Here is a 144,179-nt window from a genome sequence, read left to right as displayed (position 1 = left end):
TGTTTGACCAACGTGCAGGTTGGTTCCATATTGGCACTATTGCAAAAGCGGAAGAAAGCTATTGGGTGGACTTTGGTGGATATTCGGGGTATAAGCCCCGTATTTTGCATGCATAAAAGTTGGAGGATGGTGCTAAACCATCCATTTAACATCAAAAAAGACTCAATGAGGCTATGCAAGAAGTGGTCAATAAGGAGATTATCAAGTGCTTGGATGAAGGGGTTGTCTACCCCATCTCCGATAGTTCATGAACCTCTCCGGTTCAAAATGTCCCAAAGAAAGGGGGCATGACGGTTGTTACAAATGATAAGAATGAGTTGATTCCCACAAGAACGGTGACCGGTTGGAGAATTTGTATGGATTATCGTAAGCTCAATGAGGTCACAAGGAAGGATCACTTTCCACTTCCTTTCATGGACCAAATGCTCGATAGATTGGATGGCCGTGCTTTCTATTGTTTTCTTGATGGGTACTTGAGCAACAACTAAATTATTATTGCCCCAGAAGATCAAGAGAAAACAATCTTTACATGTCCTTATGGTACTTTTGCTTTCAAGAGGATGCCTTTTGGTTTAGCAATGCACCGACGACTTTTTAACGGTGTATGATGGCTATTTTCACGGACATGGTAGAGGACTACCTTGAAGTTTACATGGACGACTTCTCGGTGGTTGGGGATTCTTTTGATGATTGTCTTGTAAATTTGGACAAAGTGTTGGCTAGATGTGAAGAGACCAATTTGATGTTCAATTGGGAGAAATGTCATTTCATGGTTGAGGAAGGCATTGTCCATGGCCATAAAATCTCAAATAACGGAATTGAAGTTGAAAAGGCGAAGATTGAGGTAATTTCTAAGCTTCCACCCCCAACTTCGGTGAAGGGTGTGCGGAGTTTCTTAGGCCATGCAGGTTTTAATCGGCACTTTATCAATGATTTCTCTAAAGTGGTGAACCGTGTAAGCTCCGTGAGAAGGATGCCAAGTTCCATTTCAATGATAAATGTATAGAGGCTTTTGAACAATTGAAGCTCAAGTTGACAACCACTCCTATCATTACCGCTCTAAATTGGAGCTTTCCTTTTGAACTCATGTGTAATGCAAGTGACGTAGCGGTTGGGATATTTTGGGGCAACGTATCAACAAAGTTTTTCATCGGGTTTACTATGCTAGTAAGACAATGAATATTTCCCAAGTCAACTATACCATTACGGAGAAAGAGCTCCTTGCTATTATATTTGCAATTGAGAATTTCCTCCCGTACTTGATGGGTTCCAAAGTTATTATCCACACGGATCATATGGCACTTCACTATCTTATTAGCAAAAAGGAATCTAAAGCTCGATTGATGAGATGGGTGGTCTTTTTGCAAGAATTTGATATTGACATTCAAGACAAGAAGGGTAGTGAAAACCAAGTGGTGGACCACATGTCTCGTTTGGAGGAGGAGGAAGGGAGGCCACATGATGGCATTGAAATCAATGACTCTTTCCCCTATGAGCAACTTTTGGCACTATCAATGAAAGAGTTGCCGTGGTTTGCGGATTTGGCAAATTTTTATGTGAGTGGTATCATTCCGGATGAGTTCTCTTCAAACCAAAGGAAGAAGCTCAAAAGAGATTGTCAAGATTACTATTGGGATGAGCCATATCTTTTCCGTATTTGAACGGATGGGGTGATTAGAAGGTGTGTACCAGAAGAAGAGCAAGGTGATATTCTTGGCACTTGTCATTCTTCACCAAATGGTGGTCATCATGGTGGAGCAAGAACGACTGAAAAAGTTCAAAGTTGTGGATTCTATTGGCCGACTCTTTACAAGGACGCAAGTGATTTAGTAAAAAGATGTGATGAATGTGAACGGGACAGTGGAATTTCAAATAACAATTATATGCCTCTCACAACCATCTTGAAGATTGATATTTTTTATGTTTGGGGAATTGATTTTATGGGCCCTTTTGTGAGTTATTGTGGAAATACTTACATCTTGGTCGCAGTGGATTATGTGTCCAAATAGGTTGAGGCCATTTCCTTACCCAACAATGAGGCGAGAAGTGTTTCTTGAAGAAGAATATTTTTACAAGATTTGGTACTCCATGTGCAATCATAAGCGATGGGGGTTCACACTTTTGCATCAAGGCTTTTGAAACTTTACTTAGAAAGTATGGTGTTACTCACAAGGTCACGACTACCTATTATCCACAAGCTAGTGGTCTATTGAAAGTCTCCAACCGGGAGATAACGAGTATCTTGTCTAAAACTGTGAATGCAAATCGGACGTATCGGTCCAAGAAGCTAGATGATGCGTTATGGGCTTATAGGACAGCTTACAAAATACCTATCAGAATGTCACCATACCGGTTAGTGGTCGGGAAAGCTTGTCATCTTCCGGTGGAACTAGAGCACTAGGCAATGTGGGCCTTAAAGAAATTGAATCTTTATTGGGATGTAGCCGCTAACTTGCGGGTTGCACACTTGAATGAATTGGATGAGTTCCGGTACCATGGATGCGGAAGTTCATCCTTGTACAAAAAAAAAAGATGAAATATCTTCATGACAAGTACATGGAACAAAGAGTTCAAGGCCGATGATCTTGTATTGTTATTTAACTCAAGGTTGAGGATGTTTCCCGGGAAGCTCAAGTCCTAGTGGAGTGCTCAGTTTTAAATTGTTGGTATAACACCCTTCGGTGCATTGGATTTGAAGAACAAGAACAATGAAATATTCCGAGTCAGTGATCACCGGGTGAAGCACTACTTGGGAAAAGTTGGAGAGAGCCATGTGGTGATGCTCATTTACTTCACTTCAGGATCCTTTGACATTGCGTCATGTCGCGACGTTCAATAAGGTGCTTCTTGGGAGGCAACCCAAGTTCTTTTCCTTTTTCTTTTTGTAGTTAGATGTTATTTGTTATTTTTAACTTGATTGGAAGTGTGTTGCATGGTTGAGTATTAGATGAAAAGAGGGTGGACAAAATTGTGTAAGTGAAAGAGAAATTGCGGCCGCACAATTTCACAATTTAATTTGCCATCGCAAAAGGCTTTGTGCAGCCACAGATTTCATCTGCGGACATCACTTTATGAAGTTAAACGAGATGTCTAATGAAAAAGTCTCTGAACTTTTTCTATGACATTGTGGGGCAAATTGTGCGACCGCAAGGAGAATTATGCGTCCGCACTTGAAATTGTGCGAACCACACATAAGAATCAGACAATTGAAGCCCAGGTGAAGGAGTGCAGACCGCACTTGGAATTGTGCGGTCGCACTCAGCCCTTTTCTCTCTCATTAATACTAAGTATAAATCAAAGTTCCGGCCTCATTTTACACTTTTCACATTCTTCAGAATTCACTGTTATTTTGAGAGTTTACCTGAGGACCTCATACTGCCAAACACACACACCCATTTCTACTCATAATATCTTGCACACTCACATTACCTGGTATGCTTCATTTCATGTTGATTTTGTTTTTTTTTTTATTTTATTTTTGAATTTATAGCTTCTTTTTAGGCCATCTATTATTATATTTCATCCATGTATCCATGTGGGGTAGATTCTTAATGGGTAACTGTTAAATCGTGCTATAATGGGTTGGGTTAACTAATTTCTTTGTGTATACCATGTTGCCTATTAGATCTGAATAAGTAATTGCAAAATCTAGGTAAAAAGAAAGACCTGCTCGTTTGTTTTTTGAAATTTGCGGCCGCACTTTAATTTGTGTGGTCCACAATTTGTGTGGCTGGGTGAAGGAATATTTTTCTGTAGCCGCACTTTAATTGTGAGTAATGCAGAATTCTTGAAGAGGTCGCACTGAGGTCCACACTGTCTATCAGAGAATTGTCTACTGAAAAAGCAAATATGCGGACCGCAGATGAATTTTGCGGACCGCAGATGAATTTTGCGGTCGCACATTGGCATCGCACTGTCCTTCGGAGAAGAGGCATCTGAGGCCTCTGAACCTTTTTTATAGAAGTGCGACTGCACTTGAAATTGTGCGGTCCGCACTCCTATTACGCGGGCCGCATATCAAATTATTTGGGCCGCATATTCCCATTTCCGTAGCATGTTCATTCTTCTGTAACCATTGTGTTTCTAAATTTTTATCCCTTGCTTACTTGAGTCTTAACTGTGTTGAATTATGATTTGCATCTGACAATTATCTTTGTGTTGATATAGACAATGGTTAGATCATGAGGATACGACGAATCCTCCAAGGGAAGAGGAGAGTCTTCAAGGGGTCGGGGCAGAGGTGCCTTGCCCCCAAGTGTGCCAAAGACAATACGGAAGAAAGCTACAGTAGGTAAAGGGAGGGGTGTAGACCTCTCAGAGTCTAGCTCTGATGGCCTGTCTAGGGAAGCCTCCTAGGGAAATTCTGTATCTATTCTGGAGGAGCACCAAGCTAAGCAGTCCAGAGCACATGGGCAATCTGAGCCTCTGGATGTACCTTCCACATCTCACAGCACTTCCAAGGGTTCGAAAAGTGCTAGCTAGGAGTCTGAGGCAGCTGCTACAGGGTCTGGTTCTGGTGACGCTCCTGATGATGCGAGAGAGGGAGAAGATACATCTTTTGGTTTAGCTCGGATAAAGAAGAAGGATGCTTGGGAGCATAGATTCATGAGCCATCAGGCTTTCACTAATTTTTTACTGTGGTGGCAGTTGAGGTATTTGACTCATGAGCGGTAGTTGTTATTGAGAGATCTTAAGAAGTATAATCTGGCAGCTCACAAAGAGAAATGGATGGATGCTATTTACGGAGAAGTTAGTGGATGTCAAGGAGAACCTTGTCTGTGCGTTTAATGCCAACACTTCACACATTCACAAAGGGAAAAAGGTAACCAAAGTGCACAACCTTGAGGTGAAATTTGATCAGCACATGTTCAACGCGTACTTGGAATTTGAGGATTTGGAGTTGAGGGAGTACTTAGAGAAGTTGGCATTGAAAGAAGAGGTCAGGCCGTAGCTTGCAGAGATTTTGGAACTGGGACCACCTCCACCATGCATTAGTGCTGGGGTACCTATTCTCTAGAGCACGTTGAGTTTTGTGGCAAAAGGGTGGCAAACCTTTGTGTGTAGAAGACTTGAACCGAGCCATAATGAGAACAATCTACATGTTCTGCGAGTAGTTTTTGTGGCATCTATCATGGCCCGATACCCGATCAATGTGGGTGCCCAAAGATTTCCCTGGTAGTGCAGAAAAGTAACACTGCGTACCCCTACCCCATTACTATTACTGAGTATCTGCAGGATGCAAAGGTAGAGCCCGGCCCGTTAGACACAAAGGTAAAGCCGAAAGGGACCTTTGAGTGGTACAAGATGTAGGATCCAAGTAACCCGAAGAAGAGTGCTCAGCCTTTTACTACTGCTAGCCAGTCTGATGAGCTGGTAGTGGTGGTTTCTTATACAGCAGATATTCCATCCACATCAGCTGACCCTTGTACCAGTGCAGTAGCTCTTATGCCAGAGCCGCCATCTTCAGCTTGCTCTACAGCTCCTTCTGTAGCTCCTAAGGTAGTCCCTACTCTAGTTCTTAGGTTGGTGCCCATGCCTACAGTCCCATTTTTTGCTCTATGAGTCTCCCAGACATTGGTCAGTCTCAACAACTAGTGCAGGCAGCTACTTCAAAGCTATCTGAGATCACTAGTACTGTTGCAGGGCAATCATCCACATAGTCACCCAGGGAGCCCATTAACATTGATGAAAAGTTGGGCAAGATCTTGGACAACCAGTAGGTGATTGTAGACACATTGGTGCAACATGGCGCTGTTATTGAGGGGTTGACCAAGCAGGTGAAGAAGATGCAAAAGACCCAAGCCAGCAAGAAGTCAGTAGATGAGCTTTGGACTGAGGTGACCCGACTAGATACAACTAGGGATTTGCCTTTTGATATGTTTCTTAACCCATCCTAGCCTTCCCCAGATCTATCTACACAGGATGCTCCAGCTGGCCAGTCTGAGGAGCCATGCCTTGCCGCCGACATTGCTGACGCAGTGCGTGCGATGTTCACCACTCCATCCACTCCCATATTTGATGATGATATTCAGTTGGCGGAGCCAACAGAGACTGATACTGCAGGGAACATAGAGATGTCCAAAGACACTTAGAGAGTTTCATCGCCCTCTCTACTTTTGCTATTATTTTGTTAAGCATTAGGGACAATGCTTACTTTTATTTGGGGGGGGTGGGGTGGGTGGAGCTTATTTGATGATACAATTGATACATTTGGGATGTAATAATTGGATGATTCTATTTTCTTTTAATTTTATCTATCTTTAGTAGTTATTACTTTCATTAGCTTCTTTATTTGTTTACTTTGATTCTGTTTATGTTAGTAGTTTCTTTTTATGTTACTAGTTTTTATGTTTTTCATAGTAGTGTGGAAAATAAGCATTTGGTTTTCTTAATGCCATGGTTCTTTCCAAAGGTGGTCTTTTGTGTGAACTGGGTGACTATTCCCGAGGATTGATGGTGTAACATTTTTCTTAATGGAATGAGTCTGTTTTGTGTTTAGGTAATGATAATAGTAGTAGTAATGAATAAAAGCCCTAATGAAGTCTTTCTCTAAAAATAGTTATTCATGCTTCATTTGGCACCAATACACTTAACTGTGTTCTTATGGTTTGATACAAGGTTTTTTGAAGAAAATATCTCTAGTTAGTGACTGTGTGATTTTAGAGTTGACTTTGATAATCATTGAGTGGTTGATTGGACCATAGTGATATTTAACTTGATTGTGATCGTTCTAGTCTTTAGACTCTATCGTCTTTTACGGTCTAGTTATATGAAAGGTGAGGTGATTTTTTTACTAGTCCAAGTATTTGAGTGGGTGGTCTAGAACTTGCCCCAAATGTAATTCAAGATGAAATTTTAGGTTTGCTTGGTTTGGAAGATGATTGTAGGCTTTCCTTGGTCCGTTTAAGCTTTCTATTGACACCTAATACTCATTATCCCAAGTCAACCCCTTTGAGCCTTTAGCCATTCTTTATTGGTAACCATGCTACAAGTCTTTACCCGTTTTGTCTATAATCCTCTCTTGGCACTCGAACCTTCCTTAACACTTATGAAATAAGTGGCTTAAGGCATAAGTTTGGGGGAGAAGTTGAGGAATCTAAAGGAGGTATCAAGGCACCAAAAAGAGAGAAGAAATGATCTCTATGAAAAGAGAAGGCAAGAAAAGAAAAGAACAAAAAGAAAAATGCCAAAAAGAGAATAAGAAGGAAGGTTGATGAAATCAAAAAGAGGCAACTATCTCTAGTATGAGAATCAAGGGAGAAAAAGAATTAAATGAAGAAGAAAGAGTGATCTCAAGTCTCTCTATCCTCCAAGAAAAAGAAATGCCTCTAAAGGTTGGTAAATGTGAGCCAAGAAATGAAAATGTAGAGTGCTTAAGGATGGGTGTACACTAATCCCATATGGTATCCTACCCTAATCCAAAAGCCTTCATTACAACTCAAAAGAGGTACTACTTGATTTTGAACTGAGTGAGTTTACATTGGTGGCGATCTACATGAGGGGCAAGCCTATGGTACTTGAAGCTTTACTCGTGACATTCCTTTGTGAGAGAAGAGTGAATCCTTTATTTCTTTAAAAATTAATTGTTAATTCTTGAAGTGAGCATGGAAAATGGAAGGTAGAGGAGGAAGAGATTGGAGTCCACCATGATTTACATGATAGAACAAGAGTCCTTGATGAGTGAAGTCAATTCTTGAAGCTCAAATGTCACACTAAAGTTAAATGCATGTAACATATGTTTTGTCACGTTGTTGAAAATGCATGAGTATTGTGGGTAATTGTTGGTCCCAACTGAGTAGAATGACTTACAATTGACTCTTTGTAATGACCTTTCACTTTGAGGAGGTAGGAACTAATCTATTTGCTTGAGGACAAGCAAAGACTTAAGTTTAGGGGAGTTGATAACTGGAGATTTTAACCACTTATTAGTATATTCTTGCTTTAGTTTAGCCCGAAAGTGTTGATTTTTGTTCCCAAAACAAATGAAATTGTGCAAATTGTAGGCATGTTGGAGGATTGGACCTTAACGAAGAAATCTAACTCAAAATGGAGTAATTCAGCTCAAAAAGCAAAAAGGAGCAAAGCAAGCCAAATTGTAGTCCGCAGAAAAAAGTGCAGTCCGCAGAAATACACTGCGGCCGCAGAATAGACATCTGAACCTTCAGAGGATTTTGAAGAAGCACGGTCGTCCGCACACTTAATTGTGCATCCGCAAACGTTGGTCGCACTGACAAGATTTTAAAAGTTCATAGAAGTTGCCAAACGACCAAGTGTGAAACCTAGTAATGTGCCTCCGCAGATGGAAAAGTGCGGTCGCAGAAGCTGAAGTGCAGCCGCAAATTAAATTGTTTGGCTGCAGAATTCATCTAATCTGAAGAAGAGAAGAAATCTGCGGACCGCACATGGAATTGTGCGGCCGTAGAACCCCTTGAAAGGCATTTTTGTCAGCGAATTTTAGGGCACTATATAATAGACGAGAAACACTTTTTTAGGGCAAGTTGTGCATAGTAATCAGTTGTAGCGGAGGGCACTATAAATAGATGGGAAACACTTTTTAGGGCAAGTTTTACATTGTAATCAGATGTAGCGATCATCTTTTGCTGTATTGGGAAAGTTATGACTATTTTGTGTGAAGAATCATTAGTTTTATCATTTAATCTTAGTTTATGGTTTTAATTACTTCTACTTCTTTGTTTTCTTCACTTCCTAGCATGAGTAGCTAGATTTTCTCTAGGGTTCTGACCCAACCCTAGTGTGTAAACCTTGTGGGTTATTAATTTTAGCGCTTGTTTATGATTGAGTGTTATTTATTTAGCCTTGTTTATGCATCATTTCTATAATTAATGTTTGCAAATATTGATTCATGCCTATTTGACTTGGTTCTTACTTGAGAAAGAGTGACTTAGTCTAGGAAAATTTGGCTAACAAGGAATTGGGCTACTTATGCTTTTGGCCAGTCTAATTAAAGGGTTTGAATTAGAGATAGGGAAAACCCAACTTGAGATCATATCAATTGTTTGAATTGATACCCAATTGTACTTGAGAAAACCAACTTGGACATAACCACTCTATAACTGAGAGGTATTGAGTGAGTAATCGAGAGTTGAGAGTTATAATACACCCTGATTAACAAAACAAGCATTAATGTGATTTATCCATTAGGTTAGCACCTAGGAGAAGGTTACATCCATAGGCTTTTTCCCATTTGATTAAAAATAACAACAGCAACCCAGTAAAATCCCATAAGTGGGGTCTGGGGAGGATAGTGTGTATGCAGACCTTAACACCCTACCCGAGGGGGTAGAGAGATTGTTTCCGAAAGACCCTCGGCTCAAGACGATGAAAAGAAGCTCTATATCAGTATCATCAACGGAAAATCAAGAAATAATGACAACATCATAAGAATCAGAAAATAGATAAAAAGCAATAACATTAACCAGTAAATAAGGCCTGACACAGTGAAAATGGAGAATAGTGTGAATACAACATTAACCACTAGCAGTCGGAGCAAAACCCTATCAGACTAGCCTTACACCGGTACAAAGTAGAAATAAAAAATGCTCAACTACCTCCTAACCTACAACCCTAATGCGCGACCTCCACACCTTCCTATCAAGGGCCATGTCCTCGGAAATCTGAAGCCACACCATGTCTTGTCTGATCACCTCTCCCTAATACTTCTTAGGCCGCCCTCTACCTCTTCTCGTACCCGCCAAAACCAACTGCTCACACCTCCTTACCGAGGCATCTAGGCTTCTCCTCCATACATGCTCGAACCATATGAGCCCTGCTTCCCGCATCTTGGCATCCATATGAGCCACGCCCACCTTCTCCCGAATATCTTTATTCCAAATCTTATCCATCCTAGTTTGCCCGCACATCCACCTCAATATCCTCATTTCTACTACTTTTATTTATGGTATATGTGTGTTTTTATCTGGCCAACACTCAGCCTTATTTGATTAAAACATCAAAAATAATTACTCCTTTTCTAGTTAATTGAAATTAGTTTACAATCTCTTAGTTTTAAATTGGAAAACAAACACCCTTTGCTGGAAGCACAATTGAGTTATTCCACGTACTCTCATCAAGTATCTACATTAACACGTCTTACAAACTCTCTGTGGAATTCAACCCCGACTTTTGTTGGGTACTATTATATTAATGATCGTTTCCACTCACTATTGAGTGCGGATTGAACGTGGATCACCCCCCACAACCAGAGCTACTGGTGTCTCCTCAGTCACTACTTTAGCAGGTGCTCTATCTGTGATATGTGCCCCTCGTCAACCTCCACCTCATCTCCGGCCTATTGCGACTCTAGCAGGGGGCGCTGGTGTCTGCTCAACTGATCTAGTAGTGTGTGACCTCACCATCTATAAGAGAATAGAAAGACAATGGCTCAGATTCTGAAATCAACAAATCTGTATGATATGGAATGAAAGAAGTAGAATTTCTCAATAGTTCTGTAACCTCTCGAAGATAAGTACAGACGTCTCTGTACCGATCCGCAAGGCTCTACTAAACTTGTTTGTGAATGGTAGAACCTATGAACCTAGAGCACTGTTACCAATGGTCATACATTCCCAAACCGGTAGTACGGAGTCATAAGCTCTACTAAAATACACTAAAAGTCTCTAAATAAAACACCATTCTAGAATTCAAATGAAAGTATTAATGAAAGACAACAGAAGGTGACTCTGAGGCCCACGAGGCAAACAACAGGTATACCTTGAAGTTTCCGCAACTCAAGCCCAACTCAACTCTCTACCGTCTGGCACATCCGATATACCTGGATCAGCACAAAGATATGCAGAAGTATAGTATGAGTACACCATAATCGGTACCCAGTATGTATCAAGACTAACCTCGGTGAAATAGTGACGAGGTAGAAGTCAAAATACTCACTAGACATGAAAGCTTGTGCTAAATATAAGTATAAAGCTAACAACGGAAACAAAATCAACAAATGGAAAGAAAGGGTCAACATGTGATAAAATAGCAAAATAATCAAAACACAGTTATAATACAAGTGAAATAAATTAAGGAAAACAATAGCAGTTCAAATCATCAAGTCGTTCCAACATAGAGTTTACCATAAGAATTACCCCGAGGTACCACACATCATCATCACAATTCACAAGTCTCAAATCACAAATCTTCCTTATAACGCCGTGTGAGCTTTACATTTATTTTGAAAATATCTTTCCCGAAATAGCTTCACGCGCTTTAGCCCCCTTTCCTCGTCACGTGTGCTTCAAAATGAAGTAATTTCCCTTACTAGCAACACGATAAAAATTCTTTTATCTCGCCGCATGCACATCAATAACAACACCCTTATGCTGCCATATGTGCATCTCATTACTACACAATAATCAACTCACACCACACGTGCCCATATACCACAACATTGCCAAAACAATAACGCATAGCCCACGGCTCAACAACAATGTGTACAAGGATTTCAATAATAACCCAATAAAATGGGAGAATAACTCAACAATGAAAGATATTTCATGTAACAACAACATCAGTTAATAGCATATTAATAGCCTAAGAGTCTAAACTGGTAAATTTCTACATATAAGCACGTATACACACTCGTCACCTCACGTACACGTCTTTAACATAATTCAAATATTACAATTAGACAAAATCCTACAGGGTCATTTTTCCCACACAAGGTTAGGTAAGATACTTACCTCAATTACGCCAAATCAACACTCAAAATAGCTTTTCCTTTAAGATTCACCTATGCACGGCTCGAATCTAACCAAAAATGACTAAACAATATCAAACAATGTAAGAGAAATGAATTTTGTTTAATAAAGTTAATATCTTTACATAATTACCCAAAAAACAACAAAAGTTAACCCCAGACTGGCTCGGTCAAAATCGGTTTCCAAGGGTAGATCTCAACTACCCATAACACCACGAGTCCGTATATGTATTTTATTTTCAAATCCGAGTCCAATTCGACTCTCAAATCTCGAATTTTCATTTTTCAAAACGTAGTCAAAATCCCCCAAAAATTCTCTTAGATTCTCATGATTTAGATGTTAAATCTCATAAATACTCATGCTATGCAATAAAAAAATGGAACAAAATCACTTACGCAATAGTTTGATATGAAAATCTCTCCACAATATGCCTCCCACCGAGTCTAGGCCTTAAAAATGTGATAAATGAAGTGAAGCACCGAAATCCCAACCTTTTGTTCAGCTGTGGATGTCAAATGCAACCTGGGGTTGCAATTACGACACAGGGATCTCAAAAGAGAATCCCGACAGTCCACACAGATGTCACAATTGCGACAAAGGTTTTGCAATTGCGATTGCAGCCTACTTCACAAAAGCGACCATATGGTCGCAAATGCGACCTGACCTAACTCAACACTGACTACGTAAATGCGATAAGGGCATCGCATTTGCGACATCTGAACCTCCCCTGCCCTTTTCGAAATTGCGATAACTGCAGCACAAGCACACCAGCAACCCAAAATAAGTTAAAACCCATCCGAAACACGTTCAAAACTCACTCGAGCCCTTGGGGCTCAACACCAAAAATCCACACTAGTCTAAAAATATCATACGATCTCGCTTGCCCGACAAATCACCAAAATTATTTCCAGAATTACGAATCAGACACCAAAACAAATAGAAAATTATAATGAACTCAAGAATCGCTAGAAATACAACCATGCGTCTGATTCCTAGCCAACTTGGAATGACTGTCACGACCCATAATCCAACTAGTCGTGATGGCACCTAACCTAACCTGCCAAGTAAGCCAATTAACAACTATCCAATTTAATGAATCTGACTAAGAGAAAAAATGATAATACAACATCTTTTATACAAGAATTTCCCAAGGACTGGTAGTACAAATCATGAGCTTCTAAGATTTAGATTTTTACAAGACTGAATTGAAATAAATACAACATTTGTTTGAAATGTAGATGAACATAATTCTAATCTAATGCTACCAAGGACAAGTGATAGCCATAACTAGAATGCAAGTACATCTTCAAATCCAGCTCCCGCCGTACACATCAACATAAGCATCCAACATCTACACGCAAGGTGCAGAAGTGTAGTATGAGTACAACCGACCCCATGTACTCAATAAGTAGCAAATTTAACATTAGGTTGAAAGTAGTGACGAGCTAGGACAAGGGTTAGAGTCCAACTCCAATAACCAACAACAGTTCATAACAATCATAACAAAAATAGTGCAAGAAAAATAACCCAGAGGCATGATGCTCAACTCATTCACAGTTTCAGGAAAATAGGCATTGTTTTTCAAATAAAATAGTAAAACCCAAATCTTTTACCGAAAGTACCAAAATATGAGTAAATTTGTAAAACCGTGATTTTCTTTCCAAAAAATTTCAACAGGTAAATGTTTCATTATCAAATGGCATGAGGAAAGTTCATCTCTATGCCTACATGACAATGTGTGTGAGAAGTCATGAATGACGTGATACCGTACAACATGAGGAAAATGCATCTTTATGCATGTATGTCAAGTGTGCATGTCGAATGCAATGCAACAAAGTGAATAACCATATGCATACTCTCAGAGTATCAATCTGCTCAGTCCTCCCAATCACTCAGTCCTCACTGTCACTCAGTCCTCAAAGTCACTCAATCCTCCCAATCGCTCGGCACTCGCCCTCGCACACAATAGGTACCTGCGCCTACTGTGGATGTGCAGACTACCGAGGGGCAATTCTAGCCCAAGCGCTATAATAAGCCAATCATGGTATGAATCAAATAAACATGTTGCGGCGTGCAGCCCGATCCCATAAATATCCTCACAATCAGGCCCTCGGCCTCACTCAGTCATCAATCTCTCCAGTTTCTCGGGCTCACAAGAATCATGATAATCAACTCAAACAGTGATGATATGATGTATAAATAAAGGACAATAGAGACTGAGATATGATATGCAAATAATTGTTGTGAATGAATGTAAATTTCAAATAAAGCAATTAATTCAACATGTAACATGACCTCTGTAGGTCCAAACAGTGCCAGCATGTGGCCTAAGCATGATTTCTAACATAGATCACAACCCAATTACTCTAGCACGTAGAGATTTCATGGTTACAGATAAGATTAGGTAACTATACAGTACCACAGAAAAAACTGAGTTATAATTCACGCAGTACACGCCCACACGCCCGTCACCTAGCATGTGCGTCACCTCAACACAAAACACATATCATGCATATTCAGGGGTTCATACTCTTACTTACCTCGAACAAGCCAAATTCAATACCGAGCAAGCCAAACGATGCTCCAAAAATGCCATCCTACGTGTACCGACCTCCAAACGGCTTGACACTTGCCAAAAGCAACTCAAATACATCAAATAAAGCCTAAGGAAACAATTCCAAATGATAAAGGCCGAGTCTTTACTCAAAATCCCAAAGTTAACCAAAAGGTCAAACCCAGGCCCGTGCCTCGAAACTTGATGAAACTCACAAAATCCAATAACCCATTCAATTACGAGTCCAACCATACAATATTCACTCAAATCTGACTCCGAATCGGTGTTCAAAACTCAAAATTTCACTCTATGAAACTTTAGGCTAAAACCTCCAATTTCTCCCTCGAAATCATCCACCAAATTCCAAAAACGAGAAGAGATTCATGAAATATATTCAAAAGCGAGTCAAGAATGCTTACCACAATTCACATGGTGAAATTTCTCTTCCAAGTTGCCCAAATCGAGCTCCAAAATCTGAAAATCGTGAAAAACCACCAACTCCCCGAAATATATGTTCTGCCCAGGCATGTTTGCATTTGCCAACAAATTTGCGCTTCTACGACGTCGCTTGTGCGACCAAACTTGCGCTTCTATGGACAATTACTGGAATTCGCCTATCGTACTTGCAGAACAAATTCCGCTGCTGCGCATACGCAGGTGCGACCACTGCTTCCGCTGCTGCGACGAACCCCGCTTCTGTGACTTATCCCTCCGCTTCTGCGATGTCACGGGTGCGGAATAAATCCCGCTTCTGCGGCCGTCACGCCCATCTGCCGTTCCCGCTTCTACTAAGGATAACCCCGCATCTGCTAAGTCTCTTCTGTGACAAATTGACCGCAGATGCGGCCACACCAGAACCAGCAGCCTTAGCCAATTGCCACATGCGACGAAATGGTCTGAACCTCATCCAAAACTCACCCGGGCCCCTCAGGACCCCGTCTGAATATACTATCAAGTCCCATAACATAATACAGACCTACTTGAGGCCTCAAATCACAGATAACAATATTGAAACGATAGATCTCACCTCAAATCGAACTTAATGAACTTTAAACTTTTTAACTTTCAAAACTCGTGCCGAAACATATCTAATCAACCCTGAATGAGCTCAAATTTTGCACACAAGTCCCAAATGACATAACAAAGCTATTCAAATTCCCGGAACCACAATCCACACCTGATATCATCAAAGTCAACTCCCGGTCAAACTTATGAACTTTCCAAACCTTCAAAATTTCCAACTTTCGCCAATTAGCGCTGAAACCTTCTAGAAATATCCAAATGCAAATTCGGGCATACGCCTGAGTCCAAAATCACCATCCGGGCCTAAAGGAACCACTAAAATTCCATTCCAAGGTCAAATACACAAAAGTCAAACTTAGTCGACTCTTCCAACTTAAAGCTTCAAACATGAAATTTATTCTTCCAAATTACTTTTGAATAACTTGAAAACCAAAACCAATAATTCACACAAGTCATAATACATCATATGGAGCTACTCATGCCCTCAAACTACTTAGTGAAGTGCAAATGTTCAAAACGACCGGTCGGGTCTTTACATTCTCCCCCACTTAAACATACATTCATCCTCGATCGTGCCAAGAGTCGTTCCAAAGCCATCAAACTGCCATGTAACCTTACCGTGCACATACCCGGGGGTGATCTCACATCACCCTATTCCATATATGCCCGACAACACAACATAACTGCAGATCATTACTTCAACCTTAGCCCGTAAATCACAGAATCTAATTTCCAACATCCGAAACTTCCTATAAGACCCGAATCTCGCATCTACACACTGTATAAGTCTGAACAAGCTGTATCAAGTCATAACCATAACCCAAGTTGTAATAACATGATATACCGCAGAACTCGCATATTCGTAGCAATAATTTTCGACCACAATAACTGGTCAAAACAAACCCGGTACCGATAATAAACCTCATATCAAACAAAACCTCGTTCTAAAACCTCTGCATACTACCGATGATGAAAGAAACACACAAAAACTCATAACCACTTATCAGATCAACAAATCATGGAACTCCCACTCGACTAACAAGAACTTAAGCCAAATCCTAAGTCGACTTCCGATAGTATCCATCCTAGGTCCAATGACCTCATCTCATCATACAACCACTCTAGTGACATGCCACATAAATACAATCTAAAGCCACAACCCGCGCAATCTGTGCATCAATAAACAACAACCCAAATGTACTCAGTCATGGAAAATGACTCAAACGAGAGAACCATCCGCAAGTTCAACAAGTACCACCACAACCATATTGCTACGAACTCATCATACATAGTAGAACCAAGACACATGAATCTAACACAAAGTTGGATCATATCCCGACATAACCTAGTTGCAATGCGTGACCCTATCTAAACACGAGTCCATATGAAAAACCTCACGCCACCATGCTCAAAATCAATAACTACACGCAATTCCACATCAAATACACGAAGTGTATGACCATAACAATGGAGAATAAAATAGCACAATATACTACATTCCGGAGAGAACATAACCAAGGCGCAATCAACCATTCAACACCCCAATCACAACCCCTCGTAGCATAGAGGAGTAACACAGAGATCATATCAGAAGACGAATAAGCTTAACTCTACCGAATGGAACATCCCTCAACAATAGCAGTACGGAGTCAACCAATCCGACCTGGTGTAGAATACACATCCTCATTATGTCTACCAAATGGGCCCCAAATCAACTCTGGTCATCCACAAATAGATAAATAACCCTTCGAAGTTTCACAATGACCTAACCATAACACATACTATCATCTGGCTAGCTTTATCCATACCTTCACAGTCCATAACCACGAAACAATCTGCTTCTGAGAATTCCTAATCTCCAAATCCATAGAACACACAAATCACCATATCTGATCCCAACTCCATCGCCTGAATGTTTAACACATCTCTCATACATGATCATCCCATGAGGAATACTTCTAAAATTCTTTCGTGCCACATAGCAAAAATCTGAATATCCGCAGTCAATCAACCGGGCGAGTACCGCAATACCAATGAAGCATCTGTAAGTCAACATACAGTGCGCCTTCTGAAATGCGCACCCTTCTCAAGAATTACCAAGTAGTTATAACATTCATCTAAATATCTGAAACTATCCATGCTGCCGAAAATTCATGACCTTCCATCCAAATCCGGACCGTGACCTTGCACATGCAAATCTCGACCCCACACAACACACCATATCTTCCATGCTATTATATGAAAAGTATGAGAATCCCATCATCAACTCTGAGTCTAGCAGAATACATATCCGATTAGCCAGAACCTTCCATTTGATCCCATGCTGGAGAAATCACAATACGCAACATGCTCCTCACGCCGGTCGGAAATATCCATCTCAAACCGTGGCAAAAACAATCGAGAACTCTTCGAAACCCATTTGCACATAACCAAGCCATCAGATCTGAATATCTCTAACTCAACCAAGGCGCGCAGATCACCAAACCCAAGATTATTGCCGTACTGATCCAACCTACTACCAAGCTGTCATATTTTTCTGAGTTCCTTCCGAACTACACTCAAGTTGACACTCCTCCTCACCAAAATACCATTATCCTCAACCCAAACTCACCCCACAAGATCCTAGAATAAAACCACACCGCCCTAAGGGTATAAGCCGATGTATTTCCTCTTAAGCACCCCAAAAATACCATAACCGAGACACCCACTCTGAAGAAACCTTATGTGAATCCAAAGCCGTTTCCTTCACCCTCATGTCACTGAAATGTAGAATCCATAATGATATAGAAATTCCACAAGTCTTGACTCCATCAAACTTAAATCTTAGATTGTAGCCATTTACAAATCCGCAAAATTCCCAATTGCTACAAATAAATATTGAGTCCATTAGAACCTTTTTGAGGGTCATCCAATCTGCTCAAATCTCAATTGCACAGACCAAACGGGTCGAACGATCTGTACCCCATTAGCACAACAACACCCAAAGAAGTAATCTACACATTTAAGCAACCGAGCAATTTCCTACTCCACGCGCACTACATCCTCCATGAATAACAACTCAATCATCCCATGATTCCCATATACCCACAAAGCGTAACATAACCCATATCCAGAAATTCCTTTACTCGAGTCATCCTCAATCTCAACCTTTGCAACTCATATCTGATTCACAAGAATGCCTCAAATTGAAAGCAGCACAACACATAACCATGCATTCAAATCGGTAATAGCAGACTCCCCCACTTGGCTCAAAGCCATAGATCAAAACACTCGATAACTCATAACACCCATACTCTATTACTACCATAATACCGCATGGAGTTTCAACTAAATCCTCCATAAGCTCACATAATGTCACGACCCAATTTTACTTATAGGCTGTGATGGCGCCAAACGTCGCCGCTGGGCAAGCCAACTGTGAACTAGCCATGTCTTTACTCTTTTTAGCAATTTCTAAATAGTTGTTTTCTTTATTTATTAAGTAAGTAAGAGGTGAAAGATTTAATAAAATAAATATAAGAACAAGTGCGGCGAAATAAATACACAAAAGTCATCTAATGTCTACGAGTATATTTTTCGAGACCTGGTGTCACAAGTGTATTAGCTACTAGTAGAATATACAAAACACTAAACTATTGTCTGAAATAGAGTAGACAAAAAATAAATGCAAAAGAGAGACTTCGGGTGCTGCAGAACGGACTCGAAAAGCAGCTTATCGCTAAGTCTCGAAGTATCAGGGGTGCGCGTCGGGATGACTGCCAGATGCACCTGTCTCAAATCCTGCATGATTAGTGCAGAAGTGTAGCGTGAGTACATAAATAACGCGTACCCAGTAAGTATCCCGTCTAACCCCGAAGAAGTAGTGATGAGGGGTCGACTTCGACACTTACTATGGGCTATAAATGGGATGTCAATGATATAAATAATAATAATAATAATAATAATAATAATAATAATAAAAATAATAATAATAATAATAATAATAATAATAATAATAATAATAATAATAATAATAATAATAATAATAATAATAATAATAATAATAATAACAACAACAACAACAACAACAAGCAAGAAATAAATGACCCATTAACTGATAATAAATTTCAAAGTCTCCAACCAACATCTTTTAACCCCGAATCAATTTCTGTCATTTAATAAATTTATAACCTTTCGAGCCATAAGGAAATATCAAGTGGAATTAGGCTCCGAGTATTATTACGCACGATTTATGCCGAGGTCGTACATACCGATCCAAAAATATATTGTCTGCACTGCCGAGGGTCGAAAGGCATGAACCATAGATTCATCTATTAACCTGCCGAGGCGAACGGCCCGCTCCCATGAGAGTAGAGAAGTTTACCTCGCTCGCGGAAGTACTAGCGACGCGAGTGGACATGGATTTCTTAGAGTTATCAAATATTCCTCAATTCTTGCCAAAAATAAGAAATCTATATTAGAAAGTTTCAACCTTGAAATCCCTAATCTCAGCTTTATTTAAGACAATTAATATTCATAATAAACATAACAATACAAACAAGGAATGATGTAAATCTAAGACTACCCGGACATCTCATGGAATATAGCCACGCACGGACTCTCATCACCTGGTGTGTACGTAGCTCCCCACACAAGTAATTCGCAAGAAGCATACACCTAAGGGGATGAGTTCCCTCTTACAAGATTCGGCAAGAGACTTACCTCGTTCTCAAGCTCACTTCCGATCCAAAAATATGCTTTAAATCCACAACTCGGTGCCAAACAACCCGAAACTAGTCAAATGTTATATAAATTAATCAATAGATGTTCAAAAGTTCATAATTTAACTATTTGAGTTAGGCTGGGTACCTGGAGCCAAATCAATACAGAAATCGATATCACGATTTGGTGGCATGCCTGGAAGGTCAGAAGGAAACACATCGGAAAACTCCCGGACCACGGGCACTGAATAAATCGCTGGAGTCTCTATAGTAGTATCCCGAACATAGGCTAGACAAGCCAAACAACCCTTCTCGACTTTGTGTCGATCCTTCAGAAAAGAGATAACCCGACTAGATGCACTGACGGACGAACCCTTCTACTCCAATCTAGGAAGCCTTGGTATCGCCAAGGTGACAGTCTTGGCATGATAATGAAGGATGGCGTGATATGGAGACAACCAATCCATGCCTAGGATGATCTCAAAGTTGGTCATATCGAGCAACAAAAGATCTGCTCTAGTCTCAAAACCGCAAAAAGTAATGATACAGGACAGGAAGATCTAATCCACAACAACAAAATTGCCCACTTGAGTGGACAAATAAACAGGAGCACCCAAGGACCCATGAGGAACACCCAGGAAATGAGCAAACATAGATGAAACATATTAATATGTAGACCCTTGATCAAATAGTATCGAAGCATCCCTACCGTAGACAGAAATAATACCTGTGATCATGGCATCTGAGGTCACTGCATCTGGTCTGGACGGAAAATCATAGAACCTGGCTAGAGCGCCACCTGAGTGGCCTCAACCTGTCTGACCTCCACCTGTAGGGTATCCCCTACCCACCTTCCTCTGCCTCTAGGCGGCCGGACGACTGGTGCGGCGCTGGTGCTATAATCATAGGCTGATGACCCTATTGTACTGCCTTGCCCCAAAGTCTGGGACAAAACCTCTTCATGTCGCCAGTATCCCCGCACTTGTAACAACCCCTCGGAACGGTGGACTGCTGACCCAAAGTCTGACCCTGATGGCCTAAATACCCACTAGAGGAACCCTGAATAGCTGGTGGGCGGTAGGAACTCTCTGGCATGGCGCTGAAATAGGGTCGCACTGGAGCACCCCGAGGAGGTGACGATGCTAGATATGTGGGTCTGCTAGGTTGACCCCTTACAAACATGCCCCAAGCCGGGGCACCACTGAACTCTCCAGAATATCGAAATCGCTTATCCCTCATCGCCTACTCTCGGCTCCGCTGATGAACACCCTCGATCCTCTGAGCTATCTCCACAACTAGCTCATACGAAGTCCCCATCTCAACCTCCCGGACCATAGTGGCTTGGATACCAGAGTGCAAACCGGCAACAAACCTCTGCACTTTCTCTGCACCGGTGGGAAGTATCAGAAGTGCATAGCGAAACAACTAAGATAATCTCGCCTCATAGTAGGTCACTGACATCTGACCTATTGGAGATGCTCGATCTAAAATTGCAACTCTTCCCTCTGAGAGGGTGGAACATATCTGTCTGGGAAGAGGCGTGTGACTGGTCCCAAGTCATGGGAGGAGAACCTGTTTGTCTGCCGAGAAGATAGGACTGCCACCATCTACGGGCCTTGCCCTCCAGCTAAATGGTGGTAAAGTGCATCCCATAGGACTCCAATATCCTCATGTTGTTTAGTTTGTCCCTACACCGATCAATAAAGTCCTCGGGGTACTCATGTCGCTCACCTTCAAAGACAGGAGGATGTAGCATGGACCATCTGTCCAATAGCTTCTGCGGCTCGTCGGCCACAACTGGTCTGGGCTCAAGTATAGCTGCTATAACTGGCTGAGCTCTGCCCATGGGTTGTGCGCCCAGGGTCTAATATACGGCAGCTGCATGCCCTGGAGCCTGAGAGGTATTGGTCAGTGCTCCCCTGCCCGCCTGAGATGTAGCCGAGTCTGCTGGAAATAAACTAGCCTGAGTCATAAAATCCATGAACCGCAACATACGGCCAATGACCTTCTGGAATCCCGGTGCAGACATGAAATCCACTGGGCTGGCTCTGCTGTAGGAACCTTGCCCTGCTCCTCAATAATAGGATCCTATACTGGATCAACTAGAGGCACAACTGGGGCAACTCTGGGACGTCATCATGCTCTACCACGAGTTGGAGCCCTGCCTCAACCTCTAGCAATAGGGGGCACAATTCCTCCATGATCGGGTACATCTGCCACGCGCGTTCTCACCATCTGTGAGAGAATAGGAGAAAGATACGTAGCACAACATGAATTGCACGATAGGAGATGAAGAAAGAGTAGTTTCCTAACACCCTATAGCCTCTCGAAGATAAGTACGGACTTCTCCGCACCGATCCGCAAGACTCTTTTAGGCCCGCTCATAACTTGTGAGACCTACGTGAACCTAGTGCTCTGATACCATGTTGTCACGGTCCAATTTCACTTATAGGCTGTGATGGCGCCCAACATCGCCGCTGGGTAAGCCAACTGTGAACTAGCCATATCTTTATTCTTTTTAACAATTTTGAAATAGTTGTTTTCTTTATTTATTAAGTAAGTAAGAGGTGAAAGAATTAATAAAACAAAGCATAAACAAATATAAGAACAAGTGTGGTCAAATAAATACTCAAAAGACATCGAATGTCTACTAGCATATTTTTCAAGACCTGGTGTCACAAGTGTATGAGCTACTAGTAAAATATACAAAACACTAAACTACTGTCTGAAATAGAGTAGACAGAAAATAAATACCAAAGAGAGACTCCGGGTGCTGCAGAATGGACTCGAAAAGCAGCTCACCGCTAAGTCTCGAAGTATCAGGGGTGCGCGCCGGGATGACTAATAGATGCACCTGCCTCAAATCCTGCATGATTAGTGCAGAAGTGTAGCTTGAGTACATAAACAATAAGTACCCAGTAAGTATCCAGTCTAACCTCTAAGAAGTAGTGACGAGGGGTCGACTTCGACACTTACTATGGGCTAACAATAAAATACAGAAATTCTAAATAAGTATGAGACATGGAAATAATAATAATAATAATAATAATAATAATAATAATAATAATAATAATAATAATAATAATAATAATAATAATAATAATAATAATAATACAATGTCAAGCAGGGAATAAATGACCCATTAACTGATAATAAATTTCAAAGTCTCCAACCAACATCTATTAACCCCGAATCAATTTCTGGTATTTAATAAATTTATAACCTCTCGAGCCATAAAGTAATATCAAGTTTAATTAGGCTCCGAGTACTGTTACGCACGATTTATGCCGAGATTGTATGGCCCGATCCAAAAATATACTGTGTGCACTGCCGAGGGTCGAACGACACGAACCATAGATTCTTCTATTAACCTACCGAGGCGAACGACCCGCTCTCATGAGAGTAGAGAAGTTTACCTCGCTCGCGAAAGTACTTACGATGCGAGTGGACATGGATTTTTCAGAGTTATCATATATTCCTCAATTCTTCCCAAAAATAAGAAATCTAAATTAGAAATCTTCAACCTTGAAATCCCTAATCTCAGCTTTATTTAAGAGAATTAATATGCATAATAAACATAACAGTACAATCAAGCCATAATGTAAATCTAAGACTACCCGAACATCTCATGGAATATAGCTACGCACGGACTCTCGTCAACTAGTGCGTAGGTAGCTCCCCACAAAAGTAATTAGCAACAAGAATACACCTAAGAGGATGAATTCCCTCTTACAAGGGTAGGCAAGAGACTTACCTCGTTCTCAAGCTCACTTCTGGTCCATAAATATGCTTTAAGTCCACAACTCACTGCCAAACAACCCGAAACTAGTCAAATGTTATATAAATTAATAAATAAATGTTCCAAATTTCATAATTTAACTATTAGAGTAATTACCTTACCCAAATTGGAAGATTCCTAAAATTCACGCCCCGGCCCACATTCCCGGATTCATGCCTAAGGGTGAGGAGGGATGTGTCTATTTCTGAGAACCAGTTTGGGTTTATGCCGGGGCGTTCGACTACAGAAGCGATCCACCTTGTTAGGAGATTGATGGAGAAATATAGGGAGAGTAAGAAGGACTTGCATATGGTGTTCATCGACTAAGAAAAGGCATACGATAAAGTTCTGAGGGAGGTTTTGTGGAGATGTTTGGAGGCTAGAGGTGTACCTGTTGCCTACGTTAGGTTGATTAAGAACATGTATGATGGAGTAAAGGCCCGAGTGACGACGGTGGGTGGGGACTTGGACCATTTTCCAATTATGATGGGGTTGCATCAGGGGTCGGCACTCTGCTCTTTTTTGTTCTGGTGATGGACATACTGACGCGCCACATCCAAAGTGAGGTGCTGTGGTGCATGCTATTTGCAGATGATATTGTATTGATTGACGAGATGCGAGACAATGTGAATGCGCAATTAGAGGTATGGAGGTAGACCCTGGAATCTAAAGGTTTCAAGTTGAGGAGGACCAAGACAAAATACTTGAAGTGTAAGTTCAGTTGCAAGACTCAAGGAGGGGAAGAGGAGGTGAGGCTGTACTCGCATGTCATCCCTAGGAGAGGGAGTTTTAGGTACCTTGGGTCGATTATTCAGGGGGATGGGGAAATTGATGAAGATGTTACACATCGTATTGCGGTGGGATTGATGAAATGGAGACTCGCTTCCGGTGTTTTGTGTGACAAGAAAGTGTTACCGAAACTTAAGAGTAAGTTCTACAGAGTGGTGGTCAGACCAACGATGTTGTATGGGGCTGAGTGTTGGCCAATCAAGATCGCTCATGTCGAGAAGATGAAGGTAGCAGATATGAGGATGATGAGATAGATATGCGATCACACCAGGTTAGATAGGATCAGAAATGAGGTTATTCGTGACAAGGTGGACGTGGACCCTATTGAGGACAAGAGGCGGGAAATGCGGCTTAGGTGGTTTGTTCATGTGATGAGGAGAAGCACAGATGCCCTGGTGAGGAGGTGTGAGAGGTTGACATTTGAGGGCCTATGGAGAGGTAGAGGTAGGCCAAAGAAGAGGTGGGGAGAGGTGATTAGGCAAGACATGTTGCAACTTCAGCTGACCGAGGACATGACCCTTAATAGGAAGGTATGGAGGTCGAGGATTAGGGTAGTAGAGTAGGTAGTCTATAATGTTCATAACAGTAGTATTGACACGTAGTCTCACTTTCTGTTGGTAGTAGGTTTCTGTTGTTTTCTTTCATTGTTGATCACCTTACTATCTTGTTGTTTTTATTCTGCTTTTATATGGCTTTTTGGTACTGTTCATTCTTGTATATATTTTCATTAATGTGGTGCTTATACTTTCCTGAGTCGAGGGTCTATTGGAAACAACCTCCCTATCCTCACAAGGTAGAGGTAAGGTTCGCGTACACACTACCCTCCCCAGACCCCACGGTGTGGGATAATACTGGGTATGTTGTTGGATGGAAATTACTTACCTTCAATAGCTAGGTTAAAACCCTTCCCTAAGAAGCTCTAAAATCGCCCAAGAAGTGAAAATAAATAAGCCAAAATGGCCTATGTTCCGTCTTAAATGAACCCTTCTGCTTCCAGCGATTTTCTCTTCTGCGGAGATTCGGCCGCTTCTACGGCTCTACATCTACAAAAAAAGCATCGCAAATGCGGCTCTCCCCTAGTTGGCCTAGTTCCGCATCTGTGGACAAATGGCCCGCTGCTGTGAGCCCGCATATACGGCGCACGTGTCGCACCTGCAGCCTTTCCCGCTTCTGCGCTTGCCAGCTTCGCACCTGTGCTTTCACAGGTGCGGTCCTTTCTCCGCTTCTGCGATCCCTGGGCAGCCCACACCAGGCCGCTTCTGCAATAGTTGTTGGCTTGCTTCTGCGAGCTCGCACCTATGGCTAACTCCTCGCAGGTGCGATTGCACCAGAAGCTCTACTGCTTTAGCCATTTTCTCCAAGTCCAAAAGACGTTCGCGCATCGCCCGAATGGCATCTGGGACCCCTGAGGCTCCATCCAAACATACGAACGAGTTCGAAATCATAAAACGGACCTGCTCGACCTCACAAAACACGGAAAACAACACCAAAACTAAAAATCACCCTCCAAAACAAATCGAATCAACTTATGAACTTCAAGTTCTTCCAAACCCGAACTAACCAAGTCAAACTTAACTCTTTAAAGCCAATGTTAAGGAACTAAGCATTCCGATTTCAACCCGAACCCTTCCAAACTCGAACTAACCATTCTCACATGTCATGAAAGAGTAAAAGCGTATGGGGGGGGGGGGGGGTCTTACTTAGGGAAACGGGGATCTAGAAAGAAAAATGACCAATCGGGTTGTTACATATAACACAAACCATATAGTGCCTCAAATCATCTACTAAGCTCGCATACATCCACGTGACGGTCAGGTCAACTATTACAACCGATCCAAACTCAAATGGCACAAATATACCCCACTGGTAGAAAATAAAGCCTCCATATAACATCATAAGGATTACACATCTGTAGATTACCCCGCAGGTGATAACCCACATGCTTAGCTTCAAACTGATATCTCTCTATAACCTTTCACAACCACAACTACTACGCCATCACTTAATCTTCCTGAGTCTGAACTCACAACAAGACATGAAAATCTACTTCGTCCACAATTAAACAACATGAAAAATCTTTCAACACACTAATAACTCGAGACTATACGTCACATCAAGATAGAAATCAAGCACTAAAAATTCCTTCTCACATCCCAAGCAAACTCTTCCTGTCACATTCAAACCATTTGAATACATTCCGTAGTCACATCATGCTCATCATATGGTCATCCAGACTGGCCATAAACTCCACTAATAGGGACATTATCGGACTTATAGGTCAAAGAGCACGTGCTCACATAGCCGAAATCCCCGTGCTCAAGATACAGTCAAAACCCCGCCTCAAGTCCTCCAGACTAGCCCATGATCAGCACACCAAAATCACATCTCGTATCTATCCATGGAATCACAAGCCATCGATGTACACCTGATACCGAGCGCTCACATGCGCATACGAATGCCCTGAATCAATATCACATGATAAGGAAAGAAAGATGGGGAGTTTATCCTAAATGTCCTGTAGCCTCTCGAAGATAGGTATGGTCATCATCATACCGATCCGCAAGACTCTACTAGACACTTGCTCATGACTCGTAGAACCTAAGAACCTAGAGCTCTGATACCAACTTGTCATGACCCATAATCCAACTAGTCGTGATGGCACCTAACCCAACCCGTCAGGTAAGCCAATTAACCACTATCTAATTTAATGAAGTTGACTAAGAGAAGAAATGATAATACAATTGATTTTATACAAGAATTTCCCAAGGAATGGTACTACAAATCATGAGCTTCTAAGATTTAGATTTCTACAAGACTGAATTGAAATAATTACAACATCTGTTTGAAATGTAAATGAACAGAATTCGAATCTAATTCTACCAAGGACAAGTGATAGCCATAACCGGAACGCAGGTACATCTTCAAATCCAGCTCCCGCCGTACACAGCAACATAAGCATCCAACATCTGCACGCAAGGTGAAGAAGTGTAGTATGAGTTCAACCGATCCCATGTACTCAATAAGTAACAAACCTAACACTAGGTTGAAAGTAGTGACGAGCTAGGACAAGGGTTAGAGTCCAACTCCAATAACCAGCAATAGTTCATAACAATCATAATAAAAATAGTGCAAGAAAAATAATCCAGAGGTATGATGCTCCATTCGTTCACAGTTACGGGGAAATAGGCATGTTTTTCAAATAAAATAGTAAAACCCAAATATTTGACCAATAACACCAAAATATGAGAAAGTTTGTAAAACCGTGATTTTCTTTCCAAAACTTTTCATCAAGTAGATGTTTCATTATCAAATGGCATGAGGAAAGTACGTCTCTATGCCTATATGTCAATATGTATGAGAAGTAATGAATGACGTGATATCGTACAGCATGAGAAAAATGCATCTATATACCTGTATATCAAGTGTGCATGTCGAATGCAATACAACATAGTGAATAACCATATGCATACTCTCATAGTATCAATCCGCTTAGTCCTCCCAATCACTTAGTCCTCACAGTCACTCAATCCTCCCACTCGTTCGGCATTCGCGCTCGGCACTCGCACTCACACTCAATAGGTACTTGCGCCCACTGTGGATTTGCAGACTCCGGAGGGGCTATTCTAGCCCTAGCACTCTTATAAGCCAATCATGTCATGAATCAAATAAACATGTTGCGGCGTGCAACCCGATCCCATAAATATCCTCACAATCAGGCCCTCGGCCTCACTCAGTCATCAATCTCTCCAGTCTCTCGGGCTCACACGAATCATGATAATCACCCCAAACAGTGATGATATGATATGTAAATGATGGACAATAGAGACTGAGATATGATATGCAAATAATAGTTGTGACTGAATGTAAATTTAAAATAAAGCAATTAATTCAACATGTAACACGACCTTTGTAGGTCCAAATTTTGCCAGCATGTGGCCTAAGCATGATTTCTAACATGGATCACAACCCAATTACTCTATCACATAGAGATTTCATTGTTACAGATAAGATTAGGTAACTACACAGTACCAAAAAAATAACTGAGTCACAATTCACGCGGTGCACGCCCACACACCCATCACCTAACATGTGCGTCACCTCAACACAAAACACATATCATGCATATTCAGGGGTTCATACCCTCACCACAAAGGTTAGAAGTGTTACTTATCTTGAACAAGCCAAATCCAATACCGAGCAAGCCAAATGATGCTCCAAAAATACCATCCCGCGCGTACCGACATCCGAACAGCTTGAAACAAGCCAAAAGCAACTCAAATACATCAAATAAAGCCCAAGGAAACAATTCCAAATGATAAAGGTCGAATCTATACTCAAAAGTCCAAAGTCAACCAAAAAGTCAAACCCGGGCCCGCACCTCGGAACCCGATGAAACTCACCAAATCTGATAACCCATTCAATTACTAGTCCAACTATCCTAGTTTCACTCAAATCCGACTCCGAATCGATGTTCAAAACTCAAATTTTCATTCTATGAAACTTTAGACAAAAACCTCCAATTTCTCTCTCGAGATCATCCACCAAATGCCAAAAACGAGGATAGATTCATGAAATATATTCAAAAGCGAGTAAAGAATGCTTACCCCAATTCACATGGTGAAATTTCTCTTCCAAGTCACCCAAACCGCGCTCCAAAATCCGAAAATAGTAAAAAATCACCAACTCCCCGAAATATATGTTTTGCCCAGGCATGTTCGCATTTGCGAACAGATTTGCGCTTCTACGGTGTCGCTTCTGCGACCAAACTTGCGCTTCTGTGGCAATTACTGGAATACACCTATCTCACATGCGGAAAAATTCCGTTGTTGCGCACACGCAGGTGCGACCACTGCTGCGACGAACCTTGCTTCTGCGACCTATCCCTCTGCTTCTGCGATATCGTGGGTGCGAAACAAATCCCGCTTCTGCGGCCTTCACACCCAACTGCCCATCCCGCATCTACGAAGGAAAGCCACGCACCTGCAAAGTTGCTTCTGTATCCAATTGACCGCAAATGCAGCCACACCAGAACCAGCAGCCTTTGCCAACTTCAACATGCGACGAAATGGTCTGTACCTCGTGCGAAACTCACCCGGGCCCCTCAAGACCCCATCCGCATATACGAACAAATCCCATAACATAATACAGACGTACTCGAGGCCTCAAATCACATATAACAACATCGAAATGGCGAATCGCAACTCAAATCAAACTTAATGAACTTTGAACTTTTCAACTTCCAAAACTCGTGCCGAAACCTACCAAATCAACCCGGAATGAACTCAAATTTTGCACACATGTCCCAAATGACATAACGAAACTATTCAAACATCCGGAGCCACATCCGAACCCGATATCATGAAAGTCAACTCCCAGTGAGACTTATAAACTTTTCAAACCTTCAAATTTTCTAATTTTTTCCAATTAGCACTGAAACCTTCTAGAAATATCCAAATGCAAATCGGGCATACGTCCGAGTCCAAAATCACCATCCAGGCCTAACGGAACCATCAAAACTCCGTTCCGGGTTCAAATACACAAAAGTCAAACTTGGTCAACTCTTCAAACTTAAAGCTTCAAACATGAAATTTATTCTTCCAAATCAATTCTGAATAACCTGAGAACCAAAACCGACGATTCACACAAGTCATAATATATCATATGGAGCTACTCATGCCCTCAAATTATCGAGCGAAGTGCAAATGCTCAAAACGACCGGTCGGATCGTTACAATGACACCAAACTTTTCAGACAAGTTCCAAACGACAAAACAGACCTACTCCAAGTCCCGAAACCACAATCCGAACCAGATAGCTATAAAGTCAACCTACGCTCAAACTTAAGGAATTCCTAAACCTTCAAATTGCCAACTTTCCATAAAACAAGCCATATCAACCTAGGAACTTCCGAATTCAAATCTGGGCATATGCCTAAGTCCAAAATCACCGTACAAACCTGTTGGAATCATCAAAACTCCGTTCGCGGGTCGTTTTCATAAAAGTCAAACCTCGGTCAACATTTCTAATTTAAGCTTCTAAACTAAGAAACAATGGATCCAAATCATTCCAAAACTTCCTGAAACGAAACTAAATATCCCTGCAAGTCATAAAATTATAAATACACATACGGAAAACTTCAAAAGGGAATACGGGGCTCAAATACACAAAATGACCGATCGGGTCGTTACATGAGCACAGGATTTGAAAGGAAATACTAAGAAAAAAGTGACATCTCAACTTTTTAGTGACATAAAGAGTGCCTAATTGGTGTGTGATCTCTCCGGTATCTCATATTACACTATCTATTTATATTTGTATTATATTAAAGCACGAATTTCCTTAACGAAATATAATTATCTTTTTTATCATTTATATTAGATAAAGTAGTCTTTTGGTTATTTTTCTAATATTTAAAAAATAATTATTAAATTAATTTCCTAATATTTGGAAAGTTAATTAATTAATTCCTTATTATTTAGGGTTTTGATTTTTCAATTCCTTTAATTCAAGAATTTCTGTACTTTTCAATTCAAAATCAATTAAAGTTTTACCTTAAATAAAACATTATCTTATTTGACAACGATAATTGATAAAGGCAAATGTCATATATTTAAATTTCTCGTAATCCAAATTTTTCTTCTAACTTTGTTAATTTCTTCGTAACTTTATCATCTTTGCGATTTAGACGCTAGAATTACACTGAACTAGAATAGATATACTCTGTCGTCGTAAGTGTTGTAAATTTTCTATTTTTAACTTATATTTCATAATTCATAGTTTTCTAGGATATATATAGGTTAAGATCTTGTTGTTGTTGGATACGTGTTTCGGAACAATTCTTATTTGTCGTAATTTTGACAAAACTTTTATAAATTTTGCAACTATTATAAATAAATCAAGTGCGATATACAAAATTATTAATTTAATAGATTTATTTAGAATAAAATTTGTAGAATTTAAAAAATATAACTTGATAGTGATGGGTACAAGAATTTGAAACATGAATACTTGTGAAAATAAAATGATAAAATTATAAAACTAATAAGATGTTAAGTTGAAAATATCGATCAATGGTTGAGTATCGACTTCTATGTGGCAGTTTTTCATTTATTTAGTTAGCTACATATAAAGAACTTACATTTTTATTTTATAACTCTAACACAAATTTTAATATAATTCTTATGTACGTGATTTTTTAAAAAAATTACTCATTGAGATAGGGATCACGCATATATCTATATTTATATTATATTAAAAGCGTAAAGGCCATTAGCAAATTATCGTTCACCTTTTTTACCATTCAAAAACAGACTTTACATTGAAAAAATTTGTATAATTATATTCCTATTATATAGGACTTTTAAATTGACTAAAATATAGTTATTAATTCTTTTTGTATTTGAACCATGTAAAATTTCTGAGACTTAAAATTTAAAATCGAGTAAGATTTTAACTATCTGACTTCTTTCCTTAATAGAATTATGTTGTCACGACCCAAAACCCGTAATAGGTCACGATGGCACCTAACGTCGTCGTTAGAAAAGCCCACAAGTGAAACTACAATTTAATTACCCTTTTTTAACATTTAAAACAAAAGCTCCTTTTTAGAAGAATGAAATAAGTAAGATTTCATGCAACCGTACGTACTCTTTTCTCAACAAAATACCAGTGTGATAAATACATCCACTGTAATGACAGTAATAATAAGTACAACAATATGTAGATGTTAAAAGCCCCAAAAACCCAGTGCCATAAGTGTATGAGCAATCTAGGGAATATACAAAACTGATACAACTACTATCTGAAAGGTAATAGACAGAAATAATAAACAAGGTAGAGGGAGACTCTGGTGCTGCAGATCGCAGCAAGACAGGCAGCTCACCCCTAAGTCTCCATAAAAAATCGGCTACGCGCCCGCGTGACCACTGGTAGTACCTGTATCAGTACCTGCACATTCAGTGCAGATATGTAGCGTGATTACGGAAAATAGCATATACCCAGTAAGTATCTAGTCTAACCTCGAAGAAGTAGTGACGAGGGGTCGACTTGACACTTACTAGAGGTCAAATAATAATAGAAATACATAAAGTAGACATGGTGAGTGTATAACAAGAAGCAACAAAGCAAATAAAAGTAACTACAACAATTCCACACATGAGTGTATATCAAATCACTAAACATGTCATAACCGGCCTTGAAGGAGCTAACTCAATTGTTACCGAACCAAATTGAGTTCCAATTATTAAGCACGAAGATGCCGAGATGAATTGGTCTGATCCTATAGGAATAGTGGTACTCTGTACTTCTGAGGAGAATGGCCCTATCAAATAAGAATAGTGTTACCAACCTGCCAAGGCAAACGGCCCGATCCCGTTAGAGTAATTTATTTCACTACCGAGACGAATAGCCTGATCCCATAAGAGTAGAAAAATTTACCTCGCTCGCGAAAACACATGCAAGATGAAAAGACACGGATCTATAATTTATCAAATATTTCTCATTTTTTCTAAAGTAAGAGACTAAGTCGATATCTTTAATTAAAATCCTCAATCTCAGTCCTAATCAAGATAATTAATACACAGGATAGGCGTAAAATAGCACAATTAAAGGCATGATGTGAATCTAAGTGTGCCAGGATATATCATGAATATAGCTACGTATGGACTCTCGTCACCTCGTGCATATGTTGCTCCCCACAACAAGTAGCACACGACAGTTAATACACCTAAAGGGATAAGATTCCTCTTACAAGGTTAGGCAAGAGACGTCCCTTGGTTCCAAGTCCTCAATCCGGCTCTTCAACCTCACTAGAACTCCTCAAACGATGTCGAAGACTCCAAAACTAACCAAAAGTAGTATAAATTAATAAATATATGCTTAAAAGTTCATAATTTAGCTATTAGAGTAATTACTCAACCCAATTTCGAAGATTCCTAAAATTTACCCCCAAACCCACGTGCCCGCATTCCGGAAATTTTCAAATATAAATATTACCCATGACGTCATGAACTCAAATATATAATTTATTCCCATTTATATAATTAATTTTATGGTCAAATCTTATTTTAACAAAACCCTAGGTTCCAACAACATCTCATAATTTTTCCCTTAATCTCACGTTAAATCTACCCATAATCCATGTATTTAACTCAAAAATTGATAGGGATCACTTACCTCTTAATGTTGCCCACAAAATTCTCTCAATGTCGTCCAAGACCAAGTGATAAATGAGAGAATAGAGACTAAGTCCCGTATTGAAAATCAAGTCTACCCAATGATCTCTTCTTCGCGATCGCGAAGTAATAACTGGCCCAGACAGTGAAGTCCTTCTTCGCGAACGCGAGGGCTATCCCGCGATCGCGATGGCTTGCCCATCCTGAGCTTCGCGAACGCGGTCAGCCATTCGCGAATGAGAAGAGCAAACTTGGCTGCCCCCCCCCCCATATGAGAACCCAGACCTTCACGAACGCGACCCATGAACGCAAAAAATGCCCAGTCCCCCAATTCCTCTTCCACGAATGCGACTCCACCTCCGCGTTCGCGAAGAAGAAAACTAGAACCAGCAACATAAAATTTTCAGACTTAGCTCCGGCTGGTCCGAAATTCACCCGAGCCACCCGGGACCCTGACCTCTCACACCAACAAGTCCATAAACATAGAATTGACCTGCTCGAAATACATAAAACTACATCGAAATCAAAACTCGTACCCCAAAATCAACTTGAATAAACTTATGAACTTCAAACTTTTCAATTAGCTCCGAATGCGTAGAATCATACTTAGACTACTCTGAATGAAAATAAATTTTTGTGTACAAGTCATAAAACACCATACAGAACTATTCCTAGGCTCGGAATCCCAAATGGAGCTCGATAACACCAAAGTCTACTCCAAACCAAATTTAAAGAACTAGAAAACCTTCAATGAATAAACATTCTACATTAAGCGCTGAAACGCTCCCGGATCACCCGAAACCCAATCCGAACACATGCCCAATTCCAAAATAACCATACAAATCTATCGGAACCTTCAAATCCCGGTTCCGATGTCGTTTACTCAAAATGTTGACTCAAGTCAAACTTGGCCACTATAGGCAACTATTAAGGAACTAAGTGTTCCGATTTCAACCAGAACCCTTCCAAACCTAAACCAAACATCCCTTATATAATAGTAAAAGAACATACGCGGAGTCTTAATTAGGAAAACGGGGATCTAGTGAGAAAAATGACCGGTTAGGTCTATAATCAAATGTTCGTCCTCGAACGGGTCTATAATCATATTTGTAGTGCTGAATAAGTGCGGATATCCGCTCCTCATGTCCTCCCCGGCCTTCCAAATTACCTCCTCAACTGGTTGACCCCTCTACTGGACCTTTATCATAGAAATCTTCTTGGACCTCAACTGGAAAACGTGCCTGTCAACAATGGAAACTGACTCCTCCTCATAACCCAGACTCTCATCTAGCTGAACCGTGGTGTAATCTAACACATGTAACAAGTGGAAGACCGGATGAACTCCTGATAGATTGGAGGCAAAGCAAGCTCATAAGAAACCTCCCCAACTAGCCCCAGCACCTTAAATGAGCCAATAAACCTTGGGCTCAGCTTGCCCTTCTTCCTGAATGTCATGATGCCCTTCATCAGTGAGACTTTCAAGAGAACCTTCTTGCCCACCATAAATGATAAATCACGCCCCTTCTGATCTGTATAACTCTTCTGTCTGGACTGTGATGTGCAAAGCCGCTCCAGAATCAAATTTAGCTTCTCCAAGGCATCCTTTACTAAATCAGTGCCATATAACTTAGCCTCGCCGGGCTCAAACAATCTGATGGGCGAACGACATTGCCGACCATATAAAGCCTCAAATGGGAGCCATCTCGATGCTGGACTGATAATTGTTGTTGTAAGCAAACTCGGCCAAGGGAAAGAATCTATCCCACTGCCCCCCGAAGTCAATGCACATGCTCTGAGCATATCCTCTAGAATTTGACCTGTTTGCTCCGACTGCCCATCGGCCTGCAGATGAAAGGCTGTGCTGATCAAGATAATTAATACACAAGATAGGCGTAAAATAGCACAATTAAAGGCATGAGGTGAATCTAAGTGTGCCCGAATATATCATGAATATAGCTACATACAGACTCTCGTCACCTCGTGCGCACGTTGCTCCCCACAACAAGTAGCACACAACAGTTAATACACCTAAAGGGATAAGATTCCTCTTACAAGGTTAGGCAAGAGACGTCCCTTGGTTCCGAGTCCTCAATCCGGCTCTTCAACTTCACTAGACCTCCTCAAACGACGTCGAGGACTCCAAAACTAACCAAAAGTAGTATAAATTAATAAATGTATGCTCAAAAGTTCATAATTTAGCTATTAGAGTAATTACTCAACCCAATTTCGATATTTCCTAAAATATACTCCCGGACCCACGTGCCCGCATTCCGAAAATGTTCAAATATAAATATTACCCATGACGTCATGAATTCAAATATATAATTTATTCACATTTATATAATTAATTTTGTGGTCAAATTTTATTTTTACCAAACCCTAGGGTCCAACAACATCTCACAATTTTCCCCTTAATCTCACATTAAATCTACCCATAATCCGTGTATTTGGCTCAAAAATTGATAGGGATCACTTACCTCTTGATGTTGATGAAAATCCCCCACAAAATGCGCTCAAAGTCGTCCAAGACCAAGTGGGAAATGAGTGAAAAGAGACTAAGTCCCGTATTAAAAATCAAGTCTGCCCGGTGATCTCTTCTTCGCGATCGTAAAGTAATAACTAGCCCAGACAGCGAAGTCCTTCTTCGCGAACGTGAGGGCTATCTCGCGATCGCAAGGGCTTGCCCAGCCTGAGCTTCGTGAATGTGGTCAGCCATTCGCGAATGCGAAGACCAAACTTGGCTGCCCCCCCTCCCCCGTATGTGTGAACTCAGACCTTCGCGAACGCGACCCATGAACGCGAAGGAAAAAATGCCCAGTCCCCCAATTCCTTTTCTGCGAACGCGACTCCACCTCTGCATTCGCAAAGAAGGAAACTAGAACCAGCAACATACAATTTTCAGACTTAGCTCCGACTAGTCCGAAATTCACCCGAGCCACCCGGGACCCCGACCACTCGCACCAATAAGTCCATAAACATAATAATGACCTGCTCAAAATACATAAAACTACATTGAAATCAAAACTCGTACCCCAAAACCAACTTGAATAAACTTATGAACTTCAAACTTTTTAATTAGCTCCGAACGCGTAGAATCATACTTAGACTACTCTGAATGAAACCAAATTTTGTGTTCAAGTCATAAAACACCATACAGAACTATTCCCAGGCTCGAAATCACAAATGGAGCTCGATAACACCAAATTCTACTCCAATCCAAATTTAAAGAACTAGAATACCTTCAATGAATAAACTTTCTACATTAAGCGCTGAAACGCTCCCGGATCACCCGAAACCCGATCCGAACACACGCCTAATTCTAAAATAACCATACGAACCTATCAGAACCTTCAAATCCCGGTTCCGATGTCGTTTACTCAAAATGTTGACTCAAGTCAAACTTGGCCACCTTAGGCAACTATTAAGAAACTATGTGTTTCGATTTTGACCAGAACCCTTCCAAACCTAAACCAAACATCCCTTATATAATAGTAAAAGCACATACGCAGAGTCTTAATTAGGGGAATGGGGATCTAGTGAGAAAAATGACCGGTCAGGTCTATAATCAAATGTTCGTCCTCAAACGGGTCTATAATCATATTTGGAGTGCTGAATAAGTGCGGATATCTGCTCCTCATGTCCTCCCCGGCCTTCCAAATTGCCTTCTCAACTGGTTGACCCCTCTACTGGACTTTTATCATAGAAATCTTCTTGGACCTCAGCTGGAAAACTTGCCTGTCAACAATGGCAACTGGCTCCTCCTCATAACCCAGACTCTCATCTAGCTGAACCGTGGTGTAATCTAACACATGCGACATGTCGACAAGTGGAAGACGGGATGAACTCCCGATAGACTGGAGGCAAAGCGAGCTCATAAGAAACCTCTCCAACTCGCCCCAGCACCTCAAATGGGCCAATAAACCTTGGGCTCAGCTTGCCCTTCTTCCCAAAAGTCACGATGCCCTTCATCGGCGAGACTTTCAAGAGAACCTTCTCACCCACCATAAATGATAAATCACGCGCCTTCTGATCTGCATAACTCTTCTGTCTAGACTGTGATGTGCGAAGCCGCTCCTGAATCAAATTTACCTTCTCCAAGGAATCCTTCAATAAATTAGTGCCATATAACTTAGCCTCACCAGGCTCAAACCATCCGATGGGCGAACGATATCGCCGACCATATAAAGCCTCAGATGGATCCATCTCGATGTTGTACTGATAATTGTTGTTGTAAGCAAACTCGACCAAGGGAAAGAATTTATCCCACTGCCCTCTGAAGTCAATGCACATGCTCTGAGCATATCCTCTAGAATCTGAACTGTTTGCTCCGACTGCCCATCGGTCTGCAGATGAAAGGCTATGCTGAGCTATAATCGGGTACCCAATTCACTCTGTACAATTCTCTAGAAATGCAAAGTGAACCGAGGGTCTCTATCTGATATGATGGAAACAGGCACACCATGCAACCAAACAATCTCCTGAATGTAAATCTGGGCCAACCTCTCTGAAGAGTAAGTAGTCACCACCGGAATTAAGTGTGCCGACTTGGTCAGGCTATCGACGTCCGCGACAACCCAACTACGAAGTCCATAGTGATGCGCTCCCACTTCCACTCCGGTATAACCATCTGATGGAGTAGGCCACTTGGCCTCTGGTGCTCATACTTGACCTGCTGGCAATTTAGACATCTCGCTACACACTCAACTATGTCCTTCTTCATCTGCAACCACTAGTAATGCTACCTCAGATCATGATATATCTTCGTAGCACCTGGATGAATAGAATACCGAGAATTGTGCACCTCATCTAGAATTTTGTCCCTCGTGCCCTGAACATAAGGAACACATAGGCGACCCTGGAGTCGCAAAACACCATCCTCACCGATAATAACCTCCTTGGCACCACCCTATAGTACTTTCTCTCTGAGGACCAACAAGTGCGAATCATCGTACTGACGAGCCTTGATCAGCTCAAGTAATGAAGACTAATCCACAACACATGCAAGAACTCGACTGGCCCTGAAATACAACTTCACGAGTCTGTTAGCTAAGGACTAAATGTCATAAGCCAATGGCCTCTCCTCTGCCGAAATGAATGCCAAACTACCCATACTCTCGGCCTTTCTGCTCAAGACATCCGTAGTCACATTCTCCTTGCCCGGATGGTAAAGGATGGTAATATCATAGTCCTTCAGCAACTCAAGCCACCTGAGCTGCCTCAAATTAAGGTCCCTCTACTTAAACAAATGCTGCAAGCTGCGATGATCGGTGTCAACCTCACATGACACCCCATAGAGATAATGCCTCCAAATTTTGAGAGCATGAACTATCGCGGCCAACTCCAAATCATGTACGGGGTAATTATTCTCGTGGAGCTTCAACTGACGTGAAGCATATACAATAACTCGCCCCTCCTACATCAATACACAACCCAAGCCATCGCGCGAAGCATTGCAATACACGGTATATATCCCTGAACCGGATGGCAACACTAATACTGGTGTTGTAGTCAAAGCGGTCTTTAGCTTCTGAAGCTCGCCTTGCAATCATCAGACCATCTGAACAGAGCACCCTTCTGTGTCAATCTAGTCAAGGGCGCTGCAATTGACGAGAAACCCTCCACGAACAGACGATAATCCCCTGTTAACCCCAAGAAACTCCTGATCTCGGTCGATGTGGTAGGACGAGGCCAACCCTAGACTGCCTCAGTCTTTTTGGGATCCACCTTAATACCCTCACCTAATACAACATGCCCCAAGAAAGCCACGAAATCCATCTAGAACTCGCACTTGGAGAACTTAGCAAAAAGGTTCAGTTCCCGCAATATCTGAAGCACTAACTAACCTCAAATGCCACTCGTGCTCCTCCATACTATGCTAGTAGATAAATATGTCATCAATGAAGACAATGTCAAACGAATCAAGATACGGCCTGAAAACCCGATTCATCAAATCCATAAACGTCGCCGGGGCGTTAGTCAAGCCGAAGGACATTTCTAAAAACTCATAGTGGCCATATCTAGTCCGAAAGACCGTCTTCGAAATATCCTGTCACGACCCAAAATCCAACTAGTCGTGATGGCACCTAACCCCAACCCGCTAGGTAAGCCAATTAATAACAATCCAATTGAAGGAGGTTTACTAAAAAAATAAATGAAGAAATAACTGAATTTTTATACAAAAAATTTTTCAAGGACTGGTAGTACAAATCATGAGCTTCAAAGATTTAGAGTCTACAAAGCTAGTATGAAATAAATACATCATCTGTTTGAAATATACATCAACAGATTAATAATTCTAAAGCTACAAGAACAAAAGGCAGCAATGATCGGAACGCAGGTACGTCTTTAATGCCAGCTCCTGCCATACACAGCAACATCGGCGTCAAAAATCTGCACGCAAGGTGCAGAAGTGTAGTATGAGTACAACCGACCCCATGTACTCAATAAGTAACAAACCTAACCTTAGGTTGAAAGTAGTGACGAGCTGGAACAAAGGCCGGAGTCCAACACCAATAGCCAACAATAGTTCATAACAATATAATAAAAGTGGTAAAAGAAATAACCTACAGATTTCATGCTCAGCTCGTTAACAATTACAGAAAAATAGTCATGCTTTTCAGGTATAACAATAAAACCCAAATCCTTCACCGAAATCACCAAAATATGTGTGAGTCGGAAAAACTGTGATTTTTCCTAAAACCTTTCAACAATAAATATGATGTTTCATTATCAGATAGCATGAGTAAAGTATTTCTCTATGCCTACATATCAGTGTGCACGTGAAATCATGAATGTCACCAAAATCGCGTAGCATGAGGAAATGCATCTCTATGCCGGTATGTCAAGTATGCATGTCAAATGCAATGCATCACAGTGATGAACTCATGTACTCACACTCTCAGAGTACTCAATCTCACTGTCTCACACTTTCCACTCATCATGTTCAATCACACAGTACTGTAAGGAATATATACATCAACTAACCATCAGTCACTCAGTACACTCTCAGTCACTCAACACTGTACAAGGCAGATCCATCCCAAATGAATCAATAGCAACTGCGCTCACTGTGGGTGTGCAGACTCTGGAGGGGCAGATCTTGCCCGATCCCATCAAGAATCAATAATACCTGCTACAGCGTGTAGCCCGTTCCCATCAATACACTCACAAATCGTGCTCTCAGGCCTCAACTCAGTCATCAATCTATCCAGTCTCTTGAGCTCACAATGACATGAAAATCAGCCCAAAAATAATGATATGATGTATCAATAAATGGCAACAGAGACTGAGATATGATGTGCAAATGAATGAGTATGATAGAGTATGTAATTGCAATGTATGCAAATAACTCAACAACAGAAATGACCTCAGTGGGTCTCAACAGGATAAGCATATAGCCTAGACATGATTTCTAACGTGGTTCACAGCTGAATTACTCTAGCATATAGAAATTTCATGAATAGAAAAAGATTAGGTCACAACAGAATACTACAGAATAAATCGAGTCAGAATTTACACGGTGCACGCCAACACGCCCATTACCTAGCATGTGCGTCACCTCAACTCCAAACACATATCACGTAGATTCAGAGGTTCATACCATCAGCACCAAGTTTAGAAGTGTTATTTACCTCGAGCAAGCCAAATCCAATACGGAGGAAGCCAAACGATACTCAAAAAATGCCATCCTTCGTGCATCAACCCCTGAACGACTCGAAACTAGACAAGAGCAACTCAAAAACATCAAATAATTCCAAAGGAAACAAACCCAATCGATAAAGGTGGAAGCTTTTAGCAAAAACCCAAAGTAAACCAAAAAGTCAAACCCAGGCCCGCACCTCGGAACCCGACAAAACTCACAAAATCCGACAACCCATTCAATTACGAGTCCAACCATACTAGTTTTACTCAAATCCGACTCTGGATCGATGTTCAAAACTCAAATATTCACTCTATGAAACTTTGGACAAAACCCCCCAATTTTCTCTTTTAAATTCACAATCCAATTACCAAAAACGAAGATAGATTCATGAAATATAACCAAAACCGAGTAGAGAACACTTACCCCAATCCATATGGTGGAAATAGTTTCAAAAATCATCTTAATCCGAGCTCCATAGCTCCAAATATGCAAAAATGGCCGAAACCCCCGAAATTAGAGTACTTTATAATCACTGGGCGAATCAATGAATCGCGATCGCGAAGAAGAAAAATGCACTGCCCAGAATTACCCTATGCGATTGCGGAACAACCTTCGCTATCGCAAAGAACAAACAACACTACATCCAACAAATACTATACGCATTCGCAGCATAGCCCTCGCAAACATGATTCACAACAGCTCCACCTTACGCGATCGCATCAACTACTTCGCGAATACGAAGGCATTCTCCCCAGTCCTTAGCTTCTCATCTCTGTTCTACGCGAACGCAAGCATAAGGATGCGAACGCGAATAGTAACCCACACAGCCCTACGCGAACGCAGCCATCCAATCACGACCGCGATAAAGAAAATGCCCCAGCTCCAGATTTCCTCTACGCGGTCGCATACCCATCTTTGTGATCGCGAAGGACAATCGAGACACCAGAAACCAGCAGCAACCAGCAATGAAATCATGAAGGAAAATGATCCGAAATCAATCTGAAACACGCCCGAGCCCCTCGGGACCCCGTCCGAACATACCAACAAATCCCATAGCCTAAGACGGATGGACTCGAGGCCGCAAATCACGTATAACAACATCGAAATGACAAATCACACCTCAAATCAAACTTAATGAACTTTTGAACTTTGAACTTCCAAAACTCGCGCCAAAACATATTAAATCAACTCGGAATGAACTCAAATTTTGCACACAAGTCCTAAATGACATAACAAAGTTATTCCAATTCACGGAACCACAATCCAAATCCGATATGCTCAAAGTCAACTCTCGGTAAAGCTTATGAACTTTCTAAACCTTCAAATTTTCAACTTTTACCAATTAGCACCTAAACCTTCTAGAAATATACAAATGTGAATCCGGGCATGCGCTCCAGTCCAAAATCACTATCCAGACCTGACGAAACCATCAAACTCCAATTCGAGGTCAAATACTAAAAAGTCAAACTTGGTCAACTCTTCCAACTCTTAAGCTTCAATCATGAAATTCATTCTTCCAAATCAATTCCGAATAACCTGAAAACCAAAACTTACGATTCACACAAGTCATAATACAATGTTTCTCAAGACTTCAAATAGTTGAAAGGAATGCAAATGCTCATAACGACCGGGCGCGTCGTTACATTCTCCCCCACTTAAACATACGTTCGTCCTCGAACGTGCCCGGAGTAGTTCCAAAGCTATCAAAATGCCATTTAATCTTACCATGCACATACCTGGGGGTGATCCCACATCACCTATTCCATATAGGCCCAACAATACAACATAACTGAAGATCATTACTTCAACCTTAGCTCATAAACCTCTGAATCCAATTCCCAACATCCGAAATTTCCTAAAAGACCCGAATGTCACATCTACATATTGTATACGTCTGACCAAGCTATATCAAGCCATAACCATAATCCAAGATGTAATCACATTGTATACCGCACAACTCGCATACTCGCAACAATAACTTCTGACCACAATAGCCTCCCAGAAACAAGTGCGATACCGGTAACAAACCTCATATCAACTAAAAGCTTGTTCCAACCCTTCGCATACTGCCAATGGTGAATGAAATCTGCAGAAACCCATAACCACTCACTAGATCAACAAGTCATGCAGCCCTCTCGCCTAACCAGATCCATAGCCGCAAATTCTAAGCTGACCTCCGATATTACTCTTCCAAACACATCAAATTCAATAGCAATCACTTCAGGCCCTAAGACTTCATCTCATTAAATACAAGCTACTCTACTGACACGCCACACCAATACTACGTAGAATCCCAAATTGTGCAATCCGTGAACCAATAAGAAAAAATTCAAATGCACCCAAAAATAAAAAATGACTCAAATGAGAGAACCACCCGCAAGCTTAACAAGTACCACCACAACACAATGCTAAAAACCCATCACACCTTAGAACCAAAACACACGAATCTATCACAAAGGATCATATCCTATTATAACTCAGCTGCAATACGTGACCCATCCAAACACCGATCCATATGAAATACCTCAAGCCTCGAATGCTCAAAATCAACAACCATAAACAATTTGACACTAAGCACATAAGTGCATGACCATAAACATGGAGAAGCAAACAACACAATATACTACAGCCCAAAAAAGACCATAACCAAGGCGCAATCAACCATTCAACACCCCAATAACCATCTCGCTCGAATTCCACTACAAGGCCCAAATAGAACCGCATCACATGTGCATATAACCGACAATTCACGACTCCCCATAGCATAGGAGAGTAATGCATAGAACATATCAGAATATGCTCTAGCTCAATTCTAACCGAATGACACACCTTCCAACAATAATGATGCCAAGTCAACAAATCCGACCCGATGTAAAATACACATCCATTACACATAATCATCCACATGAGAAATAATTCTATAATTCTTCCACGCCATATAGCAAAATCTAAATATCAGCAGTCGATCAACCAGGCGAGTACCGCAATACCAATGAAGCATCCATAAGTCAGAACACCGTGCGCCTTCTGAAATGCGCACCCTTCTCAGGCAATACCAAGTAGTAATAACATTCATCTAGTCATCTGAAACCATCCATGTTGTCTAAGAATTCATGACCTTCCCTTCAAAACTAAACTGTGACCTTGCACATGCAAATCTCAATCCCACACAACATACCGCATCTATCATGCCATCATATGAAAAGCACGAGAATCTCATAATCAACTCTGAGTCACCAGCAGAATACATATCTGATTAGCTAGAAACCTTCCATTAGATCCCATCCATTAGAAAATCATAACACGCAACATGCTCCTCATACCAGTAGGAAATACCCATCTCAAACTGTGGTAGAAACCATCGAGAACTGTTTGAAACCCATTTGCACATAACCAAGACATCAGAACTGAATCTCTCTGACTCAACCAAGCCACGCAGGTCATCAAACCCAAGAGTATTGCCCCAAAACACCTGTAGAGACTCACCACATCATAAGTACCCAAAGAACTGATCGTATCCATTACTGTGCTGATTCAACGTACTACCAAGCTATCCTGTTTCTCCAATTTCCTTCTGAATTACCCTCAAGTTGACACTTCTCCCTGGAAGAACACCACGATCCTTACCCCAAGCTCACCACAAGAGATCCTAGCATAAAACCACATCGCCTTAAGGCCCATTACATGATGTATTCCCTCATATGCACCCCAAAAGTACCACAACCAAGACATCCACTCTGAATAGACCTTCTCTGGATCTAAAGTTGTTCCCTCACCTTCATGATACTGAAATGTAGAATTCATAATGATAAAGAAATACCGCGAGTCTCGACACCATCCGATGTAAATCTCATATTCTAGTCATATACAAATCCGCAAAATTCTCAATCGCTACATATATATCTTGAATCCATTATAACCTTCTCGAGAGTCATCCACACTACTCAAATCTCAAAACTCTCAATTGCATTGACCAAACGGGCCGAACGATCTGTGCCCCATTAACACGACAACACCCAAAGAAGTAATCCAAACCTTTAAGCAACCGAGCAATTTTGTACTCCATGCGCACTACATCCATCGCGAATAACAACTTAATCATTCCATGATTCCCATACACCCATGAAGTAACATAACCCGTATCAAAAAATTTCTTTACTAGGGTCATCCTCGATCTCAACCTCAACAAGTCACATCTGATTCACAAGTATGCCTCAAACCGATACCAGTTCAATACTTAACTATGCAATCAAATCGTCGATAGCAGACTCTCCCACTTGGCTCAAATCCATAGAACAAAACACTAGATAACTCATAATACCCATACTCTATTACTGCCATAATCCCGCACCGAAATTCAACTCAACCCTTCATAAGCGCATGTAACACAAACCATCTAATACCTCAAATCATCTGTAAATCTCGCATTCATCCTCGTGATGGTCATGTCAACTATTACAACCGATCCAAACTCAAATCCCACAAATATAACCCATTGATAGGAAAGAAAGTCTCCACAAAACATCATAAGGATCACACATCCATAGATTACCCCGCAGATGATAACCCACTTGCTTAGTCTCAAACTGACATCTTTTTATACCCATTCACAACCATAACTAATACGCAGTCCCTTAATCTTCTCGAGTCTGAACTCATCAACAAGACATGAAAATCTACTTCCTTCCGCAAATATACAACATGAAAGATTCCACATTACGATCATCACTCGAGACTATACAACACATTAAGACAGAATCAAGCACCCAATATTCCTATTTACATCTCAATCAAACTCTTCTCGTCATAGTCAAACCATCTGTACACATCCCGCAGTCACATCATACTCATCATATAGCCATCCAACCACTCACTGAGCCATAAATTCCACTCATAGGGACACTATCAAACATATAAGTCCAAAAGTATATACTCATACAACTGAAATCCTCGTGCTCAAGCTACAGTCAAAACCTAGCCTCAAGTCTTCCAGACTGGCCCATCATCAGCACATAAAAATCACATCTCACACCTCATCCATGAAATCACAAGTCGTCGATGCACAGCTGATACCGAGCGCTCACATACGCATACGAGTGAGTGGAAGGAATCTAAAGATATACGCTTCAAGCTGAATCAATGTCGCATGATAAAGAAAGAATGATGGGAAATTTATCCTAAATTCCCTGTAGCCTCTCTAAGATATGTATGGACGTCATCATACCGATCCGTAAGACTATGGGTGTGCAGACTCTGAAGGGGCGGATCCACCCCAAGCGCTATAATAAACCAATCGTGGCATGAGTCAATAAAGTAGGTTGCGGCGTGCAGCCCGATCCCATAATGAATCAATAATACCTGCTGCGGCGTGAACCCGTTCCCATCATGAATCAATAATACTTGCTGCGGCGTGCAGCCCGGTCCAATCCATAATACCTGTTGCGGCGTATAGCCCGATCCCCTCAATATCACTCACAAATTCGACTCTCGGGCTTCAACTCAGTCATCAATCTCTCCAGTCTCTCAAGCTCACAATGACATAAAAATCAGCCCAAAATCTTGATATGATGTATTAATAAATGGCAATAGAAACTGAGATATGATATGCAAATGAATGAGTATGACTGAGTATGTAATTGCAATGTATGCAAATAACTCAACAACAGAAATGACCTCAGTGGGTCTCAATAGGATAAGCATATAGCCTAGACATGATTTCTAACATAGTTCACAACTCAATTACTCTAGCACGTAGAAATTTCATTAATAGAAACAAGATTAGGTCACAACACAATACTACAGAATAAATCGAGTTAGAATTTACACGGTGCACGCCCACACGCCCATTACCTAGCATGTGCGTCACCTCAACACCAAACACATATCATGTAGATTCAGAGATTCATACCCTCAACACCAAGTTTAGAAGTGTTATTTACCTCGAGCAAGCCAAATCCAATACCGAGGAAGCCAAATGATACTCCAAAAAATGCCATCCTTCGCGCATCAACCCCTGAACAGCTCAAAACTAGCCAAGAGCAACTCAAAAACATCAAATAATGCCAAAGGAAACAAACCCAATCGATAAAGGTGGAAGCTTTAATCAAAAGCCCAAAGTAAACCAAATAGTCAAACCCAGGCCCGCACCTCGGAACCCGACAAAACTCACAAAATCCGACAACCCATTCAATTACGAGTCCAACCATACTAGTTTTACTCAAATCTGACTCTGGATTGATGTTAAAAACTCAAAAATTCACTCTATGAAACTTTGGACAAAACCCCCTAATTTTCTCTTTTAAATTCACAATCCAATTACCAAAATCGAAGATAGATTCATGAAATATAACCAAAACCGAGTAGAAAACACTTACCCCAATCCATATGGTGGAAATAGTTTCAAAAATCGTCTCAATCCGAGCTCCATAGCTCCAAATATGCAAAAATGGCTGAAACCCCCGAAATTAGAGTACTTTATAATCATTGGGTGAATCAATGAATCGGGATCGCGAAGAAGAAAAATGCACTGCCCAGAATTACCCTATGCGATCATGGAACAACCTTCGCTATCGCAAAGAACAAACAATACTTCCTCCAACGAATACTCTAAGCTTTCGTGGCATAGCCCTCGCGAACGCAATTCACAAAAACTACACCTTATGCCATCACATCAACTACTTCGCAAATGCAAAGGCATTCTCCCCAGTCTCTAGATTCTCATATCTGCTCTACGCGTTCACGGTGCCCATCATGCGAACGCGAACAGTAACCCACACAGCCCTACGCGAACGCAACCATCCAATCGCGATTGCGATGAAGAAAGTGCCCAGCTCCAGATTTCCTCTACGCGATCGCATACCCATCTTCGCGATCACAAAGGACAATCAAGGCATCATAAACTATGAAATCAATCTGAAACACGCCCGAGCCCCTCGGAACCCCGTCCGAATATACCAACAAGTCACATAGCCTAACGCGGACCTACTCGAGGCCTCAAATCATGCATAACGACATCAAAATGATGAATCGCACCTCAAATCAAACTTAATGAACTTTCAAACTTTCAACTTCCAAAACTCGCGCCGAAACATATTAAATCAACTGGGAATGAACTCAAATTTTGTACAAAGGTACCAAATGCAATAACGAAGCTATTCCAATTCCCGAAACCATAATCCAAATCCGATACCCTCAAAGTCAACTCTCGGTGAAATTTATGAACTTTCCAAACCTTCAAATATCCAACTTTCGCCAATTAGCACTGAAACCTTCTAGAAATATCCAAATGCGAATTCGAGCATACTCCCTAGTCCAAAATCACCATCCGGACCTAATGGAACAATCAAAACTCCAATCAGAGGTCAAATACTAAAAATTTAAACTTGGTCAACTCTTCCAACTCTAAAGCTTCAATCATGAAATTCATTCTTCCAAATCAATTCCGAATAACCTGAAAACCAAAACCGACAATTCACACAAGTCATAATACATCATACGATGCTGCTCAATACTTCAAATAGTTGAACGGAATGCAAATGTTCAAAATAACCGGGCGGGTCATTACATATCCGAAGAACGAATCTTCAGCTGATGATACCTAGATCTCAAGTCGATCTTAGAGAACACCCTGGCTCCCTCCAATTGGTCAAGCAAATCATCAATGCGCGCCAACGGGTACTTATTCTTGATGGTGACTTTGTTCAACTGGCGATAATCAATGCACATACGCACACTCCCATCCTTCTTCTTCTTCACAAACACCACCGGTGTGCCCCCAGGAGACACACAAGGTCTAATGAACCCCTTCTCAAGAAACTCCTGAAGCTGCTCCTTTAACTCTCTCAGCTCCTTGGGAGCCATACGATAAGCAAAGTAGAAATATGCTGAGTGTCTGGCACCAAATCAATGCCGAAATCGATATCCCGATCTGGTGGAATACCTGGTAGATCAGCAGGAAATACATCAAAAAACTCCCGCACCACCAGCACTAAATATAACGCAGAAGTCTCTGTAGTAGAATCCCGAACAAAGGCCAAGTAGGCCAAACAACCCTTCTCGGCCATATGTCGAGCCTTCAAGAAAGCAATAACCCATCTAGAAGTACCGACAAACGAACCCTCCACTCTAATATGGGCAACTCAGGCATCGCCAAGGTAACAGTCTTGGAATACCAATCAAGAATGGCATGGTACATGGACTACCAATCCATGCCCAAGATAACCTCAAAATCAACCATATCGAGCAATAGAAAATCCTCTCTAGTCTTATATCCACAGAAAATCACCATACAAGATCGGTAGACCTGATCCAAAACAACTAAATCACCTATTGGCATGGACACATATACAAGAACGTTCAAAGACTCACGAGGTACATCCAGATAAGGACCAAATAGTAAAGAAACATAGGAGTAAGTAGACCCTGGATCAAATAATATCAAGACCCTGTCTGAATAAGTATAGATTTTAAGAAGAACACGTAAATATTATATTACAAGTTGTATTTGAATTATTAAATAAAAGTTAAGAAATAAAATATTTTTGAAAATGATGATTATTGATCATATGTAGTTAACTCAATAAAGAACGAAACTTTCCGTAAAAGTATTCAATTCATCTTGTCACGCCCCAAACTCGGGGAGCGCGACCGGTGCTCAACCGAGAGAACCCGGCCGAGCAAGCCTGTTAGATTTCCTTCTACCCAAACTTATCCATGAATAAAGAGGAGATTTACTCCATTTATCAAACACTGTAAAGATTTTATTAACAACTTTCGTTTCATTCCCATTAGCAGCTTCATTCATAATTTCCAAAATATTACGAGTTTATAGAATTAATGAAAAACATAATTTTCAAGTACCAACATTTCTAGTTCATTTCCCAACATCAACCATAACCCACAACCTGTCTACGGAGCCTCTAAGTACAATAGAAGAGTAATATGGAAATGCCGGCAACAAGGCCCCGGCTATACCTCAAAACACAGTACATGAGAAACAAAAGATACATGACCTCGAAATGAAATAGGGCTCACCAAATCAGCTGAAAAGAGTGTACTACTATCACTGATCAATGTCGCCTGCTGAAGAACCACCTGCATCCATTAATGATGCAGCGCCCCCGACAAAAGGGACGTTAGTACTGTCGAATAGCACTAGTATGTATAGCTAAAAGTCCTCTTTCAAATAGAATGTCCATATAAGAAAAGGCAACACATAGAAACATCAAGTCACAATCAACAATATCCAAGCGTCCACTTAAAATATAATAATTTTCAAAATATGAACTTCATATATAATTTTGGTTGGGAGATCATTAGCACCGATATACCACTGTCTTTGTTAGCACGGAGTCCGATCATGCCCGATCGGCTAGGCCATTTCCCCACGAACAATGTGGTTTGAAATGTGATGCAAAAGAAAGTTGTTACCATGAGTAGTACCACTATATGCGCAATATGGCGTCTGATCTCCACCCGATCAGCTAGGTCGCCTTCCCACATATGCCGTGCGGGTTGACTTTTTCAATCCACAAAGATTCCAGTTTAATCCCAATTAAGGGGAATAATATCACAATTTCCCAAAGGTTCCAATTTCATCCCAAATAAGGGGAATAATCACAATCCACCCCTACACCGGCACGTGTAGTTTCAGGTGTGGGCCTTATGACCCACCCTTCCTCGGTATTGCTAATGATGCTCCCAAAAATATTTTTGATTTGATTTGCAAACATAAATATCATAAATACAATTGTACTCACCTCAACATCTTTCACATTGTATAAATTCTCATTAGTATTTCCAGTCATTCACAATGACAATATTTCCTTGGCTCATTAGGCCATTCACAAGATTCTTTATTTCTGGCACGATGGCCGTATCTCATATTCCACACTTTCATCTCTTTCAATTTCAAAGATCACCATCAAGTATCAACATATAGGATATTTCATAAATCATATACTTCAAATCCATTTGAAATGGAAACTTCAAACACAAATGGTTTCTTCCCAAAGAAAGAGGCATACCATCCAACAATAGAAAAACACATGAAAATTATAAATAATTAATACACCATTTATTCTTACAATGCTCTTCCCTAGAAATGACAATGTACCAGTTCAACACATGAGTATATAGAACTCGAATCACACTAGATATATTTATAAAGCAAAGCATTAGTTAAAGCAGCCACTAATGGGCATGAATTCAGTACAAAACCTCTTAGGTAAATTCTATTTTCCAAATCACTTTTAACACAGTTGAGTCGAGGCTCATTTCATATTCTTTATCGCATCTTCTCAAATCATTTGCACTACTAGACACAATCATAACTTAAATTATTGGCACGTTGGCCACACTCTATATCCGCAATTAACTTATTTTACTTCCAACCATCTTTATAGATTATCAACAATAAGACATTTCCAAATCAAGACTTTAGGTACACATACGAGCAATTAAGAGTCTTAAGAATATTGAGATTTTCTCACACAATTTGGCATACTATCTTTCATTGAAACACGACCCAAAGCCATAACCTTTTAATACGCAACCCATACTTTGAAACTTACGGAAACATTATGGAATTCAATTCCAAGAGAGAAAGTTTAGCCAACATACCTCAATCGAACTTCCTTAACTCTAGAATGATCCGGAATTCTTAGCAATCCCGATCTATTTTGAGACATATCAAAGTTTAACTACAATTAGGAAGATAGTCATGGTCTCAACTCTTTTGAGCATTTTATCAAACACTAGGTGTGCAAATTTAACTACAAGGTTCTTCTACAAGATTTCCTTCACTCCACAAACCAATACTTACTTATTTCAGCTCAACAATCTTCCCACAATTCTTATTGGTACATGCATGTATAAATAATAATCTCATACCCATGAATCATACTCCTAATCAACCATCTTCTATACAAATTCGAAATTGGAAACTAGGGTATGAAACCTTACCTCTTAGATGAAGAACTTGTGGATTTTCCTTGTTAATCTTCCAAGATTTGATGAATAATTAGCCTAAGGTTTCCTCTCTCTCTAAAACACTCTCCCTTCTCTCTAAAACATCAGAATTTTTGCTCAAAAATGACCCTTTGCGTGTATTTAACGAAGTAGGGTCGGGTTTTAAAAACCCAAAAATTGAGCTCCAGAACAGGTTCTGCGGTCGCATATGTGACCGCATATCGGTCGCATAATTACAGACCAAAACGATCAATAAGTTGTCCGTATATGCAGTCACTATGCGGTCCGCATAACTGTTGTGGGATTGCATAATGCACCGCATAATAGTTATGCGGTCGCATAGCCGACCACATAATTGCCCCCAGACTGGCCCTTCTCCTGCTCATTTCTACGGCCATTATGCGGCCTGCAGAGTGATTATGCGGTCGCATAATGGACCGCATAAACGCGCATTTCCACCAAAAAATTTTCTTTACTTTCCGGTGCATTGTTCAACCCAAAAAGATCTTATACCATCCTCAAACACGTAAGCCTACTCCGGCACCACGAAACCTTGAATTCACTTGCAAAATGTACGGGGCTTTACATTGAAATACTTCAAAATTTTCCGAGGTGTTACACATCTAAATCTATATTATTAAACTTAAATATATTCCTATTTTAGTTATTTTAGTATAAACATAGAATCTTTTAAGAATTTGTTACATAATCAGTTTTTGTTTTCAATCTTATATACAAAGTTCCACTCTCTTTTGTTATTCTTATCTAAGTTATAGTGATTATTCATTTTCGCACAAATTTTTTTGTTTGGAATATCATACCCGCGTGAAATTTTCTAGAAGGAAATTATTCAAATTTGATATTTTTGCAACTAACTCAAACTTCATAGAACAAGACTATGCACAATGGTAATGTTAAATTATAAATAAAACTAGAATATAATTAAAAATAAGAACACTAAACGAATTAAGTGACAATCTTATAAGGAAAGGAGGATCCAAGGGTTATATAATTTAAAAGTGAATAACAAAGGATCATTTTGTTGTATTTTACATATGTAACGACCCGACCGGTCACTTTGTGTCATGCCCCAAAACCGTGCAGCGCGACCGGCACTCAACCGAGTGAACCCGACCGAGCAAGCCTGTTAGATTTCTTCTACCCAAACTCATTCATGAATAAAGAGAATATATGTTTTCCTTAATTAAACAATAAAGTGGTCGTGTCTGCAGTTACCAATTTCTTACCATAAGTTTCACCATTTTTAAAGTCTCGAATGGACAAGTAATACAACCACAACATAACATAGTTTGTCTTTCCCCAGTACCAATACACAACCCACACTATGTCTACGGAGCCTCTATAGATAAAGAAGAGTACAATGATAATGCCGGCAACAAGGCCCCTGCTATACCTCAACCATAATACATAGAGATCAAAAGCTACATGAACCCAGGATGAAGTGGGGCTCACCAAGTCAGTTGGAAAGAAGGTGTACTGCTATCACTGATCAATGTCTCCTGCTATGGAACCACCTGCATCCATTTAAAGATGCAGCGCCCCTGGAAAAGGGACGTTAGTACCATCGAATAGGACTAGTATGAAAACTAAACACCAATTTAAGAATTTAGAAATACAAGATAATTATGATGAACCAGTGCGGCAATAGAATAATATAGATAACTGTCTCAACCATAGCAAGCTTATTAAAAGCTATCAACAACATTTATAGAATTTAAGATGAGATCCTATATAATGGAGGTGGAGGTGTACGTACAATGTATGCAGATGGAGGTGTACGTACAATACCACAGCTCTTATCAAGCGGCCCTGCCGCCTCACCTCAATGTATGCGGGTGGATGTATAACCACAGTACCAAGAACCTACACAAAGCGGCTATGCCGCCTCACCCCAATGTATGCGGGTGGAAATGCATCAACGATACCAATACCAACACAAAGCGGCTATGCCGCCTCACCCCAATGTATGCGGGTGGTGGTGCCACAACAATACCAAAACCATACACAAAGCGGTCGTACCGCCTCACCCCAATGTAAGCGGGTGGAGGTGCAGTCCCACAATATCATAATCCCTACACAAAGCGGTCATGCCGCCTCACCCCAATATATATGCGGGTGGAGGTGTATCACAATCACAATCTCTATATCATAATCCCCACACAAACCGGTCATGCCGCCTCACCCCAATGTATGCTGGTGGAGGTATATCACAATCGCAATCTCTACACCACTTGGCATAATAACATTCACATAAATCACGACTAGAAATTATGACATGTGGATACATAATCCATAGTTTGGGACACATTCTCAATTTATAATGCAATATGATAAGAACATTTGAAATACGAATTGAACATATATCTTCATCACAAAACTTATCGGAATACTCGATTTATAATCAACATCTCGCAACTTACAAGGATAATGAGAATTCCAACTCTTAAAGAAGAGTTTAGCCAACATACCTCAATTGAGATTCCTTAAACTCTAAAACGTTCCGTAATTCTTAGCAACTTTAATCTATTTTAGAAATATAACAAATTGAACCATAATTAGGAAGATGATCATGTTTCTAGCTCATTTGAGCATTTTATCAAATACAAGGTGTGCATAAGGTTTCAAGGTCCCTTTTATGGAGGATTCCATCATCCCACAACCAATCTTTACCATGCTTGGTTCAACAATCTTCCTACACCCCTTGATATCACATGCATGTAAAAAAAATCAACTCTCATGCCCAAACATTATCTTGCTAATTACCCATGTTCAGATGATTTCGAAATTAGGGTTTAGGGTGTAGAATCTTACCTCTAGGATGAAGACCTAGTGAGCTTGCCTTCTTAATTTTCCAAAACTTGAGCAAGAATTGAAGAACAAATATTGGAGAACACCTTCTCACTCTAGGGAACCCTCTCGCACTGTAAAATGTCAGATAATAGCTCAAAAATGACCCAAAAAGTGTATTTAACGAAATAGGGTCAGGTTTTAAAAACCAAAAAATAGAGCTCCAAAACAAGGTACGCGATCGCATAACCGATATGCGGACCGCATATCGGTCGCAAGTTGGTTATAAAATAGCCAAAATAACTGTCTGTGTATGCGGTCACTATGTGGTCCGCATAACCGTTATGCGATCGCATAACCGTTATGCGGTCGCATAATGCACTGTATAACTGTTATGCGGTTGAATAGTCGACCGCATAATTGCTTCCAATTGGCCCAATTAACTGCCTCACTCTGCGGCCATTATGCGGTCCGCACAGTGATTTTGCGATCGCATAATGGACCGCAGAAATGCACTTTTTTGCAAAAAAAATTTCTTTACTTTCCGGTGCATTGTTCAACCTAAAAAGTCCAAGCAGTGGCGAGCAAGCACGCCGCGAAAAATTTCTACAATCCTCAAACACGTAAACCTAGTCCGACACCATGAAACATTATTTTCTTTGCAAAATTTACCGGGCTTACCACTTAAGTACTTCAAAATTTTTTGGGGTGTTACACTTTGCTTAGTAGATTCTTGTTCCCCTAATTAAGACTCCCCATATGTTCTTTTACTGTTTAATGACTTGCGGGGATGGTTGGTTTAGGTTAGGAAGGGTTCGGGTTAAAATCGGAACACTTAGTTCCTTAATAGTGGCCTAAGGTGGCCAAGTTTGACTTGAGTCAACATTTTGAATGAACGACACTGGGACCAGAATTTGAAGGTTCCAAGAGGTTCGTATGGTCTTGGGCATGTGTTCAGATCAGGTTTCGGGTGATCCGGGAGCGTTTCAATGCTTAATGTGGAAAGTTGGTTCATTGAAGGTTTTCTAGTTCTTTAAATTTGGTTTGGAGTGACTTTGGTGTTATCAAGATCTGTTTGGGATTCTGATCCTAGAAATAGTTCTGTATGGTGATTTATGACTTGTATGCAAAATTTGGTGTCATTCCGAGAAGTCTAAGTATGATTCGACGTGTTCGGAGCTAATTGAAAAGTTTGAAGTTCATAAGTTGATTCAAGTTGGTTTTAAGGTACAATTCTTGATTTCGATATTGTTTTACGTGTTTCGAGAGTTTGAGCAGGTGTGTATTATGTTTAAGGACTTGTTGGTGCGATTGTTTGGGGTCCAGGTTGGCTCGTGTAAATTTCGGACCATCTGTAGCTAAGTCTGAAAATCTGATGTTGCTGGTTCAAGTTTCCTTCTCCGCGAACGCGGAGGTGAAGTCGTGTTCGCGGAGAAGTAACTAGGGGACTGGGCATTTTTCCCTTCGCATTCATGGGGTCGCGTTCGCGAAGGTCTGGGACTGGTAGCCTTCGCGTTCGCATATACGAGCCCGAGTTCTCTTATAACAAAGGGCCTGGGGGGTTTAGTCACATTTGCTCTTCGAGTTCACGAAGCTCAGGCGGGCAAGCCTTAGCGATCGTGAGACATCCCTCACGTTCATGAAGAAGGACTTCACTGCTAGGGCCAGCTATGCATTCACGATCGTGAGGCTTCTTCCGCGATCGCGAAGAAGAGATCACTGTGCAGACTTGATTTTTAATACGGGACTTAGTCTTTTTTCTCTCATTTCCCACATAGTCTTGGGAAATTTTGAGAGCATTTTGTGGGAGATTTTTATCAATATCAAGAGGGAAGTGATCCTTATCAATTCTTATGTTAAATACATAGATTATGGGTAAATTTAACGTGAGATTAAGGGGAAATTTGTGAGATTTTGTAGGAAAGGAGGAATAGATATCGGCTGAATATCTAGTAATATGTCAATAGAAAACTCAATCTCCCGCTCTGGCAGAAGGCCTGGAAGCTCATCGGAAAACTCATTAACCACCGGGATAGACTGAAGGGTCGGTGACTCTGCTTTCACATCTTTTACCCAAACTAAGTGATAAATATAGCCCTTTATGATCATCTTCCTTGCCTTGAGATAGGAAATAAACCTACCTCTCGACGATGCAATATTACCTTTCCACTCCAGAACTGGCTCCCCTAGAAACTGGAACCGAACCATCTTTGATCTACAATCAACGTTAACATAACAAGAAGCTAACCAATCCATACTCATTATAACATCAAATTATACCATATCTAACTCAATCAGGTCTACTACTGTAGAACGACTATGAACTACTACTATACAATCTCTATATACTCGTCTAGCTATCACTGGATCCCCAACAGGTGTAGACACCTCAAAAGGTTCAATCAACTCAAGTTCTATCCCAAACCTACTAGCAACCAACGGAGTGACGTACGATAAGGTGGAACCTAGATCAATAAATGCATATACATCATATGAGGAGACTGATAATATATCTGTAACAACATCAGGTGACGACTCTTGATCCTGCCGACCCGCTAATGCATAAATGCGGTTCTGAGGACCGCTCGAGCTAGATGCTCTATTTCTGCCTCTACCATAACCGGCTGGTGCCTGTGAACCTTGCCTAGGGGGCCGTACTGATGATGACGAACCAGCTACAAATCTTGATGGCTGAATTATACCTGCACCACCTCTCATCGGACAATCTCTCATAACATGGCCTGGATAACTACAAGTATAACAAACACCCAACCCCACAAGGCACTGCCCGGCATGTTGCTTACCACACTGAGCACATCGTGGCAAGGGCGGCCTCATCGGACTTGACTCACTCCTATACTGAGAACTAGAGGCCCTGGAACTCTGACTGGGCCCTGAATATGTGGAACGATCAAATCTCCTCCGTTGGGTAATTACTATAATAGCTAAAGATTTATCTTTTGAGCATATATTTATTAGTTTATATGACTTTTGGTTAGTTTCGGAGTCCTCGGCGTCATTTGAGGAGTTCTAGTGAGGTTGAAGAGCCGGATTGAGGACTTGGAACCGAGGTAAGTCTCTCGCCTAACCTTGTAAGAGGGAACTTATCCCCTTAGGTTTATTAATTGTTGTGTGCTACTTGTTGTGGGGAGCTATGTACACACGAGGTGACGAGTGTCCATACGTAGCTATATTTATGATATGTCAGGGTAGACTTAGATTCACATCATGCCTTTATTTGTGCTATTTTATGCCTATCCTGTGTATTAATAATCTTGATTAGGACTGAGATTGAGGATTTTAATTAAAGATATCGACTTAGTCTCTTACTTTAGAAAAGTTGGGAAATATTTGATAAACTATAGATCCTTGTCTTCTCGTCTCGCATGTGTTTCCGCGAGTGAGGTAAATTTCTATACACTTTGTGGGATCGGGCCCTTCGCCTCGGCATTGAAATAAATTACTCTTATGGGATCGGGCCCTTCGCCTCGGCATGATGGTAACACTACTCTTATGGGATCGGACCATTATCCTCTGCAGGTTGGTAACACTATTCTTATGGGATCGGGCCGTTCATTTCGGCAATACTAAGTACCACTATTCCTATGGGATCGAAGCGTTTGACTCGTCAACTTCGTGCCTAATAATTGGAACTGGATTTGGTTTGGTAACAATTTAGTTAGCGCCTACAAGGCCGGTTATGACATGTTTAGTGATTTGATATAGACTCATGTGTGGAATTGTTGTAGTTACTTTTATTTGCTTCGTTGCTTATTTTTGTACACTCACCATGTCTACTTTATGTATTTATATTATTATTTGACCTCTAGTAAGTGTCAAGTAGACCCCTCGTCACTACTTCTTCGAGGTTAGACTAGATACTTACTGGGTACGCGTTATTTTTCGTACACATGCTACACTTCTATACTGAATGTGCTGGTAGTGAGACTGGTACTACCAGTGGTCGTAGCTAATCTTCTACGGAGACTTAGTGGTTAGCTGCTTGCCTTGCTACGATCTGCAGCACCAGAGTCTCCCTCTACCTTTTTTATTATTTCTATCTATTATCTTTCAGGCAGTAGTTGTATTAATGTTTTATATTCTCTAGATTACTCATACACTTATGGCACTGGGTTTTTGGGGCTTTTAACATCTACATATTGTTGTACTTATTATTACTGTCATTACAGTGGATGTATTTATCACACTGGTATTTTGTTGAGAAAAGGGTGAAGGATTGGGGTTTTCCTATTTTTTTAGCAAATATACTACTAGGTTATTACCCTAGTAGCTATTATATATAATAAATCCCCAACTGGGTAAAAATTACAAAATGTTTAAATAACCTACAAACAAAAGAATGTAGAAGTAACGTAATAAACGATGGAAACTACAAGGCTAGTAATTTGAAGCATCCAAGTATTGCCGACGATTGTGAATGTACACACCAGTTGCCAACAATTTGTTGTAGCACCTACAAAGCTCTCACCAGGCACCATTTGTTGCAATCCAAGGAGTAGGTATGTTTAAATCCAATAGTTGTCTAGCAAAGCATTTTGGATATTGTGTTCTTGGGGCTGAAAATTCCAGCATCATTGTTGATACATTGAGCATGAATTTGAGATGAAAGCTTACTAGAGACAGAGCTGCCAGCTTGATACATGAAGACAATATAGTGTCTTTTCATCTCCAGATTGAGCATGCATGCACACTAATACCACTGGATAATGATATGACATTATACTGTCAATACCAAAAAACAGAAGTAAGCAGCAGTTTTTCTTGTATTTCATGTGAGTAGGTATCCTCAGTTTGATATACCAGTCCTAATAAATCATACACAAAAAGGTTGTTCATGTGCAGCCATATAGTGTGTATAAATGCAATCACGTTTAGTATAATCCGTATCTATGAGATGGCTGCTTGACTCTAGGTTCTGTATGGTGTTACACCACCCCCAGACTGAGCATGATAACATGCTAATACCACTGAGATATGGTCTAACATCACACAAGTAATACACAGTAGTCAAGCTCAGGCCATGTGATAACTGTCTGTGTATGTGCATCTGATTGATGTCCAAGTCAAATTGCTTGTGATGTATAGCAGGATAGCTTCCATTTTTCTGATCCTGACTTGTACTGATATCTGTGTTGTTTCTGTGTATGTACAGCAAATTGCTGACCACTTCAATAGGATTGAAAATGATCTATATAGCATGATTGTGTTGTCATCTGTGTTGCTGATATTTGGTTGTTGTAATATGCTGAGAGACTCCCATAATGAGCATTGCAATATGCTAATACCTTTGGGAGTTGATGCTAGCACCAATAGGCATTAAGAGTTTTTAGAGGAGCAGCAAACATATGTTGTGTTGAACCAGTGTTCTACTGATTATTTGTACTGTCAACACCCCTCTGGCCAAAGCAGTCTTATCCTGTCTATGGAATCTACAAGATAAAGCAAACAAGTTAGGATGTAGTGTTGTGCTCCCAGGTTCCTGTGTGTGTTGAGAACTTTGAAGATGACTGGGTGGTGAGTGGCGAAGAAAGGCTGTTGTTGGTGCTTGTTTGTGATTCTCTTGTTGGTTATCTTTAAATCATTCCCACATAGCAAAAGGCAGTGGCAACTTCAACTAGCATCCATACATTGTAACAGCAGTACTGATTCTGCTGAGGACCAATCAGTTTTGTGATAGACTTCTGTGCAAAAATAGTGCAGGTTGAGCCTCTATTTTTTGCCTCAGTTTTCTGATCCTATTATTGATACCTGCAACATGAAGTAACCAAGTTAGGATGCAAAATTGTGTTCCCAGGATCTGTGTGTGCTGATAACTTTGATTGATGAGGGCTGTTGTTGGTGCTAGATTATGATTCTCTTATTGGTTATCTTCAAGTAGCACTAAGTATTGGCAACTCCAACTGGCATAGTAATACTGGTTCTACTGAAGACTAATCAATTCTTCATTGTCTTCTGTGCAGAAGCAGATTCTTCTAAAAAGGATTTTTGTTTTAAATGTTAAAAAGGGGTAATTAAATTATAGTTTCACTTGTGAGCTTGACTAACGGCGGCGTTAGGTGCCATTGCAACCTATTACGAGTTTTGGGTCGTGACAGTTTGGTGTTAGAGATTTAGGTTCACATAGGTCTCACGAGTCATAAGCAGGCCTAGTAGAGTCTTGCGGATCGGTGCAGAGACGTCAGTACTTATCTTCGAGAGGCTATAGGGCATTAGGAAACTTCTCTTTCTTCATCTCCTATCGTGCAGTTGATATTGTGCTAAGTATCTTTCTATTGATCTCTCACAGATGGTGAGAACGGGCGCAGCGGATGTACCAGGCGGTAGCGGAGCTGCTCCCCCTATTGCTAGAGGACGAGGCAGAGGCCGGGGGAGCGCTCCAGCTCCTGTAAGAGGACAAGGGCATCCTAGAGTTGCTCTCATTATACCACTAGTGGATCCAGTGGAGGATCATATTATTGAGGAGCAGGATGAGGAGCCTGCAGCTGAGACAGCTCCAGTAGATTTTATGATTGTAGTGGGATTCCTGGAGGTTATGGGCCGTATACTGCGGTTCATGGACTCCGTGATGCAGGCTGTTTTATTTCCAGCGGACCCTGCCACATCTCAGGTGGGAGGGGGAGCACAGACCCCTACCGCTCAGGCTCCAGGGCACGCCGCTGTCGTATATTAGACCCCAGGTGCACCACCTACGGGCGTGGCTCAACCATTTGTAGCGGTTGTGCCAGAGTCTGGACCAATCGCAACTGTTGATCAGCAGAAGCAGCTGGACAGATGGACTAGACTTTGTCCCCCTAACTTTGGGGGTGATCGGTCAGAGGACCTCAGGAATTTAATTGACCGGTGGAAGGATAGGCTAGGAAACATGGGGATATTGGAGTCCAACGGGGTGGACTTCACCTCCTTTGAGCTTGATGGCAAGGCCCGTAGATGGTGGCAAGCTTACCTTCTTAGCAGGCCAGCAGTTTCACCTCCCTTAACTTGGGATCAATTTACATATCTGTTGTTGGAGAAGTACATACCACTTTTAGAGAGAGAGGATCTTCATGTCAGTTTGAGCAACTCCGTCAGGGTCATATGTCTGTGACCGACGATGCAGGTATTATACTCCCCACAGACATAGAGAGGGTGCAGCGGTTCATTGTAGGTTTGCACCCTAAGATTTAGGTTTCTATGGTCCGTGAGGCAAAGATGGGGACTCCCTTTCATCAAGTTATGGATATAGCTCGGAAGATCGAGTGTATTCACAATCACAACGGAGAGTTTGCACCGAGGAACAAGTGGCCCAGACAGTTTGGAGGATTTAGTGGTGCCCCACCTGGGGATAGAGGTCAGTTCATGAAGAGTCAGTCTAACAGGCCCAAACACTCAGCACCACTGCCTGCTCGGAGTGCTCTAACATGACCCTACTTCAGTGCCATTCCAGATAATGCTTACCATCCTCTAGCTATTCCGGGTTCCTCCAGTGGGTATTCAAGCCATTAGGGTCAGACTTTAGGTCAGCAGCCCATAACTCCGAGGAGTTGTTTTGGCTGTGGGGATCTTGGCCATGTGAAGAGGTTTTGCCCCAGACTTCGGGGCAAGGCCGAGCAGCAAGACCATCGGCTCATGATTACCACACCACCTACCACATCGCCCGCCCTCCTGGCAAGAGGTTGAGGGCAGGTGGGTAGGGGTCGCCCTAGAGGTGGAGGCTAGTCAGGTGTGTAAGCCACCGCGAAATTTTACCTAGAACCCGAGGTTTTGTGGTGCTGAGTTAAGCTAAAGTGTTTGAGGATTGCAAAAATTCTTCGCGGCGTCGAGGAATTGAAGGAAAAAGTTTGCAGAACATGGAAGTTATACGATCCACTATGTGACCACAGAACCAGTTTGCGGGCCGCAGATCGACCGCGGAATGAAGCAGAAAGATTTGCCAATTTGAGGACCATTATGTGGCCCATTATGCAGCCGCAAAAACGTTATGCGGGCCGTAGATCCCATCGCAGGTCCCGCATGAGAAATTTTGGAAGGAGGTTCTGCTGTCCATTATGCGACAACAGAATTGGTCTGCGGACCGCAGACCTGTCACAGAGTAAAACAGAAATGCCTAGTTCTGGAGGACCATTATGCGGTCCATTTTGCGGACCGCATAAGTGTTATGCGGTTGCATGCGACCGCAGAATTGCATTAGGGCTTCATTTTTTCTAATTTTGTGACCCGACCCTATTTCGATATATAGTCGTTGAAAACCACTTGTAAGGTAAAACCTGATATTTAGAGAGAGGGGAGTGGTCTAGAGTGAGAGGGGAAACTCCTAAGGTAATTTTTAATCAACTCTTGCTCAAAGTTGAGGAATTCACAAGAAAAAGTCACAAGGTCTTCATCCAAGAGGTAAGGCTCCATACCCTAGTCTTCAATTTCGAGTTTGGGGTAGAAGATGGATAAAGGGGGAGTGTAATGCTTAGGTGTGGGGGTGTTATCTATGCATGCATGTATCAACAAAGTTGTAGGAAGGTTGTTGAGCTAGAAAAGGGTAGATATTGGGTTGGGAATGAAGGAGTCCACCATAGGAGGACCTTGAAACCTTAATGCACACCTAGTGTTTGATAAAATGCTCAAATGACCTGGAACTATGAACTCCTTCCTAATTTGTGTTCAATTTTGCTATATCTCTAAATAGATCGAAGTGGCTAAGATTTTCGGAACATTGTAGTAATTTAAGGAAATCTCAAGGTGAGGTATGTTGTCTAAACTTCTCTCTTAGAATTGAACTCCACAATATCCTTGTATGTCCCAAGTTGTTCATTATAAATTGATTATTCCGAATAAGCCTTGTGTCAAAAGATATATGTTCAATATGCATTCCAATGTTCTTGTTATGTTATATTCTATTTGAAAATGTGCTCGAAGCATGGGTTGCATATCTAAATGTTATAACTTCAAGTCGTGATTCAAATGAAAGCTATTATGCCAAATTGTGTAAGAAATCTCAATGTGCTTAACGTTCTTATTTGCTAATATGTGGACTTAAAGTCTTGAATAGAAATTCCTTATTGTTGATGATCCATGATGATGTTTAAAAGTGAGAGAGATGAACATGAAATATGAAATACGGCCAACGTGCCAAGAGTGACATTGTGTTATGGACATCGATTCCAATGAACTGAATGATATATAAAAGATAATTAAATAAGTTGTCAATCCTTTAAATAAATAAACACCCCGGAAGTATCATTAGTCACCGAGGAAGGGTAGGTTGAAATAACCTAACCCTGAAACTACACGTGCCAGTGTAGGAGTGAATTGTGATTGTACCCCTTTATTGGGATGAGATTGATGTGATGAGAATATTTCCCTTTATTGGGATGAGATAATTGCTATAAAAGGGTGATGTCGATCCACATGGCATTGTGGTGAGACGGCCTAGCTGGTCGGGCTGTGATCGGATGCCATGCCGCACACATGGTGGTGATTGTGCTTGAGATTATGATTGAAACAATGATTGAGATTGAGATAATGATTGTGATTGTGGTTGATGTCTTAGGGTGAGACGGCCTAGCCGATCGGGTCGTGATCAGACTCCGTGCTAAAGTCACGATGGTATATCGGTGCTAAGATCTCCCAACCTAAAATATGGAAATTTACTTGAAAACTTGTCTTGCTCCTAACTTGATGTTGTGATATTGTTTGAGCCTCTCATTGATTTTATGATTGTCCTTCCTTGTGTTATCATTCGTTCTATTAAAAGGGTGTTTATTCATTCATACTAGTACTATTCCATATGTACTAACGTCCCTTTTGCCGGGGGCGCTGCATCTTTAATGGACGCAAGTGGTTCCACAGAAGGCGGCTTTGATCATTGATAGCGGTGCACCCTCTTCCCAGCTGACTTGGTGAGCCCCACTTCATATCGGGGTCGTATATCTTTTGTTCCTTGTGTATTATGTTTTGAGGTATAGCCGGGGCCTTGTTGCTAGCACTATCATCGTACTCTTTTATATCTATTAGAGGCTCCGTTGACATAGTGTGGGTGGTATTTTGGTGTTGGGAAAGTCAAACTAGTAATGTTGTATTTATGTCAAACGTTCCACTTCAAACTATGAATATGTATGTATTTTGAACATTATAAATGATGTAACTAATGATAAGGAATTGGTGTTGTTCACATCATCCTCCTCGTTGTCTAATTAATGAAATGGATGTCCTCTTTATTCATGAGTAAGTTCGGGTAGAAGGTATTGTTGAGGCTTGCTCCGCTGGGGTATTTCGCTTGAGCACTGGTTGCGCTCCCCGAGGTCGGGGCGTTACAAGGTGGTGCTCCGGCTAGATTCTATGCTATCCCTGCCAGGCCAGAGGCAATCGCCTCCGATGGAGTGATCACAGTTACTATATTTGTTTGCCAAAGCTCAATCTATTTACAAAATTAACCAATTTAGACATAGCACTAACAGATTTAGGCGTATCACCGCCACAATTGAACTAGCTCGATGCTATTGAGAAAAAAGGAACTGCGACCACCACTGCTGCCGCTTTTATGCTCATTTTTGTTGGCATAGTTGTTGGATTTTTTGATTGAATGGGTTATTAGGATGGGGCGAGTAGGTTTTAATTAGAAAGGAAAAATGACACTGTATAGCCGCTGTAAAAATAATAGTCAAAATAATGTAAAAAATTTATATATTTTTTGTATATATATACATTCTGTATGTTTTATACAAATATTATATAAATTTTATACACTTTTTCGGCTATCATATGTAAATAGTTTCTGGTGCAGGCTAAAAGTGATAATACACCAATTAGAAATAGGCGGGTTTTTTTTATCCAATCAGGGCTAGCCACGTATATTTTTTAAGTTGGCATGAAGGTTTTAACTGTCAAGGGGCAAATATGATCCATAAGTATAACTATAGGGGTCGTTATACTAAGAAACTAAACCGAGGGTAAATGTAGCTTATTTTTGGTTGTAAATTAGCAAATATTTCCCTTATTCTATCTTTATATCTTGGGAGTTATACTAGTTTGTCGTATCTTGAGCAATGCTTTTTAAAACTTTAGTCTATTGGGTAGTTTCCATCCTAGCTTAATTTTGGGACTCTCCTTAGACCCTTAATCACTTCAAATATACCTCATACACTGATTATCAAGCATGTGGGATTGCATTAGTCTGTAACTTCCTTAGGCATATAAAACGTTATCTCCATTAGGTGTTGGCGCAATATAAGGTCTTAAAACCCTTACAATATTTTATGGGGTTTTACATTTTTCTACTTAGGAATATTCGTCCTCAAACGTTAAAATTTAGCTCTCTCCATCGATAGAGCAAGTTCTTGTGCTTGTTTCCATTTTCTCATTTTATTTAAAGTCTCAAATTTTTACTGTCTCTCCAATTTTCAATTATTTTGCACAATCTCCTTTGTTTATAGGTGTGATGACCCAAAAGGTCATCTTATGTTTTAGAACTCGAATCTGCACTCTTAAGCCTTAAAAATTTTATTTTTACCCTCCTCGATTTACGTGCGCAATCCGGGCAGGTTTCCGAAAAGCTTTTATGATGAAAACTAATGAAAATAAGAATTTTTGCCTTAAAAGTTGATTTTAGTTGACTTCGATCAACATTTTTAGTAAACGGGCCCAGATCCGTACTTTGACGGTCCCGGTAGGTCCGTATCGAATTATGGGACCTGGGTGTATGCCCAGAATCGAATTTGGATGTCCCTAGCTTGAGTTATAAATTTTTGATGAAAATTAATTGATTGATATTTGGCATTGTTAGTATCGGGTCCGTATTTTGATTCCGGAGCCCGGTACAGGTTCATTATGATATTTAAGACATGTCTGTGAAATTTGGTGAGAAATGGAGTTGATTTGACGTGATTCGGACGTCCAGTTGAGAAATGAGAAGTTTTAAAGTGTTCTTGAGAATTTCATTTGAATTGGTGATAAATTTAGAGTTCTAGTTGTTATTTTGGCGATTTGATCGCGCGAGCAAGTTCTTATGCTGTTTTTAGACTTGTGTGCATATTTGGTTTGGCGTCCCGTGGGCTCGGGTGAGTTTCGGATAGGCCACGGGAAGTTTTGGACTTTGGAAATCTGGTTTTTTTCTGCAGAGTATGTGTTCTGGCAGCCCCAGAGTATGTGAGTTTCAGAACGCGAGCACTGCCTCGCGAACGCGAAAGCTTGGCAGCCCATACACTTTGCGAACGTGACAGTGTTCTCGCGAATGCGATGAACACTATCGCCCAGCACTTAACAGAATCCAAAACGGGATTTTTGCCAAAAACTCATTTTTCTCAAAAACCAAACGGTGAGGGGCAATGTTTCAAGAGTCATTCCTTCCCCAAATTATTGGCAAGTGATTCTAAACCATCTTCTTTCAATTATCTATTACATTTCTTGAATTTTCAACCTAAAATCTAGAGTTTTCATGGTAGAATCAGGGGTTAGGGTAGAAAAAAGGGATTTCGGGAATTTGGGGATTTAGACCTCAATTTGAGGTTGGATTCCAAAACTAATTACATATTCGGGCTCGGGGATGAACGGGTAAAAGGATTTTGGTCCGAAGAGCGGGCCTGGGGTCGTTTTTTGACTTTTTGGAGGAAAATTTGGAAAATTTAATTTATGCAATATAATTGATTCCTTTAGCAATATTTGATATTATTGAGTCATTTTTTGAATAGATACGAGTAGTTTGGAGGTGAATTCCAAAGGAAAAGTTGTGATTGAGAATTAAGTGGCATTCGGAGCGAGGTAAGTATTGTGTCTAACCCTGACTTGAGGGAATTAGGAACCTTAGATTATTTGCTAAGTGAAATTCATGTGAGCGGCGTATATTTGAGGTGACGAGTACCTATGCGCCGCCAATTTACTTATTTTTCCATGTTTCTCTGTTCTTCTGATATTGTCTCATTCCTATGCCAAATTGCTACGTGTTATACTAGTGTTGTTCAAATTATCGTTCTTATCATGTTTACGAAATTTTCTGGTGATAATTGAGTTTTTATTTCAAGTTGAGATTGATATTATGGAACCAAATGTTGAAGTAAGGTTTGTACTTGTTATTCTATCTCCCTGTTGTTATTTATGTATTGCATTATGGTAAGGGAGAGTATTAATGCACGAAGGGTGATGCCATGCCATATTGTGAGTGTTAATGCACGAAGGGTGATGCCGTGCCATATTATGAGTATTAATGCACGAAGGGTGATGCCATGCCATATTATGAGTGTTAATGCACGAAGGGTGATGCCGTGCCACATTGTGAGTGTTAATGCACGAAGGGTGATGTTGTGCCATGATATGAGAGTAAAAGCACGAAGGGTGAGGTCGTGCCATTTCAATTAATTTTATGGTGAGATTGAGAGTAAAAGCACGAAGGGTGATGCCATGCATTTTTCTTTACTGTATTCACTATCCCTGTTGATTCATGGTATATTGACTGCTCCGGTGATCATTCTGTTGTAGTTCTTTATCTTGTATTCCCCTCAGTATGTCTCCGCTCCCGACACTTCCTGTTTAGTTCTTCATTCCTGTTATTTGCCTACACACTATTAAATTGTACAGGTCGATTGTAGGTGCCTTGCCTTAGCCTCGTCACTACTTCGTCGAGGTTAGGCTCGACACTTACCAGTATATGGGGTCGGTTGTACTGATGCTGCACTTTGCACTTTCTTTGCAGATTTTGATACCGGCTCAGGTTGATCGAGATTTGCTATTGGTCCACTGTCCGGAGACTCAAGGTAGATATGTCGGCGTTCACAGACCTTGAAGTCCCCATCTATCTTTTTTTGTCCTACTGTTTTCTTTCATTCAAACAGTTGTATTTTTTTTAGACTATTACTTGTAGTAAATTCTAGAATGCTAATGAATTGTGACTCCAGATCCGAGTGGCAGTTATTAATACAGTTTTATGATATTCTGCACTTATTATATTTCATTTTAGTTAATTATTGTTATTTACTAAATTGAAATAAGGAATTAGTTTAATGATTTTCTAACGTTAGCTTGCCTGGCAAGTGAAATGTTAGGCTCCATCACGGTCCCGTCGGTGGAAAATTTAGGGTCGTGACAATAGGCTTATCCACCTATTAGCAAACCGGATAAATCTTACAAAGAGCTATATCCTCAAGCCATACAATGCGCCATAAACTTATCGAATTCAGTTCACTTCAATACTTCAATTTTAATTCAGTATTATCTTGCATAAAATTTCCAAGCTGTGGAGACACTAATACATGAGTTCATACACAATATAAAATAAAGTACACGAGAGAAAAAAATTCTAATAATTCTGACATACTTTCATCTTGTTAAAGAAACAAAGGTCATTTCTGCTGGGACCCACTAAGGTCATTTCTGCTATTGAGTTATTTTCCTAAATTGTAATTACATACTCAGTCATACTCATTCATTGCATATCATATCCCAGTCTCTGATATCATTTGTCTCACAGCATATTATCATTGTTTGGGCCGATTGGCATGAGATTTTTGAGGCCCAGAGACTAGAGAGATTGATGACTGAATGAGGCCGAGGGCCTGATTATGAGGATGTTTATGGGATCCGCCCCTCCAGAATCTGACATACCAGCAGTGAGCGCAAATACCTACTGAGTGCGAGTGACGAGTGCTTGTGCGAGTGCGAGTGCCAAGTGACTGTGAGGATTGAGTGACTGTGAGGACTGAGTGACTAGGAGGACTGCACGAATTGATACTCTGAGAGTATGCATATGGTTTCATCATTGCATTGCATTACAGTTGATAAACATATTGAGATGAATTTCCTCATGCTGTACGACATTGTGACATTTATGACTTCACATACACATTGACATGTAGGCATAAAGATGTACTTTCCTCATGCCATCTGATAATAAAACATCTTACCTGTTGTTGAAAGCTTTTGGGAAAAATCATAGTTTTCAGATTTACTCATATTTTGGTGATTTTGGTAAAAGATTTGGATTATACTGTTATACTTGAAAAGGATGCCTATTTTCAGGAACTGTGAACCAGCTGAGCATTACGTCATTGAGTTATTACTTGTACTGCTTTAGTTATATTGTAATGAGTTATTCCTGGTTGTTTTGTGGAAGAAGTGTTGGGTATTGAAATGCGGATGCTTGACTAGCACTATGGAAATAGCATGGTCGATGGCCATTAATGTTCAGATTTTACTACCTGGTGCGGAAGGTTGTGGGAGTATATCCCATGGAAAGATCGTATATGTGTGATGTGTTAGTCATTTGATTGTTAGAGACAGAAATCAGGTATGGAGATTTTGGTGTTGTCGCCAACAGGAGAGGTTATGACTGAGAGGTGCTCTATTCCTTTGGTTATGGACTGTGGGAGTTTGTTCCAGATTTGACGGCTGCTCTTATGTGTCATGAATAGGGTCATTGTGCTCTATTCCTCGTTCTGATTCTTGCTGTTATTTCATGTTGCAAAGTGTCGTGGAAGGAATATTTCTTGTTGTTCCATTCGTTATCATTCTAGTAGTTGTAGTCCGTAGATGATCCTTGTATCACTTTAGTTGCTTCTTTCATGCTATTTCTACTATTGATTTTCCGTGTTAGATTATGCTATTATCTTGTTCCGTATAAGTTGCTTTCTTAATTCCCATTTAATATTTGTATTTCATTTTATACTGTCTATTTCATATCCTAGTAGGTGTCTTAACCTGGCCTCGTCACTACTCTACTGAGGTTAGGCTTGATACTTGCTGGGTACCGTTATGGTGTACTCATACTATGCTTCTCCATATTTTCTTGTGTAGATCCAGGTACGTCTGCTCGTACCGGTAGATAGAGAGTCTTGCTCGCTGCTTTTACTAGAGACTTCAAGGTATGCCTGCTCGGCGTCCGCAGGCCTCAGAGTCACCTTCCCTTATTTTCATTACTGTTGTATTTCCTTTTCGAACAGAGATCTAGTAACACTATAGTAGCATTATATAGAGCTTATGACTCAGTTCCACCGGGTTTGGGGTGTGAAATTGTGAGATTCTATTTACAGAAGATGTTATCCATTACTTAGTCGCTTTCAGAGTCTTGTATTTATATATCTGTTCAGTCGTTGCTATTTGTTAGGCTTAGCTAGTCGTAGAGACTATGTTCCATCATGACATCCTTCAGAGGGAATTTGGAGTCGTGACAAAAAATATCTACATTACACATTACACCACCGCTCCTCCATATATCAGATCTTTTTAGCGGTCAAAACCCTAAGGGTTATGAGATTGATCACATCTCTCTCTCATTCTAAGAGATACATCCGCATCTTCATTTTTGGAGGCTCATCTCTCTCAAGTCGAGAGACCTCTGTCGCTGCTCTCCCTCACACCGCCCGCCGGAGTTCATCGTCGGCTATGGCTGGCATCGGTTCTTCCTTCTCCTCCTTCTTCACTTTTCATTGTCACTGCAAGTTTCGGCAGGTTTACGTTTGATCAGTGGTAAGATACCGGCGACCTCCGTTCTACCACCAGCGACCATGGCTGGAGCCACCACTTCTTCCCCATCTTCATCCCCTCTTCTCTTTTCTTTAACAATTGAAAAACGGGGTACAAAAACCAATTAGATCTGAATGAAAATATTAGATCTCACCATAAACTCCTTCACTGGTGGCCCTGCTCACTTTGCCTCTTGAAGATGCTGCTCCGGTGACCTCGTGGTAGTAGCGTCACTGATTCCGGCGGCTCTTTATGTGGATCGGTTAGATCTGTTCTTGGGTATTGTCACTGTGCTTTTGTGATTTTACAAGTGGTCATGCTGGAGTAACCTTTTTCGGCGACCTCCATTGACGCTGACATAATTTCCTAGCAATATACATGTTTTTCGATGACCCTTCGTGAATACTTCTTGATTTTCTGATTTGTTTTACAGGTTCTATGTTACTGTTTTCCGGTTGAATTAGATCCGGCCAAAGTCCCCTCTCCGGCGGGTTTATTAGGTTAATACCTTTTTACCGTGTGCTTTTGAATCTATTTTGTGGTTGTTGGTCGAATTGGTATTGAGCTATTTTTAGCTTCTGAATTTGTGATATATCACCCTAAATGTCATATATCATTTTGGTTTCACGGATGTTACTCTGTTGTTGCAACATTAATTGTCACTGCCTTGGATTGAAATGTGGTTGACATGATCTCGTTTGTTAGGTCCGTTATAGATATTGAAGAGCACACAGGGGGATAAACATTGATATTGAGTGGATGTTGTATAAGGCTTAGCCCAATGAGAATAAATTTTTTGAGGCCTTGTGATGATTGTTGACTGATAAAGAACAAGATACTACATCGTCCCTCAAATTCGAAACAAAATATATTTATGAGGCGATGACGAAAGCCAAAGAAAAACAAAAGACTAGAATGTGAATATTTATACTTCAGGAGGCCGCACTTTTAGCCGCCGGAGTTGCAACCAAGTCGGTGTTTGCATACTAATGTCTTATTTCTATACGGCACACACCATCCGAGCCTTCAAAAAATATTTTTTAAATCATTTTATAAAACATTTTCAAAAAAAACATTTCAAATTATTTTCAAAAGAAAAACAACCTTTAATAAAAGTAGTTTTAAAAGAAAATCATTTCAAAATTAGTAATATTTAATTTGTTTTACTTTATGTTATCTTACTAACAATTTTTCTTCTCTTTTGCGAGGTGCAGTTATCCGAAGCGCTTTGGAAAGATGATGCTCGGAGACGATGACGAAGACGAACCCTATCAAATTCTCCACTTTGTACTTTCCGTTCTTGGATGTACTCAAAACGCAAAGTATTGCACCCTATTTTGCACAAGACAAAATAAACTACAACTTATAGTACTCTACAAGGTTAATTAAAGTTTAGAGACGCCACCTAGTATCTAAGGTATACTAGGACACCTATATTACACTATATAATGTACACTAAATTATGGTATGCGAAACCGTTGAGATTCTAGGTAAGGGTTCAAGTTATCTCAAGGGGAAGGTGTTAGGCATCCCTCAAGATCCACAAAACTTGGTTCCTGTGGACTCGATCAAATAAGTGAGGGAAGATTAAAAAGAATGAATAATTTAATATTTACAAAGAATTATGAAAATGATTTGGAATGAAGAATGATTGAATGTGAACGTCATATGGTAAAACTATGGATATTTTTGTGCAACAGAATATGTGCAAGGATGCGGATAAAGAAAGTATGTGAAAGAGCTAAATATTTTAATGACTAAGTGAAGTGTATCATCAAGTAAAATATTTACAAATTAACCAAATGACTTTGAGTTGAAAGGAATAATCTCGAAAGAATTTAGTTGTGACACTCGTTATGTGGTGAGTGATTGCCCCAGACTCATGAGGGGTGCACCTCCGCAGACCACTCAGGCACCGCGTGCTCCACCGCCCAAGAGGGGGAGGCCATGCCAGATATTATGTCGTTCCTGCTAGGACGGAGGCAGTTGCATCCTATTAAGTCATCATAGGTATTGTTCCGGTCTATCATAGAGATGCATCAGTCTTATTTGATCCAGGCTCCACTTATTCCTATGTGTCATCTTATTTTTCTCCATATTTGGGTGTATCCACTGATTCCTTGAGTTCTCCTATCTATGTGTCTATACCCGTGGGAGATTCTATTGTTGTTGACCGTGTGTATCAATCATGTTTGGTTGTTCTTAGTGGTTTTGAGACCAGAGCCGATTTATTATTGCTCAGTATGGTGGACTTCGATGTTATTTTGGGCATGGACTGGTTATCCCCTATCACGCTATCCTTGATTGTTATGCCAAGATGGTGACGTTGGCTATGCCAGGTCTACCGCGGCTAGAGTGGAGAGGTACCTTAGATTATGTTCCTACCAGGGTTGTCTCATTTCTAAAGGCTCAACGGATAGTTGAGAAGGGGTGTGATGCATATCTTTCATATGCGAGGGATGTTAGTGTTGACACTCCTACTGTCGAGTCAGTTCCGGTAATGAGGGATTATCCAGACGTATTTCCGGTGGATCTTCTGGGCATGCCGCCCGATAGAGATATTGACTTTGGCATTGATTTGTTACCGGGCACTCAGCCCATTTCTATTCCACCCTATTGTATGGCCCTACCATAGTTGAAAGAGTTAAAGGAAAAATTACAAGAGTTGCTCGAGAAGGGCTTCATTCGGCCTAGTGTGTCACCTTGGGGTGCTCCTGTCTTGTTTGTAAAGAAGAAGGATAGTTCAATGCAAATGTGTATTGATTATCGCCAGTTGAAAAAGGTTACAATGAAGAACAGGTATCCATTGCCACGTATTGATGACCTATTTGATCAACTTCAGGGTGCCAGAGTGTCCTCTAAGATCGACTTGCGTTTAGGCTATCATCAGTTGAAGATTCGGGAGCCAGATATTCCGAAGACTGCTTTTAGGACTCGGTATGGTCATTATGAGTTCCTAGTGATGTCTTCTGGGCTGACCAACGCCCCAGCAACATTCATGCACTTTATGAACAATGTATTTCTGCCCTATCTTGACTCGTTCATCATTGTATTTATTGATGACATTCTGGTGTACTCCCAGAGCCGGGAGGATCATGAGCAGCACCTGAGGACTGTCTTCAGACCTTGAGAGAAAAGAAGTTATATGAAAAATTTTCGAAGTGTGAATTTTGGCTAGATTCGGTGGCATTTTTGGATCATGTAGTATCGAGTGAGGGAATCAAGGTAAACCCGAAGAAGATTGAAGCACTGCAGAGTTGACCCAGACCGTCCTCAGCTATGGAGATCCGGAGTTTTCTTGGCTTGGCGGGGTATTACGGTTGACTTTTAGAGGGTTTCTCGTCTATTGCAGCACCTATGACCAGATTGACCCAGAAGGGTGCTCCATTCAGGTGGACCGAGGAGCATGAGGAGAGATTTCAAAAGCTCAATACTGCTTTGAATATAGCCCCAGTGTTGGTGTTGCCTACTGGTTTGGGGTCCTATACAGTGTATTTTGACGCGTCACACATTGGTCTCGGTGTGGTGTTGATGCAGGACGGTAGGATGATTGCCTACGTATTTAGATAGCTAAAGGTGTATGAGAAAAACTATCCTGTCCACGACCTCGAGTTATCAGCTATTGTTCATGCCTTGAAGATCAGGCGGCACTATTTGTATGGTGTCCCTTGTGTGGTCTACACTGATCATCGGTGTCTGTAGCATCTGTTTAAACAGAAAGATCTTAACTTGCGGCAACGGAGATGGTTGGAGTTGCTTAAGGATTATGATATCACCATTCTCTATCATCCTGGGAAGGCCAATGTGGTGGCCAATGCCTTGAGTCGTAAGGCGGAGAGTTTGGGCAGCTTAGCATATTTACCGGTAGCAGAGAGGCCTCTAGCCTTGGATGTTCAGGCCTTGGCCAACCAGTTTATCAGATTGGTTGTTTCCAACCCGAGCTGGGTTTTGGCTTGTGTGGTTTCTCAGTCTTCTCTTTATGATCGTAACAGAGAGTGCCAATATGATGACCCTCATCTGCTTGTCCTTAAGGACATGGTTCAGCACGGTGATGCCAAGGAAGTCACTATTGGAGATGACGGTGTATTACGGATGCAAAGCATGCTATGTGTGCCCAATGTAGATGGTTTGTGTGAGTTGATTCTTCGGTAGGCTCACAGTTCACGGTACTCCATTCATCCAGGTGCCGCGAAGAGGTATCAGAACTTGAGGTAGAACTACTGGTGGAGGCGAATTAAGAATGACATAGTGGAATATGTAACTCGGTGCCTAAATTGTCAGCAGGTGAAGTATGAGCATCAGCGGCCAGGTGGATTGCTTCAGAAGATAGAGATTCCGGAGTGGAAATGGGAGCGAATCACCATGGATTTCGTTATTGGTCTCCCACGAACTCAGAGGAAGTTCGATGCAGTTTCGGTGATTGTGGATAGATTGACCAAGTCAGCTCATTTCATTCCTGTGGTTACTAGTTACTCTTCAGAGCAGCTACTTAGGTTTACATTCGCAAGATTGTCAGACTTCATGGAGTGCCGGTATGTATCATCTCTAACCGGGGTATGCAGTTTACATCGCAGTTCTGGAGAGCCGTACAACATGAGTTGGGTACTCGGGTGGAGTTGAGTACAACATTTTACCCTCAGATGGACGGACAGTCCGAGCGCACTATTCAGATATTAGAGGATATGCTTCGTGTGTGTGTGATGGATTTTGGGGATTCTTGGGATCAGTTCTTGCCACTTGCGGAGTTTTCCTACAACAACAGTTATCAAGCGAGCATTCAGATCGCCCCATATGAGGCTTTGTATGGTAGACAGTGTCGGTCTCCAATGGGTTAGTTCGAGCCGGGCGAGGCTAGGCTATTAGGTATAGACTTGGTGCAGGATGCTTTGGAAAAGGTTAAATTGATTTAGCATTGACTTCCTACAGCCCAATCCAGCAAGAAGAGTTATGCGGATTGGAAGGTTCGCGACGTTGCATTCATGATTAGGGAGCGGGTCTTGCTTCGGGTTTTTCCCATGAAGGGTGTTTTGAGGTTCGGGAGGAAGGGCAAGTTGAGCCCTAGGTATATTGGGCCTTTTGAGATTCCTGAGAAGGTTGAAGAGGTGACTTATAGACTTGCTCTACCACCTAGTCTCTCTGCAGTTCATCCAGTGTTCCATGTTTCCATCCTCCAGAAGTATCACGGTGATCCGTCTCATATGTTAGACTTCAGTTCAGTCCAGTTGGACAAGGATCTATCTTATGTCAAGGAGCAGGTGGCCATTTTGGACAGACACGTTCGAAAGTTGAGGTCAAAGAACATCGCATCGGTGAAGGTTCAGTTGAGGGGTCATCCGCTTGAGGAGGCTGATGGTATGCTATAATTGTGTGTTTTTGTTTCTTGTCGCACTCTAATTTAATGCAATTTAATTGAGTTTGAGCCTTAATCGCTAGTGTTTTGCACTAATTATATGTTTAATGCCTTGTAGGAGTGATTTAGAGCTATGTAGATGTTATGGGATGAATTCACGCTATTTTGGAGATTTGAAGTCTTAGTAAAAGCCCAAGGATTAAGTTGGAATCGAGTTCGGGGATCAACTGAAACTAGTGCATTCAAAAAGAGAAACGAAGAATCGAGTAGGACGTCACCCAAGTGCGTGACCACGCACTGGGCATGCATGGGAGGTAGAACACTACGCAAAGTGCACGGCCTAATGCGCGAGCACCATCCTAGGTGCGCGGCCGCGCACGTCCTGTACGGGAAAAGTCCTACTTCGTGAAGGAGAAGGTGTGTTTGTTTGGGGCCGACCCTACTTGGTATATATACATGGAAAACAGTATTTTGAGGACTTTTGACACATCGAAGACCTAAGGAGGCTAAGGAGAAGGGGGGAGAAGCAAGAGAACAAGGATTTCATGATTCAATCCTCACTTAAGACAAGAGTTTGAATCATTTATGCTTTCCTTTAACTTAAACTTGTTTGTGATGAATTACTCCATATCTATGGAGTAGTTCTCTTTAGGGATTGATGGATTCGGTGTACTGATAATTGTTTGTAGATTATGAACTCTAGTTTTTATGTATTGAATCGTTTTGGGTGTTTTAATTATTGCGTCTATTTTCACATGTTCATGTAATCGAAAGAGGCATAACTTGTGATGTTTTTGCATTATCTTGTTGGTTAAATTCATTGATTTTTCTTAGTAATCGAAAGAGGCTTGTTGAATTATTGTTTAGACCTAGTTAGGAGGATAATTGAAAGAGGTTCTCCTAAAGACCAATCCACTACGAATTCTTGCATATTTTCACTGAGCATAAATTGGTTCATATTGTGAGGTTGAGACTTAATCGAGAGGGGAGTTTCTACTGAACGTTGAACTAATAATTGACTGAATTCAAGAGACTCACTTGAACCTTTGGAGTGAATTAGCTAGAGTTAAATCCCAGACAAATATCTTGCACTTATCCAATCAACCCCTATCTTCTCCCATTAATATCTTCATTACTCTGCTAAAATTGTCATTAGTCAATAGTTTAAACTCTTAGTTAAATTTTAGTTTGAATCACACAAATCTCAATTATTGATCATCTTGGACAGCAGTCAAGCTATAAAATACGAAAATACTGTTTAACTCTAATCCCTGTGGATACGATATTTTATTATACTATATTCGACTAGCGAGCATATTTAGGTGTGTGTTTTAAGATTGTCAGAGGCGACTTGGGAGACCAAGCATGATATGCGCAGCCGTTATCCTTATCTTTTCATCACTACAGGTATGTCTCTATACTTGTTCGAGGATAAAGGTTTGTTTTAAAAGGGGGAGGATGAAATGCCCCGGCCGGTCGTTTTGAGAGTATTAGCCCCGAACCCTTATTTATTGCTCCCTCTATTTCATTTTGTGGTTACATAACCTGCAGAGAGGTTTGGGTTTTTGTTTTGGAGTAAAATGGGACACGTAGTCCTTAAAATGGAAGTTTAAGTCGTAGGAAATGACCGTAGTTCAAATTGTATGAATATGATTCCGGAATGGAGTTTTGACGGTTCCAATAGCTCAGTATGGTGATTTTTGTCTTAGGAGCATGTTCGGATGTTGATTTGGAGGTCCGTAGGTCATTTCGGCGTTAATTGGCGAAAGTTGGAAAATTGGATGATTTTTGAAAGTTTGACCGGGAGTGGACATTTTGATATCAGGGTCAAATTCTGATTCCGGAAGTAGGAGTAGGTCCATAATGTCAATTGTGTCTTGTGTGAAAAATTTGAGGTCAATCGGACTTGATTTGATAGATTTTCGGCATCGAATGTAGAGGTTGGAAGTTCTAAAGTTCATTAGGCTTATATCTATGTGCAATTCATGTTGCTAGCATTGTCTGATGTGATTTAAAGGCCCGACTAAGTTTGTATGATGTTTTAGGACTAGTTGGTATATTTGGTTGAGGTCCCGAGGGCCTCGGGTGGATTTCGGATGGTTAACGGATCAAATTTGAACTTGAAGCATTTGCTGGGATTCTGCCTTCTGGTGCATTCGCACATGTGGAATTTTGCTCGCAGAAGCGAGCGGGCGAGAGCAGAAGCGGGGCTGAAGAGGGTGGCCAGTGGTCGTAGGTGTGACGAAGAGGTCACAGAAGCGGTGTCGTTTCTGCGGAAGTATGATCGCAAAAGAAGAAGAGAGCTTGGGGAGGCCGGTCCGCAGAAGCGGACGAGTTTGCGCAGATGCGCACCCGCATAAATGGGATTTGCGACCGCAGAAGCGGTTGGTCAGCGTTAGTGATTTTCCGCAGATGTGGCTGGCTGATCACAAAAGCGGCGCCGCAGAAGTGGCCAAATGAATTGCAGAAGCAGTTTAACTGGACAGCAAAGGGGATTTTCGAGGGTTTGCTTTCATTATCCATTTTTGGACCTAGAGAGCTCGGTTTGTGGTGATTATTCAAGAGAATTTCAGGGGGAATATTTGAGTAAGGATTCTACACTCATTTTTTATTAGTATCCACTAATCTATCATTAATTTCTTCATTTAATTAAGGGTTTTGGTTGAGAAATTTGGGGGGAAATGGTGAAACTTCTTAGATCGAATTTTTGGGTTTTAAAAGGCCAAATGAGGTCGGATTTGAGTAATTCTTATATGGTTGGACTCGTTATCGAAGGGGTGTTCAGATTTTATAATTTTGGTCGTGTTCCGTAACGTGGGCCCGGGTCGACATTTTAGAGTGATTTTTCAATTCTTTGCTAAAGTCATAGTTTTATTATTTAAGTTAGTTTCTTATAGTTATATTTATAGTATGTAATTATTTTGAATAGATTCGAGCCGATCGGAGTTGAAAAGTCGAGGAAAAGGCATTCTTATTGATTGATTGAGCGAGATTTGAGGTATGTGACTTGTCTAACCTGTGTAGGGGAAACTCCCCTTAGGTTTGGTACTATTATGGTATTTGCAATACGTGAAGGCCGTGTACGCGAGGTGACGAGTGCGTACTCGGGTTAAATGTTAAAAATCCAGTTCTTGCTAAATGGTCTCCTTTTTAATTCCTTAAGTGAGTTACTCTAGCATGTGTAGTCATCATGTTTAGCCTAATGTCGCATGTCTACGTGTCTTATTTCTTGCTTGCAATTTGTGCAACATGCTTAGTTGGATTTTCTGCTTCCTTGATCTTGTATTCAGTCTTTAACTGTAGGATTCCTTGCTGTAATTTCATTATCCCATCGGTTATCTGTTGTGTATTTACTTTTGCGACTACGAGGCGGTACCACGAGAGCGCCCCTGTTGTGTATTTACTTTTGGGACTACGAGGTGGTACCTCGGGAGCGCCGCTATTGCATATTTACTTTTGGTACTATGAGGCGGTACCTCGGGAGCGCCCCTGTTGTTTACCTCTATTTGCTGTGTGGTTATCTTTCTGTAATTTTCTCATTGTTCACTTCTCAGTCATTTCATTATATTATTATATCTTCTGCCTTGTTTCCTATTATTTCCAATAGTGCCCTGACCTGACCTCGTCACTAGTCTACTGAGGTTAGGCTTGGCACTTACTGGGTACTGTTGTGGTGTACTCATACTACGCTTCTGCACATGTCTTTATGCAGATCCATGTGCATCTTACCAACCCCGATATTAGTACGTTGTGTCACTACTTGGAGACTTCAAGGTACAACTGCCCACGACCGCAGGCCTCGGAGTCCCCTTCTATTCCGTTCTTCTCTTGTTTCTTTATATTTTGATAGACATTGATGTATAGGATTATTCGGTACTGTACTTAAAGCTTGTGACTTATATCTTACCAGGTTTTTGGGATTTTATGTATTGAGTTTTGGTAGATTCCTTTTATGAAATTGTTGAGATGTTCAAGTTTTAATCTCTTATTTAATGTTTTCGCTTATTGTATAGGCTTACCTAGTCTTAGAGACTAGGTGTCGTCACGATATCTCACGGAAAAAAATTGGGGTCGTGACAATTTTACCCATGGGGTAAAATAATGTCATGTCACATCAAGTGTCATGTCACATCAAGTGTTTAGTCAAATCGAATGGCATGTCATGTCGGACGTTGATGGGGCATTAATTTGACTGGACTGGATCCGTATTTGAAATAAATTCTAATGGTTTCCATGTAATTATTAAACTGTGCTATAAGTTAGAAAAATGATTATTTAATTGGAAAATATTGTAGTATTTATTTTAAAATGTAACTACTATAATTGTGTTATAGTAATTATCATTTTCTTTTTTTTGAAAAGACAATAAATTGATAGAATATCCTAATATTTGAAAAATAGGACAATTATCAATAAATTGTTTGAAATTTAGAAAAATGTACAAAAATGGTAGTATTTAACTAATTGTAATAAATTGATAAAAATTCCTATAATTTGTAAAAATAAGAATAATTATCAATAAATTGCATAAGAGCTAAATAATGTGCAAAATACTACATTTTTCATTTTTGATTAGGAAGCCTGTAGAAGGTAAATTTAAATATGGAGGGTCAAAATTGACTGTCAATAGCTGCCCCTCTTTGACCGGAGATGATGTAAGAGTCTTCGTGCAAAGAATTGACACTATACTCAGTTTTGACACGACATGACGGGGTGGGGGGATTAGGAGGTTTTGAAGATTGTGACCGAACTCTGGTTTCTGAGTTGCCTACATATCTCGGATTGCACGAGAATATGGTGGCGTGTAGTTCTGGAATGATTGAGTACTACTTACGAATCGTAGCCTCAAGGAGTGGAAGACGAATGCTCGAGGACGAAAAGATTTGTGTGATCTCGACATTGCTTCCAAGATGCCCCGGTAACGGACTGTGGTAACACTGGGACTTGGGTGCTGGATGATGTGTAGATTTATTGAATGGATTTTGATGTGAATTCGGCCGGGCTCTGTGTTGAGTTTTCCTACATATCTCGGATGTAACGAGAATTAGGCCGATTGTAGTTCAAGAAGGCGGTGGGATGATTTGATTTTTATTTTTGATTTAAAATTGCCCCAGCATCAAGCTATGATGGCATTGGGTGTTTTATTTTGACAATGGGGGTTCGGATTGCCTACACACCCCATGTCAATGGGACGTAAGAACGATAGTTGGGTCATACCGTCGATTGCTGTTGGAAAGCTCGACGCTCGTCCTCAAAATCTGCCCCAGTTTATTTGCTAGAAGATAGTTTCACGTTGTGTCGCATCAGTAGAGTTAACGAGGCATGGAATATGCTTCCATTTGAAAAGGATGGATATATAATTTTGAATGATGATCGCATATGCGATGGAAGAATGATGTGATTTTTGAATGAAATAGGGTCCCAGTTTGGATCTCTAATTCGAAAGGGATCCAGGCTAGATGTCGGTCTGAAGTGATCGGAACACTTTGATTTTTGAAGAAAATCCGGACTATGTACCGGTTCGAAGTGATCGGGGCATTTGAATTATTGAAAAAAGGAAATTCGAACTGAGTACCAGTCCGAAGTGATATCAGAGCCCTTGAATTTTTGAAGAAAATCCGGGCTGAGTACCGGTTCGAAGTGATATCGGAGCATTTAAATCTAAGATACCCGTATTAGAAGGTGGGCGCTTGTAAAATTGAACTTGAAATAAAATGCCCGTTGTTCGGGAGGTTGCCTGGAGAATAGACTTGGAAATGAAATGCCCATTGTTCAGGAGGGCGACTGGAAAGGAAGAAGCTATTTTTTCTATGTAAGAAATTGATGAAGAGGGTTTTGTTATTAATGACTCAAGTAGGCAGTAGATGCAAAAATATAGAATTTGAAATAATATGGCCGGGTCTGACTAAGACTGCCTACATATCCCAATGGAATCAGGCCAAAGCGTAGTTCGATTGCAAAAGATGACTGAATCCCTGTGGATTGCCTACGTATTCTTACCAAAGGAAATTAAGTCATGGCGTAGTTCCGAATGTATATAAATGATTTTTTGTTTTCTATTATAAGAGTGGGACCGGACCCTATGTGGGTTGCCTACGTATCCCCCGTGGGAAGTCAGGTTGGGCGAAGTTATGTTACAACAAGACCTAACTCTACCATCAACAAAATTTAACTCTTTTGTTTTCTGTATTTTCCATTATTTTTGTAGCTTTTTGTATAGAATATTTGAATATTTGAAGAGTAGAGAAGGACTGTGATTTATTGATCAATCATCATCTCTTCTTTTACTTGACTCTGGTTGGTACCAACAATTAGTTTTTTGCATAAGAATTTCCACCATATAGTTTTTAGCGAACAGAGATCAGCTTGTGGGTAATTCGTATAGCTTCAAGCGGTACCTCAAGTATACCTAGGTTCGACAAGTTTTGTTCGTCTTGCTTCAATCAAAGGTTTGAATTCTGCCTAACTCTTGTTTCAAGTGCCCTCACCACAAAGAAAGTCCTAATTTTCACACATTTATGAAGTATTTATGTTATTTTTTTCTAGGACATTTTGCGAAGCACACTCACACTCAGAATGACATTCAATGCATGCGATTGAGATATCATATGCTTGAACTTTATGTGAGTATGCACTAATGTGAGAAAACTTGGAATAGGATCATGTAGGGCTTTGTAATTGGTTTGTTGTGTAGGCTTGAGGATGGGTAGGATATTCATTTGGGATAAAGAGTGACTAATCATCCTTGAGCACTATACTGTGTCCGTGTCTTCGGAGTTCAAACCATGCTTCAATGCTTGATCTTGTTTAGCTCGATGTCCCTTTCTTTGCTTGACTTCTTTTGAACTTGTTGGAGGTTCTTCTTCCTTTTTTTTGGAGTTTCCTCTTCTCTTATTTTTTTCTTTTTATTTTTCTTTTTCTCTTTTTATTTTTTTGAGGTTTCTCCTGCTTTGCAGGAGTTTTTCTCTTCTTACTGGAGCTCTTCCTCTTTGAATTTGTGGAGTTTTCCCCTTTTTGTTGAATTTCTCTTTTGAACTTGTAGAGTTTTTCTCTTTTTCTCCTTTTTTTTGATTTTCCTTTGATTTTGTTGAAGTTTTCTCCTTCTTGTTGGATCCTTCTTTTGAATGGTGGAGTTTCCATCTTCTTTTCTTGAAGTCATGTCTCTAATTGTCTTGGACTTTGCATCTTTTACCTTTTCATGCTTGTCGCCTTCACTTTGGTCTTCGTCCGAAGTTACACGTTTTCAGTACATACAAGGAGGTTGGACCAAGAGAGGGGTAGTACATTTAGTACAAGAATGGGTATGGGCTAAGATGTGGTTGTCTAAAAAAAGACTTGAGGCTCAAAGGGGGAATGCTAGGAATTGATGCCATTTGGTATGTTAGAAAGGATCAAACAAGTCAAAGAAGGCCTACAATCCTTTCCCAAACCAAGCGTTACTCAGGATTTTTGCCTCAACAGACATTCGGGCAAAGTTCTAGATCTACCATGTAATGCAATGAATTTTAATCTAGGCTCACCTCACAATGCACATAAAACGACGAGGTCGGCTTTGCTCTTACCCTAACTATAAGCACGCGATTCTTCAAGCATCACTAAGGTATAATTTAGATGTACCACAAGAGTCTATGGTTTACCCGAAATTGATCCTCTCCATCATACCAATTAACATGTTCTTTCTCATGCACACTCCTAACTATATCGGTGCCAACCAAGTCAATATTTGTTGATTTTTCCTCTCAAATATTTTTTTTTTATTTTTTTATTTTTGATAAATGGGACGAGAGTCAAAGAAAAATTTTCCCCTTCCTTTTTTTTTTTTTGATAAATGGGACCAAACCCGAGGAAGGATTCTTCTTGTTTTTTGGGTTTTTGGATTTTGACTTAACAACAATTTTTGTTTTTCTCGACTTAACCAATTTTTGTGATTTTTCTTTTTAAAAAATGAGACCGAACCCGAAGGTTTCCATCAAGCATAGTTCAAGAAGGGTTGAAAGAAAATATTTTTTAGATTTTTATTTCATTTTTCTTTTAATTTTGACTTAATCAATTTTGTGGTTTTTGATAAAGAGAATTGAATGTAAAACGAGCTTTCTGGTTACCATTTTGAAGCGCTATCGGAGAATTGAATATTAGACGGGCTTTGTTACCGTTCCGATGTAATATTAGCATTGAATTATAGATGGGCTTTGTAGTTACCGTTCCGTATAGGAGCATGGACAAAAAAGTAAAATGACGTGTTGTGTATTGTTCCTTATAGGAGCATTGAACAAGAAAGTAAAATGATGGGCTGTGTACCGTTCCGTATAGGAGCGTTGTTAGTACGGGGCTGGGTACCATTCTGTTTAGGAGCGCTGACAAGAAAGTAAAATGACGGGCTGTGTACCGTACCGTATAGGAGCATTGATAGTACGGGGCTGAGTACAGTTCCGTTTAGGAGCGCTGACATGAAAGTAAAATAATGGGATGTGTACCATTCTGTATAGGAGCATTGTTAGTACGGGGCTGGGTACCGTTCCTCTTAGGAGTGCTGACAGGAAAGTAAAATGACGGGTGTGTACCGTTCCGTATATGAGCATTGTTAGTACGAGGTTGGGTACTGTTCCGTTTAAGAGCGCTGACAGAAAAGTAAAATGACGGGTTGTGTACCGTTTTGTATAGGAGCATTGTTAGTACGGGGATGGGTACTATTCCGTTTAGGAGCGCTGATAGGAAAGTAAAATCTCCACGCGATGGGAGGGACAAAAAAGTAAATCTCCGCATGATGGGAGCATTTGTTTTTGATTTATTTTGAAAATTTAGTTCGAAACTGGGGAGGGTCCTTGATTGATTTTTTTTATTTTGATTTTTGGAAAATGAGATCGGACCTGAGAGGGGTCCTTGATTGATGATTTTTTTTATTTTTGGAAATACGAGACCGAATCCGGGAAGGGTCCTTGATTGTTTTGTTTTTGATTTTTTGAAAATTGTGACCAAACCCGCAGGTTGCCCTCATATCTCGTCAAAACGAGAATCAGGTCAGGCGTAATTCGGGAAGATTAGCGACAAATGGAGGTTGTTTTGAATTTTTTTGAATTTCCTCAAGGAATGAGGATGATATTTTGGATTTTTATTTTGATGTCTCATGGGGAGACTTCCGGAGAAGAAACAGAGGAAGGTATATATATGTTTAAGATATTTTGATTTTTTGGGAATGATCCCTTCATAAGAATCTTCAATCAACTATAACCCAAGTGGCCAGGCTTGACCAATTCGTCAAATTAAGGATGTGAAAAATTAGACCCATGATAGATTGCCTACGTATCTTGACACGATGTCAAGAATCAGGCATGCGTAGTTCGTGAAGATTAGGGATAGAGGAAGACGTTTTGAATTTTTTGAATTTCCTCAAGGAGGAATTATGTCGGAATATATTTTGAATTTTGATTTTCCTTTGATGTCTACAAAAAGACTTCGAAGAAAAAAGGGAATATATATACTTTTTTTTTTCCAGATATGACCTTTTCGCAAGGATCTTCGGTCAACTGTGACCCAAGTGGCCAGACTTGACCGACTCGTCCAATTAAGGACGAGAAAGACCGGACCCATGACGGGTTGCCTACGTATCTTGACACAAGGTCAAGAATCAGGTACGCATAGTTCATGAAGGTTGGAGAGTATGAGATGTATGATTTTCAACACTTATTTTACTCTCCCACTTCAGGGCATTGCAACTAACTATATTAATTGCATCAAAGATATGTATTAATTGCAAGGGTATAGACAAACCCGGAGCGATGACTCATTGTACCCATGATTGGGTGTGGTATCTCTGGAGTTGAAGAGTTTCTCCCTCCAGAAGATGTACCCCAACTGCTCCTTCGATTAGTTGACTTGATGCGCCTAACTGTTTGCGAGACAATTTTTGAGGTTGTCTCCTAATTAACTGCAGGAATGTTTTGTTGCGACCTTCCAGCTGTCCACGTGAACCTTTTGGTGATCGTCCCCGACTATTAGCTGAGATGATTATCGAATACATGTATAAAAATATAGTGAGAATAGTGCCATCATAAAATGATGGAATCAAGAATTGTAACTAACACTCCCTTGATTGTTCGGTTGATATTCCACAATGTCCAATGTCGGGTGCTATTTCCCATGCAGTCCCAGGACGATGCATCTTTTGGCCGTCCACAGGAACCATTTGATGATAGTCCCCGGCTATTAGCAAGGGCGATGTTCTGATCTGAATATAAAAAAGGTAGAGAGAGCAGCGAAGTCATAAAAGATGATGGTGTTCATTATAAAACTACTACTCCACTGATTATCTAACTGATGCGCCACCAAGTCTGTGACTAGATGTTATCTCCCGTGAAGTGCCCGGGATGATGTACCTGTAAAACTCATAGGAGAAAATATTAGAGTCCCTCTCATGTGAAGTTATTACATTAAGAGGGTGTAGAATTAGGTCGTGCAGCTAGTGGTGTGTTCGATTGTGATTAGGAACGCGATGTCGGCATTCTATGATGGTTCCATAAATTGTGTTGTCCCTCTTGCGTCCAAAGAAAAATTCTTAGTTTGATGAAGGGAATTGATTTGTGTTGACTTGAGGCTTTGTTTGTTCTTCTGTGTTTGTCCGAGTTGTGCGAGCATCGCACTTCTCGAAAGCTGACTAACAACTTTCCCCTGCAACAGAAGTGGGTTGACTTGCATCGAGACTTTGAATTTTGAGAGTGGGAGTGAACACCATGACTCCATAGCCAGATGTTTGAATAACTGACTTGCATCCCATATGTTGAGATTTAAGTCAAGTGAGGTCCAGAGTAATGTTTGCATGATATGTTGATATTTGGATTTTTAGGTGGATTTTGGTTGACGCTCTCTGAGATTTCTGGGTTGAGCGTATCATTTCACCGATCCAAAAGAATTGCCCCAGTTTCCAATACTGAGAAAATTCATATGAAACAGTGGGGCCGAACCCTTATATAGGGTTGCCTACGTATCTTGCCAAAACAAGAATCAGGTCAAAACGTAGTTTGGGCCAATTAGTGAAATTATGTAGAATATGTATAATGGTCATAAATGAGTGACTGTTCCTTGAGAAGGAATTGTTGTGAATGAAAATACTTGGGTGGGTTGGTGGAGACTGGTAATTGTTGAATAAGAGATAGATGGTAGCATAGCGCATGGATCTATCTCAAATGACGACAATTCGTGAAAATGTGAGATATTATTGACAAGAATATGTCAAGTCAGTGGAAGATGTACCAAGTTGAATTGATGTATGTTTGGAAAAGGATGATAGAGTCCAAAGGATGATATGATTATGGGGATGTTCATGAAGATCGGGATGGGTATGTGTAATCAAAAGGTCAAGGTTCAACACAAGTCAACCAGAGTTTAGATAGACAAAGAGAACCTAATAGTGATGATAAATAGAATGCACATGTAACAGATATAGAATATGTAATAATGGCAGGCAAAGAATATATAACAAATATACAAAGAATATGCTGTAAGTAAAGGATATGTAAGGATTAATTCAGCTAAAGCAAGCTGCAAGATCTTGTGCACAGTGACCTAGGAATTCTAAGAGTAGATTTGCCTAGATTCAAACATGAGTTAAAGACAAATGCGAAATGGTACGTTGTTAACCTCGTATGTCAATCTCTGAAACTAGAGAGTTTTGAAAGAAGTTTTGGAGGGGAGAAAAGACAACCCTCGCATGACTTGTACGTGATTGTGTACGACGAAGTGTCGACGGAAAAGTGATGACAATTCAATAAGACAACACCAAAGCATATGATAAAGAATATACAACATGGGTATATGTGAAAGCATATACAGCATGGGCATGTGTAAATAAGAATACACAGCATAAGCATATACAAAGAACGTACAACATAGGCATGACAAAGAATATGCAGCCTGAAGCACGCAATAGAGAATACACGACTTGAAGCATGCAACATAGAATATGCGGCTTGAAGCACACAACAAAGGATATACAACTCAAAGCAAATGACAAAGAATATACTGCTTGAAGCGCGTGACAAAGAATATACCACATTGAAGCATGCGATGAAGAATATATAACTTGTATCAGAGAATATACGATTCAAAAGCAAAGAATACACAACTTGAAAGAGAATATACTACTTCAAGCATGTGACAGAAAGAATAGAAGTTAAAGTATTGGATAACCTGTAATCCCTCAACTAATTGATCAAATTCGCTATGGTTAGAACCTGAAATATTCCCAGCGGAGCCGCCATGTTGTTGCATCCTATTTTGTACAAGACAAAATAAACTATAACTTATAGTACTCTATAAGGTTAATTAACGTTTAGAGTCGCCACCTAGTATTTAAGTTATACTAGGACACCTATATTACACTATATAATGTATACTAAATTATGGTCTGCGAAACCATTGAGATTATAGATAAGGGTTCAAGTTATCTCAAGGGGAAGGTGTTAGGAATCCCTCAAGATCCACAAAATGTGGTTCCTGCAGACTCGATCAAATAAGCGAGGGAAGATCAAAAGAATGATTAATTTTATATTTACAAAGAATTATGAAAATGATTTGGTATGAAGAATGATTGAATGTGAACGTCATATGGTAAAACTAGGGATATATGTGTGCAAGAGAATATGTGCAAGGATAAGGATAAAGAAAGTATGTGAAAGAGTTAAATTTTTTAATGACTAAGTGAAGTGTATCATCAAGTAAAATGTTTACAAATTAACCAAATGACTTTGAGTTGAAAGGAATAATATCGAAAGAATTTAGTTGTTAACAAGATCAACTATTATAAGAAAACGTGTCTAGAAAATAATTGATCAAGAGTGGAAAACGGAATTACCTTTGAATAGTTCTTTTTTTCCTTCTATGTAATGAATAGGGCAAGAAAAGAGTTGATTAATATTCACAAGAATAATTAAAAAGTCTAATTAAATAGAGGACAATCAGCTATGGAAAGCAAATAATAGAATGTTTATATTCACATGCACATGTAGTAAAAGTCAATAAACAAAGTGTATGAAATAATTTATAATCTTTGAAATCAGTGCACAAGACCTAAAGGAAGAATTTGGTTTTTTAAAAGAATAGGTCAAGTAGATAAAAATGGATAATGTATGTATTTGACTAAGTATACAAAATATAATAAAGAACAATAACAATAAACAAGATAAGGTTAAATGTTATACAAACACTATGTCATGCACTGTTAATTAAATGAGTAACGTATGGACGCATTTGTTTTGAAATGAATGAACAAGTATAAGAAGTTGCTATAGAAATGAAAATATAAGAGAATATGTGTAAATTTACTAAATGAATATTAACTAAAAATATAATTTGGAAGAATTTGCTTTATGCACCAAGATTAACTATTTAAGTGAAAAGCTAAAAATATAAAATTAGAAATGTACTCTAAATGATTGGTAAAAGTGAAAAAGAACGATGTTTGAGAAATCTTAGTGTATAATGGATAAACCTAAAAAGTTAATTTGATGAATAGTGAATAAATATGGTATAGAAAAGATGTATCAAAATACTTTTGACATAAATAATTATTGTATCAATATAAGAACAAATATTTGTGCTAACAATGAATTATCATTCGATGAGTAACTAAAAACTATTTTTAGAGTCAGGGTCTCGGAACACAATTATGTGAGCCAAATCCGTATGACTACAAGGCCTAAGTTTTTCAAAGAATAGTATTATAGTCCGACTATAGTTTCCTACTTAACTTGTGTCTATTAAAGAACAATTTACATATAAAGTGATTCAAAAGGTACTCATACAATTGTAAGACAAATACAAAATTATTTATTTTATTTTTTAAAAGATGACATGTTTTCATTTTTTATGTTTATCTAATTTAACTAGTTGGATGTATATCAATCACATTAAGAATGTATTCAACAACCTAGCATACATGCACAAATTTTATGAACTCGCATAACATAAAATATTACGGATTACCGATTATTAACTAGATGAAATTTTCTAAGTGGTTAGCAAATAGATAATATTAAAGCAAGAAATCAAGCACATATCTACTACTTTATTATACTTTATATTTTTGGTACATCCAAGAACGGGAAATACGAAGCGGGAAATTTGACAGGGTTCGTCTTCATCTCCGAGCGTCATCTTCTAAAGCGACTTCATATGATTGTACCTCGAAAAAGAGAAGCCAAAATTGTTAGTAAAATAATATAAGTAAGATAAATTAAATATTACTAATTTGAAATGATTTTCCTTTGAAAACATTTTTATAAAAGATTGTTTTTCTTTTGAAAATGATTCGAAATGTTTTTTTGGAAAATTGTTTTAGAAAATTATTTTAAAAATATTTTTGGAGGCTCGGATAGTGTATGCCATATAGCAATAAGACATTAGAACGCGAATGCCGACTTGGTAGCAACTCCGGTAGCCGACCGTGTTGCCTCCTAAAGCATGGACATTCACGTTCTCGACTTTTATTTTATCTTTGGCTTTCGTCATCGCCTCATAAAATATATTTTTTCTAGGTCTGAGGGACGGTATAGTATCATGTCTTTTATCAATCAAAATATCATCACAAGGCCTCAAAAATTACTCTCACCGGCCTTAGTATTTACTCAAGTCGCAGAAAACATCTCAAAATCATCACGAAACACCAATAGCCAGCAGAATCCAAACGGAACCCAATTACGACAATAAAGATGGAAGCATTAAGAACGCAAAATCAGAAATATACCCAAATCGCGTCAAAATAGTGTAGTACCTACAGTAATAAAACAACAAAAGCAGACGGAAGAGCAGCGCTAATAGGATCCAAACAGAGGCAGCATCGAGAGATATAAGAGAAGCCTCAATGTCACCGAAAACTGCACAAATCGGGATAAAATCAGAGTATCTCTTTCCAGATCTAGAAAAATGAAAATGGCAAAGCAAGAGGAGTCATCACCGGTATTATTTCTGGTGTTACTTCCTCGGACAGTCACCGAAAAGATACAGGCTATAAGAAAATCAAGCACAGCAAAAATAACGAACAAACCAGCATCAAAGAGTGATAAACACAATGTCGATTTCAAACAAGGTCGCCAAAAAAATGGCCTCTGGTCAGATCTAAAGGGGGCTAGTCTAGATCCCATTCTTTTTGCAAACCAAAGTCCTAAGATAGAAGAAGGAGATGAGAGGAGCAGTGGGGTAGCTGGAATATGTATCTCGACCAGTCGCCGGTGGTCAATTTTTACGAGGCAAAAATACAGCGGGAGAGAGAAGACGGGAAGAAGGAGCAGTAGTCTCTCAAAATGAGAGATTTGGAAAACCCAAATAGGGTGTGAGGCTGCCTTGTCTCCTTAATGAGAAAATGAGATTGAATTCTCTAGGGGGGGAGGGCTAGTGCTAAGACAAAACGAGAGAGAATAGGGTTTTTGAAGATAAAAATTGTAATGACCCAGCTTGTCGTTTTGAGAATTTGTATTCCGTTCAACTATTTGAAGTTTTGAGCAGTATCGTATGATGTATTATGACTTGTGTGAATCGTCGGTTTTGGTTTTCAAGGTATCAAAATTGATTTGGAAGAATGATTCACAACTAAGAAGCTTTAATTTGAAAGAGTTGACTAAGTTTGACTTTTGAGTATTTGACCCCGGATCAGAGTTTTGATGGTTCCATTAGGTCCGGATGGTGATTTTGGACTCGGACGTATGCCCGGATTTACATTTGGATATTTCTTGAAGGTCTCGGCACTAAATGGCAAAAGTTAAAAATTTGAAGGTTTGAAATGTTCATAAGTGTGACCGAGAGTTGACTTTAATGATATCGGATTCGGATTATGGTTCTGGGAATTGGGATTGCTTCGTTATGTCATTTGGGACTTGTATGCAAAATTTGGGTTCATTCCAGATTGGTTAGGCTTGAATCGGACGCTTGGTTCGAAGTTTGAAGTTTATGAAATTAAGAGACTGATCTTGATCGGCGATTCATGGTTTTGATGTTGTTATGTGTGATTTGAGGCCTCGAATAGGTTCGTGTTATGTTTTGGGAGTTGTTGGTATGTTCGGACGGGGTTCCGATGGGCTCGAGTGAGGTTTCGGGTGGTTTCTGACCATTTCTAGGCAATTTTAAGCTATGGGGTTTTGGCTTTAGGGGGTATACATTGTGATCGCGTAGAATTAGTCGCGATCGCGAAGAGTAAAATGGGCCTTTGATTCGAAATCGCAGAGGCACTTTCGCAATCGCGTAGAGGAAATTTTGCTGTCAGTGATCTGACTTTGGAAGCTTATATCATGCAATCTATAAAGAATTTGGAGATTATCCAAAAAAGAAAGTTGTAGTTCTTTGTGTCTAGTTTTCAGAAAATTAACTATTTGTAATTCGGTGTTGTGTACGGAACATTATAGGTTATATAATACAAACTGTCAGAGAAGAGTTTGGGAAGGGTTATGGAAATTTGTTCATCGCGATCGCGGGGAAATGGCCAAGATCGCATAGGGTAAAATTTATCCTAGAAAATTTTGTAATCGCGATCGCGAGGTTTGTGACTGCGATCGCGAAGGGTACCCCTGGAACAGTGTATAAATTACTATATTTCGAAGCTTTCAGACATTTTAGCATATTTTTAGCTATGGAGCTCGGATTGAGGCGATGTTTGAGGTGATTTTCACTGCAAGAATTGGGGTAAGTATTTCCTACTCAGTTTTGATTATATTTCATGAATCCATCTTCGATTTTGGAATTTGATTGATGATTTTGAAAGAGAAATTGGGGATTTTTTGTCTAAACTTTCATAAAGTGAATTTTTGAGTTTTTGAACATCGATTGAGTCATATTTGAGTGAAACTAGTATGGTTGGACTCATAATTGAATGGGTTGTCAGATTTTGTGAGTGTTGTCGGGCTCCGAGGTGCGGGCCTAGGTTTGACTTTTTGGTTGACTTTGGGCTTTTTATTAAAGATTCGATCTTTATCGATTGTGTTTGTTTCCTTTGGCATTATCTGATGTTCTTGAATTGCGTTTGGCTAGATTTGAGTCATTCGGAGGTCGGTACGTGTGAGATGGCATTTTTGGAGCATCGTTTGGCTTGCTCGGTATTGGATTTGTCTTGTTCAAGATAAGTAACACTTCTAAACATGGTGTTGAGGGTATGAATCCCTGAATATACGTGTTACGTGTTTGGTGTTGAGGTGAAACACATGCTAGGTGATGGGCGTGTGAGCGTGCACCGTATGAATTATGACTCGGTTGATTCTGCGATACTGTGTAGTTACCTAATATTATTTTTATCCATGAATTTCTACGTGCTAGACTAATTGAGTTGTGATCCATGCTAGAAATCATATTTAGGCTATATGCTTATTCTGTTGGGACCCACTGAGGTCATATCTATTGTTGAGAGATTTGCTTAAATTGCATTTACATACTAAGTCATATTTATTCATTTACATATAATATCTCAGTCTTTGTTATCATTTGTTGTCATATCATGTTGTATCATTATTTGGGTTGTTTGGCATGAAATTTGTGAGCCCGAGAGACTGGAGAGATTGATGACTGAGTTGGGGAACTGTATGGTGAGTGATATTGATGGGATCGGGCTGCAAACCGCAACAAGTGTTATTGATTCATGATGGGATCGGGTTGCACGCCACAACATGTATTATTGTCTCATGATGGGATCGGGTTGCACGCCGCAACATGCACTATTAATTCATGATGGGATTGGGATGTACGCCGCAGCATGTTATATTAGTTCTTGGGGAGGATCCGCCCCTTCAGAGTTTTCACTCCCACAGTGAGCACAATTACTGTTGATTTATGATGGGATCGAGCTGCGCGTCTTTGCAGGTACTGAGTGTGCTGAGTGTTTGTGCGTGATGAATGGGAGTGTGAGACTGTGATATTGAGTACTCTGAGAGTGTAAGTACTTGAGTTCATCCTTGTGACGCATTGTATCTGACATGCATACTTGACATATAAGCATAGAGATGCATTTCCTCATGTTACACGGTTTTGTAACATGTATGACTTCACATGCACATTGACATGTAGGTATAGAGATGTACTTTCTTCTTTCTATCTTAGATTGAATCATCTCATCTATTGTTGAATGTTTTTGGGAAAAATCAAAGGTTTCTGACTTACTCATTTTTGGTGACTTCGGTGAAGGATTTGGGTTTTACTGTTATACTTGAAAAGCATGACTATTTTTCGTAACTGTGAACTAGCTGAGCATCATATCTCTGAGTTATTTCTTGTAACACGTTTATTATATTGTTATCAATTGTTTTTTGTGTTGGACTCTGACCTTTGTCCCATCTCATCATTACTTTAAACCTATGGTTAGGTTTGTTACTTATTGAGTGCATGGGGTTGGTTGTACTCATACTACACTTCTGCACCTTGCGTGCAGATTTTGGATGCTGACGTTGATGTGTATGGTGGGAGATAGCATTGAAGGTGTACCTACGTTCTAGTCATAGTTGCTTCTTTTTCTTAGTAGCTTTAGAATTATTAATCTATTCATGTATATTTCAAATAGATAATGTTATTATTTTATACTAGCTTTATAAATTCTAAATCTTAGAAGCTCATGATTTGTACTACCAGTCCTTGGGGAGTTGTATAGAAGTTCAGTTATTTCATCATTATTTTCTCAGTAAATCTCATTTGAATTGTTTGTTGTTAACTGGCTTACCTAGCGGGGTGGATTAGGTGCCATCATGACTAGTTGGATTTTTGGGTCGTGACAAGTTGGTATCAGAGCCCTAGCTTCATAGGTTCTATGAGTCATGAGCAACTGTCTAGTAGAGTCTTGTGGATCGGTACGATGACATCCATACCTATCTTCGAGAGGCTACAGGGCATTTAGGATAAACTTCCCATCTTTCTTTCCTTATTGTGCGGCATTGATTCAGCTTGAAGCGTATCTTTTTAAATTCCTTTCACTCACTCATATGCGCATGTGAATGCTCGGTATCAGTTATACACCGATGATTGTGGAAATCCATGGATGAAGAGCGAGATGCGTCTTTTCTATTTTGGTGATCGGCCAGTCTAAAGGACTTGAGGTCGGGTTTGGACCGCAGCTTAGGCTCGGTAGTTTCAGCTGTGTGGGCATATGCTTTTTGAATTATATGTCCGGTAATGTCCCTATGAGTAGAATTTGTGGCTCGATGAGTGGTAGGATGGCTATATGGTAAGTATGATGTGACTGAGGGATGTGTTCATATGGTTTGAATATGACGAGAAGAGTTTACTTGAGATGTGACAAGGACTATTGGGTGCTCGATTTTTGTGGATGTTTTATATAGGCTGGAGTTTTGAGGGTTTTGAGGGATTCTTTCATGTTATTTTGTTTGTGGAACGAAGTAGACTCTCATGTCTTGTTGATGAGCTCAGACTAAAGAACATTAAGTGATTGTGTAGTAATTGTGGTTGTGAAAGGGTATATAGAGATGTTAGTTTGAGGCTAAGTAGGTTGCTTATCACCTGCGGGGTAATCTACGGATGTGTGATCCCTAACATGTTGTATGGAGAGTTTCTTTCTGCCAGTCAGTTATAGGTGTTGCGATTTGAGTTTGGATTGGTTCAGGAAGTCGACTTGACTATCACGAGGATGAATGAGAGCTTAGCAGATGATTTGAGGTATCAAATGGTTTGTGTTACATGAGATATGAAGGATTTAGTTGAATCTCACTGTGGTATTATGGCAGTAATAGAGTATGGGCATTATGAGTTATCGAGTGTTTTGATCTATGGCTTCGAGCCAAGTGAGGGGAGTCTGCTATCGATGATTTGATTGCATGGTTACATGTTGTATTGGTTTCGGTCTAAGGCATACTTGTGGATCGGTTATGACTTATAGAGGTTCGTTTTGAGGATGAGTTGAGTAAGGAATTTCTTGATGCATGATGTATTACACTTTATGGGTATATGGGAATCATGGAATAATTGAGTTGTTATTCGTGAAGGATGTAGTGCGCATGGAGTAGAAATTTGCTCGGTTGCTTAGAGGTATGGATTACTTCTTTAGGTGTCGTCGTGCTAATGGGGCACGGGTCGTTTGGCCCGTTTGGGCGGTGAAATTGAGATTTGAGCTGAGTGGATGACTCTCGAGAAGGTTCTAATGGATTCAAGAGTTATATGTAGCAATTGGGAATTTTCAGGATTTGTACATGGCTAGAATCTGAGATTTACATTGGATGGTGTAAGGACTTGCGGTATTTCTGTATCACGATGGATTCTACATTTTAGTATCATAAAGGTAAAAGAAACTACTTGAAATTTGTAGAGGGTCTCTTCAGAGTGGTTGTCTCGGTTATGGTACTTTTGGGGTGCTTAAGAGGGAATACAACGGCTTATGGGCCTTAGGGCGGTGTGGTTTTATGCTAGGATCTCTTGTGGTGAGCTTTGGTTAAGGATCGTGGTGTTCTGGCAAGGAGAAGTGTCAACTTGAGGGTAATTCGGAAGAAGATCGGAGAAATAAGACAACTTAGTAGCAGTTTGGATCAGCACGGTAATGGATATGATCGGTTCTTTGGGTGCTTATGATGTAGTGAAGCTCTACAAGTGTTTTGGTGGCAATACTCTTGAGTTTGGCGACCTGTGTGGCTTGGTTGAGTTAGAGAGGTTCAGTTATGATGGCCTGGTTATGTGCAAATGGGTTTCGAAGAGTTCTCAAGGGTTTCTACCACGGTTTGCGATGGATATTTACTCCGGCGTGAGGAGTATGTTGCGTGTTATGATTTTCTCCTGGATGGGATCAAATGGAAGATTTCTGACTAATCGGGTATGTATTCTGCTGGTGACTCAGAGTTGATAATGAGGTTCTCGTATTTTTATATGATGGCCTGATAGAGGCGGTGCGTGGTGTGAGATTGGGATTTGCATGTGGAAGTATACGGTTCAGTTTCAAAGGAAGGTCATGAATTCTTAGACAGCATGGACAGTTTCAGATGATTAGATGAATGCTATAACTACTTGGTATTGCTTGAGAAGGGTGCGCATTTCAGAAGGGGCACTGTGTATTAACTTACGAATGTCTCATTGATATTGCAGTACTCACCTGGTTGATAGACTACTGATGTACAAATTTTGGTATGTGGCATAGAAGAATTATAAAAGTATTTCTCGTGAGGAAGATTAAGTATGAAAGATGTGTTAGTCATTCGAGTGGCAGAGTTGGTCTCGACTATGGTGATTCGTGTGTTCTATGGACTTGGAGACTGGGAGTTCTCAGAAGCAGATTGTTTCAGGGTTGCGAACTGTAAAGGTGTGGCCAAAGTTCTATGTATTACACTTCTATGCTACGAGGGGTTGTGATTTGTTTGTTATATGCATACATGATATGGTTTTGTTCGGGCCTTGTAGCAGAATTTAAGCGAGATTGCTATTGGGGTATTGAATGGTTGATTACGCTTTGGTTATGTACTCTCTGGTCAGTGGATATTGTGTTATTTACTTCACCATGGTTATGCTCATGGAGTTCGTGTATTTGATGTCCAATTGCTTGTGGTTCTTGATTTTGAGCATTAAGGCTTGAGGTATTTCATATGGATCGGTGTTTGGATGGGTCACGTATTGCATCGGGTTTGTGATGGGATATGATTCTTTATGATAGATTCGTGTGTTTTTGTTCTACGGTGTGATGGGTTCTTAGCATTGCATTGTGGTTGTATTTGTTAAGCTTGCGGGACGGTTCTCTCATTTGAGTCATTTTCCATGTTTGAGTACACTTGAATTGTTACGTATTGGTACACGGATTGCACGGTTTCTGGCTTAAGGTTGTATTGGTGTGTCATGTCAGTAGGGTGGCTATATTTAATAAGATGAGGTCGTCGGACCTAGAATGGGTGCTATCAGATTTGATTGCGGTATATTTGGAAGGATAATGTCGCTAATCAACTTAGAAATTGGCTATAGTTCTTGTCGAATGAGAGGCAGCTCCATGACTTGTTTATCTGATGAGTAGTTTTGAGTTTCTGCGTGTTTCATTTATCATCGGCAGTATACGAAGGTTTTAGAATGAGGTTTTGTTTGATATGAGGTTTGTTACCGGTACCGGGTATGTTTAAGCAGCTACTGAGGTCAAAGGTTATTGCTGTGAGCATCTGAGTTATGTGGTACATCATGTGACGGCATCTTGGGCTTTGGTTATGGCTTGATACAACTTGATAAGACTTGTACAATGTGTAGATGCGAGATTCGGGTCTTGTAAGGAATTTCGAATGTTGGGAATTGGGTTCCAAGGTTTATGGGCTAAAGTTGAATTAAGGATCTTCAGTTGGGTTGTGTCGTCAGGCTTATATGGATTAGGGTGATGTGGGATCACCCCTAGGTATGTGCATGGTAAGGTTACACGGCAATTTGATAGCTTTGGAACGACTCTTGGCACGCTCGAGGACGAACGTATGTTTAAGTGGGGGATAATGTAACGACCCACCCAATCATTTTTAGAATTTGCATTCCGTTCAACTATTTGAAGTTTTGAGCAGCATCGTATGATGTATTATGACTTGTGTGAATCGTCACTTTTGGTTTTCAAGTTATTCGGAATTGATTTGGAAGAATGATTCTCAACTAAGAAGCTTTTAGTTGGAAGAGTTGACCAAGTTTGACTTTTGAGTATTTGACCCCGAATCGGAGTGTTGATGTTTGCGTTAGGTCCGGATAGTGATTTTGCACTCGGGCGTATGCCCGAATTTGCATTTGGATATTTCTAGAAGGTTTCAGCACTAATTGGCAAAAGTTGGAAATTTGAAGGTTGGAATAGTCATAAGTTTGACCGAGAGTTGACTTTGATGATATCGGATTCAGATTGTGGTTCCGAGAATTGGAATAGCTTCGTTATGTCATTTGGGACTTGTATGCAAAATTTGGGTTCATTCTTGATTGGTTAGGCTTGAATCGGACGCTTGGTTCGAAGTTTGAAGTTTTTGAAATTAAGAGGCTGATCTTGATCGACGATTCATGGTTTTGATGTTGTTATGTGTGATTTGAGGCCTCGAATAGGTTCATGTTATGTTTTGGGACTTGTTGGTATGTTCGGACAGGGTTCCGAGGGGCTCGGGTGAGTTTAGGGGTGATTTCAGACCATTTCTAAGCCATTTTAAGCTGCTGGTTTTTGGCTTCAGAGGTGTACCTTGCGATCGCGTAGAATAGGTCACGATCGTGAAGAGTAAAATGGGAAAAATGGGCCTGTGATTCACGATCGCGGAGGCACTTTCGCGATCGCGTAGAGGAAATTCTGCTGTCACTTATCCGACTTTGGAAGCTTGTATATTGCAATCTATAAGGAATTTGGAGATGATCCAAAAATAAAACTTGTATCCCTTTGTGTCTAGTTTTCAAAAAATTAAACCATTTGTAATTTGGAGTTTAGTAAAACAAGTTATGGAGGATATATTACAGGCTATCTAGGAAGAGTTTGGGAAGGGTTATGGAAGTTTGTTCATCGCGATCACTGGGAAATGGCCGCGATCGCATAGGGTAAAAATTAACCTTGAAAATTTAGTAATCGCGATCGCGAGGTTTGTGACTGCGATCACGAAGAGTACCCCTGGAACAGTGTATAAAGTACTCTATTTCGAAGGTTTCAGACATTTTAGCATATTTTGAACTATGGAGCTCGGATTGAGGCAATTTGCACTGCATGGATTGGGGTAAGTATTTCCTACTCGGTTTTGATTATATTTCATGAATCCATCTTCAATTTTGGCATTTGATTGATGATTTTGAAAGAGAAATTGGGGGGGGGTGTTTGTCTAAACTTTCATAAAGTGAATTTCTGAGTTTCGAACATCGATTCAGAGTCGAATTTGAGTAAAACTAGTATTGTTGGACTCGTAATTGAATGGTTTGTCAGATTTTGTGAGTGTTTTAGGGTTATGAGTGCGGGCCCGGGTTTGACTTTTTGGCTGACTTTGAGCTTTTGATTAAAGATTCGACCTTTATCGATTGGGTTTGTTTCCTTTGGCATTATTTGATATTCTTGAGTTGCTTTTGGATAGCTTTGAGCCGTTTTGAGGTCGGTACGCACGAGATGGCATTTTTGGAGAATCGTTTGGGTTGCTCGGTATTGGATTTGGCTTGTTCGAGGTAAGTAACACTTTCAAACTTGGTGTTGATGGTGTGAATCCCTGAATATACGTGTTATGTGTTTGGTGTTGAGATGACGTACATGCTAGGTGACGGATGTGTAGGCGTGCACCGTGTGAATTATGACTCAGTTGATTCTGCGATACTGTGTAGTTACCTAATCTTATTTTTATCCATGAAATTTCTAGTGCTAGACTAATTGAGCTATGATGCATGTTAGAAACCATGTTTAGGCTATATGCTTATTCTGTTAGGATCCACTGAGGTCATTTCTGTTGTTGAGGTATTTGCTTAAATTGCATTTACATACTCAGTCATATTCTTTCATTTACATATCATATCTCAGTCTATATTATCATTTGTGATGGTAGGCTATAATCAGGTATTTTAGTTGCTTATTGCACTCTAATTCACTGCACTTTACTTGTGTTGAGCTTTAATTGCTAGTATTTTGTACTTATTGTGTGTTTTGTGCCTTGTAGGAGTGATTCCGAGTTGTGTAGACGTTGTAGAACTAATTCAAGATATTTGGAGCTTTGAAGTCTGAGTAGAAAACCAAAGGATTAAGCTGGGATCATGTTCGGGGGTCGAGGATCACTTCTGGACGTCAAAAATCAAGGAAGAAGCAACAACTGAAGAAATGTACTAGTGCTACGCACAGAGCATAGCACTGTGCGATGCGGCGTTGTAGTTTTGTGTCAGGAGTTGATAAAGCTCATAGGTTGGGTTTCTGTGGTCTGATAAGAATGGGCACTAAGGTTACGCACCCTGCTACGCACAGTGCGGCGCATGAAAAGCAATAAGTTTGCAAGTTTTCCTATTTCGGCTAGGAAAGGGTGATTTCATTTGGGCCCGACCCTACTTGGTATAAATAGATGGAAAAATGTTATTTTATTGACTTTTGACATACTTTAGACCTAACGAAGCCAAGGAGGAGTTGGAGGAGCAAAGGCACAAGGATTTCATCATTCCTTCCTAACTCAAGACACGAGTTTGGATTGAATTTATGTTTTCCTATACTTTAACTTTTATTTGTGATGAATTGCTCCATATACACTCTAGGGTTTGATGGATTTGGTGTATTGATATTTGTTTGTGGATTATAACTCTAGTTTTATGTATTGAAGTGTTTTTGGATGATTTAACTGTTGCATCCATACTCACTTGTTCATGTAATCGAGAGAGGCATAACTTGTGATATCTTTGCATTATATTGTTGGTTGAGTTCATTAATTCTTCTTAGTAATTGAAAGAGGCTAGTTGAGTCATTTATTAAACCTAGTTAGGAAGATAATCGAGAGAGGTTCTCCTAAAGACCAATCCACTACGCATTCTTGCATATCTTCACGTGCTTAAATTGGTTAATCTTGTGAGGTTAAAACTTAATCGAGAGAGGAGTTTTTGCTAAACGTTTGAACTATTAATTGAGTGAATTCGATAGACTCACTTGAACATTAGAAGTGAATTATCTATAGCTAGATCCCAAAAAATTATCTTGGACCTATCCTATCAAAAACCTATATTCTCCCACTGATAACTTTCTTTGCTTATTCCTTGTTTCGATTGTCATTAGTCAATAGCTTTAGACTCTTAGTTAATTTTAGTTAGAAATCATATCAGTATCAATTGTTGATCATCTTGGATAGCAATCAAGCTAGAAATGACGAGAATACTTTTTAAATCCAATCCCCGTGGATACGATATTATACTATACTATATTTGATTAGTGAGCATAATTTAAGTCTGTGTTTTGAGCTCGTCAAATTTTGGCACTGTTGCCGGGGATTGGCAATCAACCGTGTTTGAAATAGTTTGTAATGCTAATTCATAAATTTTTTCCTTTTTATTTAATTTCATTTTTCTCTTTTTACGGTTGGTGTTCTTTGAGTGTGCGCAAGTTACAGGTTAAGGTTGGTGCTTGACTCAAACTTCTGCAAAGGAAGTGCTACCATACGAGACAGAAATTGAAAAACAACTGCGACAACTGAGGAAGGAAATAAATCTCACTGAGACATCAGAAAAGGTTGGTCAATCTTCAACCAAAGAACTTATGACTGGAAACGGTGAGGATAATGTAGATTTGGCTGCGAGAGAAGCAAACCCAACGAAGAGAACAAGCTACATGGGATGCTGAGGAAGCAGCTATTAGAGATACACAGATTATCTACGAAGAAGATAGGGGTCGTAGAATTGCTCAAAATCAACCCTAGGCTGTAGATCAGTTTGAAAATATAGCACCCGGGCGTGGGAGACCACTTGGCTATTATGCTAGACCGGTCTTCAGAGGGAAGCTGGGATCAAGTGTTAGACCACCCCCAATTGCAACAAACAATATCAAGTTGAAGCAAGGGTTTCTTCAAACTCTTCAGAATTGTTGTGTCTTCAGAGGGAAGCCAAACGGAGATCCAAACACACCTCTAATGGACTTCGAGGAGATTATGAACACCTTTCAAAACGTTCATTCCAGATTGGTCATTTCGGAGTTTTGTGCAAAGTTTACATTCATTACAGATTGGTTAGGCTTGAATTAGATGCTTGGTTTGAAGTTTGAATGTTAATGAACTTAAAAGAAGTTCAATTTGCATTTTGGCCTTTGTTTCGTTATTGTGATGTTATTTATATGTTTGGAGGATTTGGATAGGTCTGGGTAGTATTAATGGACTTGTTAGTGTGATTAGACGGGATCCCGAATGGCTCGGGTGAGTTTTGGACCACCCAGAGCATTTTGGGAGTTGCAAGTTCTTGCTTGTAAGGCCCTTCTTCACGATCACGGAGGTGTATCGAAATTGTGGAGGGCATTTTTGAGCTTGACAATGTTTTTTTATTCATGTTCACGACAGTGGAGTCATGTTCCTGAAGGTTTGTGGATGATTAGCCTTCGTGTTTGTGCCAAGGAGGTCGCGCTCGCGTAGGAGGATTGTAGGGTGGGGCAGCTGGAATTAAGCGTTCATATTCAAGTGAGGTTGTTCGCGTTTGCGTAGACCAGTGTAACTTTGTGTATTGTGTTCGCATGCTGGGGGCCGCATTTGCGAAGCGTTATTTGTGTCAGTGTATTTTTGTGCTTCGCGAACGCGAGGCAGTGGCTGCATTTGCAAAGTGTATCACAGGGGCTGACCTAATGTAGTATAATTCGATATTTATACCTATTCTCTCATATATTTGAGCCCTAGACTTTGAGTAGAGGAGATTTTGGAGAGAAAATTCATTACTACATTGGAGGTAAGCAATTTCATTTGAATTTAGCTTTATATCTTGATTCCCCATGGATATCTACACCTTAAACTTGGTGTTTTGAGGAAACTTTGGGATTTTTGTCTACAACTTAAGAGAGTGAAATTGGGGGATCTATGAGTCGATCTGGACTCTAATTTGGAATCTAAATCTTATATCCAGACTGGAAAAGTTATGGGTGGGGATCTACCCCTTGACTCGGATTTTGACTGGCCCCAGTTGACTTTTGTGGATTTGAATAAAGATTGAAAATTTATTGTTTGGAGTTGTTTCCTATGGTTTTGTTTGATGTTATTGAGTTATTTTTTTTGCTAGATTCGAGTAGGTTGGAGGTGGTTTCTAAAGGAAAGACATTTTTGGAGTATTGATTTGGCAGTTAATCATCTTGCCTAATCTTGTGTGAGGGAATAACCTATAGGCATGGACCTTATTTGTCTAATTGTGATGTTTGTGACGCAATATATATGTAACGTGACGAGCGTATATGCGGGTATGAAAAATGACCGGATTGGACTCTAGGTTTCTACTAAGCCTTTATTTGATTGTGTGCTCTCTTTGATACATGTATAATTCATTATATGGCTACGCGGGCTTATTCTTCTCATGATATAGATTATTTTTAGGATTATAATTTCCTAAATTGGCTACGTTGGGCATTAGTGGAATCATTGCTAAATTGGTTTAGCCGTAGTCATGCTTTATATGTTGAAGTCTCATCCATATTTATTTATTTTCATGTACTTGTGCACTTTGTTAACAAATTATGAGCATATGTCTTTGATGGTAATTTGACATATTACCTTATTATGATTATGACATATGTGGACATGTTGGGTGGATTGATTGGGTGTTGGAACGAGATCTTTGTCGTGCGATTGTGATTATTCTTATGCACATGTGGCGGAATAAGGGTGACTATTCTTGATTTTGCACATGTGACAGAATAAGGGTGGCACTCTTGATTATGTACATGTGGCGAAATAAGGGTGGCGTTCTTGTGATGAAATTGGAATTAAAAGGGTGACATTTCGGATTAAGCTAGTGAATTCTTTATGCTTGGTTATGCACTTTACATGATTTTACATTATTTTTAACATGCTACTCTATGCCTCTGTTATTGACTGAAGATTCTTTTGTCAAACATGATTTACCTGTATTGAGTTGATAACTCTTATTTCGTTGTGTTTATAGTACAACATTTTGTTATATTTTTGTTGCCAGTTATTTGAGATATTGCACAGGTTCTCTGATTAGTAAATATCACATGAATTGAACCTCGTCACTACAGCGAGGTTAGTCTGGATGTTTACAGAGTAAATATTGATCCGTACTCATACTATACTTCTACATATTATTGTGCAGATCCGGGTGCTGGAGGTAGAATACCTCATTAGTGAGCTCATGATATCTTCGAGAGGATTCAAGATAGTGATGCATGGACGTTGAAAGCACTTGGAGTCCTCTTCTATTATTTTCATACTATTGTATTACTCTCAAAATGTATTGTACTTATTGAGACTCGTTATGTATTCTGTTTAGAGCTCATGACTAAGAATTGCCTGATTTTGGGAAGTTTGACTTATGTGCCCATGTTTTAGCTTTATTGAAGTTTTATTCCGTAGTTTTTGTATAATTGTGTGATTGGCTTACCTAGTCTTAGGGTTTAGGTGTCATCACGACCCCTTTGGTAGGTTTTGGGTCGTGACATTGCCCAAATTCAATATGAGGTTAAAGTAAAAAGGTCTCATCTTTTTGCATGCAACAAGAGGGAGCCCAATATTCCAGGCCTACCTGATTCCATGCCTGATTTCAAATCCAATTTCATTCCTTCTTACCAAAACACAACCAAACTTCACTACACAAGTTATTTACAGCAAGAAACAAAATTTGAAAATGTAATTACTGCATTACATAGACTCAAAATTAGAAAAAATTGAATGTTGCTTTACAACATCATCAACTCACAAATTGACCATTTTTCCAGATCAGTACAACTAAAATAATAGCCCCTTTAATGCTTTTAAATTTTTAGACTTGATCAATCGCATGATTAAGTCTTGAATCCCAGCACTCAGAATCATGCTACCTTCCTCACATCACCAATTTTCGACTTAAGCAGCTTCATGATCCTTCTTTTACACTAACATATCAATTGACAAATGCTAAATAATAATGAATAAGCACAACTTCAAATAATTTGCATATTAGCTAACACACAAAAAAAACAGTAGATATCCTTAATGAAGGAGGTTAGAGGCTTAAAAATATTGTTCATTCATGAAATTTACACTATAGAGGGTCAACGGTTTACCTAATTACAGCAAAAGAAGAAAACCTCTTCAAGCCTGGCTTGTTGGAAAAAGGCTTCCAGAAACAGGGGGTCATTGTAGCATGAGCACTGGTTTGGATTTCACAATTCGGCAAGTTCTACATGCCACAATGGCTCATATGAGCCAGAAAATAGGAGAAAGGGAAGGAGTTCAACAGTTCTAGATGGTCAATGGTAAGTTGACCGAAGTTGGCTGCCGTGAAATGGCTTAGAACCAACACCTATCGAATGATCACAGTGATATCAATATGTTGATGTACGTTTCATGGCCAGCAGGGCTCTGGTTGTGTTCGAAATCGAAAAGAGATAGGGGGCTTTTTGCAACTTTCGGGGTCTAATTTGGTGAAGGAAGAAGGGAAATTGATCTTAGTGGTATGAGATAGACGAGCGAAAGTGGATTCGATTGGTGTTTGAGTAATTTGGCCATCACCTGCCGGCGGAGGTAATTTTCGACCGATGATGGAGCGATGGTGGACGATTGTAAATGTGTGCTTGGTGGTTGAGATGATTTCCATCCATCAAGGAAAGAAGAGAGAAAAAAGAGAAGGGGGCAGAGTGTAAAGACTCAATTTTGACCCCCTCTTTTGTTTAAAGAGGTCTAAGAATGAAACGACGTAGTTTCTAATTGAAACTATGTCACTTAGGAGGGTTTTAGAGATAGGGTCGGACCGGCTATTGCGGATTGAACTTGGGAGGCATTTTTCAAGACTGGGCCACTACATTGGTCAGGCCCAAATTGTTTTAAGGACAAAAGAACTCAATTCCCTTCTCCATTTTCATTTTAAAAAAATAACCACTTTGGACTAACTTTCAAATAACCAAATTTGCACCTTTAGCCTATTTACCTAATTACCACAACAATTGGCCATTAAAATCATTAATTAACTAATTTATATCTAATTATGCAATTAAAAGTCGTAAAATAAAGATAGACTTTTTTGTGATTTTTATACGATTAACAAATACAACTAGAACGTAATTAAATGCAAAAATGCAGTTAAAAATGAAAAACAAATTCCTTAAATCCTATAAAACCAAAAAAACTAAATTACTAGTTTAACATTATTTTAGGAGAAAATTTAGTAGGACAAAAATTACGTACTCATAGCTGCTCTTTTTTGCTCGAGAACATGAAGAGCTTTCAAGCAAAGAAAAACGAGCATTGTGAGTAATTTTTACCCATTTGGTGCTCCATCACAAGCATTTTTAAAAATATTGACCGAACTTTGCTTCTGAATTTTCAACATATCAACAACATACCCAGTATTATCCTACAATGTGGAGTTTGGGGAGGGTAGTATGTACGCAGACCTTATCCCTACCTTGTGATGATAGAGAGACTGTTTCTAATAGACCCTCGACTTAGGAAAGTATAAGCACCACATTAATGAAAATATAGACAAGAAGGAACAGCACCAAAAGCCATATAAAAGCATAATAAAGACAACAAGATAGTAAGGTGATCAGCAATGAAAGAAAATAATGGTTAGTCATAAAAATCTACTACCAACAGAAAGCGAGACTGCATGCCAATACTACTATTATGAACACTCTAGACTACCTACTCTACTACCCTAATCCTCGACCTCCACATCTTTCTATCAAGGGTCATGTCCACGGTCAACTGAAGATGCGCCATGTCTTGCCTAATCACCTCTCCCCACCTCTTCTTTGGCCTACCTCTACCTCTTCGTGGGCCCTTCAATGTCAACCTCTCACACCTTCTCACCGGAGCGTATGTGCTCCTCATCCTCACATGACTAAACCACCTAAGCCACACTTCCCGTAATTTGTTCTCAATAGGAGCCACACCTACCTTGTCGCGAATAACCTCATTTCTAATCCTACCTAACCTGGTGTACCCACACATCCATCTCAACATCCTCATCTTTGATACCTTCATCTTCTGGACATGAGCGATCTTGACTGGCCAACACTCAGCCCCATGCAATATCGTCGGTTTGACAACCACTCTGTAGAACTGACTTTAAGTTTCAGCGGCACCTTCTTGTCACACAAAACACCGAAAGCGAGTCTCCATTTTATCCATCCCACCCCAGTACGATGTTTGACATCTTCATCAATATCCCCATCTCCCTGAATAATAGACCCAAGGTACTTAAAACTTCCTCTCCTAGGGATGACTTGCGAGTCCAGCCTCACCCCCCCTTCCCCTCCTTGACTCTCACCACTGAACTTACACTCAAAGTATTCTGTCTTGGTCCTGCTCAACTTGAAACCTTTAGACTCCAGGGTCTGCCTCCATACCTCTAACTGCGCGTTCACACCACCTCGCACATCGTCAATCAATACAATATCATCTAAAAATAGCATGCACCACGACACCTCCCCTTGGATGTGGCGTGTCAGTACGTCCATCGCCAGGGCAAACAAAAAAGGGCTGAGTGCCGACCCCTGATGCAACCCCATCATAACCAGAAAATGGTCTGAGTCCACACCCACCGTCCTCACTCAGGTCTTTGCTCCATCATACATGTTCTTAATCACCCTAACGTAGGCAACCAGCATACCTCCAGCCTCCAAACATCTCCCTAAAACCTCCCTCGGAACTTTATCGTACATTTTTTCTAAATCGATGAAAACCATATGCAAGTCCTTCATCCTCTCCTTATACTGCTCCATCAATCTTCTAATAAAGTGGATTGCTTCTGTAGTTGAATTATCTACATATCCTTAGCTATAAAGGTATCAAGATAATGTAGTTCTGGATGTTTTGGTAGCTGGGTACTATCAAAGAGGTGTGAGCTACTGTTGTTTTTGTTGTTGTTTCCTGATCTCCTTATTACACCAAAATCAAATCAAAAGAAACTAAGCATGCCTATCAACTATGAGTTACAAGATTCCTATCTATAGGTCTTCCGACGACTTGTCTTGATTCTTGTAATGACACAGTCGATCATTTAGAGTATCTTAGCCCTATTTCTACTATTTGATGCTTTACATATGTATATTTATGGTTACATGACTTGCAGGGTTAATTGGTGTGGTTTCGGCAAAGTTAGAGATTGATTTGGGACACTTAGTCCCTTGGTTGGAGGCTTAAGTTGTAAGAGTTGACTGAAGTTTGACTTATTTGTAGACGACTCTAGAATGGTATTTTGATGGTTCTAATAGCTTCGTATGGTGATTCCAGACTTAACTGTATGTCCGAATTTGGATTTGGAGGTTTCTAAGTTGTTTGGCATAAATAGGCAAAAGTTGGAAAATTGTTTTGGAAAGATGATAGGTTTGACCGAGGATTGACTTTGCTGATATCGGGTTCATATTATTGTTCCAGGAGTTAGTATATGTCCGATGTGCCATTTGGGACTTGTATGAAAATTTTGAGGTCATTCTGAGTTTATTTGATGTGGTTCGGGAAGAATTTGGTAAATTGAAAGTTCATTGGTTTACTTAGGCTTGAATTGAGGTGCAATACGTAGTTTTGATGTTGTTAGGTGTGATTTAAAGCCTCATGTAGGTTTGTGCTATGTTTTAGGAACGTGTTGATATCTTTGGACGGGTGTGTTTCGGATTGTTTTAGAATCATTCCTGGACTTGGTTGAATTGCTTAAGGTATCTGATTTTCTGGTGCTTTCACACCTGCGAAGGCCTGGCCGCATGTGCGAGCCCACAAATGCGAACATGGAGCCACAAAAGCGAAGCTGGGCAGGTAGGAGCTGGGTTCGTAGGTCCAGACATTTGACCGCAGAAGCGTGTTGATTGAGTTAAGAAGTTTTCGCAGATGCAGAAGATTTGCGCAGAAGCGAGACTGCACCTGTGCTAGAGGACTATGGAAGCGGATCAGCAGGTGTGAGGTTTAGACCGCAGAAGTAGAAGTCCTGGTGTTGAGGGGGGCATAGCAGATGCAATGTTTTTACAGCAAATTTGGTACTGAAGATGCGAAAATCAATGGGCAAAAATATCTTGAACAAGGGGTTTGATTTCATTTATCACATTTTGAGTTAGAGAGCTCAGATTTGGGCGAATTTGGAGGGAATTTCCATGATTTGAATTGAGGTAAATCTTTTTCACTCGGATTTCTTATTATTTCATGATTCCAACCTTGATTTTAGCATTTGATTGATGAATTGAATTGGAGAAATTTGGGATTTGAGTAAAACTTTTCTAAAACATAAATTTATGATTTGAAGGCCGATTTGAGGTCGCAAATAGATGATTTTGGTATGGTTGGACTCATATCTGAATCAATGTTCGGAATTTTTTTAGCTTTGTCGGGTTCCAAGGTGCGGGCGTGGGATTGACTTTTTGAGTTGACTTTTTGATTTTCATTAAAGGTCAAAACTTTATTATTCATAATCGTTTCCTATGGCTTTTATTTATGATATTAAATTATACTGGCTAGATCCGAGCCGTCCAGAGGTTGTTTCACGCGGGAATGGATTCTTAGAGTATTGATTTAGTTTCTTTGAGGTAAGTATCTTGCCTAACTTTCTGTGGGAGAATTACCCCATAAGATTTGGTCTAATTGCATTATTTGAATTATGTGAAAGACATATACATGAGGTGACGAGTGTGTGCATGGTCTTGTTTTGGAAATTGATTGGTTTAGACTCTTAGGTTATTATTATGTCTTTAATTGAAGGTTTTGTTACATTGAATATATTTCATTATTGAGTTATTTTCCCGTTTCATTGTGTTATTGTTGAAATTCTTGTACACATTATTGTTGTTGAGCCATGGGCTATGTAGTGTTTTGGCATTGGTATTGTTGTTGGGAAATGTTGTGGCATATGGGCACGTGTGGTACAAGTTGATTATTATGTTTTGACGAGATGCGCATGCAGCGGCATATGGGTGGTGTTATTGATGCGCATGCGGCGAAATACGGTTGCTTTATGCGCCTGTTGCTAGTATAAGGAACTACTTCATTTAAGCACACATGGGGAGATAAGGGGGCCAAAGCGCGTGAAGATATTTCGGGAAAAATATTTTTTAAAAATAAAGGTAAGGCTCAAGCGGCATCATAAGGAAGATTTGCAATTTGTGACTTGTGAATTGTGATTAAAAGCCGTGGTACCTCGGGGTGATTCTTGTTGTAAACTGTGTTGGAATGGCTTGATGATTTGAACTGTTATTGTTTTTTTATATTTATTTCACTTGTATTTTAACTGTGTTTTGATTATTTTACTGTTTATCACATGTTTACTCTTGTTGCCATTTACTGCTTTTACTTAGATTTATATTAACACTCTGAACAGGTTTTCATGTGTCACGCCCAGAACTCAGGGATCACGACCGGTGCTCAACCAAGTAAACCCAGTCGAGAAAGCCTAATTTACATTAACCTCTCATCATTAATCATGCATGATTTACCATAACATAGTTAGATCTTGACTTTCATATTGAATACATTTGGCTCAATGGCCCATAAATTCTTTCTCATGATGGTTACACAGCTTTATAAATAGCTGTAAATATTGTGAACATAAATACATGACAAAACTCAAATCATTAATTACATGACCTACAATGTACATGGAGCTTCTATGACAATAGATACCTAAATACATAAGATGAACTAGACCCAAACACCCACTAGAATTGTAGCGGGCTCACCATAAGCTGAGTAGCGAAGAATATCCCTATCAAAGATCCATATCATCCTGTAGAAGTATACCTGCATCCATTAAAAGATGCAGCACCCCCGACAAAAGGGACGTGAGTACATATGGAATAGTACTCGTGTGTAAGGCAGTCGAAACAACATATGAAAATATGGTAACTCAAATAAGAGGCAAATAAAGTACATCAAGAGACTACAAAACATCCCATAGAATCACATTTAAAGTCTTATTATAATTGCATCATTCTAAACTTCTTTTAGGATCAACTGAGCCATATGAACCATATGTGGAATACACAATATAATGTAATTGTAACAACATGTACAAACAAGGCCAATGAAAGTGACACCTTCCTCCTTTAATTTACACATATATATTTCATAGACCGTCCACAGTGTTCACTTACACAATACAAATACACCTATTCAAGGGCTTGGAAATACAACATGAATATGATGAATCATGGTAACAATAAAAGGGCTAAGATAGCCGTTAATGTCAAGAAAATTTATTAAGAGCTTCCATTAAAAATTTATAGATATTAAGTTGGGGATCCTCTATAACCACCTTCACACAAAGCAGCCCTGCCGCCTCACCCCAACTTATGCGGGTGAAGGTGTAACACGATACCACAATCTCTACACAAAGCGGCCCTAACGCCTCACCCCAATATATGCGGGTGGAGGTGTATCACAATATCACAATCTCTACACAAAGCGACCCTACCGCCTCACCCCAATATATGCGGGTGGAAATGTATCACAATACCATAATCTCTAAACAAAACGGCACTACCGCCGCACCCTAATATATGCGAGTGGAGGTGTATCACAATACTACAATCCCTACACAAAGCGGCCCTACAGCCTCACCCCAATATATGCGGGTGCAGGTGTAATCCACAATACCACAATCCCTACACAAAGCGGCCCGACTGCCTCACCCCAATACATGCGGGTGGAAATGTATCACAATACCATAATCTCTACACAAAGCAGCCCTACCGCCTCACCCCAATATATGTGGGTGGAGGTGTAATCCATTCTACCACAATCCCTACACAAAGCGGTCATGCCGCCTCACCCCAATATATGCGGGTGGAGGTGTAATCCACAATGCCACAATCCCTACACAAAGCGGCCCTACCGCCTCACCTCAATATATGCGGGTGGAAATGTATCACAATACCTTAATATCTAAAAAAAAACGGCCCTACCGCCTCACCCTAATATATGCGGGTGGAGGTGTAATTTACAATACCACAATCCCTATGCAAAGCGGTCATGCCGCCTTACCCTAATATATGCGGGTGAAGGTTTATTCCACAATACCACAATCCCAACACAAAGTGGCTCTACCGCCTCACCCCAATACATGCGGGTGGAAATGTATCACAATACCATAATCTCTACACAAAGCGGACCTACCGCCTCACTCTAATATATGCGGGTGGAGGTGTAATTCACAATACCATAATCCCTACACAAAGCGGTTATGCCGCCTCACCCTAATAAATGCGGGTGGAGGTGTATTCCACAATACCATAATCCCTACACAAAGCGGTCATGCCGCCTCACCCCAATATATGCGGGTGGAGGTGTATTCCACAATACCACAATCCCTACACAAAGCGGACATGCCGCCTCACCCCAATATATGCGAGTGGAGGTGTAATCCCAATCACAATACCATATATAAACTCAAAGCGACATAGTTTGTCATTCATTTAAGGTCGTAATTTCTCATATCATTGGAATACTTCATGTTCATGCTCATCATGGAGAAACACAACTCATTACATTATCACATGCATGGTAAATCAATAAGTCGATTTCAATGGCAACTGGGCCCAATTTCTTTTTCTTAAGGTTCATCATCATCTAACAAAGGACATCTCCCTTCCATCTCATTATTCACTCCCTTGACCTCTTGAGGTCATTAGCTAGGTTCATGACTCTTGGGGACTTAACAATCGAAGTCATTTACATACTTTATTTCAAAAGCGTACAACTATAGTTGAAACCATTGGGACATACAACACTTCATAATTCTCATTTAGGAAATGACCACATTTCATATTCATACTATCACTTACTTGTACTTGCCATAGGTGATCATAGAACATTAATAGCATTTAGAACATTTAGGAACATCATAGTCTTTACTCGCAAGAACGTAGTGGCTTATAACACATTGTAAATAAAAGTACAAATACATACATCTCATAAACTTTCACACCATATATCACTTAATCCGTACTTTCAACCACTTACAACATTATTATTTCATTAGCTCTCTTGGCCATACACATGATTCTTCTTTCATGGCACAATGGTCGTATTTCATATTTCACACTTCCATATCTTTCCTTTCATGGATCATCATCATAAATATCAACATATACAATATTCCGGAAATCACAACTTTAGGTTCATTAGTAATGAAGACTTTAAACACAATGGATTTCTTTCCAAGAAATGGAGTAAAATGATTAGCAATCGAATTCCAAGTTAAAATCATAAGCAAGTAACATATCATTTATTCTTGAAATACTTTTTCCCAAAAAGGACAATACACAATTTCCACTCACGAATATGTAAGAATGCTAAACACATTGAAAATACTTACTAAACATAGCATTAGCTAAAACAACCACATATGGGCATCACTTGAGTTCATAAGCTTTTAGGTAATTCTAGTTTCAAAGTCAATTTTAGAATAGTTGACTCAAAGCTCATTTCATAATCTTTCTCACATCATCTCATTTCATTGTCACCATTGGCCACAAGTATAACTTTCACTCTTAGCACGTTTGCCAGACTTTATATCCCCCAATTCACTTATTTCACTTCCAACCATCTTTATAGGTTATCAACAATAAGACATTTCCAATCAAGACTTTAGGTACACATATGAGCAATTAAGAGCCTTAAGCCTATTGAGTTTTTCTCACACAATTTGGCATCATAACCTTCATTTGAAACTCCACTCGAAGACATAGCATTTTAATTCACATATCATTCTTTAACGCATTCCCAAAAGATAACAAAATGTGATAGGAACACTCAGAACACGTTTTGAATACATAATTCTCGACACTTTGCTTATTCGCGACAATCGAGTTAATTGGGAATAACCCGTAATATAGAATAAGGAACTTGAGACATCCATACTTGAAACTTACGGGAACATCATTAAATTCAATTCTAAGAAAGAGGTTTAGCCAACATACCTCAAATCCATCCCTTAATGATACTACAACGATCCACTACACTAAGCAAATTTAATCTACAATAACAACATCCAATGGGACCAATATTTGTAACAAATTCCATAATATAGGCCATTTAGGCATTTAATCAAACATCTAGTAGGCATGAATCTCTACATTTCTTAACTATAGAATTACTTCCTCCAACTACTATCATTTACCAACAATTTATCCCACCATTATTCTTAAACAATTCATAACTTTCAACATCACATACATGACCATCCATCCACACCCAACCACCAAATTTCCATCAAATAATCATCTTTCAATCTCTACAATGGTTATGTATTTAAATTGGGAACTTATGGCTTCCAATCACCATACTATAAGTTCTAATACTTAATTCATACTCATATTCCCATAATATATCCATACATGTAAGTCTAAGAGTGTAGGATTACCTCTTGAAAGAAATCTTGCAAAATCCTCCTTTGAGTTCTTAAAGAAATTTCTTGAAGAACTATGTATTTTATGCATAGATTTCATCAATGCTAGTGTAGAAATGATGGAATTTCACACCAAAATAATTTCGATTGCTTACCTTGAAGAAGAGGGGAGTTGGTTGTCTTGAGAGATTGGAGAAGAGCTACATAATTCGTCCAAATGAAATGGGGAAAATGAACACCTAAATTGTATTGTATTAATAGTCCAAGATTTTTGGATTTCGGATGCTGCCCTAGGTGCTTCGCCTCCCCACTTCACTCTTCCTTGAAGCTAGGATGTGGACCTCGATATTATGGCAGCACTTCACTGCCAGCCTGTCTTTCGGACGCGGCCTCGGATGCTTCGCATCCACAGGCTCCTCCGTCAGCCTTCGGTAATTTGGTTATAACTTCTTGTAGGCATGTCCAAATGATAAACGGTTTAAAGCGTTAGAAACTAGACTCCAAGACCTTTAATTTTATAGGTCATATATTACATAACTCTTTATATATAAGTATATATGCTCGTACAAATTTTGGTCTTGTGAGTACTCATTCGGAACTTTAGTCTATCATGAAATTTCCAACTTGACTTGGACTTAGGGCTCTCCTTAGACCCCACATCACTTATAATATGCCTCGTACACTTATTATCATATCCAATTGATTTCCACACTACTAATAGTCCTCATCTTAACATAACATAATATAATTAGCGCACATCGACTTTCTTAATAGCGCTTAAGTACTTCAAAATTTTTCGGGTTGTTACATTCTCCCCCACTCAAGAACATTCGTCCTCGAATGTTTCACAAGTCATTTCTAAGAATAGAGTTATCCTTCTACCTCTAACCATTATACATAGGCACTTATGACTACATCAATCTCATACTTCTTTTCCAAAATTTCAACTTACTTATGGCCCTTAAAATTTGGCTATCTTTACAAATTCATAAGAATTTCAGCAGAGTTTCCCCTGTAACTGGGCCTATCGACCTGTCAGGGAATCTCAAAAATCAATCCTAAACAGCATATAGATAACACCACATTGCACCATATACATGAAAATAACAACCATGACTATCGAGACCAAAACTATGACCTTGCTTACCTTGGTCGTATACTTGACTTTTCCTTCCTCCATTACGAGGACAATTGGGCACCTCACACATTATGCCTGTTATGTGCATCATTCCTTTAATCCTTAGGCCTTTCTCATTTTGTAGCACGATATGCAAACATTCCTTGATGTTAACAAGGAAACTCCGAGATTAACTCGGAACCTTAACGCACGATCAAGGATAGAAGAAGAGAACATTTCCTAAATATCATTGTAGCCTCCCAATTATAAGTGTGACCGGCAACACACCGATAAGAGGGACTCTACTGACAAAGTTCCATGACACCTTAGGACTCCTAAACCATGCTCTGATACCAAGTTTGTCATGCCCCAAACTCAGGGATCACGACTGGTGCTCAACCAAGTAAACCCAGTCGAGCAAGCCTAATTTACATTAACCTCTCATCATTAATCGTGCATGATTTACCATAACATAGTTAGATCTTGACTTTCATATTGAATACATTTGGCTCAATGGCCCGTAAATTCTTTCTTATGATGGTTACACAGCTTTATAAATAGCTGTAAATATTGTGAACATAAATACATGACAAAACTCAAATCATTAATTACATGACCCACAGTGTACATGGAGCTTCTATGACAATAGATACCTAAATACATAAGGTGAACTAGACCAAAACACCCACTAGAATTGTAGCGGGCTCACCATAAGCTGAGTAGCGAAGAATATCCCTATCAAAGATCCATATCATCCTGAAGAAGTATACCTGCATCCATTAAAAGATGCAGCGCCCCCGACAAAAGGGACGTGAGTACATGTGGAATAGTACTCATATGTAAGGCAGTCGAAACAACATATGAAAATATGGTAACTCAAATAAGAGGCAAATAAAGTACATCAAGAGACTACAAAACATCCCATAGAATCATATTTAACGTCTTATTATAATTGCATCATTCTAAACTTCTTTTAGGATCAACTGAGCCATATGAACCATATGTGGAATACATAATATAATGTAATTGTAACAACATGTACAAACAAGGCCAATGAAAGTGGCACCTTCCTCCTTTAATTTACACATATATATTTCATAGACCGTCCACAGTGTTCACTTACACAATACAAATACACCTATTCAAGGGCTTGGAAATACAACATGAATATAATGAATCATGGTAAAAATAAAAGGGATTAGATAGCCGATAACGTCAAGAAAGGTTTTTAAGATCTTCCATTAAAAATTTATAGATATTAAGTCGGGGATCCTCTATAACCACCTTCACACAAAGCAGCCCTGCCGCCTCACCCCAACATATGCGGGTGAAGGTGTAACACGCAACCACTATCTCTACACAAAGCGGCCCTACTGCCTCACCACAATATATGCGGGTGGAGGTGTATCACAATACCACAATCTCTACACAAAGGGGCCCTACCTCCTTACCCTAATATATGCAGGTGGAAATGTATCACAATGCCATAATCGCTAAACAAAGCGGCACTACCGCCGCACCCTAATATATGCGGGTAAAGGTGTATCATAATACTACAATCCCTACACAAAGCGGCCCTACCGCCTCACCATAATATATGCGGGTGCAGGTGTAATCCACAATACCACAATCTCTACAAAAACTAGCCCGACCGCCTCACCCCAATATATGCGGGTGGAAATGTATCAAAATACCATAATCTCTACACAAAGCGGCCCTACCGCCTCACTCCAATATATGCGGGCGGAAGTGTAATCCATTATACCACAATCCCAAAAAAAAGCGGTCATGCTGCCTCACCCCAATATATGCGGGTGAAGGTGTAATCCACAATACTACAATCCCTACACAAAGCGGCTCTACCGCCTCACCCCAATACATGTGAGTGGAAATATATCACAATACCTTAATCTCTACAAAAAGCGGCCCTACCGCCTCACCCCAATATATGCGGGTGGAGGTGTAATTTACAATACCACAATCCCTACACAAAGCGGTCATGCCGCCTCACCCCAATATATGCGGGTGGAGGTGTATTCCACAATACCACAATCCCTACACAAAGCGGCCCTACCGCCTCACACAATACATGCGGGTGGAAATGTATCACAATACCATAATCTCTACCAAAAGCAGCCCTACCGCCTCACCCTAATATATGCGGGTCGAGGTGTAATTCACAATACCATAATCCCTACACAAAGAGGTCATGCCGCCTCACCCCAATATATGCGGGTGGAGGTGTATTCAACAATACCATAATCCCTACACAAAGCGGTCATGCCGCCTCACCCTAATATATGTGGGTGGAGGTGTATTCCATAATACCACAATCCCTAAAAAAAGCGGTCATGCTGCCTCACCCCAATATATGCGGGTGAAGGTGTAATCCACAATACCACAATCTTTACACAAAGCGGCCCTACCGCCTTACCCCAATACATGCGGGTGGAAATGTATCACAATACCTTAATATCTAAAAAAAAACGGCCCTACCGCCTCACCCTAATATATGCGGGTGGAGGTGTAATTTACAATACCACAATCCCTATGCAAAGCGGTCATGCCGCCTCACCCTAATATATGCGGGTGAAGGTGTATTCCACAATACCACAATCCCTACACAAAGTGGCCCTACCGCCTCACCCCAATACATGCGGGTGGATATGTATGACAATACCATAATCTCTACACAAATCGGACCTACCGCCTTACCCTAATATATGCGGGTGGAGGTGTAATTCACAATACCATAATCCCTACACAAAGCGGTTACGCCGCCTCACCCTAATAAATGCGGGTGGAGGTGTATTCCACAATACCATAATCCCTACACAAAGCAGTCATGCCGCCTCACCCCAATATATGCGGGTGGAGGTGTATTCCATAATACCACAATCCCTATACAAAGAGGACATGCCGCCTCACCCCAATATATGCGAGTGGAGGTGTAGTCCCAATCACAATACCATATATAAACTCAAAGCGACATAGTTTGTCATTCATTTAAGGTCGTAATTTCTCATATCATTGGAATAATTCATGTTCATGCTCATCATGGAGAAACACAACTCATTACATTAGCACATGCATGGTAAATCAATAAGTCGATTTCAATGGCACATGGGCCCAATTTCTTTTTCTTAAGGTTAATCATCATCTAACAAAGGACATCTCCCTTCCATCTCATTATTCACTCCCTTGACCTCTTGAGGTCATTAGCTAGGTTCATGACTCTTGGGGACTTAACAATCGAAGTCGTTTACATACTTTATTTTATAAGCGTACAACTATAGTTGAAACCATTGGGACATACAATACTTCATAATTCTCATTTAGGAAATGACCACATTTCATATTCATACTATCACTTACTTGCACTTGCCATGGGTGATCATAGAACATTAAGAGCATTTAGAATATTTAGGAACATCATAGTCTTTACTCGCAAGAACATAGTGGCTTATAACACATTGTAAATAAAAGTACAAATACATACATCTCATAAACTTTCACACCATATATCACTTAATCCGTACTTTCAACCACTTACAACGTTATTATTTCATTAGCTCTCTTGGCCATACATATGATTCTTCTTTCATGGCACAATGGTCGTATTTCATATTTCACACTTCCATATCTTTCCTTTCATGGATCATCATCATAAATATCAACATATACAATATTCCGAAAATCAAAACTTTAGGTTCATTAGTAATGAAGACTTTAAACACAATAGATTTCTTTCCAAGAAATGGAGTAAAATGATTAGCAATCGAATTCCAAGTTAAAATCATAAGCAAGTAACATATCATTTATTCTTGAAATACTTTTTCCCAAAAAGGACAATACACAATTTCTACTCACGAATGTGTAAGAATGCTAAACACATTGAAAATACTTACTAAACATAGCATTAGCCAAAACAACCACATATGGGCATCACTTGAGTTCATAAGCTTTTAGGCAATTCTAGTTTCAAAGTCAATTTTAGAATAGTTGACTCAAAGCTCATATCATAATCTTTCTCACATCATCTCATTTCATTGTCACCATTGGCCACAAGTATAACTTTCACTCTTGGCACGTTGGCCAGACTTTATATCCCCCAATTCACTTATTTCACTTCCAACCATCTTTATAGGTTATCAACAATAAGATATTTCCAATCAAGACTTTAGGTACACATATGAGCAATTAAGAGTGTTAAGCCTATTGAGTTTTTCTCACACAATTTTGCATCATAACCTTCATTTGAAACTCCACTCGAAGACATAGCATTTTAATTCACATATCATTCTTTAACACATTCCCAAAAGATAACAAAATGTGATAGGAACACTAAGAACACGTTTTGAATACATAATTCTCGACACTTTGCTTATTCGGGACAATCGAGTTTATTGGGAATAACCCGTAATATAGAATAAGGAACTTGAGACATCCATACTTGAAACTTACGGGAACATCATTAAATTCAATTCTAAGAAAGAGGTTTAGCCAACATACCTCAAATCCATCCCTTAATGATACTACAACGATCCACTACACTAAGCAAATTTAATCTATAATAACAACATCCAATGGGACCAATATTAGTAACAAATTCCATAATATAGGCCATTTAGGCATTTAATCAAACACCTAGTAGGCATGAATCTCTACATTTCTTAACCATAGAATTACTTCCTCTAACTACTATTATTTACCAACAATTTATCCCACCATCATTCTTAAACAATTCATAACTTTCAACATCACATACATGACCATCCATCCACACCCAACCACCAAATTTCCATCAAATAATCATCTTTCAATCTCTACAATGGTTATGTATTTAAATTGGGAACTTATGGCTTCCAATCACCATACTATAAGTTCTAATACTTAATTCATACTCCTATTCCCATAATATATCCATACATGTAAGTATAAGAGTGTAGGATTACCTCTTAAAAGAAATCTTGCAAAATCCTCCTTTGAGTTCTTGAAGAAATTTCTTGAAGATCTATGTATTTTATGTGTAGATTTCATCAATACTAGTGTAGAAATGATGGAATTTCACACCAAAATAATTGGGATTGCTTACCTTGAAGAAGATGGGAGTTGGTTGTCTTGAGAGAGTGGAGAAGAGCTCCAAAATTCGTCCAAATGAAATGGGGAAAATGAACACCTAAATTGTATTGTATTAATAGTCCAAGATTTCTGGATTTCGGATGCTGCCCTAGATGCTTTGCATCCCCACTTCCCTCCTCTTTGAAGCTAGGATACGGACCTGGATGTTATGGAAGCACTTCACTGCCAGCCTTTCTTTCGGACGCGGCCTCGGATGCTTCGCATCCGCAGGCTCCTCCGTCAGCCTTTGGTAATTTGGTCATAACTTCTTGTAGAAATGTCCAAATGACAAACGGCTTAAAGCGTTAGAAACTAGACTCGAAGACCTTTAATTTGATAGGTCATATATCACATAACTTCTTATATATAATTATATATGCTCGTACAAATTTTGGTCTTGTGCATACTCATTAGGAACTTTAGTCTATCATGAAATTTCAAACTTGACTTGGACTTAGGGCTCTCCTTAGACCCCATATCACTTATAATATGCCTCGGAGTGTGCCGGATGCTAGCTAGTTCCTTTTGAGTTGCTGAGGAGACTTCAAGGTACACCTTTCATCCCGCTTGCAGGCTTCAGAGGCACCTTCTGAAATTACCTTTACTACTATTTATTTTCATTCTAGAATAGTGTTGTATTTCAATATTTTTAGTGTATTCAATAGAGCTTATAACTTCGTACTACCGGTTTTAGGGATATATGACTAATGATCAGTTTCAGCTTTTATTATGACATTTATCAGTTTAAATTAATAGGTAAGTTGTTTATTTTCTGTTAAATCCTCATCAACTATTAGGCTTACCTAGTCTAAGATACTAGGTGCTATCACTATCATAAAGGTGGAATTTTGGGGTCGTGACAAGTTGGTATCAAAGCTTTAGGTTTATAGGTGCTAAGAGTCACAAGTAAGTTTAGTAAAGTCTTGCAGATCGGTACGGAGACGTTTGTGGTTATCTTCGAGAGGCAACAAAACTATTATAAAAATTCCACTTCTTTCATTCCTTATCATGCGGATTTGTTGATTTTAGAATCTAACCCTTTGTCTTTCCATTCTTTCACAGATGGTGAGGACACTCACTACTAGATCAGCTGAGCAAAAACCCACGCCCCCTTCTAGAACTGCGAGAGGCGGGGCTGAGGTAGAGGCTGAGAAGGGGCATGTGCCACCGCTAGAGCACCTGCAGAGCAGTGACTGATGAGCCGCTAATAGCTCTGGCTCGGGAGTAGGCACCTGAGGTGCCTGTTGCTACCCCTGGACTCCATGAGACCTTCGCACATTTTCTGAGCATGATTGGTACTTTAGCTCAGATGGGATTGATCCCAGTTGCACCAGCTACTTCTTATACTGGGGGGGGAGCTCAGACTCTCGTCGCCCGTACTTTAGAGCAGCAGGTCCATGTCAATCAAGTTCCAGGTACTATGCCAATACAACCCATTATCGCAATCCAGCCTGAGGTCGGACCAGTGGCATCAGAGGAGGACGAGAAGAGGTTTGAGAGGTTCAAGAAGTATGATCCTCCTACTTTCAGTGGCATAGTTTCTGAGGATGCATATGTTTTTCTAGCCCAGTGCCACCCTATTCTCCGCACCATGGGCATTGTAGAGGTGATTGAAGTCGACTTTACTACATTTCAGCTAATAGGGTCGGCATATAGGTGGTGGCAGGCTTATGAAGAGGGTAGGACAGCTGATGCAGTGCCACTTACTTGGGCTCTATTTTCTAATATATTTTTGAGGGAGTTCGCCCCACAGACACTCTGGGATACGTGGCGCATAGATTTTAAGTAGTTGCGTTAGGGGACAATGGCGGTGTAAGAGTATGCAATGAGGTTTAGTAAGTTATCCCGCCATGCACCTGTTTGACTACATAAGTGGTGTTGATTGGCTCGGAAGTTTCCGGAGATGCAGAAGATTTGTGCAGAAGTAAGACCGCACCTGCGCTAGTGGACCGCAGAAGTGGGTCTGCAGGTGTGAGGTTTAGACCGCATAAGCGGAAGTCTAGGCATTGAGGGGGATCACAAATGCGATGTTTTGACCGCCAATGCGATACTGCAGATACGGTTAAATGACTGCACATGCAGAAATCAATGGGTAGAAATATCTTGAACTATGGGTTTGATTTCATTTATCACATTTTGAGTTTGAGAGTTTGGTTTTGGGCGATTTTGGATGGAATTTTCATGATTTGAATTGGGGTAAGTATTTTTTGACTCGGATTTGTTATTATTTCATGATTCCAACCTCGATTTTAGTGTTTGATTGATGAATTGAATTGGAAAATTAAAGAATTTTAGTAAAAAACTTCTCTATAACATAAATTTATGACTTCAAGGCCGATTTGAGGTCGGAATTGGATGATTTGGGCATGGTTGTACTCGTATCGGAATGGGTGTTCGGAGTTTGTGAGTTTTGTTGAGTTTTGAGGAGCAAGACTGGGATTAACTTTTTGAGTTGACTTTTTAATTTTCATTAAAGATCGAAGCTTTATTATTCGGAATCATTTCCTATGGCTTTTATTTATGTTATTAAGTTATTTTGGCTAGATTCGGGAAATTCGGAGGTTGTTTCACACGGGAAGGGCTTCTTAGAGTGTTGATTTAGCTTCGTTAAGGTATGTATCTTGCCTAATTTTTTGTGGGGGAATTACGCTGTAGGATTATGTGAAAGACATGTACATGAGGTGACGAGTGTGTGCACGGGCTTATATGTGTAAATTGACTATTTTTGACTCTTAGGTTATTATTATGTCTTTAATTTAAGTTGTTCTTACATGGAATATTTTTTATTGTTGAGTTATTTTTCTATTTCATTGTGTAGTTGTTGTAATTCTTGTACATATTGTTGTTGTTGAGTCGTGGGCTTTGTAGTGTTGTGACATTGGTATTTTGTTGGGCAATATTGTGGCATATTTGCACGTGTGGTGAGAGTTGATTATAGTGTTGTGATGAAATGTGCATGCGGCGGCATAAGGGAGGTGTTATTGATGCGCATGCGGTGAGATAAGGGGATTTTATGTGCGTGTTGCTAGTAAGGGGAATTACTTCATTTGAATCAGACGCGGCGAGATAAGGTAGATAAAGCGTGTGAAACTATTTCGGGAAAAATATTTTTTAAAAATACATGTAAGGCTCACGCGGCGACATAAGGAAGATTTTGCGATTTGTCACTTATGAATTGTGATTATGAGGTGTGGTACACTGGCGCACCCCACGGTGATGCACTAGGCCTAATGAATCGCTAATCCAGCAACTCTTGCAATTGTTCTGTTAATTCCTTCAACTCTGCTGGAGCTATGCGATACTGTGGAATAGATATGGGTTGTGTACGCGGCACAAAATCAATACCAAAATCAATATCTCTATCGGATGGCATGCCTGGTAGGTCTACAGGAAATACATCCAGAAACTCCCTAACTATATGAACTGAATCAATACTAGGAGTATCAAAACTAACATCTTGAACAAAATCCAGATATGCCAAACACCCCTTCTCAACCATCCATTGAGCATTCAGACATGAAATCACTCTACTATGCGTGTGACCAAGAGAACCTCTCTACTCCGACCTCGACAACCCCGGCATAGCTAATGTCATGGTCTTGGCATGAAAATAAGGATAGCATGGTGCGGAGATAACCAATCCATACCCAAAATCATATCAAAGTCCACCCTATTAAGCAATAGAAGGTCAAAATTAGTCTCATAACCACCAATAGTGACCACACAAGACTGATACATATAACCCACCATCATAGAATCATCAACAAGTGCAGATAGATGCACGAGAGTATCAAGATAACCACGAGGCATTTCCAAGTAAGTAGAAAAGTATGATGACACGTAAGAATCAGTAGACCAGAATCAAACACCACAGAAGCATTTCTATGACAAACCGAAACCATACCTATGATCATATCATAGAGGCCATCGCCTTGGGTCTCCCTATAAAGCATAGCAATAGGTATACCCATGGTTGGTCTTACTACTACTAATGAGACCTCCCCTTCTCGGGCATCCCCTGACTGCGTACCCTTCCCCTCTAGCTATCTGGGCAAGGGTGATACAACTGGCACAGGAACTATGGACCAAGAACCCTGATGAATTGCACCTCTGATAAGTTTGGGGCAATGCTTCCTCAGGTGCCCAAGCTCTCAACACTCATAGCAACCCTGAGCTGAATCAGGCTGCTGAGACTAATACTGCCCCTGAGGACCTGAATACCCATTAGAGAAACTCTGAGGTGACAGGCAAATGCCAAAGTCCGAAAGTTATAAGCACCTTCCACTCTACTCGTACTAAATACAGGTAATTCCCTACCAATTGCCCAATATTTTAATAGAGGGACAACCAGCGGTGAGGCCATTAGACCAATAAACAATAGGAACAAGTAGCTTAAAATAAAAAGGGGGAAATCAAGGGGTAATTTATCTTTTCAATAGATGGAGCACGGTGTGAGCTCACTGAAAGAGCACTGAAGGATGACAAAACCGGAAACTGAAAGATGATTGAGAAAATGCACCGCGCGCACGATGCTGAGTAAAATGAGTTGGCCTACCTTGAAGGCCCCTAATGAGCTAACCTCTGCCTCAAGATAAGGTACAAATAAAACCACCAGAACGACGAGGCCTCTTGTCACTCAGCAAGACCTCTCTACCCTAGCTGCAAACACGCTCGATCCTCTGAGCTATCTCTACTTCCCGATGAAAAGTAGTCCCCATATCTAGCTCTCGAGCCATAGTAACCTTGATGCCATAAGTTAGACCCTCAATAAACCTTCTCACCTTCTTTTCCTTGGTGGGGATTAAGAAAGCTACATGACGAGACAAACTTATGAATCTCGTCTCATACTTGGTCATAGACATACGACCCTGCTGAAGGTGTTCGAATTGGCCTCTCAACTCATCCCTCGTGGTTAGTGGAATGTACCTCTAAAGAAATAGGTGTGAAAATTGAGCCTATGTAATAGGAGAGGAACCAGCTGGCCTACCCATCTTATATTTCTAACACCATCTCATAGCAGCTCCTCTAACTTGGAAAGTAGTGAAGTCCACTCTGTTGGACTTTACCAAGCCCAAATCGCGAAGCATCCTATGGCACCTGTTTAGAATGTCCTGGGCATCCTCTGGAGCACTACCCTCAAAGTGTGGAGGAAATAACCTCTGAAATCTCTCTAATCTCTTCTACTCATCAACAGACATGGCAGTAAAGGTCTCAGGTCTAGCAGCTACAATCTGCTGCTCCAAAATACGAGTGATAGGGGTCTGAGATCACCCACCTACTTGAGATGTGGCTAGAGCCAATAGAACCACACCGACTTGGGTAAATGCATCGATGCAACTGACCATCTTAGTTATATCCTTCTGAAACATGGGTGTCGAAATGAAACCCTCTGGCTAATTTACATGCACTGGAGCCTCTGCATGCTCGTCTATGATCTGCTCCTCAACTTGGTCCACAGGTAGGTCCACTATAATTGCCCTAGCCTGGCTATGGGCCACGGTGGAATATCCACATCTAACTGTAACAGTAATGGTTTGGTTGTGGGATGATGGAATCTTCTATGAAAGAACCTTGAAACCTTAATTCACATCTAGTGTTTGATAAAATGCTCGAATGCGCTAGAACCATGATCATCTTCCTAATTTTGGTTCAATTTTTTATATTTCAAAATTAGATTGAAGTTGCTAAGAATTCCAAAACATTTAGAGTGTAAGGAAGCTCAAGTGAGGTATGTTGGCTAAAATCTTCTCTTAGAATTGAATCCCACAATATTCATGTAAATTATGTAAGTCCCAAGTGATTCATTATGAAATTGGTTGTTCCGAGTAAGATTGGGTTGAAAGATATATGTTCAACAAGCATCCCAAATGCTCCGTTCATGTTATGTTACCAATTGAGGATGTGTTAAAATATGGGCTGTGCATTAATAATGTTTCAACTTTAAGTCAAGTTCAAATGAAGGTTATTATGCCAAATTTTGTGAAATATCTCTATGTGCATTAAACTCTAAATTGCTCACATGTGTACTACACACTTTGATTTGAATTGTGTTTATTGTTGATGATGAGGATGATATTTGAAATTGATAATGTGAGCATGAAATACTGAATATGGCCAACGTGCCAAGAATGATCTTATAATTATGGCCACTAGTGCCAATGAAATGAAAAGATGTGAAAGTATTATGAAATGCGATGATTGATATAAAAAGGTTGATGTCTCAAATAAGACGGCCTAGCCGATCGGGTCGTGATCGGACACCATACCGCACACATGGTAGTGATTGTGCTGAAAATTGGTAATTGAAATGGTAATTGTGGTTGATGTCTCTAATAAGATGGCCTAGCTGATCGGGGCATGATCAGACTCCGTGTAAAGGCGGTGGTATTGATATTGAGAGAAATTGTGGTTGATGTCTCTAATGAGATGGCCTAGCCGATCGGGTCTTGATCGGACTCCGTGCTAAGAGTACGGTGGTACCGGTATTATGAATAATGGTATTGTGGACAAAGGTATATCGATACTAAAAATCTCCCAATGTGAGATATGGAAATTAATTTGAACACTGTCTTGATCCTAAATTGAGGTTTAATGTTGATTAAGGCTTTCATTGATATTATGATAATCTTATATGTATTATTTGTCATTCTATTGAGAGGGTGTTTAGTTATACATACTAGTGTTATTCGACAGTACTAACGTCCCTTTTTCCGGGGGCGCTGCATCTTTCAATGGATGCAGGTGGTCCCACAACAGGAGATATTGGTCACTGATAGCAGTGCACCTTCTTCCCAACTAACTTGGTGAGCCCTACTTCATTCCGGGGTCATGAATCTTTTGTACTTTGTGTATTCTGTTTGAGGTATAGCCGGGGCCTTGTTGCCGGCATTATCATTGTACTCTTCTTTATCTATAGAGGCTCCGTAGACATAATGTGGGTTGTGTATTAGTGCTGGGGAAAGACAAACTATGTTATTTTGTGGACGTATTACTTTTCCACTTGAGACTTTAAAAATGATGAAACTATTGGAAATGAATGGGTATTGTAGACATGAACACATTTTCATCTAATTAATGATAATATGTATTATCTCTATTCATGGATGAGTTTGGGTAGAATGAAATCTAACAGGCTTGCTCAGTCGGGTTCACTCGGTTGAGCGCCGGTCGCGCTCCTCGGTTTTGGGGCGTGACAAACTTGGTATCAGAGCCTAAGATTTTAAAGTGTCCTAAGATGTCTCGGAGCTGTGTCTAGTAGAGTCCTTATTATCGATGTGTTGTCGACCACATCTATAATTAGGATGCTACATGGGCATTTAGGAATAATACCCTTCTTTCATGTTCTTGATCGTGCGATAAATCTTATTGTAAGATTGTTCCTCCTTTAACTCCTGAGTTGCTCTAATTTTCAGTACCTGGCGCCTAAGAAGAAGGCAAGAACTAGCCAAAGAGCCAATGTCACGCCAGGAGTGACATTTGATCGTATAATTGATGATGCGGGTGAGCACCCGAGGAGTGAGAATATTCCTCCAGTTACTACATTGCCTGAATCTACTGCAACTGATCATACTGCACCTGTCCCTACACCTACTGAAGGTGCAACAATTCCTCCAACTGATATACCAGTTCCACCTCCAGTTCCAGCTTCCGATTCTGGTGTTTCTGATGTTGATCTTAGGGGAGCCATACATATGTTGGCTCAAATAGTGGCTTCCCAGACTCAAAGGTCAAATGTTGCACCCACTTCTTCCAGTCATCCAGGGGATTCTACTGATTCTAGGGTGAACAAGTTTCTCCAGTTGGATCCTCCAGTGTTCACGGGTACTAACCCAGAGGAAGATCCCCAGGATTTCATTGATGAGATGCACAAGACTCTCAGAGTTATGCGTGCTACTAAAATAGAGGCAGTGGAATTGGCCTCCTGTATCCTGAAAGAGGTGGCATATTATTGGTTTGAACTATGGGAGGAGTCCCGTGAAGAAAGGAGCCCTCCGGCGAGGTGGGGTGAGTTTGCTGATGCCTTCATTGATCATTTCTTGCCTGCCGAGACTAAGGTAGCCCATGCTGCTGAGTTTGAGAACTTGAGGCAAGGTAGCCTGAGTGTGTGAGATTACCATATGAGATTCGTGTACCTGTCTAAATATGCTATTTACATGCTGCCCACTATGGAGGCTAGAGTTCGCCGATTTGTGCAGGGCCTTAGTCCCTTGGTAATTAATGAGGCCACTACAGCAACCTTGAATTCTGATATGAACTATGGTAAGATGGTGGCATTCGCTCAAGCCACCGAGACCCACAAATTAAGGAACAAAATGGAGCGAGAGGGTAGTAATAAGGCTCGGTCTACGGGCAACTTTGGTGGTTCTTCAGGTGGTGGAAAGTCAACATTCAGAGGAGGGTTGTCAGGGCCATCACAGTCCTTTGCTCAGTCTTCGGTTAGTGCCCCACCATCAGGGCCTAGTCAGCAGCAGCAGTGGCCAGTCAGGGTAACAAGGGATCCAATCAGCAGGGTCGTCATGGTGGTAGATTCCAGCAGTAGAGGAAGCCCCCATGCCCTAGGTGTGGAAAGATGCACCTAGTAATATGCTACATGGACTTACCCATATGCTACGGATGTGGATTGAGGGGTCACATTCAGAGGGATTGTCGTTCGTCCCGCCAGGATGCGGGCAGGGGCATGGCACTGCCACCCAGTTCTGCAGCTACTACATCCCAACACCTCCTCCAGCTCGAGGCACTCCAGCACCCGTAGGGCATGGTGTAGCTAGGGGTGGAGCACAGAGTTTGGGAGGATCCGGTTGTTTCTATGCTGTGAGGGGTCGCCAGAATTCAGAGGCTTTTCCAGATGTTGCACAGGTATATTGATTGTCCAATCTCATGAAGTATATGCTCTTATTGATCCCGGTTCCACTTTGTCATATGTCACACCTTATGTTTCTATGGAATTTGGGATAGAACCAGAACAACTTTATGAGTCGTTCTCTGTATGTACTCCGGTTGGTGAGTCTATTTTAGCCACGCGGGTTTATAGGGATTGTGTTGTTACGTTGCATGGTCGAGACACCGTGGCTGATCTTATTGAATTGAGAATGGTCTATTTTGATGTAATAATGGGGATAGATTGGCTTTATTCTTGTTTTGCCAAGCTTAATTGCCGAACCAGAACTGTTAGGTTCGAATTTCCGAATGAGCCAATTATTGAGTGGAAGGGTGATGATATAGTACCGAAGGGTAGGTTTATTTCTTACCTAAAGGCCATGAAAATAATCAACAAGGGATGTATTTACCATTTGGTCCAAGTTACAGACACCGATGCTGAGGCACCTACACTTGAGTCCGTGCCTGTTGTGAATGAATTTCCGAGAGTCTTTTCGGATGAACTCCCTGGGATCCCACCAGACATGGAGATAGATTTTGGGATTGATGTGATGCCAGACACGCATCCTATATCTATTCCACCCTACAGAATGGCACCGGCAGAACTGAAGGAGCTAAAGGAACAATTGAAAGATTTGTTAGAAAAGGGTTTTATCCGGCCAAGTGTGTCGCCTTGGGGCGCACCGTTCCTTTTTGTGAGAAAGAAAGATGGGTCACTGAGAATGTGTATTGATTATCAGCAGCTTAATAAGGTAACAATCAAAAATAAGTACCCACTTCCAAGGATAGTTGACTTGTTTGATCAATTGCAAGGTGCCAGGTATTTCTCCAAAATTGATTTACGATCCGGGTATCACCAATTGAAGATCAGGGAGCGGGATATTCCGAAAACAACTTTTAGAACCCGGTATGGGCATTTTGAGTTTCTAGTAATGTCTTTTGGGCTAACAAATGCTCCAGCAGCCTTCATGGATCTTATGAATCGCATTTTTAAGCCATTCCTCGACTCATTTGTGATAGTGTTCATTGACGATATTCTTGTATATTCACGAAGTCAGGGGGACCATGCCAATCTCAAGGTAGTTCTGCAAACCCTACATCAGCACCAATTATATGCAAAGTTTTCAAAGTGTGAATTTTGGCTTGAATCAGTCATATTCTTGGGTCATGTAGTTTTCAGTGAGGGAATTAAGGTTGATCCTAAGAAAATTTCAGTTGTGAAGAATTCGCCTAGGCCTACAACTCCAAAAGAGATTCGCAGTTTCTTAGGCTTAGTTGGATATTACAGAAAGTTTGTGGAGGGGTTTTCTACTCTTGCCTCTTCGTTGACTAAATTGACACAGAAGGCAATTAAGTTCCAATGGTCAGATGCTTGTGAAAAGAGTTTCCAGGAATTGAAAGCAAGATTGACTGTGGCACCGGTGTTGACTCTACCAGACGGTATTAGATGGATTTGTGGTATATTGTGATGCTTCAAGAATCAGGCTTGGATGTGTACTAATGCAACATGGGAAGGTGATAGCTTATGCTTCTAGGCAACTAAAGAATCATGAAAAGATCTATCCAACACATGATTTAGAACTTACGGCGGTGGTATTTGCATTGAAAATTTGGCATCATTATTTATATGGGGTCCATATTGTAGGTGAAATTAAAAGAGGGGATTCATAAACATAAGACCATGGCCTTTTATCTTAGCATGAATGATGGTACACTAAGGTACCAAAGGCGACTCTGTATTCCAAATGTGGATGGTCTCCGGGGAAGAATTATGACTGAAACTCACACATCTGGGTATTCTGTGCACCTAGGTTCTACAAAAATATATCATGATCTTAAGGAAGTCTATTGGTGGAATGATATGAAGAGGAATGTGGCGGACTTTGTGGCAAGATGTCCGAATTGTCAGCAAGTGAAGGCCGAACACCAAAGGCCTGGTGGGTTGGCACAAAACATAGAAATTCCAATATGGAAGTAGGAAATGATTAATATGGACTTTGTGGTAGGATTACCGCGCACTTCGCGCAAGTTTGACTCAATTTGGGTGATTGTGGATCGGCTCACGAAGTCATCACACTTTTTGCCGGTTAAGTATTCCGACACAGCGGAGCAGTATGCTCAGCTGTATATCAAAGAAATAGTCAAGTTGCATGGCACCCAAGTTTCCATCATTTCGGATCGGGGGGCACAATTCACTGCTAAATTTTGGAGGAAATTTTAGCAAGGTTTGGGTACTCAGGTGAATCTTAGTACAGCCTTTCACCCGCAGACTGACGGGCAGGCAGAGCGGACTATTCAGACACTTGAGGATATGTTGCGTGCTTGCGTTCTAGACTTCAACGGTAGTTGGGATGATCATTTACCACTCATAGAATTTGCCTACAACAATAGCTATCACGCTAGCATTCAAATGGCACCGTTCGAGGCTTTATATGGTAGGAGATGTAGATCTCCCATTAGGTGGTTTGAAATTGGGGAAGCAGAGTTGATAGGGCCAGACCTCGTGCATCAGGCCATGGAAAAAGTTAAAATCATTAAGGAGTGGTTGAAGACTGCTCAGAGTCGTCAGAAATCCTATTCGGATGTTCGTCGTAGGGATTTGAAGTTCAAAGAAGATGATTGGTATTCTTGAAAGCTTCCCCTATGAAAGGGATAATGCGATTTGGTAAGAAAGGAAAATTGAGTCCGAGGTATGTTGGACCGTACAAAATCATTCAGAGGATCGGTGAGGTGGCGTACAAGGTTGAGCTACCACCTGAGATGTCATCGGTACACCCGGTGTTTCATGTGTCTATGTTGAAGAAAGTAGTTGGGGATCCGACACTCATTGTTCCAGTTGAGACCATTGAGGTAAATGAGAAATTGACTTATGAAGAGATTCTGGTTTTTATTATTGATCGGCAAGTCCAAAAATTGAGAAATAAAGAAATTGCCTCCGTGAAAGTGTTGTGGAGAAACCAATAGGTTGAAGAGGCTACTTGGGAGACTGAGGGAGAAATGAAGAAAAAGTATCCTTATTTGTTTGAATTACCATGTATTTAAAGTTGTGATCTAGGAAAGAATTATAAGACTTACTTTTTATGAATTTTGTATCATGTGAACAATTGGCATTACGGGTGTTCCTTTCTGGATATATATTGCTTACGAGACCACATTTGGTGTTATTTTGTATTATGTTATGTCGTTGGAATACGAATATATTGTTAGGATGTGTTTCTGGGGCCCTCTGTCAGGTGGATAGGCCTATTTACAAGGGAAACTCTCGCGAAATTTATTTTTTGAAATTTTGGGAGTTAGTCAAATTTGGGGCTACTCGAAAGTGGTATGAAACAAACTGAGTTGCATAAGATGCTAATGACGGATTTTTACCCTCATTCGAGGACGAATGATCCTAAGCGGGGGAGAATGTAACACCCCAGAAAATTTCGAAGTACTTAAGTGTAAGGCCTGGTAAAATTTGTAAAGAAAATTAATATTTCATGGTGCCGGACTAGGCTTACGTGTTTGAGGATTATAGAAATTCTTCCCGGCTCGAACGTTTTGGGTTGAACAATGCACGAGAAAGTAAAGGAAAATTTTGCCGGAAATGTGCATTTATGCGGTCCATTATGCGACCACATAATCACTCTGCTAGTCGCATAATGCCGCAGAAGTGAGCAGGTGAGGGCTATTCTAGAAGCAGCTATACGGTCGACTATGCGACTGCATAACTGTTATGCGGTGCATTATGCGACCGCATAACAGTTATGTAGACCGCATAGTGACCGCATACACAGGCAGTTCTTTTGGCTATTTTGTAACCAATTATGCGACCGATATGCGGTCCGCATAACCATTATGCGGTCGCATATGCGACCGCAGAACCTGTTCCGTAGCTCTATTTTTGGGTTTTTAAAACCCGACTCTATTTCGTTAAATACACTCTTTGGGTCATTTTTGAGCTATTATCTGACATTTAAGAGTGAGAGAGGGTGCCCTAGTGTGAGAAGGTGTTCTCCAATAATTGTTCTTCAATTCTTGCCCAAGTTTTGGAAGATTAAGAAGGGAAACTCACTAGGTCTTCATCCTAGAGGTAAGATTCTATACCCTAACCCTCAATTTCGAATTTTGTGTAGAAATGGATAATAAGCAAGATAATTTCTGGGCAAGAGGGATTGTTATTTTACATGCATGTATTATTAAAGGGTATAGAAAGATTGTTGAGCTAAAAATGGTAAAGGTTGGGTTGTGGGATGATGGAATCCTCCATGAAAGGACCTTGAAACCTTAATGCACATCTAGTGATTGATAAAATGCTCAAATAAACTAGAACCATGATCATCTTCCTAATTTTGGTTTAATTTGTTATATTTCAAAAATAGATTGAAGTTGCTAAGAATTCCATAACATTTAGAGTGTAAGGAAGCTCATGTGAGGTATGTTGGATAAACTCTTCTCTTAGAATTGAATCCCACAATATTCATGTAAATTATGTAAGTCCCGAGTGATTCATTATGAAATTGGTTGTTCCGAGTAAGATTGGGTTGAAAGATATATGTTCAACAAGCATCCCAAATGCTCTGTTCATGTTATGTTACCAATTGAAGATGTGTTAAAATATGGGCTGTGCATTAATAATGTTTCGACTTTAAGTCAAGTTCAAATGAAGGCTATTATGCCAAATTTTGTGAAATATCTCTATGTGCATTAAACTCTAAATTGCTCATATGTGTACTACACACTTTGATTTGAATTGTGTTTATTGTTGATGATGAGGATGATATTTGAAATTGAAAATGTGAGCATGAAATACTGAATATGGCCAACGTGCCAAGAATGATCTTATAATTATGGCCACTAGTGCCAATAAAATGAAAAGATGTGAAAGTATTATGAAATGCGATGATTGATATAAAAGGGTTGATGTCTGAAATAAGACAGCCTAGCCGATAGGGTCGTGATCGGACACCATGCCGCACACATGGTGGTGATTGTGCTGGAAATTGTAATTGAAATCGTAATTGTGGTTGATGTCTCTAATGAGATGGCCTAGCCAATCGGGTTGTGATCGGACTCCGTGTTAAATACGGTGGTATTGATATTGAGAAAAATTGTGGTTGATGTCTCTAATGAGATGGCCTTGCCGATCGGGTCATGATCGGACTCCGTGCTAAGTGTACGGTGGTACCGGTATTGTGAATAATGGTATTGTGGACAAAGGAATATCGATACTAAAAGTCTCCCAATATGAGATATGGAAATTAATTTGAACACTGTCTTGATCCTAAATTGAGGTTTGATGTTGATTAAGGATTTCATTGATATTATGATAATCTTATTTGTATTATTTTTTATTTTATTGAGAGGGTGTTTAGTTATACATACTAGTGTTATTCGACAGTACTAACGTCCCTTTTGGCGAGGGCGCTGCATCTTTCAATGTATGCAGGTGGTTCCACAGCAGGAGATATTGGTCAGTGATAGCAGTGCACCTTCTTCCCAGCTGACTTGGTGAGCCCCACTTCATTCCGGGGTCATGAATCTTTTGTACTTTGTGTATTTTGTTTAAGGTATAGCCGGGGCCTTGTTGCCGGCATTATCATTGTACTCTTCTTTATCTATAGAGGCTCCATAGACATAATGTGGGTTGTGTATTGGTGCTGGGGAAAGACAAACTATGTTATGTTGTAGACGTATTACTTGTCCATTTGAGACTTTAAAAATGATGAAACTATTGGAAATGAATGGGTATTGTACACATGAAAACATTTTCGTCTAATTAATGATAATATGTATTATCTCTATTCATGGATGAGTTTGGGTAGAATGAAATCTAACAGGCTTGCTCGGTCGGGTTCACTCGGTTGAGCGCCGGTCGCGCTCTTCGGTTTTGGGGCGTGACACTATAAGACTAGCCTTCTACCTCCTAACCTACAACCCTAATGCTCGACCTCCACAACTTCCTATCAAAGGCCATATCCTCGAAAATCTGAAGCCGCACCATGTCCTGCCTAATCATCTCTCCCCAATAGGTTTTAGGCTGCCCTCTACCTTTTTTCATACCAGTCAAGGCTAGCCGTTCACACCTCCTTATAGAGGCATCCAAGCTTCTCCTACGGTGCACGCCCGCACGCCTGTCACCTAGCACGTGTGTAACCTCAACACCGATCACACAACATGTAATTCAGGGATTCATATACTTAGAACCGAGTTTAGAAGTGTTACTTACCTCAAGCCGTACAAATCTCTACTCTAATAAGCCCTTGCCTCGCGAATCGGCCTCTGAATGCCTCGAATCTACCCACAAACAACTCGATACAATCAACACAAGCTATAGGAATCAATTCCATATGATAAGGCTAAGTTCTTAAGCAAAAGTCAAATAGTCAACTAAAAAAGTCAACCCCGGCCCCACATCTCGGACCAACAAAAATAACAAAATCCGAACAACCATTCAACCATGAGGCCACCCATACCAAAATTACTCCATTCCGATCACAACTCAACCTTCAAATCCTCAAATTAAAGCCTATGAAGTTTCTACAATTTTCCCCAATTTCCAACCCAAAACACTAATTAAATGATGAAATCAATGATATATTCAACTATATTAACCAAATCTGAGTAAGAATCACTTACCCCAATCAATCCTTTGAAAATCACTCCAAGAATCGCCTCCGTCCGAGCTCCCAAAGTCCAATTATGAACTTTTACTCTAACCCTCGTTGTTGAAAAATTATATTCTGGGACACAACTCTACGCGATAGCAATCCTCCTCACGCGATCGCGGTGAACAAACGTGTGGCTTCCAGCCACCCCTTAGCTCCGAGATTACAAACCTAAACTCGCGACCGCATAGAACAAATTCCACAGTCACCCAAGCAACCATACGCGATCGCGTATAAGGAAACCAGTAACATAGGCATCAGCACTTCAGCAATTCTTCTAAGTTTCAAAATGCGCCGAACATGATCTGATTAACCCCCGAGGCCCCAGTGACCTCAACCAAACATGCCAACAAGTCCTAAAACATTATACGAACTCGCTTGAAGCATCAAATCACATCAAACAATAATAAAATCATGAATCGCGCATCGATTCAAGCCTAATGAACTTATGAACTTCTAACTTTCAAAACTAATGCCGAAACATACTAAACCAACTCCGATTAACCTCAAATTTTGCACATAAGTCATAATTAACACAACGGACATATTCCAACTTCCGAAACCAAAATTAGAGCCCGGTAACCACAAAGTCAACTCTCGGTCAAACTTCTCAACTCTCCAAACTTCTAATTTTCCAACTTTCCCTATTTCAAGCCAAAATCATCTACGGACCTCCAAATCAATATCCGGACACACTCGTAAGTCCAAAATCACCAATGGAGCTATCAGAACCATCAAAACTCTATTCTTAAGTCATTTACACATAAGTCAACATCCGGTCAACTCTTTCAATTGAGGCTTCCAACCTTGGGACTAAACGTCCCAATTCATTCTGAAACATCTCCGGAACCAAACCAATTACCTCGACAAGTCACATAACAACAATTGAGCACAGAATAAGCAGTAAATAAGGGAACGGGGCTACAACACTCGAAACAGCCCGCCAAGTCATTACATCATCCCCCTCTTAAATAAACATTTGTCCTCAAACGAGTCTAAAATCATACCTGGAGTCTCAAATAGGTGTGGATATCTGCTCTGCATCTCCCGCTCGGTCTCCCAAGTAGCTTGCTCGGCTGGCTGACCTTTCCACTGCACCTTTACTAAAGCTATGTTCTTTGACCTCACCTTTTGAACCTGCCAGTCCAAAATGGCCACCGGCTCCACATCATAAGTCAAATCACCATCCAACTGAACCGTTCTGAAGTCCAAAACATGAGATGGATCGGCGACATACTTCCGGAGCATGGAAACATGAAACAGTGGATGAATAATCGATAGTTTAGGCGGTAATGCAAGCCTGTGAGCCACCTCTCCAATCCTCCCAATCATCTCAAAAGGCCCAATATACCGAGGGTTCAACTTGCCCTTCTTCCTAAACCTCATAACACCCTTCATAGGTGAAACTCTGAGTAGTACCTTCTCCCCTACCATCTAAGCAACATCATGAACCTTCCGATCGGCGTAGCTTTTTTGTCTAGACTATGCCGTGCGAAGCCAATCCTGAATCAACTTAATGTTGTCCAAAGCATCCTAAACCAAGTCAGTACCATATAGCCTAGCCTCACGCAGCTTAAACTAACCCACGGGAGACTAACAATGTCTCCCATATAAAGCCTCATACGCAGCCATCTGAATGCTCGATTGGTAGCTGTTGTTGTAGGCAAACTCTGCAAGCGGTAAAAACGGATCCCTAGAACCCCCAAAATCTATGACACAAGCGCGTAGCATATCCTCCAATTTCTGAATAGTGCGCTCGAACTATCCATCTATCTGAGGGTGGAATGCTGTTATACTCAACTCAACCTGTGTGCCTAACTCTCATTGCACTGCTCTCCAAAATTATGATCTAAACATTGTGCCCTAATCTGAAATGACGGACACCGTCACACCGTGAAGGCGAATAATCTTGTGGATGTAGATCATAGCTAATCGCTCTAGAGAATAGGTAGTCCCAATTGGAATAAAATACGTGGACTTGGTCAACCGATCCACAATCACCCAAATAGCATCAAACTTCCTCGAAGTCCGTGGGAGCCCAACTACAAAATCCATGGTGATACGCTCCCATTTCCACTCCAGACTCTCATGCCTCTGAAGCAATCTGCCCGGCCTCTGGTGCTCATACTTCACATGCTGACAATTTAGGCACCAAGCTACAAACCCCACTATATCTTTCTTCATCCTCCTCCACCAATAGTCCTGATATATCTTTGCGACACCTGGATGAATGGAATATCGCGAAATATAGGCCTCTTCGAAAATCAACTCATGTAGCCCATCTACATTGGGTACACAGATCCGACCCTGCATCTGCAAAATCCCATCATCCCCAATAGTAACCTCCTTAGCATCATCGTACTGAACCGTGTCCTTGAGGACAAGCAAATGGGGGTCATCATACTGACGCTCTCTGATGCGATCATATAAGGAAGACCGATAATTCACACAAGTTAGAACCCGACTGGGCTCCGAAACATCTAATCTCACGAACTGATTGGCCAAGGCCTGAACATCTGATGCAAGCGGTCTCTCACCAACAGGAATAAATGCAAGGCTACCCATACTCACCGCCTTTCTACTCAAGGCATCAGCCACCACATTGGCCTTCTCGACATGATACAAAATGGTAATATCATAGTCCTTTAGCAGCTCCAACCATCTCCGCTATCTCAAATTTAGATCCTTTTGTCTGAACAAGCACTGGAGACTCTGATGATCCATAAATACCTCACAAGACACACCATTGAGATAATGCCTCCAAATCTTCAATGCATGAATGATGGTTGCCAACTCCAAATCATGAATAGGGTAGTTCTTCTCATGGGGCTTCAACTGCCCTCCTACATCAAGACACACCCAATACCGATCCGAGAAGCATCATAATGCGCTATATAAGAACCCGATGCTGAAGGCAAAACTAGAACTGGAGTTGTGGTCAAGGTAGTCTTGAGCTTCTGAAAGCTCTCCTCAAACTCATCCGATCACCTGAATGGAGTACCCTTCTGGGTCAACCTAGTGAAAGAAGCTGCAATGGACAAGAAACCCTCCATGAAACGACGATAATATCCTGCCAAGCCGAGAAAACTCCGAACCTCAGTAGTTGAAGACGGTCTGGGCCAACTCTGAACCGCCTCTATCTTATTTGGATCCACCTTAATCCCCTCACTGGACACCACGTGCCCCAAGAACGCCACCAAACTAAGACAAAACTCATGCTTGGAGAACTTAGCATAAATCTTATCCTCCCTCAACCTTTGTAGTACAATCCTCAAATGTTGGGCATGCTCGTCCTGGCTACGTGAGTACACCAGGATATCATCAATGGATACTATGAAAAACAAATCAAGATATTGCTGAAATACACTGTTCATCAGATGCATGAATGCTACTGGGGCGATGGTCAGACCAAATGACATCACTAGGAACTCATAGTGACCATAGCGAATCTTGAATGCCGTCTTTAGAATATCCGAGTCCCGAATCTTCAACTGGTAATACCCAGACCTCAAATCAATCTTAGAGAACACTCTAGCTCCCTGAAGTTGGTCAAATAGCTCCCGGTGCACCCTAAGATGACACACTAGGACTAATAAATCCCTTATCAAGAAGCAATGCACATCCGCATAGTACCATCTTTCTTTTTCACAAACAGAACTGGTGCACCCCAAGGTGACACAATAGGTCTAATAAACCCTTTTTCAAGGAGTTCCTGAAGTTGCTCTTTCAATTTCCTTCAACTCTGTTGGTGCCATACGATATGGAGGAATAGAAATGGGCTTAGTCCCCGGCACCAAGTCAATACCAAAATCAATATCCCTATCGGGTGGCATGCCCAGCAGGTTTACAGGAAACACATCCAGAAAGTCTAGCACTACCGGAACATAATCAATAGTAGGAGTATCAGTACCAACGTCCCTCACAATGTCCAAATATGATAGACACCCCTTCCCGACCATCCGTTGGGCCTTCAGATAAGAAATCACCCCGCTGGGAACATAATCTAGAGAACCTCTTCACTCAATCCTTGGCAATCCTAGCATCGCTAGCGTCACGGTCTTAACGTGACAATCCAGAATAGCATGACATGGGGACAACCAATCCATACCCAAAATTACGTCAAAATCAACCATACTAAGCAATAAAAGATCAACTCTAGTCTCCACCCCCCCTAAAAGTCACCACACACGACCGATACAATCGCTCCACAATAATAGTATCGTCCACCGGTGTAGATACATGAACAGGTGAAACTAGATAATCACAGTGCATATCCAAATAACAAGCGAAATATGATGATACATACGAATAAGTAGAACTAGGGTCAAATAATATAGAAGCATCCCTATGGCATACTAAGATAGTACCTGTGGTCACTGTGTCTGAAGAAACGGCCTCTGGCCTGGCAGGAACATAATAGAATCGATCCTGACCGACACCTGATCGGCCTCCCCCTCTAGAGCGACCTCTAGCTGCTTGAGCCACACCTTGAGCTAGATGAGCAGGTGGTGACGTAACTGGTGTGGAAGTCGCCGCCTGACTCCTCTACTGAACTAGACCTCCCAAAAGGCGGGGACAATGCCTTTTCACATGACAAAACTCTCCACACTCAAAGCAACCCCGCTCTGACAATGGCGGAAGTACTGAAGCGGACCCCGAGAACCAGAATAACTACTAGAGGGGCCTGGTACAGATGAACTCTGAACAGATGGAGCACGAGATGGACTCTGAGCTGGGAGGGCACTGAGAGATGACTGACCCGGACGAGCACTGTATGAACCATGGCTAGCTGATGTGCCATGATGAACTGGACGAGCCATCTGAGCGTGCCTATAAGGATGACCCCTACTGTGGTGGGACTGACCCCTAAAAAAAACACCGTTGAAATTACTCTAACCATGAAGCCTTTAGGCCTCTCTCTCTCCTCCCGCTCCTGAATACGGACCAGCTTTAGCCGCCGAGCAATATCAACCACCTGGTCGAACATAGCACCTGATACATTCTCTCGACTCATAACAAAGCGCAAGTCATAGTTGAGGCCATCAATGAACCTCCTAATCCTCTCCCTCTCTGTGGGAACCAACCAGATCGCGTGAAAAGCCAACTCTGAAAATCACATCTCGTACTGGGACACAAACATACCCTCATGGCATAGCTGCTCAAACTGCCTACGCAACTCCTCCCTGCAGGTCAGTGGCACAAACTTCTCAAAGAAGAGAATGGAGAACTCGTGCCATGAAAGTGGTGCAGCACCGGCTATCCTGATCCACTCATAGGCCTCCCACCATCTGAATGCTGCCCCCGTCAATTGAAAAGTAGTAAATGAGACCCCACTAGTCTCCAGAATATCCTCCATGCGAAGAATGTGCTGGCACCTATCCAAGAAGTCTTGGGCATCCTCTGACTCAGCCCCACGGAATGATGGAGGCTTGAGCCTCCCGAACCTCTCTAGTCTCTTCTGCTCCTCGTCACTCATAACGGGACCCACCTGGGCTTGAGCAACTGCAACTGGCTGGGCTAGTAATACCCCCGGTTTCTGAAGTCCCTACACCACCTGCTCTGGAGTATGGGCGGTGGGAGTCTGAGTACCTCCTAGTGCCTGAGCAAGCCTAGTGCAAATAGTCAATATCTGGGCCAGAGCCTCCTGAAGGCCTAGAATCACAAAGGGCACAGCTAGTGCCTGAGCTGGCCCTACCGTCTTAACCGTATCTTGAATCTGCTCCTGAGCTGGAGCAATTGGTGGGTTTACAAGTGCTGCTCTAGCTGCTGTACGACCTGCACCTCAACCTCTACCGCAACCCTAGCCTCTCGTGGCCCTAGCTTGTGGTACTGGTGGTCGTCCACCTGATCTGGTAGCATGTCTCATCACCATCTGTGAGAGAATAGAATAAAAGAAGTTTAGTTTTTGTAATAAACAAATTTTCACGACAAGAACACAAGAAAATGAAGTTTTTCCTAATGGTTCGGCAGCTTCTTGAAGATAAGTAAAAACGTCTATGTACCGATCCGCAGGACTCTACTAAACTTGCTCATGAATAGTGAGATATATGTAACTTAGGCTCTGATACCAACTTGTCACGACTCAAATCTCACATGTCGTGATGGCGCCAATCGCAATACTAGGCAAGCCGACAATCACAATAAACCACGCATCTTTAATTTGGAAACATGGTAATATAAGTTCAAGAGTAAAATCTCATAAATACTGATAAGAAAAATATCGTGACTCAATACAATATCCCTCAAAATTCGAGTGTCACTGATTACATGAGCATCTATACAATAACATGGTCTGAATACTGAAACACTGTCTAAGATGTAGAACAGTATAAATAAAACTAAACGAAAAAGGAGGAGAGTCTCTGAACTGAATAAGCTCTAACACTAGCAACCTCCGTCCCCAAAAGTACCTGGATCTGCACACGAAGTACAGAGTGTAGTATGAGTACAACCGATCCAATATACTCAATAAGTAACAAGACTAACCTTGAGCTGAAATCAGTGACGAGCTCAACCAATACAGTCCAAATACACAATTTAACGGAACATAAATGAAAGGAAATATGACAATAATATCTCAG

Source organism: Nicotiana tabacum, chromosome 14 (assembly GCF_000715075.1).
Source record: "Nicotiana tabacum cultivar K326 chromosome 14, ASM71507v2, whole genome shotgun sequence".
NCBI lineage: Eukaryota > Viridiplantae > Streptophyta > Magnoliopsida > Solanales > Solanaceae > Nicotiana > Nicotiana tabacum.
Note: the sequence above shows the minus strand (reverse complement) of the source record.